Raw genomic sequence first — 144,179 nt, 5'->3', positions numbered from 1 at the left:
GCTCCTGCCCTCAGGACGCTCACATGCTCCCAGGATGGGACAGACGTCAAAGAAGTAAGCATAATAAACCAAATTTAGGTAATACAGATTATATATATATATATATATATATATATTAAAGAAGATGTTGGGGTAGGAGTTTATTAATTAATTTATTTATTTTTGCTGTGTTGGGTCTTCGTTTCTGTGCGAGGGCTTTCTCTAGTTGTGACAAGCAGAGGCCACTCTTCATCGCGGTGTGCGGGCCTCTCACTATCGCGGCCTCTCTTGCTGCAGAGCACAGGCTCCAGACGCGCAGGCTCAGTAGTTGTGGCTCGCGGGCCTAGTTGCTCCGCGGCATGTGGGATCCTCCCAGACCAGGGCTCGAACCCGTGTCCCCTGCATTAGCAGGCAGAGTCTCAACCACTGTGCCACGAGGGAAGCCTTATATATATATTTTTAAGATTTTTTGATGTGGACCATTTTTAAAGTCTTTATTGAATTTGTTACAATATTGCTTCTGTTTTATGTTTTTGGTTTTTTGGCCACAAAGCACATGGGATCTTAACTCCCCAGCCAGGGATCAAACCCGCACCTGCTGCACTGGAAGGTGAAATCTCAACCACTGGCCTGCCAGGGAAGTCCCAAGCTTATATATTTTTAAAATGTATTATTATTTTTTATGAGCTATGAAAGAAGGCACCATGTGCTGTGATAAAGTAACTTCAGGAGTTGTGCAGAGGCCCCTTTAAAAATGATATAATGATATAAAATGATAAGCTGGAAGTTGGAGGAGGAGTAGGTGGCAGGAACGGCTCAGGGAAGGGTGTTGTAGGAAGAGGGCATAGAAGTCCAAAAGACTGAATCAGAAAGAGCTTAACAAGTCCTAGAAACCATCGGAGGGCCAGTTGGCCAGAGCCTGCTAACAAGAGGGTGAGTAAACCGAGTCTGAGATTACTGGAGAGGTGCTGGGAGACTCCGATAGCCACCAAGAGGAGTTTGGATTTTGTTTCAAGGGCAGTGGGGAGCTGTTTTTAAGGGGATATAAGGAGGGGTTTGACATTACCTGAATTTTTTCAAAGATCCCTCTGGCTGCCGCATGGAGATTAGATTGCAGGAAGGCAGGAACCTCATTACAAAGCAGATAACAATCATCCAGGCCAGAGAGACGGCTATGGAGAGCAATGAATGGACTTGGGATACGTCTTAGAGGCAGAACGGAGAGAAATGTTGATGGGTTGGATGTAGGTGATGCAGGAAAAAGAAGAATAAAGGATGACCAATAGATATTTGACCTGAGACACAGACATTTGTGGGTACCATTTACCACAGTGAGGAAGGCTAGAGAAAAAGTGGGTTCAAAGAAGAAAAGATGGTTACATTAGTAAGTAAGTGACTGGGCTTGGGGAACACTGTCCTGGAAGATCCCACAATGTCCCACGTCACAGTGCTGATCATGCCACTGCCTTGCCTGAAACATGCCAACAACTTCTCAATGCCATTGAGACACATTGCGAAGTAGCAAGGAGTCTAAAATGCTTTATGGTTTGGGCTCAACTTTATCTCATCAACTTTATTTGCCAGCTTCCTCTGCTTCCACTTGCTACACACATTCTACCCTCCTTTCTTTTTTTTTTTTTAACATCTTTATTGGAGTATAATTGCTTTACAATGGTGTGTTAGTTTCTGCTGTATAACAAAGTGAAACAGCTATATGTATACATATATCCCCATATCCCCTCCCTCTTGCATCTCCCTCCTACCCTCCCTACCTCACCCCTCTAGGTGGTCACAAAGCACCAAGCTGACCTCCCTGTGCTATGCGGCTGCTTCCCACTAGCTATCGGTTTTACATTTTCTACCCTCTTTTCTTCATTGTTATTATTTTTGCCATTCCACATAATTTGCAGCTGCTTGAATATGCCTTTCTCTCCTCACACCTTTTAGCCTTTGGACTTATTGTTTGGTTTCCCTAGAATAGGCTTCCTTCTTCATTCATTTGCTGAACTCAACTCAGCTCAAAAGTGATACCTCTTCTATGAAGACTTCCTTGATTGCTCCAGGCGGACTTGCCTGTTTTCTAACTGGACAACATAGTATTAATTTAGAACATAAGAACAGGGAGTCAGAGGGCCTGGGTTCAAATCTACCCAGCAGCTGGGAGTTCCTCAAGGTCAGGGACTACACCTGGATCAACTCCGTACCCCATAAGCGCCTGGGACAATCCTTGGCACAGAGTACGGAGTTGCCTGGTGAAGATCTGGTGAAGAGGTGTAAAAGACGTCACTGTTCATGCTAGGCTTCAAATCCTCAAACCAAGTTCTTAAATCTTCCTTTTAAACTGAGAGGATACACTCCAGAGACATCTATGTCTGCACTACTAAAGGGCCCCAAATGAGAAGTGGTTGCACTCATTTTCCTCCAGTGCTTTCTCTCCCCTGTGACTTTTTTTCTCATCCCAGCCCTTCAGGCTCACCTCTGTAGATCCAATCCTTACCCCAACTGCGAACACCCCAGCCCTCATCGGGAGTGGAGGAGGTCAAGTGGTGGTCTGCAAGATTTCCAGATACACTTCAAGGATCATTTAAATTTCCAAGAACCCATTGACTGAAAATTAATTATTAAAAGCCTACTATGTGCTTACTACCAAGCTAAATGTCTTGGTGGATCAAAGTTTTATATTATGGGGTGTGAAACATGTACAAATGCTGGGATCTTTTAAGAAAAATAATATAAAGTGACAAATACAAGTTTAGGAACAGAGTCCAGAAAAGCATGGTAAAGGGAGGGACCTTGAAGCTTAAACTTTATTAGCTTCACATAAATCTGCTTCTATCTAAGAGCTCTTAACCTATTTTGTGCCATTTGATAGCCTGGTAAAAGTACAGGTCTCTTCTACATTTTTAAATGCATAAAATAAAATACAGAGCATTACAAAAGAAACTATTTATATTGAAATACATCTGGGAAATACATTGGAAAAACAAATTTGTGATATAGTCATCTGTTTTTCTTTATTAGGGCATTAAACATCAAGATCTTGCAACAGGTCAAAGAACTAGTGCTTTCCTTTCTTTAGAAGAATTTCCCTACTGTGAGTTCAGTATCTACTTTGTCTCAGTAACCAGCACCCTCTTGGGTGCCTTGCACATGGGTGAGCTGAACACCCCCCAGTGTTCACAGCTGTGCCAGCCAGCTTATGGGTCCTCGTGCTCTGTCTCTAGTAACCAGTAGTGGTGGCACCAGCTTGAAAGTTGGAGCCATAATCACATGCACCCCACATATATGTTCTCCATTTCTTCCTTGTTCAACCATCCAAAAGATCTCATGTTAGTCTGGAGATTTGCACCACTGGCTGGGAGGCACAGGAAGAAAGAAAAACAGCAAGATTCACAGTCTGCAAATCTGGGTTCAACTAGTTAGGTGGTCTTAGCAACCACTCTGAATCAAATCTCCAAAATGGGCAGAAGGAAGGTTTCTGCCCTGCAGGGGTGTTCTGCATACGGGAAAATATGTTAAAAGCACTTTGATAACTAAACATTTCCGGGAAGAAGTTATATAATTTGACATCCTGAAAAAGGAAGAGAGAATATTGAATTTAGTGATGCTTCCAGCCAACCATTCTCTCAGTATTGTGAGAAGTGCTTTAACATTCATTGCCAAGTTTATTAAAATTGATTGTCTGACATAGTATGCGCTCTGTCCCAAGGCACATGATAGAGTAAAGCAGGGCTGGGTTCAAACTCAGGTCCCTGGGTTCTGAGTCCACTAGTTTTTCCATTCTGCTGGGTAGCTGGGTTCCAAGTCAGCTGGGAGCCAGCCTCCGTGCTCAGGGGGCCAGACCATAGTGTACAGTGAGTTTCCTCATATATTCCTCTACTTAGGTCACCCAAATTCTGGCTGTCCCCCTTTTCTTCATGGCTTCAGTACTCCTCGAGACCACAAATCCATCTGTTAAGACAGAGCAGACCTCTTCCTCTTCCTGAAGGCCTTGGCCCCTGGGGTGAGGTCCAGCTGTTAGTACAGCTGTTAGAACAGCACTTACTGCTTCATAATAAGTCTTTACTCCCCTTCATAGGACCCTCACCAAGCAATTCATGCACACATTTAAAACGTCTTGAATACCTACAATGCGTTAGGCACAGTCCCAGGCCCTTTGTGGGGGGACAGATTTGACCCAGGTAGAGTCAGTCCCTGACCTTGAGAACCCCCAGATGATGGAGTTAGGATGTGAACCCAGGCAGGTTATGAGTTTTATTTTTTTAATCTTTATTTTATATTGAGTATAGTTGATTTACAACATTAGTGGTTATGAATTTTATATGGAAAGTGTTCTCAGAGTTCACCGGATCCAATCCTCCCATTTTACTGGAGGAAAATGCTACTTCCATATTTACTAGGTGCCAGGCAGTATTCTAAGGACTTTAAAAATATGAAATAGAGGGGCTTCCCTGGTGGTGCAGTGGTTGAGAGTCCGCCTGTCGATGCAGGGGACACGGGTTCGTGCCCCGGTCCGGGAAGATCCCACATGCCGCGGAGCGGCTGGACCCGTGAGTCATGGTCGCTGAGCCTGCGCATCCGGAGCCTGTGCTCCGCAACAGGAGAGGCCACAATAGTGAGAGGCCCACGTACCGCAAAAAAAAAAAAAAAAAAAAAAAAAATGTGAAATAGGTACAAAAGAAAAAATGAAGGCAAAGAACTTTTGAGTAACTTGCCTAAGATCACATAGCCAGGAATAAATGGCAGAGCCAGGCTTCAAACCCAGAGAATCCAGCTTCGGCATTCACACTCTCAACCTGCTTTACTGAGGGAGGAGTAGGATGCCGGCCCCTCTGCCGGGTTGCCAGCCCTTCCCCACCCCCCACACGTGTCCGGATGCTCCCCCAAGCATCTGGCAGGCCAGACCTGACCCAGTCTTGAGTCAGAGAGCAGAGATGCTATTAGTGACAACCCTGAGAACAAACAAGAGACCAGCTTGTTCTCTGCTATTTTTTTCCAGCCTTTAGTCAGCCTGGAGTGGTTAGTTTCCCAGCATTTCCAGTCACAGAGAAAAGCCCCCAAGACACAATGGAGACGGAGCAAACAGTGGCCCCCACCCGCCCTTCCAGCTAAGCCTTCTCCACTCTTTTCTCCCAAATCCTGCAGCCTCCTTTGCCCTTGACCTGACTTTGAAAGGACAAATCATCAGCCTCCCATTAGGGCTGACATTTGAGTGGAGGAACATCAATAGATGTGTTGAGAGAAATCTGCTGATTGGATCCAAGCAGTTCATGAAATGTGGCATCAAAAGCCCCTCCGGGGGCTCCCAGGCAAAGTGCTCCAGCTGGTTCTGGGCTGAGCAGACCCGCAGAATCTAGACAGAGACCTCAAGCCTGCCAGCCCTGAGTCTTGGCTGCAGAGACACTCTTCCCTGCCCAGTACATTTTTGCAGCTCCTTCCTGCTGCCAGAGAAGAACAGACTGGTCTCCTCTGCGCTGTTGTTTCCAGGTCCCAGCTGTTGTCAGCATCAACCCCTCTCATACCCCTGCAATACAAGGAACCTGGTCTGAAAACACCCCAGACTCTGGCTGGTTTCAGGGTCTCACAATTGCTTTCAAGCCATCATTTGTCCCATACTTATTGAGCATCTACTATGTGCCAGGCATTGTGCTCCATGCCAGAGATCAAGTAGTAAATAAGGCAAATATGATCCCTGCCTTTAAGGAACTTACAGTCCAGTGGGGAGGCAAAGGCAATCACAACAAGGACTAACAAGTACAGGACAAGAGGAATGTAGCCATTGTCTGGGTGGTCAGGGAAGGCTTCCTGGGAGAAGAGATATCTAATCTAAGATCTGAAGAATTAGTGTGGCTTAACTAAGCAGAAGTAAGAGGAAGGAGAACTGGGTGAAAAAGTATTTGAGGTAGAGAAAGGAACATATGCAGAGGTCTTCATGAGAGGAAACACTTGGCTTTCAAGAAATGAATGTTGTGGAGAATGTGAAGGGCAGAAAGGTCATGGAATGTGGAGAAAGGCTGGAGTGATTACAAAGGGCTATAGACCAAGGTAGAAGTTAGATTTATGAAGATAATCAAGGCCATTATTAGGTTTTATGTAAGCAAGAGTGTGTCTGGCTGACCACTCATCATTCCTCTGGCCATGATTTAAGTGACCTGGCCCTTCAGCTCATATGTCAGTTCCACAGAAGGGCTCTCCTTGAGCATCTAGGTTGCACAAGGAGGAGGGTCAGAGCTCTGGCTTGAGTGAAGGTTGGACATTTTGACTGAGCTCGGCTGTGACTGAGAAGCTATGAGACCTGGCTGGGCTGAATCCTAAAGAGAGATTCAAAGATCTCAGTCAGCCACAGCTCTTGGAAAACTAAAGTCTCCCAACTTATAGTCAAAGGGTAGAAGCTCTTCCCTGAAAGCAGTTCCACAAGGTCAGGGAATCCCTTGTGACAGTGAACGCCAGAGGGAACCAAAGCCGGGCCTTTGAGGAAGAGGTTTGAGGAGAATGTGGGCGTTTCTCATAAAAGGGTAAACAGGAGCTTTTATTTTCTCTTGGCCTCAGGCAGGTGTGAATTGCAAAACCAAAATATTGAGCCTTTTCACCAGAAACAGCACTACTCTCACAAGAAACCACCCTGAAAGGAGTCTCATTACTCAGCTCTAAGGGTTTAAAAACCCCACAGGGCTTAGCAGCAACGCTGAGAGAAGTGAGAGAAGGGGAGACCTGTGAGCTCATGGGGTGAGAGTGGGACCCTCTGCAAGGGCAGGACCCGCACCCATCTGAGAAACCAAAATAAAGAAGAGGCACCAACACGGAGTGCGTTGGAAGACAACTGGTCACCTCCAAAAGACGGAAATGAAAAATCCCGCAAATGTGAGTGGAACCAGGGTGAGCGGAATTTCCTCCTGCTGTTCAGGAAGGAGGGTTTCATGAGGCAGGTCTCCAAGACAGAAAGCAATGGTTCATGGGTACAGCGCTCTGTGTCTGCCTGGGCTGCATCCTCAGAAAACCCTCAGGAAGAAATGAGGTCCTAGTGCTCAAAAGTTCCCATCAGTCTTTCCTCTTGAAAGGCCATTGTGAAAAGCCTGACAAAAACTCGACAAATGTAGATATTAACCATGTGTTGAGTGAAGAGAACTTCTCAAGCAAGAAACTAGCAACTATTTTTACAGATGTGTAGAAAATAAATATCACCCCCTGGAAACACGTCTTCCTATCTCTAACACCACATCTCAAGTGGTGCTTGAGGTCCACCCAGGCTCTGGGCTCTGAGAGGAGAGTGTTTCTTGACGCAGGTGAGACTCGCATGGACCAGCTTTGAGTAAGTCTGGCTTCTAAATAAGTTCGGAAACCGAGGGTCTCCTTGGTGATCAATGAAAATGATAAATGGGCTGGAAAAGTGACCATTATGTGGGAAGGCTACAGAAATTGAGGTCTTCTTTTAGTCTAAAGAAGTAGGTTGAAGAAGAAAAGCCTGGGGAACCGGCGGGGCTTGGGCAGCAGAGCACTTGATAACAGTCATTAGATACATTAAAAGCTATGTGTAAGATGTGAGTAAGGGGGCTTCCCTGGTGGCGCAGTGGTTGAGAGTCCGCCTGCCGATGCAGGGGACGCGGGTTCGTGCCCTGGTCCGGGAAGGTCCCACATGCCGCGGAGTGGCTGGGCCCGTGAGCCATGGCCGCTGAGCCTGCGCATCCGGAGCCTGTGCTCCACAACAAGAGAGGCCACAACAGTGAGAGGCCCGCATACCGCAAAGAAAAAAAAAAAAAAGATGTGAGTAAGGTCTTTTCAAATGCAGTGGGGAAAAATGAGAAAATGCACTTAACTAGCCACTCAGTCCTCTAACACAGTTTGCACACTCCCTTCCCCCAACTACTATCCTCTGGCTCCAAAAGCTATTTAGAGAACCTGGGAGTTTGTTTGTGTTTCAAGACCCCATATACTCTTCACTTGTCCTACGGCTTTATCTCTGCAGCTATCATTTTTCAAAATAGCTGCCAAACAACTACGGACCACTGTCTGACAGAATATGAGATCATTAGTAAAATACAAGATTTCATATGAGTAAGCACACTATCTCAGCTATCACTTCTGTCCTTAAAAGTCCCCTCCTTACCCGCGGCCAACGTCATAGGCGCCTTATAAAAATAATGATAAAGAGGCTTTAAAGATTTCAAGAACTCTTGGCTTCTCTCACATTTGGATTCAAGCCCTCTCACTTTAGTCTGGTTTCCTAAGACCATTCTGTTGCCGCAAACCTGGAGTCTCCACGGGGCCTCTGCATGGATGACTCAGTTGTCCTGAAACATCGGTTTTGTTTTTTGTTTCAGTCCAATTTCATTTACCGTCTCATCTTCGGTTTCGTAGTTTACAGTCTATGGGCAAATCCCACCCGACGTTATCGGTCAGCTCCACAGTTCAGCTCCCTGAGGAAGGCTCCTATTCTCTATAGAGGGAGGAGCCTACAAGTCCTGTCGGCTGGAAGGTTAACATGAGTTCAGGAAGACCCAACCAACATCTCACAAATGGCATTCTTTGGAACAAGCCATGTTAGTGGATTACACTAACATCAGGACTGCAGAGTCAGATAAATGGGGAGAATGCTGGGCTTAAGTTTATCACTCTAAATATGCAAGAGTTGTTGATTGAATATGTGAATTAAATACCTATCAATAGGACTTCTCAAAAGCTTTAAAGTGCTGGTGTGCATTATAAACCTCCAGGAGGGTGACAATTTGCTCAAAACTTCCTCAAGGGATCCCTCTCTTATTTTTCACCAAATACCAATTAACATCTCATGGGACACAATTATACTGAGGAACTCAGTTTGGGAAATGCTGACCTAGTTTCTTTCTCCCCTCCAATGTGATTTATCTACTGTTTTAGCCAGTCATATCTTTGAAGCCAAAGCTACCTAAAAATAAATAACTATTTTTTATAATGCATATTTTCCTCCAAACTGCAAAAGAGAGTTTCCTAGCTGTGGAATCAGTTTTTTATGTAGTTCCCCAAAGGAGAAGCACAGGAGAGAATGACTGGCCCTTTAGAAGAGCCATATGCGTTAAAGATCTTGAATGACTGGTTGAATCCCAAGAAATAGAGGCTATTTGGTGATTTGCTATTGTTATTTTCTGGCCAAAATACCTGATTCAAATAAACTTAGGTAAAGTTTTAATATCAGTATGGTTTTCATGCAGTAGCTTTTAAATTTTTCCTAGAAGTTTGAGTGCCAGATAGCATTTAATGTAGCTGTGCTTCAGTTTCTCCTGCTTCATGAGACATCCTCCTCCTCCTGCCTTCTATGGATGCTAACAAAATGCCTGAGTCACCCATAAACTCAACAACAAAAAACACAAACAATCCAATTAAAAAATAGGCAGTGGATCTGAATAGATTTTTTTTTCAAAGAAGACACACCGATGGCCAACGGGCACATGAAAAGATGTTCAGCGTCACTAATTATTAGGGAAACGCAAGCCAATACCACAATGAGATATCACTTCACACCTGTTAGAATGGCTATTACTGAAAAGACAAGAAATAACAAATGTTACAGGGGATGTGGCGAAAAGGGAAGCCTCATCTATGGTTGGTAGGACTGAAAATCAGTGCAGCCACTATAGAAAACAGATCCCTCAAAAAATTAAAACAGAACTATCATATGGCCTGGCTATTCCACTTCTGGGTATTTATCCAGAGAACAAGAAAACATTAATTTAAAATGATATATACACTCCTATGTTCACTGCAGCATTATTTACAGTAGGCAAATATGGAAACAAGTGTCCATCAATGGATGAATGAATAAAGAAGATGTAGTATACATACACAGTGGAATACTACTTAGCCATAAAAAAGAATGAAATCCTGCCATTTGCAGCAACATGGATGGATCTTGAAGGTACACTAAGTGAAATAAGTCAGAGAAAGACAAATACCGTATGATTTCACTCATATGTGGAACCTAAAAACAAAACAAAACAAAAGAACAAACAAGACAAAAACTCAGAGATCAGAGATCAGATTAGTGGTTACCAGAGGGGAAGGGGATTGGGAGTAGGTGAAATGGATGAACGAGGTCAACTGTTTGATGACAGATGGTAACTAGACTTGCGGTCTAGTGTGGGAATCACTTTTTAGTGTATACAGATGTCAAAGTATAATGCTGTACACCTGAAAAAAAAATATATATATATATAAATGCCTGAGCCAATAGATGTAAAGAATCTACAACTTTTCATACATCTGTGCTTTGTATGTATTCACAATTAATTATAACATTTTATCTACCATGCAATTATTTATCAGGAGCAGACAGAAAATATGAAGTTGGTATGGTCTCAGAGTGGCCAAAAGAAACATCTATTTCATGGTTTTGCCCTGAAGTTTATACACCTTCCTCACTGTAGTGATTCTCATATTTTCACTCAGAGCCAACTTTTCTTTTTTTTAATCATTTGGACAACTTCTCAATTTTTAAAAATTAAAAGAAATTTTAAACATTTTAATACAATTTTTAAAGGATACATTTCATTTACAGTTATTATAAAATATTGGCTATATTCCCCATGTTGTACAATAATATATCCTTGAGCCTATCTTACACCCAATAGTTTGTACCTCCCACTTCCCCACCCCTATATGCCCCCACCCCACTGGCTACCACTAGTTTGTTCTCTATATCTGTGAGTCTGCTTCTTTTTTTGTTATATTCACTAATTTGTTGTATTTTTCAGATTCCACATATAAGTGATATCATACAGTATTTGTCTTTCTCTGTCTGACTGATTTCACTTAGCATAATGCCCTCCAAGTCCATGCATGTTGCTGCAAATAGCAAAATTTCATTCTTTTTTATGAGAGCTAACTTATTTTTATCTCACACATAATGCTAACAAGTTTAAGAACTAGTTTAAAAGTTTAAGAACAAACTTAAGTTTCTGAGAAGTAAAAAAAAAAAAAAAACCAAGCCTGGGGCTTTTCAGCGTGATGGACAAATGACCTTACTGCAGTGATCTGTTTAATCCCTTGTCCTGGCAGCCCTTTCATTTTGATGGCTGTGGGCTCTATCTCTGTACATCTGTAAGTCTGGCTGATGTTTCACATCTGGAAGCAATCCTCCTTGGGAGGCCCAGGAAGAATAAGGAACCACCAGTTCCTCGGTGGCTCAGCATCACACTGGTTTTAGAGCCCTGCTCTGACAGTAGTACCCCAGCGGTCCATCACTGAGTTCTGCCATGTTCTGAAGATATATCCCTGCCTTATACCAATCTGGTTCCCGATGAAGTCAGTTTTGGGCCAGTCTACTTTAGGACACTCTAATTTGAAGGCTGATATTTTTTTCCTTTAAGAATGATGACTCCATTTTTCAAAAACAAAAATTAGGACAAAATCTGATGACAAATAATTTTCTGACTTGTGTCTCACATTCAGTGGCACATTTAATACATTATCATTATTGAAGCAAAATCCAAAGACAGAAATAAATTCAGCTATTTACATCTATATGTAATCAGCTACACAATTATTAAACATTAGAAATTGGAATTTTCTTTGAAATCTGGGTTACATGGCCACCTTTGTTCCAGATACCTGTAGGTAGACATATTTGCTTCTTGAATTAACTTTATTTCTCTCTGCTATGGGAATATTTCTACATATAAAAACAGGCTCAAGCATTTTAGTTTTTACGGCACTAGGAAAAAATGAAACCTGTTTTCTTTATGGAAAAAAAAAAGAAAAAGGAGCCCATTTCTATGCGTGTAGACATATGTGTCTCCCTCTGGCTTCCTGGCCAAGTCAAACAGGTTGGTTCAGCGCAGAGGCCTCTTATAGTGTGGCGATCTGGGCTGCATGTGTCTCATCTGTAAAAATAAAGCACAGAACGAGGGTTTCTGTCCGTTTCAAATGCGATGATATGCATGCTAGTGCTTTGAGAGGGGCTATAAAAATACAAGGCATATTATTACTAGTGGGGTGGGGGTTCCAGCCAGGTACCACAGTAAACGTGGTCAGGAGATGGGGGGAAAGACTCTCAGGAAGCCCCTGAGGCCTTGCCCACCTACTCCTTAAGCTGCAGAAAGGCCTCCACCCTGACCCTGGCAGGATGAGAGAGACTCAACCTCTCCTTTTCTGCTTCCTGTGGTCCTAGAACTCTGCTCCCTTCTGACCACCCTCTGTGGAGAGAAAGTAAAGTAAAATAGATGGCAATAGAAGAAAGCAATGTGTACGCATTCTTATGAGCCTGGCCATGTTAATACCAATCTTTTCCTGGGACAACTGCTTCATCCCTGTAAGTCTGGCTGACCTCTCAACTCTGAAACAATCCACCTTGGGAAGGAAGGGGCAGGATAAGGAGCTTTTATATTGCTGCATATATTGCTCCTAAAAAAAGTATTTATACATAAGATATATACATATCATATATATATATATATGATATGTATATAAGATATAGATATAAACATATAAAATCTGGAGTTTGTATCGGTATCCAGCCAGTCCTTTCACTGGAATCATGGCCTTTCATTAGAATCACTGTCCTTCTATCAGAGGTCCCCAACCCCGGGCTACAGCCCGGGATCAGCCCTCCTATGATACAGGGCAGAGCTGTAAATGTTGAAGAATGGATCTAAAAGTAAAAACGCCCAAGACTGGCCCAGGTATTAACAGTTAAAATGTGAAAATTGGTCTTCCAGTAGCTGGAGCTAATGGGCTTCAGGAGGCAAATCACTGGGTAAATAAAGGCTTGTTCTCTAAATCTCTGGTCACTCTAACAAGGGGGAAATCCTCTTTTTTGGTTGAAAGAATTCGTAAGTAAAATACTTCATTCTACAGGTAGCAAAACCATGGTATTGTTACTCAAGAGAGGATGAAAATATAAACAGAGTTATAAACTTAGGTAAATTAATTCCATGAAAATGCATTTAGCACCTATGATGTTCAAGTTGTAAAGGCAGAGATTCTTAAATGATGTGGCCATGGCATTCTGGAGTGCTATAACCAGGGGTCCCCAACCCCCAGGCCGCGAACTGGTACCGGTCCTCGGCCTGTTAGGAACTGGGCCGCACATCAGGAGGTGAGTGGCGGGCAAGCCCGCAAAGCTTCATCTGCTGCTCCCCATCGTTCCCCATCACTCCCCACCGCTCCCCACCATTCTCCACCGCTCCCCACCATTCCCCATCACTCCCCACTGCTCCCCACTGCTCCCCATCTCTCCCCACAGCTCCCCACCGCTCCCCATCGCTCCCCATCACTCCCCACCGCTCCCCATCGCTCCCCATCACTCCCCACCACTCCCCACCATTCTCCACCACTCCCCACCATTCCCCATTACTCCCCACTGCTCCCCACTGCTCCCCATCTCTCCCCACCGCTCCCCACCACTCCCCATCGCTCCCCATCACTCCCCACCGCTCCCCATCGCTCCCCATCACTCCCCACCGCTCCCCACCATTCTCCACCGCTCCCCACCATTCCCCATCATTCCCCACTGCTCCCCACTGCTCCCCATCTCTCCCCACCGCTTCCCAACACTCCCCACCGCTCCCCACCACTCCCCATCACTCCCCACCACTCCCCACCACTCCCCATCACTCCCCACCACTCCCCACCGCTCCCCATCACTCCCCACAGCTCCCCATAGCTCACATTACTGCATGAACCATCACCCCCCACCACCGCCTGCCATAGAAAAATTGTCTTCCATGAAACTGGTCCCTGGTGCCAAAAAGGTTGGGGACCACCACTTCTATATCTCCTTTGATGTCTTTCTATTGATGGGCCAACCAAAGTATCTAACTAGTTATCTACCAGGACAGTGTACATGGAAACAACATAGCCCGCTTGTAGCAACTTCTCCAGTCATAGAGCATCCTAGGTCAAGACTGGTTTTCTTAGTGTTTCCCTGTGGACAAAACTTACTACAAATGATAAACTCTCTCTCTCTGGATTGTATGTCTGTTCCCCTATGTTCGTGCACTGCTCTATACCTGGGTACATGTTCTTTAATCACTCTTTCATTCATTCATCAAGGATGTATTGATCTTCTTCAATGAGTCAGATTTGCCTAAAATGCCTTTTTTAAAAACAAAGACCATTTGCCTTCTCTCCTCCAGAGCCAAGCCACATACCACCTCCTTGGGGCCACCTTATTTGTGAAGAATTGCTCATTGCATTTATCACACTATATTTCACCTGCTCACTGCCTGCCTCCCTCACCAGTCTATGAGTACCTTCAATGCAGGACCCAATCTTGATCATTTTTTAATTCCTAGTTCCAAATACTGGCACATAGGAGACAGTCAATAAACGTTTGTTCACTTGAATTGAATGTGACAGATCCAGGGTCAGGCATGGCAATAAAAAGATGATCAAGACAAGAACCTGGGGACTTCCCTTGGGGCACAGTGGTTAAGAATCCACCTGCTAATGCAGGGGACACGGGTTCAATCCCTGGTCCAGGAAGATCCCACATGCCGTGGAGCAACTAAGCCCCTGCGCCACGACTACTGAGCCTGCACTCTAGAGCCCGTGTGTCACAACTACTGAGCCTGCATGTTGCAACTACTGAAGCCCACGCGCCTAGAGCCTGTGCTCCACAAGAGAAGCCACAGCAATGAGGAGCCCGCGCACTGCAACGAAGACCCAACGCAGCCAAAAACAAAAAAAGAATACAAGGACCTTTCCTCAAGGAGCCCACAGCCATCCCCTCCCACTTCACCTTACACAAGCCTGGGAAGTATCCATGCCCTTTCTTCTTTTCCTTGTTCTTTCTAGTCCTGCATTAAATATTAAGCAAAATAAGCATGTGCTTACTTGTTCAAGGGGAAGGGGCACCTTGTCATTTTCCCCTACCTCAGGCCCTTAACTTTCGCGGCCACTCTAGATAGACCTGAGCAGAATTTTTTTGTAATTGTCATTATCCGCTTATGTTCGATTCTAATCAGCATTGTTAAAAACAATTTTCTTTGACACACTGACTAAATTTTAAGTTTGATTTGAAGGTGTCGTCAGATATCTCATTTGTTTCCACCTCATGGTGTGAGAGTTTCACTTCCATTCAGTGTAAACACAAGGGCTGGGTCTGACTAGCATTTAACTCATCAGCTGATTTGTGTAACAGACCTGTATTTGAAGTGATGGACCAGCCAAGGAGGCAGCATTGTTGGTCCGTGTTTAGGGCATCAATTGACCTTAATCTAGCCCTGCTCTTTCCATTACTTTTCAGCAACTGTGGTGAAAGGCTTGTTGTGGGAACATGAAACATCTGGATAAAAAGAGGCACCTTGGGTATCAAGTCCAATCTGGCCCTGGTCTAACTGCTCAGTGTTTTTTCTTACATGTACCCACCCCTGTGCTCCATTCCACTTCCACTGGGACCCTCAGTTTCTCCCCAGATCACTCCCCTCCACAATATGGACTTCTTCTCCAGCCTATTCGCTCATCTAGAGTTTATCCCTAGGAGGACTCAGCTTCAGTCCGACCTCCTCCAGGGGGCCTGTTTGAAAATGCCTGGACATAACACATTGTGGCAAGTAATAGGCATGGAGCATCCTTATCCAATGTCCCATGAGCTCTTGTGTGTCATTTTTGAGTGTTCACTTATAAATATTTTTTAACTCTCAATTAGCAAGTTCCTGTAGGTCTGAGTTGGTGTTTTCTGGTACAGGGTAATGTGAAGAGTAGGTGCACAAAAAATGTCTTGTATTAAATACTTCCAGATTTCAGTTGTTCACGGGACCCTCAACTCTCCCCATTCTCCCCTTTCCCAAATCACAGATCATGGTTGTCACTCTTTAATCCAAATTCGGGCACATTTAAGAGTCTTGTCTGCATCTCTCCCTTAAGGGAGGACATCCCCACGAAAATTCAAATAAACATAGTTATGGGAAGTTTGAACCTGACACCCTCATTTATGTGTCCTCCTGAAGAGCAGTGGAGAGTTTCACTTCCTTATTGTAGTAAAGTTCTCTCCTGTCTTTCAACAAGTGAAGGAGGTCTCCTGGGAGGGATTAAGCAGGCTCTAAGCAAGGAAATCTCAATATGTCAAGTACCCACCATCAGCAGAACTGTCTCCTGGAGCCATGGGCAGGGACTGCTGACCTGAGCAAGGTGGGCAAGGTGACAAGTTTGGAGCTGAGCAGGACGGCAGCACCAGTAACCTCAGCTGCCGCTCTGCATCTGCCATAAGCCGGGTATTCTGCGAAGAACGTGACAGGCACACTATCCTTTAATCCTCACAACACTCCCATGAAAGCACGACTATTATTGCCCCCATTTAACAGATGAACAAACTGGGGCTCTGTCTATCTAATGGCATGCCTGAATTCCAGCATCAGCCCAGCCACTACACCACACTGAGTGGGGTTTTCTAATAACTACTTAGGCTCAAATCCAAGAAATAAAAATGTTAAACATGAACTGAGTATTCTTTATGAGCATGAACTGATTCTGAAGTTGAGGCTTCTAAAATGGCTCCAAACATAATTTGAAGTATTTTCCAAGTGTTTAGATGTATTGGGTCCAGAAAGCTCTGAGGATTATAGAAAAAAGGTTGTTATATGACGCAGCAAGACCAGCTGCCCGCTCTGGCCAGTCTTGAAAGCTTCACTAAACACAAACAAAAATATAAACTCACCCGACTGCACAAGAGCAGAATGGTGCTGCGGGTGACCCTTCCTGACCCAGCTAGGGATCCCACCTTGACCTCTAATTGCCTTTATTGTAGACGTGATGGGCAGGGCCAAAGATATGACAATAGCCATTGATTACAAGTCACTCACCTGCTGGGAGGGGATGATTCAAGGGTTTTAGTGCAGTGTTCTGGAGCTCAGCTTTTGAAATGCATTGGTTGTGGTACATGTCTCTTTTTGAATTATGGCTTTCTCAGGGTATATGCCCAGTAGTGGGATTGCTGGGTCATATGGTAGTCCTATTTTTAGTTTTTTGAAGATCAGCTCAGTGCTTTGTGACCACCTAGAGGGGTGGGATAGGGAGGGTGGGAAGGAGGCTCAAGAGGGAGGGGATATGGGGATATATGTATACATATAGCTGATTCACTTTGTTGTACAGCAGAAACTAACACAACATTGTAAAACAGTTATATTCCAATAAAGATGTAAAATGCATTGGTTATCTGTTAAATCATTGTAGTGGGGAGTTACCAGCATGAGAGAGAGAGAAATGGGGGTGGGGGGAGGAAGAAGGAAAGAAAGAAAAAGAAAGAAAGAAAGAAAGGAAGGAAGAAAGAATAAAGAAAGGAAGGAAAGGAAGAAAGAAAGGTGGAGGGAGGGAGGGAGAGAGGACAGAGGGAGAGGGGAAGAGGGATGGGGAAGGGGGGAAAAAAGAGAGAAAATGGAGTGCATTTCACACAGTTTAAGTATTGTTTTGTTGGAAATCATTTTTTAAATATATAGGTTTACTGGAACATGATGTAGAAATCATAGTCTAAAGACACATGAGAAACACTGGCTTTGATCCTTGAAGTAAAAAGTTTCTTCAAAATACAGACTATTGAACTTCCACAATGACTGGACTAAATGGAAACCCTTCCAAAGTTTTCCTTCCTTCCCACCTAGCTTAGCTCGCTGGAGACGTTTGAGAACATTTCACGGTTGTTTAACGTGTCCACAAGATTCCCTCCCTATCCTCCATCCTGGGGAGCTAAGAAAACACATGAGTGACTATTTCCCAAACCCTTTTTTCCTAGCCACATAAAAAGGTTTCAAACTGTCTTAAGTTTCTGAGAATTTCTTGGGCTAGGCACTGAGTGTAGGATGCAGACCCCCAATGAGCCCAGGCTGAGTGAGTGACCCCACTCTGCTCCCATCTCCTCTCTTCCTTTGTCTCTCACCAAATTGGGATGCCTTGTGCTTAGAACTATTTACTATCTCTGCATCCCCACAATTCAGTGCACTGTATGCAACAGGCACTTCATAAATGTTTGGTGAATAAAAAAAAATATAGTGAATCTGCTATCAGTAAAGATCACCTAGGTGAAGTACATTTAGCTTTGTTAAGGCCTTTCATTGACCAAGAGGTTAATGAAATTTGCTTGCATAGTGAGTGTTTGGCTTTGAACCCAATTAAAATTCATCTTCTTCTCATTAACGGGGTTAAGCGAAGGTCTCCAAATTACAGTAAAGGATCTAGGAGATGCGTGTTCCCATCTCATAAATGGTGGCCCCAGCGAGCATTGCCATGAGACCAGTTATTTGCCTAAGAAAGCAAATAAATAATACCTGGAAGAGGAAAAATGCTTCTGCGTTTGGGATACAGACAGGTGAACAAAGGAGAGAGGGGAAAAGGCAGACTCGGCCTCACAGGGAGAACCTTGGTGGATCAGGAACTCACCCAGAGGTCAGAGAAGATGCTGGGTGCCACACTGGGAACCAGTGAGGACTGTTGGGGAGAGACATTTCTGGGTGCCACACACATGATGCCTCTCAGTTGTCCCCCAACTTTGCCCCAAGGGAGTTTAGTGTCAGTCCTTGAGAGAGAGGGCTATTAAACATCAGACCATACAGCACCCTTTCTGGGCTAATTCAGGAGCTGTGTCACGGGGGGGGGGGGTGACTGTCCCCCACCTCAGTCCACACAGGGTGAAATCCAAACAGTAATGGCATCACAGAGATTGCCTCAGGGTGAGAGACCATGGCTGCAGAGGCTCCTGGTCAGACTCCCAGCATGACAGTGTGAAGCCTGCGCCCAGAGCAGAAATACTCTGAAAGGCATCACGGAGAACTATGGAGTCGCTCAGAGACTGAGGAAAGGAGAATCCTGTGTGTTCTGGCCCAGGCTGTTGGGTAGCTGCTCAGCGCTAAAGTTAGCTTCCCTTCCTGTCACCATTATTAGCCAACCTTTCATCTGACCCTTCTCAGCTGATGTGGCTTGGCAGAAAATAGGGCTACACAGCACTGTGGAAAATCCTTCAGCCTCAATCAGCCTTTTTCCAAAGAATTCAGATATCCGCCAACCCAGCTCTGGGGAGCTCGTTCATGTCCAGGAAATGCGCTAGTGAGTCAGGCCCTGGGAGCCTAATTTCATTATTAAAGAAGGTTCCTATCCTATGAGGAACTACAGATCTGGACTCTATCTCTCTTAGCGTATTCTAAATTTAGGATACGGGGTTCCACTGTGCAAAGCACACTTCTCTATGAAGCCACAGAAATCCCTTCTGAAATTACAGCCAGGCAATACTCTTTTGTTTCTATTCCATTATCACATCAATTCACTGACAACATGTACCCAAACATCTAGGAAATTTTCAAGCTTTGTACAACTCTTGAAGAGACTTAGACAGAGGAATACTGTCATTGACTCACGGTTTCCAGTAAGAGGGAAAAAAACCAGGCTCCTTATTTCTTAAGAAAAATCTACCCATTGAAATGTCATCCACTTGTTTTGTTAAAGACCTTGGGTGCTCACATGCCCTATAAGCTCTTGAGGTGGAGACAGTGTGTCCTCATATTAAAGGGGAGAGAAAACATTGGTGGGCTGAGGGGTGTCTCATGTTTTTAAGATTTAAATTTCTACATTGCACGTTCGATTGGAAAGCTACCCAAACCAGCTGTAACAATAATAGCTGTTGTTTATTCCGTATTTACCATATGCCAAACACTTTCTATGCAGCGCCTTATTTAACCCTCAAAACAACCCAAGGAACAGAGCTGACACTCAGCCTGTGTGCAACAGTAGGTTTATAAGCTACTGAAATATTTCCTTACTGGTTGGTAAAATATTCACTGCCCTGGGACCCCTGTATGGCAGCTCCCACCCTATCCCCACGTACACAGCATGCTGTCTATCCTTACTCTCCTCTGAGGGCCTCCAGGACTGTTGTTTTCTAGACTAAAGTGTTAATGCTGGTGACTGTTGTGATTGGGCAGTGTCTAGGCTGCACTCCTGATTAAATGTTTTCAGTGTCTCCCCTGCCTTAAGAGGTACATATGGTTATCCTCATTTGCAGATGAAGATCGGGAAGCTTTAGACAGTATGGCAGACTCTCTTTCCCAAAATTAGCTCCAACAACATTTCCAAGCACACATGCTCTTCAAGAACCTTGTCACTTCCCCATCAAGAGTTGGTATCGGGCTTCCCCGGTGGCGCAGTGGTTGAGAGTCCGCCTGCCAATGCAGGGGATGCAGGTTCATGCCCCGGTCCGGGAAGATCTCACATGCCGCGGAGCGGCTGGGCCCGTGAGCCATGGCCTCTGAGCCTGCGCGTCTGGAGCCTATGCTCCGCAACGGGAGAGGCCACAACAGTGAGAGGCCCACGTACCGCAAAAAAAAAAAAAAAAAGAGTTGGTATTTATCTCCCCTTCCCTAGAAACTGGGTGGGCCTGTGTGGCTGTCTCAATGAACAGAATGTGGCAGAAGCAATGCTGTGTGACTTCTAGGGCTAGGTCAGCAAAGGTGATCCAGTTTCCACTTGGCTTTCTCCGGACACTCATTGGAGGAATACAACCACCATGGAGAAGAAGCCCTGGCCACACGAAGAGGCTGTGTGCAGGCGCTCTGGCTGACAGTCTCAGCTGAGGTCCCAGCTGACAGACAGCCTCAATAGCTAGACGTGTGAATGAAGGAGGCTTCAGGTGATTTCAGCCCCCAGCCTGTGAGTTTCCAGCTAAGGCCCCAGACATCAGGGAGCAGAGACCAACTGTCCTGCTGTGCCCTGTCTAAATTTCTGACCTAAAATGTATGAGTATGCCAAATGGGAGGAATTTGTTACATGGCACTACATGATCCTAACAGAAAGATTAAACAACTTGCCCAAGGTCACACAGCTAGTCAGTGGTGAAGCCAGGATTTCTACCACAAATCACCTGACTTTGAAAGCTGACATTCTTAACCACCAGGTGACACTGATCCTGTGGCCACAACACCAAGAGGCAACATGGTAGGGCAAAGATGCCAGCTGGACAATCTTTCAGTGGATGCATGGAGTTGAAGGATGGGCCAAGCTCTTTTTATCCTGTGGCTCTGTGGTTCCCATTTCCAACATCATCTTCCAATCCAAGATGGCAGCTCCAATTCTCGCCATCACAACTGCATTCCAGGCATTAGGAAGAAGGAAAGAAGAGAGGAGCGTGCATGGCTCCTTTCAAGAAAATTTCCTGGGAGGCGCAGACCCTATTTCTGTTAAATGTACCACCATCCAGAACTTAGGTACATGGTGTACCTAGCAGCAAGTTATCTTGGGTGACCTTGTGTCCAGTTAAAAACTAGAGGCAGGGCTTCCCTGGTGGCGCAGTGGTAGAGAGTCCGCCTGCCGATGCAGGGGATGCGGGTTCATGCCCCAGTCCAGGAACATCCCACATGCCGCGGAGCGGCTGGGCCCGTGAGCCATGGCCGCTGAGCCTGCGCATCCGGAGCCTGTGCTCCACAACGGGAGAGGCCACAACAGTGAGGGGCCCACATACTGCAAAAAAAAAAAAAAAAACTAGAGGCATATTTCTGTATATTCTAAAGAGTAAAAGGAAAGATCTGACATTGGGACAACTCTCAATCTCTGTCATAGAAAATAAAGGGGATTGGGTAGGAAAAGTGATTTCGAATTTGGAGCTATACTAATCCCTGTCTTCCTCTACTTTCCCCAATCCTTTGGCTTAAAAAAATTATTTATCATCTATTAGTAAATGTTTTGTAGAGGATTTAAGCTGACTTTACTGTAAGAGTTTTGAATACCTTGAGACAACAGGAATCCCCTGGCTGTGTTGCAAGGGGAGATCTGCCCCGAAGGTAATCTGGGCTCAATCTACTATGGTCCATCGTGCTCCAAAAGAGTGGAAATGCTGGGTGGACCAAGAACCTAAAAAAATGGTGTCCTATTCAGGCATCACACCGGAGAAAGCCACACATGGTTGGCTGGTGGTTCTGGCATGACTGAGAAATAAATGTTACAGTGAACTCTGAAGGAGCCCATTTCCAGTTTTCAAGGTGTATTTCCTTCCCTCTTAAGTGTACATCTAGAGAATATTTCAGATGATAGCTGCTCGGATGACTACACTGCTGAAACTGATTTCACTGATTACTCTCTAAAATCTGAATGTCTACTGTCTTCTACATTTCCAAAATCCTTCCCAACATGGAAAGCTTTTAGGTAAGTGAAGGTGGAAATCACAGGGTCCCTTGGAACAAATACATCATTTGATCTCATTACAAGCCTCTAAGGTTTACATTTTTCAGTGCTTGATGACTCACACACAAAGAATTCTTTAAAGAAGGGACCTGGAATGCCATAAACAACAGAAGTGAGTTTAAAAGAAAGAAAATCATAGCATCCCCAATACACAAATCTGTCTTTACATCATTTTGATGAAAATTTGCCACCATGTAACGAAATAAAACAGAAAATCAAGTATGGCTTAGCAACAGGGAGAAAGGGCTGCAAATAAAATGTTCTGTTGGCACAAAAATGCAACATCTGTTTCTGAAGTGGAGTCTATCTGATCTTAATTAGAGATGTCTTCAACTTGTTTCTACAAGAAATAGGACTACAGCCTGTGTAGAATGTTTCACCCAGGCCTCCAGAGGAACTCGGGAAAGGGTACATAACAAGAAGGCCTAACCCCATGAACTCCCCGAAATCTAAAAGCCTGATCCTGAAATAAAACTGGGTAGGAACTCTGCGACCAGCAGATGAGAAAGGGGCAGAGGTTTGTGTTCTGCCCACAGAGGAACAGGGTAAATTTTACTATGGATGTTTCCCTCAACCACATGTAAAGCCAGCCTGAATATAAAAACAGTGTAAGTCTGCATAGCATTTTGTGGTATACAAATAGGTTTTCACACACATCACCCTTAGCCCTCTATAAGACTTTCTGCAGCTTGTAGGGAAGGCATACTGTCCATTTAATTCTGATAATGGAAACTAAGTTTCAGAGCACTTGTGATTTTCTAGGAGTCACCAGCTGGCGAATGGAAAAGCCAGAACTCAAGCCAGGTCTTCGATCCCAAATAGATTATTCTTTCCACTACACCACATTTCTCTCTCTCTCTCTCTCCACTTTTCCAGTAGTCCAGACTGTGTAAATACATATAGCACAGATATAGTGGTTTTAAAATATGTCCACAGAATTCTTCAAAACTCCTTCTTAAAACAGTAGAGCATACTCATTCCTCTCCCTTTCAGCATGGACTGGACTTACTGACTGTCATCTAACAAATAGAATCTGGTAGAAATGACTGTGTCATGACAAGTTCATAAAAAGCATTGTGGTCTTCTCCCTGCTGTCTCTTGGATAACTCATCTGGGAGAAGCCAGTGGCCACGTTGTAAGGGCACTCAAGCAGCCCTGCAGAGAGAACTAAGGCCCCCTTCCAACAGCCAGCAAAGAACTGAGGCTCCGGCCAACAGCCTTGTTAGTGAGCCGCCTTGGAAAAGGATGGAGTCCCAGTCAGGCATTCACATGACTGCAGCCTCCTCTGACATCTTGACTACAGGCTCGTGAGAGACTGTGAGCCAGAACCACCCAGCTGAGCCACTTTCAAGTTCAAGGCACATAGAAATTGTGAGATAACAAATATTTATGGCTTCATACCGCTAAGTTTTGGGGGTAATTTGCTACACAGAAATAGATAACTAAGATATTACAGAATACTTTATTTTGTTCCTTGACTCCCAAGAGTGTGTTTTTTCCACTATACCATGCATTTTCCTATCTTACTCCACTTTTCCAGGTTTCCAGACTGTGAAGTACATACAACCCAAGAAACTCTTCATTCAGTTCCTTGACTCCCAGAAGCCCTACCTTTTGGGCACATTCACCCAGATTCTTATTATCCTTTAGCTATGCTATTCATCTGAGTCAGTACATTAATATTTAATAATTTAATAATAATCGTCCCTTCCCGATACTATGTCTGTGTTTTAACAGGGAACTTCAACACCTTAAGCTAAAGGGCAGTCTCAGCATAAGGTAGAGTGGGAGGGGAATTTCTGGCCCTTGAAGATCCCTAGAGCTGTACTCATAGTGTTGCCTAGTCTTTCTCTTTACGTGGATACCCTACAGGCTATGCTCACTGTGTGACTACCCATGACATCCAGGGACCCAAACCCTGAATTTGAGAAGTGTCCTACAAAGGAAGTATTGAAACATGAAAAGTAGAAGGTGGAATCTGAAAAGGCTACACACCGAATCATTCTAAATGCTATGACATTCTGGAAAAGGCAGAACTATGGAGATGATAGAAAGATCAGTGGTTGCCAAAGGTCAAGGGCAAGGGAGGGATAAATAGGCAGGGCACGGAGGATATTTAGGGCGGTGGAACTACTCTGTACAATACTGTACTGACGGACACATGTCATTATGTACTTGTCCAGACCCATATGCTGTACAACACCAAGAGTGAACCCTAATGTAAACTATGGCCTCTAGGTGATCATGATGTGTCGATCTAGGTTCACTGATTGTAACACATGTACCACACTGGTGCAGGATGTTGATAGTAGAGGAAACAAGGGCATTTGTGGGGACACAGCATAGATGGGAAACCTCTGTACTTTCTACTCAATCTTGCTGTGAATCTAAGATTGCTCTTTAAACAAGTCTATGAAGACCTAAAAAATAATGTCTAAAAAAACAAGTAGGAGGTTAGTCTAGATTCATAGATTGTATGGAAGAGAGGCAGACAGCAATGGGGAAGGCCACAGTTTTAAGGAAGGCCTCCATCCAACATCAGAATTCTTGATGCCCATGTAATGAGGAGTTAGGATGGCACCTCATCAACAGCAGAGTCTATTTCTGAGCTATTTGTTTCCTGCCCAGCCTTGGGCTAGATTCTGGGAGTACAGTAGATGACTTCCCAGATCTACATTCCACTTAAGGAAACAGTATAACACACAAAAAGGAGAGCAAGCAAGAGCAACAAATACAACCCAGGATGATATTTGTTGCTGAAATGCAAGGCAGTGAGGTCAGATGTGGATTGGCTAGTAAGGTGGGGGATGAGAGGTGGCTAAAGTGGGATTTAAATGATGCAATGCACAGAAGATAAGATAAAAGGTAAAGAATTGGGTGGAAGAGTGACTATTTGGTGGGGATTCAAGTGAAGGTATCTTAGAGGAGCTGGATTCTAGGTGATGTTTTGGGGGCACTGTTTTGGGATTTTCAAAGAAGTAAGTCTATGGACTTTTTTTTAAGCTTTTATTTATTTATTTTTACATCTTTATTGGAGTATAATTGCTTTACAATGGTGTGTTAGTTTCTGATTTATAACAAAGTGAATCAGTTATACATATACATATGTTCCCATATCTCCTCTCTCTTGAGTCTCCCTCCCTCCCACCCTCCCTATCCCAAGCCTCTAGGTGGTCACAAACCAATGAGCTGATCTTCCTGTGCTATGCAGCTGCTTCCCACTAGCTATCTATTTTACGTTTGGTAGTGTATATATGTGTTTCTCTCCAAAGTCTCGGAAGATGGAAAGCACTGCCGATGGTGAAAATGGAACGTGGATGGGCTCCCTCTGCCTCCACAGGGAGCCCTGCCTGCTGCTGAGTGGGGATTACGCATGGGGATGCTAAATCTGCTTTCACAAGAGGACCTGGTGTTCCCGCCCCACCATGTGCTTTACTCCCAGAGCCCAGCAGCCTGTGGAACTACCCACTCTGACCCCAGGCAAGGGTTCCAGAGGCCAGCTGGGTGCTGGGGTAAGGCGGGGCTGGCTTGTGGGCTGTGGGTACGAGCCCAGGGCACTCAGACAGACAGAGTTCAGAACTGACTGCCAGACACACAGTGGAAATGAAGGATTAGGGTGAGGGGCCCCCAAGGGGGCTGCCGATCAGGAGGCAGAACCAGCAAGACAGAGCCTCTCTGAGATGGGAAACCGAAAGCCCAGACCTTGTTACAAAACTTCGCTCTCAAATAGGAAGAGGACCCCTAAGGTGCAGCCCTGAAACTGTGCCTGTCTTTATCTGGTTCCTATCTGTGAAATGGGGGTGCTAAATTGTCCTTGCCTCACAGGGATGCTATGAGGATTAGGTGGATTCGTACATGCACGATCACTTAGAACTATGCCTTGCACAAAATAAGTGGTTAATAAGGATTAGTTGTTGTTGTTGTCATGAAACTTGGACAGAAGCATCAACAGCTCCTAGAAAGAAAGTGCCAGAGGAATACACACACCACTTGGTGACAAATACACATCTTGACAGCAGGCTAGAAACTCTTTCTGAAAGCATTCTGCTGAGCTGACTGCCCTCTGCTTTAGGGAATGGTACATCCGGCCAAGCCCCCAGGATCCTGCCTCACTCTGTGTGAAAAGCCACAGGGGGGCTGCGCAGTATCGGCCCGCCAGTCTATCACCACCCGTCTATCACCGTATGCTCAGTGCGGACCATCCCTCAGCCAAGCAGCCACACCAAGCCTCAGCCCCCAGCCTGTGGTCAGCAGAGCAACGCTGCTTTCTCCTTTCAGGGGGGAGATGTGACCTCAGAAAATCAAGTTGCCATTATCTCGGGCACAGCCCACCCTGAAGCCCGCAGTAACTCCCTCGGTTTCGTGAAGGAGCAGTTCCCAGGGTTATCTTTAGAATTCACACTCCAAATGCTGTAGCAAGGGAAGAATTTTACTGATGAGTGAGGAGATGAAATGGCTTCGCTCAGTCGTCACAGTCACAGAAGGAGGGGCCTTGGCTTGTCGGTAGGACAGAGAAAGTGTTTCAAAAACGTACATGGCATCCCCCGAGAACTTTCACTTTCTCCCCACTGAAGCAGCTTTCCTTGTCACCATGTGTTAGGTGTCACCAAGGGTGAATGATTCAGAAGTCTTGGGATCCTCTTCCCTTTCTTTGTGGAGACTCCCCTCCCCACTACTCTTGTGCCAGCATCTGTGTTTTATTCCAGGGCTCAGCTGTCTTCTAGACTTGAAAGCATCTAGCAATGTCGGTCATTCATTCAGAAATATTTCTTAAGGACCCATCATGACCCTGCAGGTGAAAAGATGGATATGATAAATTGTCTGCTCTCTAGGGTCCCTGTCTACTTGGTGGGGTGACAATCAAGAAAAAAGCAATGTGGTAAACTCTACACTATAGGATTGTTACATTATTATAACAGGGTTACGTGTATTGTAACAGTGTATTATAGCAGTGTACCTGAGGGTCCATACCCATAACCCACCCCCTGATGAATGTCTTAGAGTCCATCCCTGTCAGGGAGAGTTATGTTTTAATAAAAGTACTGAAAAGCAGAAAAGCTTTCAACACAAAAGAATTGGTCTGTGGGGAAGAAGAAACTCCTTGCCAGTGAGAGAGAATTGGGGGCAGGAATTTTCCTTGCACTTTTCAGTCATTTGAATGTACCTTCCTTAGACAGTAGTCCCAGGACCTAAGACTGTAACTCTGATGCCCCACCCTCATGCCAAGTGTCTTAGCAAAAGAATCACCTAGGAGTAACAGTTTTTCTATGGAGAGGGGAAGGTTTGTCTGCTGTGAAGAAAAGCAAGATTTTTTTCACCATGTCTTTACACTAAGGACATGATTTCTTCCAAGATTCAAACCCCTTTCCAGGGGAAGAAGATGTCTGGAGTCGGTTGCTAATGCATCATCATTTATCTGCAAAGGATGCTAATGGGTCCCTGGCCATGGAGGGGGGACTGTCATGGTCCAGGATGCCCAGCTGATGCCCAGCAGCATCAGCTAAAATTAGGCTTTACCTCAGCTGGAAAGATCTCCCTCTTTTGGGAAAAGCTATTATGGGAGATAAAGGGATCTGGTAGTTGCCTTTTTATAACCCATTTCTGGCTAAGAATGACTTCACGGAATCTCAACCACAAGGAAAAGGGGAAGCACTCTACTATTTCAGGCATCTTGGAAAGAGCCCCTGCTTTGAACTCTGACCTGACCACTGCCACTGATCATGGCCAAAATTAGGGGCATGCTGTCCTGGGACCCCACCACTGCTAAGAGTTGACATTCATTTAAAAATAAACAAAACTGGAGAAAAAGCCACTGGAGTTGGGTCTGCAGGTCAACAGAATATCCATAGGACAAACACAGTGTGAAAGGGTCCAAGACAGAAGCCCTGGAGAAATAAAGGGACACAGATCCTCATGCTGCCTTCAAAGAGTTAACAACCCACATGCAAATTCCCCCCAATAGAGCAGAGATTATCTAATAGCCACCTCTCCCCAAGGGCTGCTGAGTGGAATACTCAGTGCTATAAAAGGAGGGGGAAGCTAAGGAGGAGAGCAATTCTGTTGGTCAAAGAAACTTAAAGAAAACATAGGACTTGTGTTGGGTCCTTGAAGCCCAGAAAAAAGGCAAAATAAGGCAGTCTTAGGACGGGTAATTGTAACTCAAATGACGTTTTCAGGTATCTGAGTCACAGATCTGAGTTGTATATATGAGGGGTATAGCACACTAATTTACAGAAACTTGAGCTGGCTCACATAGCAAATTTTTATTAAACTATGAATTGATTTTAACTGGGAAAGATTTGTTTTTACAAAATGACTGAATCAATTCAGATGGAAAGAAACCAACATATTTTTCTAAAATGACTGATCCCAATGAAAGCAAATGCATTTATTCATTCATTTTCTCATTCAACAAACATTGGGTGTCTGTTAGTGCCAGCCAGTGTTCTACGTATAAGGTTCCTGCCTTTGGAGCTTACAGTTTGGTAGGGGAAAGCCAGACAGTAAAACAGATTGAATAAACAAGGAACTATCAGGAAGTAATAAGATGAAAGTAAAACCAAGTTATGTGCTCGAGCTACTAATCCAGATTGGGTGGTCAGGGAAGGATTTTTGCGAGAAGTGATTTTTAATAAGAAATGGAAATGACAAGAAGGAGTTGGAAAGGCAATGATAGGGCGTTGGGGTCATTCCAGGCAAAAAGGAACAAGAGTGAAGGTAGAAGTAAGCTTAATATGTTCAAAAAACTGAAAGGAAACAAGGGCTGGAAAGTGATGGGCAAGTGGAGGGTGGTACAAAATTAGTTAGGAAAGCCAGGCAGGGCCACATCATGGAGGCCTTGTAGGCCAGGGTTAGGGGCTTGGACTTTATTCTACATGTGATGAGAAGCCATCAGTGATTTCAAGTGCTGTGTGGAGTGAGCAGCGGTGGCAGGGAGACCACATCAGGGGCCAGAAGCCTGGTGGGGATGGCCATGGCTTGGACTAGGCATGCATGCCAGCTGACCCAAATCTTGACTTTTCCATTGCCCATTGGAAAGCATCAACAAGCTGTACTTGTGTGTGGTTGAAAAACAAAAACAAATTATCCCAAATAAGATTCAGTCAAACCATATAGGGATGCTTTTTTTCCAGCAGGCCTTACTAGAGTTCAGTTAGAGTCTCAGACAAAAGGACAGACCAGACACCACTGTTGAGGTGTCCATGAATCTTTAGGAGCCTAAGAATTTGGTGAGAAGATGGACTAACTGGACTGGGTCTTGGACAGCTGATGTGGAAAGGAGGTTGGCTGCCGTGGTAAAGAGCAGGGGATACCCCTGCATTGCCATCTTCCGAAAATAACAATGGTCTGTCCCTCTGGTGTAAGATGATTTCACGGAGACTCAGTTTGATCTCGAAAGGCATCATAGAGAGTAAGTTTGGAGAACACGAGATGGGACTTGAATATGAATCTCCTCTGGTACCTTCTGAGCTTCTCAGCATATCATTCACTGGTTCTTCTTGGCTGGGCAGAAGAAAGGATCAGATTTCATCACTCACTGTGCACACAGAGTATTATATAACATTCTACAAGGTACACAGAAACTTTAAAAAGCATATTATTATCATTTGCCAGATGCCAACTGTGTTTATATAACTTGATTTTCTTGGTTACTGGTCTCCATTTTGTAAATTAGTTCAAACCAATAAATCAAACTCCATTTCATTCTACGAGAGAGCTTCAGACTAGGCTAGCAAGCCCTGTGTGGGAACTCTTTATAAAAGAATAAGAGAGTCAAGGTTGTGTTCTTAATGCCCATTTTATATGCATGACTTGAGTTGAGCCCTTATGCATAATTCATGCAGTCATTTACAGGCTTTTACACGACTCCTTCCTTTAAGAGTTAACTAACAGAGGACAATATCAGCCATGGCAACCAGGACGTTATGTAAATCTATCTCTGCACCAACAGAAGAGGGGGTGGGTTGAGAGGAGGAAAGGGGGGTATACATGCCTCTTGATGCTACTCATCATTTATTAATGTATTTAACTGAAAAGAATTTTACAGGGTAAATATGTGTTTGTACATTGCCTCTGGGTGTGAGGGCACTGTTTAACCCTGTGAGCAAACTATTTGAATAAATGGAAAATAACTGATTTCACTCATTTCATTTCCTCTCCTTCCAAGGAACAGCATCATGAGAAGGTGAACAAAGTCTTGGATTTGATATCAGATGACACAAAATTCTTGTCCCTATAGCCCATTATACTAATCAAGTTACTTAATTCCTTTGAGTCTCAGTTTCTTGTATATACAATATAAATAAAAATACTTGTTCCCATTTATTTACCTCATACAGGGTGAGAGGGGACTACACAAGGGTATAAATAGGAAGAGGAAAGAATTATTGGGGGTCATCTAGAAGGCAAGTGACCAGATGTCAGTAGTAGATTTTCCCAGAGTCATTGGGATGATACAAAACCAAGTCAAAGCACAGGTCTAGCGAAGTCTTTCTACGACAAAAGTCCTCACATAACTGCTGTTCACTGAATTGCTGAAGGGAAACAACGTGGGACCCTCTATCTTGCCGAATAGGATTTTGAAATTTTCATTTCCAAAAGCTGATCCAAAAGCAGTGATAGGGTCTGACCCATGAGTATTTAAAATATTTACCCTTTACCTGACAAACAGATGTTTCCTTCAAGTGCAGGTATAACGCAAGACTGAGTCAAGAAGCAAGTTAGGTGCTCTCTCTCTCTCTCTCTCTCTCTGTGTGTGTGTGTGTCTCCTAGGCTTTCAGTACTGAGACCAGGCCAGGGCTCCTGTCCAGGAGAATCTTCCAGATGGACTGAGTGAAGCCATCACAGTTCTTTCTGGATTTCATACACAGTCCTGGAGTAGCTTCAAACTAATGGGTGATGACTCCTAGACTAACAGAATTTCTATAGAAAGACAGAAGCCACATTTCCCTGTGAACAACTGGCTTTTGACCTTATTTCCAACACCTGAGAACTGAAGACACCTTCTTGTATATCCCCAGTACTTACTTTTCAGTATTTCCTATTTTTAAATTATGGTGTAACTGTATTCTTATCCCCCATTACAGAGGATTTTTGGATTGTTCTGATTCAGCTGTGGAGTAGACAGTACTGTGTTTCTGTTCCAAAATAACCTGTTATTTTTTATTATAAAATAATACATGCTTATTATATACATTTCAGAAATCAAAGAAACATCTGAATGAAGAATTAAAAATTCACTGTCAATATTTGGTGTCTTAGGAATTTTTTTTCTGTACCTATGTGAATATACCTGTAATTACAACATTAAGAAACATGGTCTATTTTCCCATAGGAAAGTTTACAATTGGGGTTGTCTTCTGTCTGGATTTCATCATTTCATACATCACAGGGGCCACAAATGATGTGCCATAAAACATAGCAACAACTATAAACTTCTATAACTGCTTAAAATTATAAAATGAATAACGGGTAATGAATAAATGGGTAATGTTCATAATTCCTACCATAGATAGCATCCCAAATTACAACAAATGCACAGAGGATTCCAAGCCACTGAGCACCACTGCTAATTTTTCAAGAGGTGAGCATTCTTGGAACCAAAGAGTTCTCTTCCCAACCTTCCAGGAAGAGGAGTCTCCAGGATCACCAGAACAATGGATTCTTCACAGCTTTGTTGTATTCCCAGCAAAAGTGATACCCATAGCCCCAGTCTCGAAGTATGACCAGTTATTGGACTGATGTCACTGGGGTCTTTGCCTTTACTCTCTGGAAACTAGAGGTCAGTTCATCCCATAATTCTTCATATCCCTAAACCATAGTCCAAAAGGCAAGCCTCTCTCAGTTTCTGGTATCTCACATATTCTTAATTCTGTATTCCTTAGAATATCTTTCTCCATCTCCTGCCGTTATGATGTTTTTTTCTAAGAAAACTTCTGATCATTCCCTCTGGAATCCTCACCCCATGTAAAGAAACTTCCAACGCCTCCTATTTCTGGTAATATCGTAGGTTATTTGGAACAACTTCCTGCTGGAAACAACTAAAAACAGCTGAGTTCATCTGCACTCTCTCAACACCTCCATTTTCATTTCCAAAGGACATTGAAACAGCTCGCTTCACTTCAAATGTCACTGTTCATTAACACCAGGGCAGGGAAGATGCACTTCTGAACTGTCAGAGATTAAATAGTTGAGACAGACATAAAAGCTTTTTTTATTTTTTCATAAAAGCTTTTTATGTTGATGTTCTTACATATCATTTATTGACAATCCAATCCTGTTTAACGCTTTCCCATCTCATTTCAGGGTTTGTCAAGAGCCTGCTGGGACATTTTTCACAAGTCATTTTGGACCAATTCCTTGGCAAGCAAATGAAATGTCTTTGGAGGGTGGCAGGCCAATGGTGGCCATGTCAGGAGAATCAGACTGTGATTCTCTGTTTGGTGCCAAGAGGGCCCATGCTCCCCTTTACACTTGGTTCAGATGGCTCCCCTCTTTGTGTGTGAGTGCGGTGTGATCATTGCCTCCCCCTCTGAGCCCCTCCTGCCCACTCATTTTTCCTACTTGCAGTTTGTGTGAATGGTGGGCAGAACTTAGGACTGGGATGGAACTCTGTAACAAGCAGGCGAGACAGACATGCTCCTTGGTCGATGGGAGCATGCAGTCAAAACCAGACATCACCATATGGTTAAGTGGGAGACCTACAGATAGAATACTAAAACCCCGCACAAATATGAAAGCAGTATTTACATGGCACAGCCAGTCCAGGGTCAAGTACGTCTGAGCATAAAGAGAGATCCGGAGCTGGGAGAAATACCAGGTGTGTGTACCTGCGTTCAGAGAGCACTTGGGCCCCATTAACATACCTACACTGAATGTCTAGTATAGAAATGGTTGAGACATCATTCTCATATCTGATACCAGATTTCTTCACCTTTAATGAGAGTGCATACAGCACAGCAGTTAAAGCCCAGGCTTTGGATCCAAAAGCCCAGGCTCTGGACCCAAACATATCCAGGCTTAGATCCTACTTCCCTGAACTATACTTTTCTCAAGCCAAATGGGAATAATAACAATACCTCCCTTCCTAAGATAACTGTAAAAATTAAATGAAAATAGGCACATAAAGTACTGAATATAATGCCTAGCACATCCAGAGAACTTAAAAACTATAAGCAATTGTCATCATATATTAACTTATAAGTGAATTTCTTTTTTTGGCTACTTGAGATGGTTAGAGATTGAATCAGTTTCCTTGAATCTCCAGCAATACCAGCAAACATATTGATAATATTAATTCCAACACTGTGATTATAATATGTTTATTTTAAAGGTGAGTTTCATGAGTTTTTAAAAATTCCACCTATCATTGTCTTTATTTTTATTTATTTATTTAGTCCTGTTAAGGATACTTTTTTTTTTTTTTTGGTAATTCTATATATTTGAAAGTCCTTGTAGAAATTATCATAATCTTACTCATTTCTTTAGTTTAACATTTCTGAAGTAGCTAGCACATAATAGTGTTTCTTTAGAACAGTAACTTGTCATGTGTTGAAATTATACCTTAAAAGCATAAACTTCTATAAAATATTAGAGACCATTTTAGGTGAAGTCATTTTCTTCTTTCAATAATTCTGTGTGTGCAAAGATTTAAGACCAGAGGTAGTAAAATTCATAGTCTGAAAGGGCTATCAATCTTCAGGTAGCCTGAAGGACATGGCACATTGTTAGTGCTTAATAATAATGTATCTTATCATTAACACTGACTTCTTCTTTGCTCTTAGAGTGTTTTAGAAAATCTTCAATGGATGTGCCACCTTGTGGGGTTAGTTGTACCAAGAACTTGAATATGGAAGCCACAGATGTTCACAGCGTCATCACTGAGGTCTTTGCACACCAAGTCGATCTCAGTACATTCCAGGATTGGTTAATTCAGTGCTAGATCACCAAGGACCCAGATTCTATCTTTCCATTCTGCTATCTATTTCCAGTGTGTCACCTTTATCCTCAGGCTGTCTGCCTTTCTCATAACTTCCCATCCAGGCCTAAGAGTGTCCGAAGGGAGAAGAGGTGTCTGGCTTACACATCCCTTTTTAAACTTTTTTCTATGAAAGAAAAGGATTTAGCTTTCTTCTCCCCACCATATAATGCCCCTTCCTAGTCCACCATCCTCCCGTCAGAGTCACATCACAACTTTGATTAGAGAGATAGTCAGTGTTTACATTCTGATGACTATTTGGACTTTATTCAAACTGAGTCAGAAGTTGTACTATGATTTATATTCCCTTTCCTCTGCAACTTTGTGTATCCCCTAGAATTAATAATTACCTATTTTTATTTGCTTATTTTTCAACATACTTCCTAGCAATTTGACTGCAAATTCTCCATTAATCCTCTAAATTCCTCTCAAGATGTTTGGAGACACTGGGTATCTATCAAATCATATTCCTGAGGAATTTTCTTTTGGAGACTTCTGACTTGTGATCTGGGCGGGCTGCCATTTGAGGGTCTTTCTTTAACATCAATCTAGATGTTCTCTTTCCCTGTCTCTTCTTTCAGCTGTTTTCTTTCTTGGTTTACTCCTTAGTTTTTGTGGTGCACACCCTCCAGTCACCTCCCTAGAAAGGAGTGGATCAGAGGTAAATTTATGAGACCTTGACAATGTCTCTGTCTTATCTTCATTTGATTGATAGTTTGGTGGGTATAAAATTACAGGCTGGAAATCATTTTGCTTCTGATATTTTTGAGGACATTTCTCTACTTTCTTTTAGGTTCCAGTTTTGCTGTTGAAAAATCCAGAACTATTCTGATTCATGACTCTCTTTTGCATAGGCTGTTTTCTTTCCCCTCTAGAAACTTGTAAGATCTTATCCATGTCCTCTGTGCTGTGAAATGTCTTGAGACTATGCATTGACTTGAGTCTATTTTCATCTATGTTGATGGCCACTCAGTCAGCTATATTTCCTTTAGTTCTAGGAAATTTTGTTGAACCATTTCCTTGATGATTTCTTTGCCTCCACTTTTTCCAGTTCCACCTGATGAAGCTTTTTTTAATTGTCAGTGTAATGAGCAAAAAAAGATAAATTTTAAAAGGCTCAATTTTCATTTCTGTGGTTCCTAGTGATGTAGCCTGTCTTTTCATACTACCTTTACTATCTTTATTTCCTAGGTTAATTATCTCTTGTATCCTTTGTCCATTACATTCCCTTCCTTTCTAGCAGGTCTATATTTAAAACTGAGGGAAAAAAACCTAGCCTATGTTTAAGTAAAAGATTCTTCAACCATTATAAAAGTAAAACAAGAAGAAACAAAGGAAGAAAAGAGCTTAGGTAGTCCCACCCCAAAGACAGCCAGCCACAGTGGATATTTTGGTGTTTTCTTCCATCCTCCTTTTCTTTTCTTTCTATGCATATGATTTTGGACTGTGTTGTTATCTGACAAAGTTGTGATCACCTTGTGTGTACAATTGTGTGCTCTACAATCCTATCTTTACTTTGAAACCTCTAAAGAAGGCACTTTGGAAGGTGTGAGTCACTCAGTCCTTTAAAAAATTTTTTATCAAGGCGTTTTCTCTTATAAAATCCTAATTTTCACTCTGCCCACATAGCACTTGCTCTGAAATCAAGGCAGGGAAAAGGCTGCACCTCTGGGGACATGTGTAACTGGAAAATCTTAAAATAGTTCTGTGAGGAAAGGGAGTGAGTTTAAGATAAAAGTTGTGAATCTCTATGTTTCCAAGCTCAGGAATTCCCCACTCTTGGGACAGCTTCCTGATTGTTCTTTCTTTCCTGCACGAACTGTGCCCAGACCCTCTCACTCTCCCCATCTAAGACCCAGGTCCTTGCCTCACCTCTCCTCCCTCACTGCCCGTTCTAGATCCCGGTGGTCCAGGTATCTTCCTGACTCACTCCCTCACTTCCTTGAAGTCTCACTGCCCAGCCACACATCCTCACCCACTCTTGGTCCACACTCCCAATTCCCTCCACCCTGCACAATTATTTCTTTTGTTCCTCATTACACACATTATTGTGATTATTCCTTATGCTGTGTCCCCTCCCCACCCCACTCTCACATTTAGGGATCTTAGTCATTGTTCACTGATGTATCCAAAAATAACTAGGACAGTGCCTGGTACACAGTATGTGTCAAAAAGTTTTGCTGAGAGAATAAATGATTGCTCAAACCAGCACCCTAGATGCTTTTACCACCCTGGTTTTCTCCCACCTTCATTGTGTCGATTTCCAAACTTGAATTTACCCAACACCCATTTTCTCAGCCTCTGATGCTGTGGCTTCTGCTATTTTCAGGCTGCTGAGAGTTGCTGGAGAAAATCACAGATGTCTGCCAAGCGGATCCACCACAAAAATCATATTGCTGAAGCTCATATGTGCCTTTAATCGTGCCTAACAATCTTTGTATGTATCTCACGTTGCCTCCCTAGCAAATTCCACACTGTGATGTTCTAAAACATCTTTGCTTTTTGAATTCGCAGAGTCAGACTTGTGGCCCAACCATAGCCAGTGTTCAGACTTGAGCAATTGTTTTCATTTTTGTAATAGGTTCTTTCCAGCTCTTATGTTTTCTCTATTCTTGTTGGCCTCTTCCCCTCACCTACTTCTAACCTAGGCAATCTTGCTGAACTTTAAATCTACTCACAAGCTGCCTTAGATCATTTTGTTTTAACAGAGAGGTTTATAAGTTTGTTGTTGTTGATTTTTTTAATGTTCTTAGATGATTTTTAAGCTCTTTGTAGCTTAATTTTGATGGCCATGTCATATTCTAATATATGATAATGTACTTGCCTTTACTAGTGTTGGACATACACATATTATTCCATTTATTTTATCATAAAAACCTAGGCACATAAATCTTTATTTTGCATTTCTGCAAATTCCTTATGGTAGATTCCTAGATTTATTGGAGTCAAAAGGTATAAGCATTTTAAGACTCATGATAAATGTTGCCAAATTTCTTTTCAGAAAAATGGTACTGATTTATGTTCCTACCAGTCACGGTGATCATTTCATTATACCCTCACCAGTACTAGCATTCTTGTTTTATCATTTTTTCCCAAATGGATAGACAAAGAATGTTTCATTTTAACTGCATCTCTTTGGACATTTGTGAATATGACATTTTTCACATATTCAGTAACTATATGTACTTTTCTTTTTGTGAATTGTCTATTAAATATTTTTCCCCATTCATCTGTTGAGGTATTCATGTTCTTGGTCATTTTATCTGTTTACTTGAGAAATTTATGGCAGTAAGTTTGTGTAATGTTTACTAGAAATAATTTTCCAGCTTGATAATTGTCATTTTATTCTTTTTGGTTTTTTCTTTTGCTTCTTTATATGTACACACTGTTTTTAAATCTTGTTAGAGCTATGTATCTTTGCCTTTGGGATCTTTGCATTTGTTTTTAACCTTGGAGAGTCTTCTCTGATCCAGAAATTTGATATTGTCTTCCAGTTTTTATTTATAATAGTTTGACATTTATAAAAGTTATTCTTCATATACTGGCATGCATTATGATATAAATTTTTTCCCCAGCTAGCCAACCACTTGGTCCAGTTTTGGAGTTTTTAACTGGACCAACAAATAATATCCTTTCCCCTTCATGAGTTAGAAACCAATTAAGAGATAAAGGCAATGCAGGCCGATGTTGTCTCCTTTATTTCTGGGTAAAGCTGATTAGAATATGTAATTTAAGATTAAACAGCCAAAATAGTCTGTTAATACACCTCACCCCTGGATTAAGCTGCCTGGGCCACCCGAACCCAGGCCCTGCTAGACCACAGTGAATCCCCAAAGGGCAGGAGCAGGAACTTCCTCAATAAGGGGCCACAGAGCAGAGGACAGAACAGCACTCAGCTTCTCTGCAGCCCAGCAGATCCAAGAGAGGAGGGGTCTGAGCCACTCACACTCTATTTCTTCTTCTAAACTCATCAGTGAGGTGTTTCCCTCCTCCTACCCTAGGGAATAGAAAGTGAGGGCTTGGGAGAGGAGTGGGATGTGGGACTCTAGTTGAAGACCCGTGCACAGAAACACACACTTAGCAACACTTTCCCTCCAATCCTTCCTCCCACCCCCACCAATAAATATCTAGGACCATTCATCGGAGAATCCCCCACTTCCGTCCTGTGCTGTGTACCATCTTTATCACCATCATATATATTCTATGGGCTATTTCTGGCCTATCTATTCTGTTTCCCTAAACTATACTAGCAGTAGAAACAAACTGAAAACATTATTGTTCCTTTCTGTTGTCTTTTACTTTCTGGGAAAACTAATCCCTCTCCGCCATCCACATTTTTTTTTTCTCAAAATGTATTAGTTGCCCACGCGCCATAATTACTGAGCCTGCGCACCTAGAGCCCGTGCTCCCCAACAAAAGAAGCCACCACAACGAGAAGCACGTGCATTGCAACGAAGAGTAGTCCCTGCTCGCCGCAACTAGAGAAAAGCCCACACACAGCAACGAAGACCCAACGCAGCCAAACATAAATAAATAAAATAAAGAAATTTATTTTAAAAGAATGTATTAGTTACTTTTGCTGGCTGTCCTCTAGCTGCACTTTAGAATGATTTTGTCATATTTCAAAAATAACTCTATTGGGATTTTGATTGGAGTTATAGTGTAACTATAAATTAATTTGGTAGGAAATTGACATCTTTATAATATCCAGTTCTCCCATCCAAGAGCACAGTATGGTTCTATTTACTAAAGTCTTCTTTTATACTTTGTAGTGAAATCTTGTCATCTATTCATATAACTCTCTCGTATTTCTTGTTAAGTTATTCCTAGGTATTTCATCTCTTTTGTTGCTATTGGGAGTGCAATCATTCTTTCTGTTATGTTTCCTTACTCATTATAGTTAGTAAATAGAAAATCCGGTAATTTTCAGATATTTAACTTAACGTATATGCATGTATCTTTCATATATTAAGTCATTCTTCTCACTCTTTTATTCATGTCAATACTTTCTTCCTTGGCTTTCCAGACCGGAGCTTTCCAGTTGGTGCGCTGTGTGCGGTCCCCTGCTGTGCCGAGAGGGGGACTCGGGTGCTCTGTAAGACACTGACTGCCCAGCAGTCAGGGAGGGTCTGGTGCAGCCACTTGTAACTAGTCACCTACATTCAAGAAGCTCCTTGGAGGCTCGAGAGAGCCCTAAGCAGAGGAGCTCTGATTGTGTGAGATCACTATTAGCAATGAGAAGAACCGGCCACATCCCACACACCTCGCTTTGCGGCAACCTGTTAAACAAGCTCAAGGGTGCCCTCCAGCCAGGAGGCCCCCTCTGTGCCAGCTGCAGAGCACATCTCTGCCTTGTGGCCCTAGGACCATGGAGCTGCTGGAGGGGTTTGGGTACCAGGTGCCCATGGTGCCCAGATCACAGCCCAAGGGGGCTCAGGGCAGGCACTTCACAGGTGGCAGCTTGGAATCTTGGTCGTGACACAGGAGGTGCTGCCACGTATTTGTGTTGATGGATTCTTTTAGTGACATTCAAGCTACTTGCAAGGTGACTGCTCTAATAACACCTGTCTTTTCCTCACACTAGAGCTTCATCATTACTTTGAAGTACATGATATGAAAAAGCTATATTGTTTTGAAAAATCTATTTGCATCATCACAACAAATTTCAATATCACATTTGTCTATAAAGCAGAAACTAACACACCATTGTAAAGCAACTATACTCCAATAAAGATGTTAAAAAAAAAAGAAAAAAGAATGAAAAACTGTTAGATTTTCCTGGCAACTATTATAAATTTTTAAAATTAAATTAAATATTTTAAATTAGCAATTTATATGAACAAAGTTTCTCATTCGTGTTGACTAGCAAGAGATGATCATTAAAAAGTCAAAACCAAGAAATGCTGATGACCCCTTATATAATCTTATATTAATCTCATATTAAAGATTTAGGCATATAATCCTATATTAAAGTTACATCCAGAGAAGTAAGCCTAAGTATTTAGGTAAATAATCTGAGAATATTTTACATGGAAGTTTTATATAAATTCAATATTGAATATCTTTTGTAATACATTACATTTTATTTTTATTATCATAATTATATAATATAAAAACACACTAAAATTTTTTCACCAAGCCACAGAAAATTGCCTCCAAATCCCCTATGGCTTACTCCAATATATCTTATAGATACTATCATTTTCTTCAAGGGCCATGTGTGGAAAAGGGCTGAGAATCTCTGTTTTAGAACAGTAAACGTATCATCTGCAAACCATGATAATCATGCACTTTCGTTTGTAGTAGACTTGTTATCTCTGCTTTAAGCCATTGCAACGGCAAACACGTCCACACAAAAAAAGAAAAAACACACAAAAAGACCAACTGTGGGTTTGATCCAATCACTTCCTGTGCCATCAGGCATCCCATTTTTCTCCTGAACCATTAATCTCTTCCTCTCCTGGGCACCTTCCCTTCAGCTTAAAAAACAGGATCAAATTCTCCATCTGAAAAAGGAAGGAATATTCCGTCAGCTTTGCATTCTCAAGCAAGTATTTTAGCTCTCAGCTTCTGTTCATCACCAAACTTTGTCAAAAAATGTTTATGCTGACTTCTCCTCCTCCCTCTGCCCTCATTTACTCCTCAGTTCACAATAGTCTGGCTTCTGCTCTGCCCACCAAAATCATCTCAGATGATCATCTTCTTTGTGCAAAACGCTATGGTCTCTTTTCAGTCCTCATCATCCTTGGCTTCTTTGCTGACCCCCCTCTTTCCCTGTTTTTAAAAGCTATCATTTATTCAGCACTTCTTGTGATTCAGGAATTGTGCTAAGTGCTTTATTTAGATTACTGAATTCAATCTTCACGATAGCCTTATTTTAGATAGGCCTCACTCTACCCATTTTACAGATGAGGAAACTGAGACTCAGAAACATAAGCAAAATTCCCCTAGGTCTCACAGTAAGTAAGGGGCAGTATTGGGCATTCATATGTCCAAAATCTTTTCAATCCCTTGTTGTCTTCTATGACATTTTGTTTGCCTTGTTCTTTACTCTTATCCTGTATCTCTGTGGCTCGTTTCCAAAGTTAGGGAAATTTTTGGGAATTCCCTGGTGGTCCAGTGGTTCGGACTCCAAGCTCCCACTGCCGAGGGCCCGGCTTCAATCCCTGGTCGGGGAGCTAAAATCTCACAAGCCACATGGTGCGGCCAAAAAAAAAAAAAAAAATGAGGGAAATTTTCACTCATTATTCATTCAAATATTTTTTCTGAAGTTTCCTCCGTCTACTCTATCTCTGGGACTCTAATGACATGAATGTTAGATCTTTTGGTATGCTCCCACAGGAGAGAGAGGGGCTATTATCTTCCTACCCTCACCATATCTTTTTTTTTTTTCCTCTGTTGTCCAGATTGGATAATTTTCATTGATTTGTCTTCGCATGTACTGACTTTTTCTTCTGTTATATCCATTCCGCTATTCAGTCCATCTGGGGAACTTTTTATTTTGGTTATTGTATCTTTTTATTTCAATATTGTATCTGGTTCTTTTTATATCTTCTATTTCTTTGCTGAGACTTTCTATCTTTCCATTCATTTCAAGACTGTTTACCTTTACCTCTTGGAGCATTTCTATAATAGCTACTTAAAAGTGATAATTCCAAAATCTGTTGGCTGCTGTCACTTATCTTGTCTCCTGTGAGTTGACATTTCCCTGGTTCTTTGTATGATGAGTAATTTTGGATTGTACCTTTGATACTCTGATTGTTGTGTAATAAGACTCAGGTTCTTGTTTATATCCTATGGAGAATTTTGATATTTCTGGCTTAGCAGGCAATTGATCTGGTTGGGTTCATGTCACAAGTTCTGACCCGCCTTCTATGGGTTGCAGTTCTAATGACAGTTCAGTTTTCTGAGTCTTTGCAGGCTATAGGGATCTGTGCCCTGTATGTGCCGTCCGGTGACCAGTGTGGGACCAGCATGGTGGCCTCTCCCATAGTTTAGTTCTCATAGTCTTTGGCAATCTATTTAGGGCCATGTCTATACATGTACAGGCCAAGGGTGAGCCCAGGGATTCATAAACGACTTGATGAGGTTGATTTCCTGAACTCTTCTCTCTCCATGATCATCTTATCTTTTCAGTTCCCTGGGGCTTCCCTTTTCAGTCTGGGTGTTTAGCTACCTGATTCTGCTGTCCACTTCCTACAACATGGAGTGTACCTTCCCAGACATGGACTATGCACTCGATATGGTAGGGTCAATTAAGTGCCATGTCCACCCCTGGACCAGTAACAGTCAGCAGGGGAGGGTCTCCTTAAGCTGATGGCTTACACCAATTAGGACACTCCTAAGGGACTGAGGATGATTGACATTTGACAAAACTGGGCTCTGTGAAGAACAGAGACATGGCCGTTGGGTAGACAGCCAGTAGTGTTTAGCCAGTGCTTCTTTCCTCCTTTTCTTCCCTAAACCACTAAATGTCAGCACCACCCTCCCAATCACTCAAGCTTAAAACCTCAGAGTTTTCTTCCCCTCTGTGCTTCTCCTCCCCATCCTGTAAACATCCAGGCAGATGCTCAGCCTAAACATGCCTCCTCATCAAGGCCTCTCTCTTTAATCCCCTCTGTCTAGCCACATTTTAATTTTAATTTTAAAAAAATTTTTGGCCGTACCCCGTGGCATATGGGATTTTAGTTCCCTGACCAGGGATCAAACCCACACCCCCTGCATTGGAAGCACGGAGTCTTAACCACTGGACCACCAGAGAAGTCCCCTAACCATGTTTTAAAGCTCTCCTTTCCTGTTTCAGATTTCCCTTCTCTGTGGTTAGCTTCTAAAAGCAGAGAGGAACTGATCATCAAACTCCCCTGGCCTACAGAAGAAAGTCCTCAGCGCTGTGATCAAGGCCGCCCTGAATCTGCCCTAACTTCTATGCCTAGGGTCGCACGACACCCCTCTACCCCCCAACACTCCACCAGCTACATTTGACTAAAAGTCAGTCCTTAAACGTACCTTGCATTTTGTGCCTTTTGTTCCAGCTGTGTCCTCCTAAAAGACCCTTCTACACAATCACAGGATTCAAGGCTCTGCTAAGACACCATGAAGACTGAGATCACACAGAGTTAGCATTCGTCTCCCTTTCCCCCGAGGCTTTATGGACATCTCTACTGTAGCTCTTGATCACGATGCCTTGAGTTGCACTGTTGTCTCCTTCACTAGAGCATGAGCCACTTAAGACGTGAGACCCATTCTCATTCTGTTTTGTAGCCTCTGCAGTTCCTGGCCCAGTACCTCAGACACAGTAGATACTGAAGACATGGTTGTTTCATTAGATTCGGTTAAATGGACTTGACTCTATAGCCTCTGGTATAACATTCTTGGGATCAAAGCAATCTAGAAAAATAATTTTCTCCTTCTAATAGGCTTCTGTGGGTGTTTTATTCAGAAAGGCATTTAATAGAAATTATTCTCTCCCCAGCATAGGCTGGGTGCTCACCTCTATGCCACTATAGCTCTCTGTACCCATCATTTTATATCATTCATCATTTTTCAATTACTTGATTTGTATCTGTTCCCCCACCTCACGCTTTCATATCATTCTTTGAAGGCAGGGACTGATCTTTCTTTTTCTCCACTGTATGTCTGACACCTACCACAGTTCCCGGTTTGCAGAAAGCACCCACAAATATTTATTCTTTGAATGGAGTTGAGTAAATAAGAGCTACTGGGAAGAGGTAAACAGAGGTTTATTGCACTGCAAACTGCAGTGATAAGAAATAAATTCAGATATCTAGAGTCAACTGACCAACAGAAAAAAGAAAACACCATATATAGTCTACGTTTATCAAGACAACCTTTGCCTTTTCCTTCTCCCATTCTCTTTCTCCCTCTTTCTTAACTTCTCCAATTCTTTCATTCTCCTTTATTCTCCCTCCTTGTTTGTACATGGGGATGGGGCTGCCAGTTGTCCCCTCATTTCCATTCTCATCTTCTTACATGTGAATAGAGTTTTTAGCTTGTCATAAGGCCACCTAAGTAAAGTTGACATTTCTTAGCCCCCTTTGTGGCTTGGTGTAGCCATTTGACTAAGTTCTGGCCAGTGCGATGTAAGTAGAATGAGGTATGCAACTTTGGGACCATACCCTTGAGAGAAAGCAGTGTGTTCTCCCCTTCCATCTCTCCCCTTCCCTACAGCTGAAATGCAGATGTGCTGGCTGGAGCCAGAAGAGTCATGTTGGTCCACAAAGTAGAAGTTGCATGTTAAGTGTAGTAAGAAGATCAAAGAAGCCGGATCCCTAACTCCACATAACCACCAGACCCACCCTGGCTGCTTCTACCCACATTGTTAGGAAAATGATCTAGAGAAATGTCTCTTTTATTAAACTTTGTCTCTAAAATAACACCAATACTTACCTCCTTAATAATATAATGCATGGCCATATTTATGGCCATTTTTCCCAATAGAAAGAAAAAAAAAAGATAAAGGTACCTTTGAAAAATCCTACTCCCATAGACCAAAACTCTTGGCTATACACCATGTGACAATACTTCTATCATCTGGAACCTACCTCCAGATGAGAATGATATGGGCTGTCGGTGCACAATATCTCATTTCCAAAGGATAATATGTTACCACAAAGGAATTAATGCAAGCAAAAGACATTTTGCAAAAATTTTATGTCTTGCTCTGTGTCTTGAAAAATTATGGATACTTGCTACTTTGGGATATTTCTATTAAAAAATCAAGTTGACCTTTCAGTGTCTAAATGAGAAAGGAAATGTTATAATTGGATGTTTACTGAGAATCATCTTGGCTATAAGAAAGGGGTTAGACTATACCCATTTGGAGTTTGGGGACAAAAGAAAAACATTACTGATTATTATTTAATGTTACCTTGAGTAGACAGCAAAAGAGATTCTATTGAAAAAGCCCTTTGAAGTATGTCTCTCAGAGTTCTGAATCTTTCATTCACTTCTCAATAAAAATAATTAACTGGGCTTCCCTGGTGGCGCAGTGGTTGAGAGTCCGCCTGGCGATGCAGGGAACACGGGTTCGTGCCCCGGTCCGGGAAGATCCCACATGCCACGGAGCGGCTGGGCCCATGAGCCATGGCCGCTGAGCCTGCACATCCGGAGCCTGTGCTTTGCAACGGGAGAGGCCACAACAGTGAGAGGCCCGCGTACCACAAAACAACAACAACAACAAAAATTAACTACTTAATTTATGGTCTGGCAAAGCGAGGGGAATTATTGGCCCAAAATCCCCCTAAACCACCTAGAGTAAGTACTGAAATGTGTCCATTTCATTAATTTAGCCACTGAGAGCTTTGATTACTTACTCATATTTATGCAACTTTTCAAACTTATTGATGACAATAACTTCATATTTTGTATTTTTTTAAGTAGTCTCTTAGGATTCTTAGATTTAACCTCATGGTTTCTAATATGCATGAAAAACTTGGGAAGTATATGGTATGATATTACATAATTGCTGCAGTTCACAATGGAAATTGTATCCTAGAATGATCTATTTGACAGTTCACAACGGTCTGGGAACATTCAGGATCTCACCTCTCAGCATTATGACTGTCCTCTCTCTTCAGCAGGAAGCTTGCCTGGTTCAATAGACTTTGTTCATCAAGAAATCTGATGAAGGTTTCATTCTATAGCATCTAGGGTTTGTGGTTCCTGAAGGACAAAGAGAAGAGACTATTTCCTTTCAAAGCCCTTTTGTTAGTCCTTATTGATAATAGAGCGAATTGAGTGTTAGTTACTGGTCCCTCTTCCTTACAAATCATTCCCTTGTTGAAGGGACAGAGCAAATATTACTGGTAGGTGTGCAGTTTGGAAGGAAGACTATCACTCAAGAGATCTCAAATGAGCAAAGGCCCTTCACAGTGGCTTCCGAGCGTTCATTGCTCTGTTCAAGAACCTAGCACAGGGTCATGTACACAGCAGGTGCTCAACAAATATCTGCTGAATGAATAAACAAATAGATTCAGTGCATAATGCAAGAAAACGTAAGAAATACTTCCTGCCTTCAAAAAGTTTACCAGTCATACATATACATTACTTAAATTAAAAGAAACCAATTTCCTAAGAAGCAAAGGATTAGTACAGATTTTAAGCACTGTAGCTTTCCTGGAAGGTCATTCTCTAGGGCCTAGAATGCAAGAGTTGACAGGGCAAGAACTGGGGCTGTGTGTGGAAGGCTCGAGATGGCTGGCTGAGAGCTTGGAGTCTGCTGTGGGTCACAGGGAGTTACTGTAGTTTGCTCCATTGGAGGAGACAGACAGGAGAGGGCAGGAAGACCACTTAGGGGGCAACCGCTATCTGGTCCACGTGACCAGGAAAGAGTCTAAATTAGGGCAGTGGCAGGGCAATGGAAAAGAGGAATGACAACATCGAGAAGGACAGCAAATGTCCCCTATAGGAGCCAGAAGGTAAACCTGCAATACCTCTTCCTGGAATTTCAGCTGGTAAGTCAGTCAACTGTGGGCTGCTTTGACACAGGGTGGACTAGAATCAGCTCTAGAGTAGACAAAAACTTTTTATAAAACAGCTCTATTAACTTTGTTTACATTTTTTTCAGAAATACACAAGGTCATTTATTTTAAAAAATATACAAAGTATACAGAAACAATAAAAAGTACCCCAAATCCCACTCTCACCCACCAAGATTACTGCTATTATTTTAGTGAATACCTTTCCTCACATTCTTCTATGCACAGATACATACAAAGTATGAAAGAATCTTATTAAGATACAATCATTCCATATATGCTGTTCCTGAATCAATTTTCCTTACCCCCTAACATGTTGTAAACATTTTTCCATGTTGATCAATATTGATTTACATATAACAATGTCAATTTGTTTGTCTATATCACAATGTTCCACTAATGGATATTTAGATTCTCACTCTGTGTGTTACTGTAAACAATCCTGCGATTAACCTTATTATGTATATTATTTTTCAACTGTATGATTATCTCCTTAATGCAAATCTAAGAAGTTGGATTGGCTAGGTCAAAGGTATGTATCATTTTATGTTTTGACACATATTCCCAAACCATATGGGATACAAAACCCTCCAGAAAAGTACATTCATTTATTTATTTACTCAATAACTATTTTTTGAGCACCTACTATGTACCAAATATTGTTCTATATACTGGGAATACAATAGTGAATAAAATGGACAAAGTCCCTGCCCTCATGGAGTATACATTCTAATGCAGGACAATAAGCAATAAACAAACAATTAAACATATAATATATTGTCAAATAGTGGTAAGTGCTAGGAAAGCAAAATAAAACTGAGTAGGGGGCTGGAGAGTGCCAGGGGGCAGGGGGAGGGAAGAGAGTGTTTTACATAAGATGGCAGGGAAGGGACTATGAGGAAGAGACATGTGATCCGACGTGTGAATGACCATGGGGACAGTGGTGCAGAGAAGGAACAGGAAGGGTAAAACATCTGACGTGGGAACATGCCTGGCGTGTTTCATGGCCAAAAAGCCAGTGTCTCTGGAGCAACTCGAACAAGAGGGAGAGTTGTGGGAGATGCCAGTGGAGAAGTGGCCAGGTCAGAGCAGAGAATTAGGGATGAGCACTTGTAGAGGTGTTCTAACTCATTATGATATTGGCTGAAGGAATCTGGGATTCTAGTCTGAGACTTTTAAAAGGAGAAGGAGAAAGAAGGAACTGGGTCTGCTTTAGTTGTGTCTTACCACTTCTCAGTCTTCTATTCATTAGACACTGCTTAGTGGACGTCTGCACTCTTTCTCCCTCACCACTGCCCACCCAACCCCGCTTTCCCACTTATAAACAGTTCCGGCAAGGAGGGAACACAGGTAGGACTTCATACCTGGGAGGTGATTTAAGCTTCTCTTATGTTCATTATGTAGGTCTTACCTCACAATACCTCCCAACTTCAATCAGATTTGAAAACTCCTTTTGCCAGCCTCTTAACTACACTGAGAGATTCTCTGCTCCCCTGATTGGAGACCCTCTGTCACCCTAACAAAAACTCAGGCAGCCTCGTGGGCTTATCATGGCTGACTTATACTAACTTTCCCAAGCCCTCCTAACACGGAATTTTTAACATGGAAGGTGGTCTATAAATATTTGCTGGAAAAACAAAAGAATGTATTCACAATTTTTCTCTGAAGGCGTCTTTACTTTGTAGGAGCTCTATTCTACTACTTTGATTAGCATCAATTTCAGAGGATACATTCTGACCATATTCTCCATGTTCTGATGCACTTTGATTACAGCTCCCTGAGCCCTGCCTTTGGGTGTCTCCTTACCATCTGCTGGGAAGGTCCAGGGGATTTAAACGTGCCCAAGGAGAGCACTTACAGACAACGCTTAGGGCAAGCCTCGAGTAAACGCAGGGCTTCACTCTGCTCCAAGATATCTGCCTGCGATGATGATTTCTTCTACAGTGATATTCTAGAAATTGCACAGCGAAAAAAGGACTAAGTTAGAGCAAAACAAATTTTTTTAATTAAAAGCAAAAGGTGATTTGCTGACAATGGAAATTGCAATGTTGGTTAATTTATTGTTCTTCAGTTTAAACAAAATTAATAATAGCGTTTTCTTCTGGTTATAAAAGTACTTTGTACTCATTCTAGACAAAAATTTTAAATATCAAAAAGCATAAAGGAGAAAATAAAAATTACTCATAATCCATTATCCGCAGATAGGCACTGTTGACATTTTGCTGGATTTCCTTCCATTTTAAACATCATTATGATCATACTATACATCTATGGTTTTATATCTCTTTTTCACCTGACAACAAATTCTGAACATTTCCCCCAAAATACGTTTTTTAATATTATTACTAAAAGATGCACAATGTTCCAACTATGCCTTTGTCATAATTTATATTGTGCCTATTATAATTAGTAGAGACCATTAGTTTTCAACCTATATTATAAACTCTTATAAATAATGTTGCAGTGAACATTCTTGTACATAATCATTGTCTAAATCTCTGAACAATGCCCTAAACTAGACCCTCAGAAGTGTAATTATTTGGTCAAAATATATGGTATTTTTTAAAGGCTTTTGATAAGTATTTCAAAACTACTTTCCAAAAAGTTTATATTAACTTACACTCCCCTCCCACTACTCTCAACCATCCCCCTCATGCCACTGTATTTTAAGAGAGTAGCAAAGATATGCTGGGTTCAAATCCCAGCTCTACTGTCTTAGGAAAGTTATTTAACCTCACTAAAGCTTAGTTTCCCTGTAAATCGGGGATAGTAACAGTATCTAGCTCATAGGGTTGTTGTGAGGATTAAATTAAATAATATAAAATTGCCTAGTACGGTCCCTAGAACATATCATGTAGTCAATGTTAGCAACTATTACCAGTAACCAGTAAAATCACCCTTCCCCAGATCATTCCAGAGTAATATTTGGGTACAAAATCCCCTAAACACAGTCAGAAAAAGTACCAAGCTTCCCTGTTTAACAAGACTGTTTAAGTAGCTGAAGTCACTCAATTATTGTATCCATACACAAAACCTCAGCATTCTAAAAATACTAGCCTATTTGGTTTCCAAAGTACCAAGCTTCCCTGTTTAACAAGACTGTTTAAGTAGCTGAAGTCACTCAATTATTGTATCCATACACAAAACCTCAGCATTCTAAAAATACTAGCCTATTTGGTTTCCACCTGGAAGCAAAGAGGGTCTTCTGAAAGGTGTTTTCTGCCCTTTATACATTATTTTAACAATGGTATGTTTTTCTTTATTATTTCAAGGGAAACATTTATTTAAGAGCCAATGGCTCAAATTTGGATTTGTTTTTTCCAGCAAGAGAAGGAATCAACATAAACAGCCTTGTAATTCATCATCATAAACATATCTCATAAGCATCAATCCACTACATTTTGGCCAGAGCCTCTCAAAAGAGATCAATGTTTTTTTTTTTAACAAAGTCCCTGAGCAACTTAACAAAGAAAAAGTTATTCCAATTAATGTGAAAGGTCTGCTGGAATTTTGCTTAGAATTCAGTGAGTTTTTTGTTTGCCTATTCCCAGAATTTTTGGTTGAGATGATCCCAAGATAAATAAAATCACCAGTAGAAAGTTGTTTATTAGATAGATGCCCTAAAATTGTTGCATAAAATTGGTTTAGCTCTATTTAAATCCAAAATAGATCAATTTCACATGCTTTATGAGAATATATTTGCTTAACCTTTTTATAGAGTTAAATATTTACTGGGTGTGGGAACAATAGTTCTCAGCTTCTGGAGAAACCACTCAACACTGTTCTGTGTCCATTGTCTAAAAGGATATTACTACCAGTGGAATAAATATACAGAATGTGCTCTAAGGTCTTTGGAGTTCCTTGACATTGGGTAAACTTATGCCACTGGTTAGGAGAGAAACACTGGGGCATTTCATGCTGTGAAAACAACAGAGGAAATGAAATTGTAGGATATCAGAAAAGGCCCTGGCTGCTACTTTCACCTGGAGTTTCTTCTCTGGAAATCTACTAAACAAAAAGTTTTGGTCTGACACCAAAGATAGCTTTCGAGAACAGAAAACTGATTCAACTCTTCCCTTTCTGAAGTACAAATATGCCCAATGCTTTCCTGTCCTATTTTCCTTCTCCCTACTCTGAGATCAGTGTTATCAGACCCTGTTAATTTCCCATGCAGTGGGTCCCAAATAAACAGAGGTATACGATAACAAATAGTTGGGTTTAGACATCTTCCTGTTCAACTGCTTTGGCTAGAAAAGATGGGTAATTCCTCCTGTGAGATAGATTAGAGAAAAATTCTAACTTAGAGTTGTCCAGAACCTGAATGGGAAAAAGGTACCCTTTCCTCCCTGCTGCAGTGGGTATCCCTTAGCTTGACAAGCAAAGCACAGGATAGATTTGCCCTAAACTATCTCTTTGGGCTGCACAATCGTACTGTGTATCCCTAAATTTCATTTTCATAAATGCAATATGTGTTGCTGAATTCTTAACGGTAACACAAGAAAAGCAACAGGACAAATGATAAAATATAACTTCAGACCTCAGCTTTACACTGGAAATCAAAATGTTTTATTGTGGATCTGCATGTGCCCAGCTCTGTGAAAGGCCTGCAGGGGATACAAATGGAAAAGAAAAATCCAGTGAGTTCCTGAAGGATGTTATGGTATAAAGGTCTCTCTGTATATTTGTTATTGCTTGTTATAGATCTGGGGGAAGGGAGAGAGAAGAGTATCATACTACATTCTCAATAATAAGAACTTGTTTAATGTCCTATGCTTCTGTTAAGAGTGACCTCAAGAATCAGACCACATGGATTCAAATCCCAGCACTGTTACTTGCTAGCTATATGACTTTCAGTGACTGACTGAGATGCCCTGTTCCTCAGTTTCCTCATCTATAAAAATGGGGATGATAATAGTAATGACTTATGTTATAGGTCATTACTATTATTCTGTGTCCATCACAGTTCTTCTAGTACCAAGGACAGTATATTATTTTTAAAAAGGAGAACACCATCAGTTGTCATAATCACTCTGAATTTAAACTTCAACTTTGGAACTCTGAGCAGACCCTGTATTTAAAATGGTTATTTGGTTTCTACTTCTAGCCATGGCAGGCAGCTTGTAGCAAGAAAATCCTCCCATGAGAACACCTAGAAGAGTTAAATTAAAAAAATTTTTTAATGTCTGAAAACATTGAAGAGCCACCAAGGCAGCCAGGGCTTGAAGACTCAAGATTCTTGAAAGAAGGCAAACTCACTGAGATAAGCCTGACATTCTACAATCCCCACTGAGTCATCTGCTGACTCATATTTACAATGGGTAGAGGGCAGAGAAGCTGAGCAGAAAGTGGCTATTAAAAAGCAGAAAAGGTCAGCAGAAGTTTTGGCAGATTCACTGGAGAGACAAATATGGGCGCTCAGGGCCACCAAAGGAACCAGGACTTGAGATGCCAAGATTTTGGAGGGAAAGGAAGTGCAGAGAACTGATTTAAATAGAATTATCTGCTTTGGGACTTCCCTGGTGGCACAGTGGTTAAGAATCTGCCTGCCAACACAGGGGACACAGGTTTGAGCCCTGGTCCAGGAAGATCCCACATGCATGGAGCAACTAAGCCTGTGAGTCACAACTACTGAGCCCACGCACTATAGAGCCCATGCTCCGCAACAAGAGAAGCCACCACAATGAGAAGCCCATGCACCGCAGTGAAGAGTAGCCCCTGCTCGCCACAACTAGAGAAAGCCTGTGCACAGAAAAGAAGACACAATGCAGCCAAAAATAAATAAATAAATGTTAAAAAAGTTAAAAAATAAGTAAATAGAATTATCTGTTTTTTGCCTCTACATATTTGCCAGTTAGTAAGCAGAACAGGCTAAGAGTTAGAGAGGCAGAACAAAAAGTGGCAGTTAAGAGACTGAGAAACTAAACAGAGCTAATGACAGTACCACAGTGCTGGATAAATAAACATTAGCATTCAGAGCCTACCAAAGCAGAGTGGCCATGGTAAACACCTTTTGCTTTCAGTTGGAACTGATAGGACTACATCCTAGAAATAAGGGTAAATAGATATAGACCAACCTTTGTAAAGGCTTAAAACCCAGCCTCAAGTAAGCTTATTCCCTGATTGGTTTAAGGTATTCTGCTTTTAATCTGTCTGCCAGAGTTAATATCATTGAGAGTCTTTACAATTTCTCATATGCAATGTCTGGCATTCAAGCAAAATTACCAGGCATACAAAGAGACAGGGACAAGAGAAAAAATACACAATAGAAACAGACACAGAGATGATCCAGATACTGGAATTATCAGACACAGAATGTAAAATAACCATGATTGACATGTTCAAGAAAATAGATGACAAGATGGAGAATTTCATCAGAGAACTGAAATCTATGTATTACAAAAAAGCCAAATATAAATTCTAAAACTGAAAAATTCAATAAATGAGTTCAAAAACGTTTAGACAGATGAAGAATGCATTAGCAACCTGGAAGATTGGTTGGCAGAAAATATCCAGATGGAAGCATCCAAACCAAAAAAGAAGAAAAAAAGGTGGAAAATCGCATAAAAAAGCATGTAAGACATTGTGAAAAGGTTGAACATATATGTAATTGGAGTTCCAGAGCGAAATTGAGTTGAGAGCAATAGGAGCAATACTTGAAAAGGCAATGACTAAGAATTTTTCAAAACTGATTTAAAGGGATCAAGGTATAGGTTCAAGACGTACTACAAACCTCAAGCAGGATAAATACAAACACACACACACACACACCTAGGAATGTTCATAACCAAGTTTCTGGGAAAACAAAACAAAACAAAAAAGAAAATCCTAAAAGAAGCCAGACTATCTTCCCAAATTACCTTCAAAGAAGCAAGAATTAAACAGCAACTTAGAAACAGAAACAGTGGAGGCTGGAAGACACTGCAATAACATCTTCAAAATGCTGAAAGAAAATAACTGCCAAACAACAATGTATTTCAAATATTAAGCCAAAATAAAGACATTTAAGACAAACGAAAGTTGAGAGAATTTGTTGCCAGCAGACCTGTGCTTTTTTAAAAAAAAAAAAGGTATAAAAGGAGCTCTTCAGGCAGAAGGAACATTATCTCTGATAGAAGACCATACAAATGTGGAGGAATGAAAAATGCTAGAAACTAAACAAATAAATAATGACTATATAAAACTATAAAAATGGCTGTTTGGGGGCTTTAAAAAGCTAGTAGTAACCAGCCTACTTTTCAGGGCTTGTATGTTGAGAAAGGTTAATTGTTTTTTAAGAAGCAAAAAAGGATCATCTTAACTAGGAATATTCCACTTCCTTCCACATTAAGAGCCTTATAGCATCACGATGCTAACCCCGGCCCTTCTACTCACTGAAGAATAAGACATGTAATGGGCCCCTGAGGGATTATTTAAAGCTTCATTAGTCACTGTTTAGAAACCAATGTCACAAGAGGAAATAGCAACATGCTAAGGGCAATGCTGCTGTGTTACAGGGCTCCACCCATTGTCTCACTGTGTGTACATTACCCCAATAAGTTGCCCCAACAACCCCACCAGGTAGGTGTTTTTCTCTCTATTTTATAGAAGTTCAGAAAAGTTAATGAAATTGCCCCAAATTGCACATTAGAAAGTGACGGGGGCTGGATTTTAACCCAGTACTGCAAACAAAGCCCATGGTCTTTCCACTCTACCAGGCCAGAGGCTAGGAAGGCTCCAGCCAGTAAACTAATGTGAGTGCACATAATAGTTAAAAGAGAAGATCTAAATGTGCGCAGCACACATGTAGAATATTCTTCAAAATAAGAGTGAGAAGATGGAAGGATGGATGGATGGATGGATGGATGGATGGATGGATGGATGAATGGAGTCAGACACAAAAGCTCCTGCCTCAGCAGTAGATGGTTAATCCACTGACAGATTCAATGTTTATATTATAAATCAAGCAAAAATGCTGAAACTTAGAGGAAATTCTCTTTTCAAAAGCTGCAGCAACATGGATGGACCTAGGGATTATCATGCTAAGTGAAGTAAGTCAGACGGTGAAAGACAAATTATCATTTGATATCACTGATATGTGGAATCTAAAAAAAAATGAAACAAATGAACTTATGTACAAAACAGAAATAGACTCACAGACATAGAAAACAAACTTACAGTTACCAAAGGGGAAAGGGGGGGAGGAATCAATTAGGAGTTTGGGATTAAAATATACATACTACTATATATAAAATAGATAACCAGGGACTTCCCTGGTGGCGCAGTGGTTAAGAATCCTCCTGCCAATGCAGGGGACATGGGTTCGATCCCTGGTCTGGGAAGATCCCACATGTTGCAGAGCAACTAAGCCTGTGCACCACAACTACTGAGCCTGCGCTCTAGAGCCCACGAGCCACAACTACTGAGTCCACGAGCCACAACTCCTGAGCCCGCAAGCCACAACTACTGAAGCCCACGCGCTTAGAGTCCGTGCTCCGCAACAAGAGAAGCCACTTCAATGAGAAGCATGTGCACCGCAAAGAAGAGTAGCCCCCGCTCGCCACAACTAGAGAAAGCCCGCACGCAGCAACGAAGACCAAACACAGCCAAAAGTAAATTAATCAATTAATTTAAAAAAATAGATAACCAACAGGACCTCCCGTATAGTACAGGGAACTATACCCAGTATCTTATAATAACATATACTAGAAAAGAAACTAAAAAAGAATATATATATGTCTCTGAATCACCTTGCTGTACACCTGAAACTAACACAACATTGTAAATCAACTATTTTTCAATAAACATTGAAAAAAAACAAGCTGTCAGAATGCATCCAGCAGCTCTCTTAGCAGTTCACTTCACCTGCCATTAGGTGATCTTTCAGAATACAAATAAAACAAAGCAAAAAAATAAATAAATAAAGCTGCAATATATTTGCATGTTAAATAATTCAAACAGTACAGAGGATATTAAATAAAAAGCAGGTTTTCCCCCTACTTCAAAGATTCAATCTCCTTCTCCAGAGGAAATGGTCATTGATTTTCTATGCTCTTAGGAGTGTAGATCTATGTTGATATTGTACCTATATCTATGTGTATGTATATATATATATATACTTTTTTCCTTGCACAAATGGAAGCATATTACACACTGGTGTGAACCTTGATTTTTCACATGACTTTTCACATAATGAAGATTGTTCCTAACAAATGTATAAATCTAATTCAATCTTTTTAATAGCTACATTGAAAAATTCATTGAAAAGATAAATTAGGCTTTATTGAAACAATTCTCTATGAATGGACATTTAGAATGTTTTGAGTCTTTTGATATTAAAAATAATACTTTTAATGGAAATCAGCCTTTATGTATATGTGCAAATAGTTTACAGGATAAATACTTGGAAGTGGAATTGCTGAGCAAAAGTATACATATATTTTTTATTTTAATTGCTATTGCCAACTAACCCTTCAAGTGTATTGCACTGGATTATACTCCCTCCAACAGAATATTGAAACCTATTTCCACATACCCATAAGTCATCAAACTTTCTAGTTTTGCAAATTATAGGTTAAAATTCATATCTAGTAATTTTAATTTGCATTTCTTTAATTTTGAGTGCAGCCGAGTATTTGTCATATGTTTCTAAGTAATTTGTATTTTTCTTTCTTTAAACTGTCTATTCATAACCTTTGCCCATTTTTTATTGGATTGTTGGCTTTTTTCTTTTTAATATTCATATTCATATACTAAGGAGATCAGCCCTTGATCTGTCATACGCCGTTGCAAATTTTTTTTTGAGGTTATCATTTGTCTTCAAATGTTATCTATGGTATCTTTTTCTTGTAGAAATGTTTGTTCTTTATATAGTCAAATTCATCATTTCTTTTCTTTTTAATGTCTAAGCATCAGCATCATCATGCATGATGTTGCAATGCCCAGGAGCTGTATGATTTTTGTTTGTTTGTTTAACTGTCTCAAGATGCAGAAAAGTTTGCAACAATATTCATAAAAATCTTTATTCTGGAGCATCAGTAAGCAATAACAACACCTTTCCTGGAATATTTTCTTGAAGACCACTGTTGATACTTTTGAGGTTCTTCAAGACAGCATGATAACACATGGATGTTGCCTGTAGAAACAATGCTATGAATATTTAGGACTCCCCTTCCCCCCTCACTGGGAAGTTGCCACTTAACATTTAAAAGAGTGCAAAGAGGCAGATGTGGAAGAAACTGGTGAGTGTGTGCCTTAATCCAAAAATAATAACTGCACCTCTCCTTGTATAGTGATATCTCATAGCGATGACACTCTACCACTGTACAAAAGTCTTACCTGGTCATTATATAATCTGATTCATATGACAAAGCTAGACAATCAGGGATTACCATCTCCATTTTGCAGATATGAAAATTAGGAAAGGCAGTGGCTTGTCTAAGCTTACATGGTCACCAAGTCGCAGAAGGGGGTAGAACCTAAGTCTTTTGATCATAGATGCAAAGTTACTTTAGACTCTACCGTAGCCTCTCTGGCTCAGCTCACTACTTTTCTCCCTGCTGCTGAAACACCTCACCACCAAAGAAGAAATTGCTCCATGGAACCAGCCTCATCAGCATGTCATGTTTGAGGTTGGTATATGCAGCAAGGAACATTAGGCTCTGCCTCTTAGCTAACAGGTCACCTTTTAAGAGCAGAGCTGTACTGGACCCCACACTGTCAGATGGCATGCGAACACCAGCTGATTTATGTTCAAATTCAATAGCCCCTATAGAATAGAACTGCAGGAAATCTGACAGCAGAGTCCTTGCTATATGATGAAGGATGCTAGTGTTTACAATACCTACCTACAGATTCACATTTACAGTTTCAACTGATCACAAGTCTCTTTGGAATCTCACTTCTTCCAAGAATGGGCTGCCACTCTAAATTATGGCACCAAAGATACAGTCCCAAGTCTACTGTTCAGAGCCTATGACTATGAACATGTCTACTCACGGAGAAGAATAATGATGAAGGCAGGTAGCCTGAGCTACTACTGATATTTGGTATGATTGCAGGTATCCAGCACTACTGCTAATTTGGATGGTGTAACTTCTTTTAGTTTGGGGAAGCGAGGGGCCATCCTGTGTACTGTAGGATGTTTAGCAACATGTTGCATCAATTCTCCACCCACTAGATGCCAGTAGCAACCCCCTTCCCCCATTACGATAACCAAAAATTTCTCCAGACATTGCCAAATGTGCCCTGGGGAACAAGATCGCCTCCAGTTGAGAAACTCTGATACAGAGCCTTAATACATTCTGCCAACTTCCTGAAAAGACCTTTGATTCCCAGTGATGGATCTATTAGGTGAGATCTCAGATTGGCCCACTGCTCAAACTGAAAGGGAAAGGAATGACCAATAGAAAAACTATCTGAATATACTAAAGTACAATTAAAGTTTGCAAACAACTATCGAGTTATCTGCTTAGAAAGGGTGTCTTTACTTATCAACATTTGGGGCAGAATAAGGACTTCAGATGAAGAGGATTAAGTTGATCATTAAGTTGATCATGACTTCAATTCATGATATCACAGGTCCCTTCTTTTATATGTGTGTATACTTATATTTATATATTTTATTTATCTCCATTCCTTATTCTCATGCCCATCACTCCTCAATGGGATCTATCCTAATATGTTTAACACATATCTTTTTGTTTGCAGGTGTCCTTGTATAATGTGTACAATTTTGAATACATTCTTCTCATTAAAGTATACGGAAGTCCACAATCACTTACAATTCTGAAACCTCCCAGCTTTGAACACCAAAGGTGTTTTTCTTAAGCTCACTGAGCAGCAAAATATGACTCATGGGATGTGAGGTTATTTGTAGCCTTTATCCACTTAATGTAACCATTCCTACATTTTGCTGCAGAAATATTGTGTTCAATCATGAGATGTTACCTTTTCACTTTCTAAAATCCAAATTTTTTGTATTCCCAAACAAGTCTGACTCCAAGGGGTTTAACTGTCTATCTCTAGTGTTATATACAGATCTTACTCTTTTTTTTTTTTTTTTTTTTTTTTTTTTTTGGCGGTACGCGGGCCTCTCACTGCTGTGGCCTCTCCCTTTGCGGAGCACAGGCTCCGGACACGCAGGCTCAGCGGCCATGGCTCACGGGCCCAGCCGCTCTGCGGCATGTGGGATCTTCCTGGACTGGGGCAGGAACCCGTGTCCCCTGCATCGGCAGGCGGACCCTCAACCACTGTGCCACCAGGGAAGCCCTCTGTTTTTATCTTTATGTTTTTACCCAGTATTATGTTTTAAAGATCTACCCATGTTGATGCAGGTACATATAGTCCATTATTTCTAACTGCTGCAGAGTATCCATGAAGGGGATCCCTCACATTTCACCTACTCATTTACCTACTGGTGGGCAACTAGACTGCCTTCAACTCCCACTACTACGAACAGTGACTTAAAGAACATCTTCATATACAGGCTTTATGGATCTGTATAAGAATCTCTGTAGGATGTACATGCCAAGATAGAATGCTGGGTCATCAGGTATGCATATACTTAATCTGACCAAAGCTAGACGCCAGAATGCCCTCTATTATAGCTGCATCAGTCTACTTACATTATAGAAAAGATCCTAGAATCCTACATTTCACCAACGTTTGTCAATATCCAATGTACTCATTTTTGCCAGTCTAAAAAGTACAAAGTGATACCTTATTCTTATTTTCTTTGGCATTTTTCAGATTATAATATATCTGAGCATCCCATGATGCTGGTTAGCCTTTGGGGTTTCCTCTTTGTATACTGCCTGTTCATAAGTTCTGCCCAGTTTCACTGGGGTTTCTTTTTCTTGCTGACTTGTAGGAGTTCCTTGTATACTCTCCTATTGGTTTTAGACATTGCAAAATATCTTCTCCCAGTCTGTCAGCTATCTGTTAACTTTGTTGATGGTTAACAGGAAATCATAGTACAGAAATTCTTAATTTTTATATAATCAAATTTACGAGTATTTCACTTATGGCTTGGGGCTTTGACGTTTTTAAGAAGTCCTTCCCACTCTTGAGAGACAAAGATAGTCTCCTACATTTTCTTCTACTATTGTAATAACTTTATTTTTCACATTTGTCTTTAACCTACTTCCAAGTGGCTTCACTTCTGTATGTTGTTTTAGGTTGGAGTCCAGTTTTATTTTTCACCTTACAGTGAGAATTTTCTAGTAAACAATCCATGCTTCCCTGATTGTCCTGGGTGCTATTGTATCTTTATACTAAATATGCATATATATGAGTCTGTCTGTAATTTTCTATTTTGTTTCAAAGGTCCATTTGGCTATCCTTTTGCCAAACACTATTTTTATTATTATTGCTCTGAACTATGTCTTTATATCTGGTAGGGCTACTTCCCCATCTTTATTATTCCTTTGCAAGCTTAACTTAGATATTCATGGGCTTTTATTCTCATATATTTTAGAGTAGGCTTATTATTAAGTTCTTCAGAAAAGTTATTTGTAATTTGTGTTGTGATTGCATTGAATATGTGAATTAACTAGAAGAGACTTGAGCTATTTACATCTCAAGGTCTTCCGCCCAAGGGTATGTGTTTCCCATTTAAATTAAATCACTCTATGTTCTCGATTAAATTTTCTCCAAAGACTATTTTATGCTTCTACTAACCCATGTAATAATCACAACAAACCTATGGTGCTTTTATTATCATCATTTTCCAGATGAGGAAATTGAGCCCAGAGAGATAAGTAACTTGCCCAAGAACACACAGCAAGTAACTAACAGAACCTGGATTCAAATAGTTTACAGTCCATATTCTTAACCACTGTACTGCCTCTCCATCTACAGGCAGTTGCTTTATAGTTTGGCTGCTACTGTGTATGGCATTTTGTTTTTATTACTGTCTATTTATTATCTGGTATATTATTTTAATTATATTTCTAATTGGTTGTTGCAGATGTAGAGAAATTTGGTTGATTTTTGAAAGTTGGTATTTGTATCCAGTGAAGGTGCTGAATTCTCTTATTAGTTCTAGTATTTGATCTGTTGTTTCTGTTGCTAATAGTGACAGTTTTTGTCTTTTGTTTTCCAATTTTTAAATCTCTCATTTCTTTTTCTTTCCTTATAGCATTGGCCACGACTGCCAGTACAATGTTAGATATCATGTAGTAGTAATCATGAGCAAAGAATGTCTCTTATAGAAAAGTGATGTTATCCCAGAAGAAGGCTGTTGTTCTATCTTGGCTAAAGGATGTGCAGCACATCAGAGAACTTTCACAAAAGTATAGGCTAGAAACTGTGTCTGGTGGCCAAGAATCCATTCTGAGCAGAGGCCCTACGCTCATTTATGCTGCAGAAATTACTTTTCCATAGGAGGTGGCCCTTCCAAGGGAGAAATAGCTCAGTTGTGATAAACTTGACTTCATCTGACTTAAGTACATTTAACTCCATCCTAAACCCCTATGGCAACAACACAGCTCAGCACCTGTCATTTGCTTCACACAATCTGCTATGCAAGTGTTTCTGACAATGCATTGTTCTCTGTTCCCAAGGGGTAATTCACAGACTGCAGCATTGGAAGGAGCTTTGGAGATCAACTATTGCTCCCATTTTACACAGACCTACAAGTCCCTATGGTGGGTACCTCATCACCCTTGAGCAGATGAACTGCTAGGGGGACTGATGCCAAAAACAGAGAGAGTTTGAATCAGACAAGGGGTTAACACAGCTCTCTCCTTTCTCCTAGTTGGCTTCATCACTCCATCTTCAGTAAAGTTTGGCCCTGCCGAGTGTTCATGGTAACATCTCAAGGCTTACCTCATCCTTCCCGACTTCAACAGGGATCCAGAGGAAGCACCCTCTCTTCTCTCCTGTATTCCAAAAGGCTTATCCCTATCCAAGTTTAGTTAGTGTATCTGCACAAAGGTGGGCACTGGAAGCTCCACTGTGAAGTCCTGGGGCTTTAGTGCAGTCAGATCCATCAGAGGTGCTGAGTGGGTGACCAAACACACCCCTCCCTTTCACACATACCCAGGGTGACTAATGCTCGTGGTAGAAATGAGTGAACTGAAAAGTCCCACAGGAACCTCAAACCCAACACATCCAAAGTGGAACTTCTCAGTGTCTCCTCCAAACTCACTCCTCTCTTACAGTAACCCCTGTGCAGGAACTGGAACAACCTCCATTCAGCCATTCTCAGCACCTTCCTATCCCTCTCACCTGAGGAGTTACCAAGTCTTGGTCCCTCCCCACCCTAAGGATCCCTCTTGCCCAACCTCCATTCTGAATAGGGCCTTGGCCACGCCCTCCCACTCCTGACCCCTCGGATCCATCCTCCATACTACTGCTGAAAGATCTTCCCATCATGCAAATCCAACCATGTCTCCTGCCTAAAACCCTAGAAGGCTCCCCACCACCCTCAGCAGAATGTACACTCCTTAGCACAGCATCTACTACCCTCACGGCACAGCCCCATCACCCTCACCAACCTCACACCCTGTATAGGACCCCTAGATTGCCACCTCCCTCTACCTTCCTTGACTGTACTTCTGATTCCTGTTCCCTCAACCTAGAACCTGCATCCCATCCCACTGGAAGCGGTCTAATGCCTACTCACCCTTCAACATTCAGGTCGCAGCCCCCTGCTTCTGGGAGCTTTTGCTGTCCCCTCACTCCCGTTGCTCCTGCTGACTTGCCCTCTCTCTGGCCTCTCCTGCCAAGACCCTGCACATCCATCCCACTAAATTGTAACGATTCTCTCCTGGACACTGTAAAAAACTGGATTCTCTAGGAGAGTAGTTACTGCATAGCCAGTCTGGTTTCATCCCTTTCCGTGTTTAAGAGGGTACCCAGGAACAAAACACATTGAGTCAGATTTGGTGTGAGAGCGCCCCCAAAGTGACCTGTTCACTGCTGGGTGCCCCACACCTGGCACAATGTCGGCCTGGCACACCGTGGACTATCTGAATAAAGGAATGATAAATGAATGATTTGCCCACCCCTGTCCAGAACCAGCCCAGAGGTCAGGGCTCATCCTGGATATAGATGGAGAGCGGGTGGCCCTACTCGGCGCTCCGTCGGGCGGGGGCGCTGCAGGGAGGCGGGGCCAAGGGTGGGTACCTGGGGGCGGGGGCCGTCCGAGGGTGGCGGGCCAGGGGTCGGGCTTGCCCGGGGACCCCGCGCCGCGACTCTGCGCGAATTTCTCTTTCGTTTTGTGCCAGGCCGGAGGCGGCGGGGCCGTCCCGGAACGACTGCGGCCGGGTGCACTGGGAGTTAATCCGAAAGCGCCGCAAGCCCCGCGGGCCAGACTCCACGTGTCACCAAGAAGCTGATGTAGAGAGGAGATAGAGAGAGAAAGAAAGCAAGAGACCAGAGTCCCGGGAAAGTCCTGCCGCGCCTCGGGCAATTATAAAAATGTGGCCCCCGCGGGTCAGCCTCCCAACCACCGCCCTCACCTGCCGCGTGCACCCGTCTGCGTCCAGCTGCCCGCTCGGTTCGGTGCCCCCGCAGCGCCGCTCAGCATGTGCCCGCCGCGCAGTGAGTAACCAGCCCGAGACTAGCGCTCGGCGCTTGGGTGGGGAGGGGCGGCGGCCGGGAAGAGGAGGCAGAAACTTGGGACAGGCTCCGCGGAGCCTGGAAGGCAGTCAGCAATCTTAGGGCAGAGAGAACGAAAGGGGGAAAGACATTGCGGGCTTACCCTGCGCTCGATAGGATATCGTCTCTTTTAACCTTGAAAGAGCCCTGTGAGCTAAGTATTATGCCCACTTCACAGATGAGAAACTGAGGCCCCACGGGATGGTTTCTTGCCCAGGGTCCTAGGCTACAGCTCTAAGAGGGCAGATCCCAGCCGGCTTCAAAGCGAGGCTTTGTCACCCCACTGCTTACAAAACACTGGGTCGCTTCACCACCTGGCCTCACTTTCCCTCCTCCTGAAATGGAGACTTTTTCTGGGTGAACTCTGTCCACACCCCTGTCTGAACTCACAAGGTGGCCGTGACAGCGAGTAGGCTTCTAATGCTAGCACAGAGCGCTGTCCTCCAAGAACCTGATTCATCTCTCAGTTGTTGAAGGAAGACTGGAAACGGGTGGAGGGAGGCAGGTGCTCAGAAGAAGTGGATGGGTGGAGATGGCCAGAAGAGATGGAAGATGGAGGTAGGCCAGCTTATCCTGCCCCTCCATTTCCTTTCAGGCCTCCTCCTTGTGGCCACCCTGGTCCTCCTCCACCACCTGGACCACTTTAGTTTGGCCAGGAACCTCCCCGCCACCACAGCAGGCCCCGGAATGTTCCAGTGCCTCAACCACTCCCAAAACCTGCTGAGAGCCGTCAGCGACACCCTTCAGAAGGTGAGCTTTTCAATGTCCTGGTTCCCACTTTGCAGCCTCTGTAGTGAAGGGGCATCTCCGAACCCTTGGTCACCTGAAGGAACTGCAGGGAAATTGTGGAAGTTAATCAGGAGCTGTCAAGAGAAGAAGAGGGAACTTTACAAATGGCCCAACTATTAGCTAGAGTTGCAGTGAAACTGTGTCTCCAGAGAAAGCAGGAGAGGTGATAAATTATAATGGCATTCGTTTGGGCTGTGTCTACACAGAGGAAAGTGGATACTTACAGTGTTCCTTGTAGCCTGCCAACAGAGATGGAATTGTGTCAGGCCCACACTGTTCCTCTGACACACTTATCAATCCAGGAAACCTCTATTAGGGGCGGCCTCTGTGCTCCAGGGCCTGCGAAGATGAATTAGCCTTGCGTCTAATGCTCCTCTCCAGCTTCCAGTCTGGTGACTCGGCTTGTTGCTGGAGCATCACATTTCAGGGAGCTCGTGACAGTGCACATCCAGGCTTCATTTTCTAGGGAGAGAGTTATCTAATTTTATTTACAGCTTCAGTCATCTTTTTAGCTTTCATATTTTAATGCAAAAAAATTTTTTTTCTTCCTTTAAAAGCACTCCAACATCTATTGCTTTTGCTGCAACGACCTAAGACTGATGTTTTAAAAGATGGCCTTTCGCCTTCCTGCTCTCTAGTCAATCTTTCTTGAAGATTTCTAGCTTGTTGCTTTATGAATATCTTAAAGTAAGCTCAATGCTACGAGTCCTTCTTAAAGAACCCTTTTTTCCCCCTTCTAATCTTTCATAACGTGCTGCCAGTTTTTCCTTACAGTTCAATCCATCTTAATTAAAAAGGCAGCTCACCAAGTGAAAACTGCAGATAGGTGCTTTGATTCCTAAAGAAAGGTTCGATCTAGGTAAAATGTAGGCGCTCCTGTTTAAATAGATGCTTTATGTGAAAAAGCTGTCTCTTCTACTCTCAGATGCAGCACCAAAGGTGAAAGATTGCAGAACTCAATTTGATTTTTTAATATGATTCCTGCGTCAATTTTGCCAGAACAAATCAGCTGGCTACTTGCAGAGGAAATAGAGGTGGCAAATGCATGTGACTCACAGGCCATATCTAGTCCACAGATCTGTAGAGTTTGGCCATGTCTTTTTTATTTCATTTTGATTTTTGAGTTTGATGCCATTGAAAAAGTAGACCTCCCATATAAGTATCCAAATTTCCAGCTTCTCCTGAAAAGATCTGAAAAACTATAGCAGTGGGCCCACATTTTCAAGTCTAATTTTTTTTTGCTCTACTTATTAATTTTTTTCATTCAACAAGTACTTATTGAGTGCCTACTGTATGCCAGGAACTATTTTATAGATTCTTGAAGGTCATCTTTTTTAACGATGCAATAGTAATAGAGAGAGAGTCGCCGTTTTCATTTTGGAACAAAGGAAAGCAATTATCACAGAAATAAAACTATTGTGTTATTTGGAGATTTTTTTTTTTCTTATTGAAGTATAATTGCAAATCTAACTGTTTAGAACCTGCTCAGGATAGCAGCTGCCTCGATCTGCTTGACCACGTCCAGGAACTGTGTATTCATTTTCTATTGCTGCTGTAACAGATTACCACAAATTTAGTGGCTTTAAACAACACAAATTTATTATCTTACAGCCCTGGAGTTCAGAAATCCAAAATGGGTCTCACTGGAGTAAAATTAAGGTGTCAACAGAGCTGTATCCCTTTCTGGAGACTCTAGGGGAGAATCCAATTTTCTTGCCTTTTCCAGCTTCTAAAAGCAGCCCACATTCCTTGGTGGGACCCTTCCATCCTCAGAGCCAACAAATGAGACTTAATCATGCTGCATCACTCTGAGCTTGACTCTCTTGCCTCTCTCTTCTGCTTAAAAGGACCCAGTGATTACACTGGACCCACCCAGACACTCCAGGATAACGTCTCTATTTTAGAGTCAGCTGATTAGCAACCTTAATTTCATCTGCGACCTTAATTCCCCTTTGCCACGTAACATAACCTAGTCTGTGGTTCCAGGGATTGGGAGGTGGATATCTTTGGCAGGGGCATTATTCTGCTTACCACAGATGGGAATTTTACTACTTGTACCCCAGCATGTTCTGTACTCTCAAGCTTTGATTCATGGCTCACACTGTTCCCTCTGCCTGAAATTCCCCCTCCTCTGTAGATGCCCCATCTCTGGGGAAGACTTTGCTTCCCTTTCCACCCCCTTCCCAGAGCTTTCTGACCCTTCTCAGCCCTTATCACTTGCCAGCATGTCTCCTGGTCATTTGGGCACTTGCCTGACTCCACAGCTGAACTTGGAATTCTGGGGGACATAACATAGTCCCCTTCTTTGTCACCTTCCTTTGTACCTAGCATAGTGCCTGGCACACATCAGGCTTGTTAAATGGAACAATGATCTCGCTCTTCAATCAAAAAGTCATCGACTTCTTAATGTCATAATTATAGTCAACATGCCTGTAAGATGACATCTGTGTGTGTGTGTGCGCACGCGTGTGTGTGTACACCACATATTAAATCTCCGCTTGTCTTTAAGGTTGCATGTTTGTTATGTTCATCATGTAGTGACCTAACAGTCCCCCTTTAGAAGCTATTCTTGAAAAAGATATTCATAAAACACAGCCATGCTGGCAAAAGGAAAAAACGGTTTTCACCAGAAGCAAGTGTCACAGCGTGGTGTAGAGGCTGATTAGCACAGCCTGTTGAAATGATTTATAGTGTTTACGTAATGGAAAAACATATCATCCAGAGAAACATGTCCTAAGCAAAAGGGGAGGAGGGATGGAGAGAGAGTGTAAATGATCTGTTTCCTTTTGTCTTATGAAGACTCTAAAATTCCTACAGCTCAGAGGTGGAGGTCAAGGGCAGCCGGCTCTAGCTTTGGTGCCAGTGCCATGGGGAGCTGGGTGCCTTATTAATCTTGTAAACTGGGTTTCTCTTTATGTTTTACAGGCCAGACAAACCCTAGAATTTTACTCCTGCACTTCTGAAGAGATTGATCATGAAGATATCACCAAAGATAGAACTAGCACAGTGGAGGCCTGCTTACCACTGGAATTAGCCACGGTATAGAGGGTTTTCCTCCCAAAGCTTGTAATACAGTTAAGAGCTGTGCATCAGACCTCGTCTTCTTCCAAAAATGTGCATGCTTCTGGGGTCCATCACCATGGGACTTTAACAGGTCCCATTGTAGAAGTTCAATTTAGAAAAAAATTTATAAAAACATGGTTTTTCACAACAGTGTGAGATATACTTAACAGTACTGAACCGTACACTTAAAAATAGTTAAGATGGTAAATTTTACATGTATTTTTTACCACAGTAAAAAAAAAAAAGATAAGTTTGAGAAGAAAAGTCAGAAAAATTTACATTAATAATTAATGTCTTTGATGTGGTTTTTTTTTTTTTGGCTCTAGAATGAGAGTTGCCTGGCTTCCAGAAAGACCTCTTTAATAACTGTAAGTCAGAAAATTGAAGGTTTTAGCTCATATTATGAATTCATGTCATTGATATCTGATTATTTTTTCTTCTAGAGTGGGAGTTGCCTGGCTTCCAGAAAGAGCTCTTTTATGATGGTAAGACACAAAATTCTTTCCTCAAATGCAGCGGCAGGGGAAGGGGGGGTACGTTTTCAGCCCATCTCAATAGTTCCTTCCCCACTTTGTCGTATTATGCAGACCCTGTGCCTTAGCAGTATCTATGAGGACTTGAAGATGTACCACATGGAGTTCCAGGCCATGAATGCAAAGCTTCTGATGGATCCTAAGAGGCAGATCTTTCTGGATCAGAACATGCTAGCAGCTATTGCTGAGCTGATGCAGGTAAGGTCTTCCTCATGCTGAGACCACCAGCCAGGGTCCGTGATGAAGGGGTATACCATCAGCCCTTCCTGGGTTGGGGGAGGCCTGAAATGCCCGCTTCTGAAGCCAGTTACATATTGGGGGAGACAACCTTGAGGGCACCCTCTAGAGAGAGGGCAACATGAGCAGGTCACATTAAGGAAAGCAGCCTCCTGCTTGTTGACCGTGCGGTATGCACCAGGCTCTGGGCAAAGGTGCATACATTTCCTTATGCTGTCCCCTTGGCAGCCACTTGGGGTCTGTGCAAATGAGGAGACCAATCTTAGAGGGTTAGCCACTTATCTGAGGTCACACAGCTTGGAAGCGGCAGAGGCAGGATTTAATCCCCCATCAAAGGGATTCCACTGCACTCATCTTCTCATGCATCTCTAAAGCCTCTGGGATGTACATGCAAGGGGCTGGCATGCATATCTGCAAATACTGCTAGAGAAGACAAGCGGGGCTGGTGCCTGGATATGATGCATGCTGAACCAAACTGTGAATGAAAGAAAAGAATGACCTATCACCTGGGGACAGCCACAGTATTACTCATAGACAAGAATGTGCTTTGTAACTTTCTGAATCACCATAGCACATGATGCTAACATAAAACACAGAATTATCCACTTAAGAAAGAGCAGGGTGAGTGCCATGTTGGCCAGGGCATGGGATAAAAATACGGCATGAGAAATGATTATCTGAAAAGAAATTAATTTCATTCATCCTTTTTTAATTTTTTTTGGGGGGGGCACCAGATTACTTGTTTGAAAGGCAGTGAACATCATGCAAGTATCAAAGAATGTTACCATCTAGAGAGTTGTAGATGATATTTCATTTTCAGGACCAAGAGTCGAATCAGTTCTACCAGTAATCAGACAACTATGCTCAGACCTTTTGTCCCTCTGTGCCTCAGTTTCTTCCTCTGTAAAATGGGATGACTTTACCCACCCTACCTTTCTTTTAGGCTTTTTGTGAGGAAGTACAAGCAAAACTGCTGATCATTGTGCAAATATATAGTCTTGCATTGTGTTATCAAATTAAAGGGCTCAAACTGCCAGGTTTATTTATCTCACATGAATAAGTGTCTTTAGTCAACAGGTCTGAGTTTCCAATCAATAGCAATCCATCACCTCCCCATTCTCAAAAGGAAGCCGCTTCTTAATGTAACATATAAAAATTAATTACATGTCACAGCAGATGTCATCTTAACAGAATTGTTCCTTTCTGAAATACAACTCCCACTGATGATTTTCTAAATAGCTTTCAGGGTCTTTTCAGAGCTCACTGAAGATCCATGTGCTTGGATAATGAGCATTTCTTCTCTCAGGTTCTGCCTGCCCATCTGGCTGGGAGTAGATTTGATTTGGTTTAGGAGATGCAGTGAGGGAGTGGGTTGCAGGCTCTGAGACATGCATTGGCTTCACCCATCTTTACGGATGACCGTTTTAATTTTGGAATACTGTCTATGTCATGCTCAATATTTATTCTCCTAGGCCCTGAATTCCCACAGCAAGCCTGTGTCACAGAAACCCTCCATGGAAGAACTGGATTTTTATAAGACTAAAATCAAGCTCTGCATACTTCTTCATGCCTTCAGAATTCGTGTGGTGACCATCGATAGAATGATGAGCTATTTGAGTTCTTCCTAAAAAGCTGAGGTCTCTCCTAAACTTAAAGTCATTCTGATAAATATTGGAACCAAAGAAATTATAACAGGGCATGGGTTAAGAACTGGGGCGGGGGTGGCTTGACCTGTTCCTACTTAAGCTGGTACAGGAATTCTTATGCTTGTTTACATTAGTCATTACTCCAAATTTGCAGGATGTGACTGTTCTATCCACGATTCCTTTGATCAAGTCTATTTCATATTTACTATGGATAAGTTATTTTTAAGTTTTCATGAGCAAATTGATGAGGGGAAATGTCCTCCCAGAACGTGGTTTTTTTTTTTTCCCTTTAATAGAAGAGCAAGAATTTATAAGCTATTTCAGTACCAACGATTTTGTAGGAACAAACACTCAAGCATAATTTATTTTAAAATATTTATTTATATAATTTTGTGTTCATGAAAGCATGTGAACTTATATTTATTTATGTTATATTTATTAAGATATTTATTGTCAAGTGGATTTGAGATATACCTTATGTTGTTTTAAAATAAAATGACTGAATTAAAGTAATTCTCATATTTTTCTAATGTGATTGGAATACTTTGAGTGTTAAAATACACATCACGGGAAAACTGAAAACTCTGATGAAATTTGAACAAAATCACCTTAGAAAGAATGCCATGATATTCTTACTCATTTCCTAGTTCCTTTAATCTCATATTTTAAAGGGAGCCTCATAAGGCTAGATCTGACTTAATACTGAGGCCGTTGAGTGAGTTAGTTTTTGAGAATATACTTTATTACTTTTGTTCAACATCTGAATCTAAAAATAAAATACATAAAAATGTTTTTCCCTATTAACCACAGCCCCATAACATACTGTACATTAAACAAATACAAAATAATAACCACCAACTGGGAAAAGCATCATTAAGAGGTCTTCTAGTCAAAGTATTCTAATTTTTGTGACCCTTTGGGCTCTCAGGGGGAAGTTGTTTCTAAATTACAACTAGAAAAACTCTCCCTTTGCTTTAAATTATATAGAACTTCTGTCTGAACCACATGGATAATTGCCTTCCCTTGGCTTAAGAGATGTGCTTTTTAATTCTTTAAACCATGAGAATTTTAGAAGATTTACCTGATGGAATACCATGTAATTTTCAAACTCTGATAATCACATTCCTCCTTAATATGAAAAGGTCGTAAAAAATGAACGATTCAGAGTCCGTCCTGTCCCCGCTACCTTTCCTCATGTGAATCCTCCCCTCCAGAGCTCAATTCTTATCCCTATAAACAGGGAGGGGAGTGTGTATGGCCACCCCAGGTCCTCACGTGTGGGGAAACTTACACGTTTTTCAGAGTCTCACCCCACTTGATGTACAATTAGATAGAAATCATCAAGCTGGATCCCATCACATACCTTCTTTTCTTCAGGAATTCCTCCCCAAGCTTGGATGACTGGCAGGTGATTCACAGGTAGGAGTTTCTTGCCTTTAAGTATCGGTTTTGGGGTCGGCAGCTTCGACTGTGGCGAGAACTCATGGCTTTGATGAAGCTGGCGCTGTCGAGTTGCTGCCATCCCCGCCCCGACCCTGCCTTCCTCCCCCTCCTCCCCCTCCTCCCCCCGCCCACCCATCGAATGGCGACTTGTCTGTTGTCTGGCCAGTTGTCTGTGCCCAGAAACAAGGAGAGGAAAGCCTGTTGACTGTGCTACAGACTGGGTTTATACAAAGGGCCAAAGTGGCACACAAAGGGTCGCTTTCGTTCTAGAAATTGCCATGACATATGCTTCAAACACATGACTGGGGCTTCCCTGGTGGCGCAGTGGTTGGGAGCCCGCCTGCCGATGCAGGGGACACGGGTTCGTGCCCCGGTCCGGGAGGGTCCCGCGTGCCGCGGAGCAGCTGGACCCGTGAGCCGTGGCCGCTGAGCCTGTGCTCCGTGGCGAGAGAGGCCACAGCAGTGAGAGGCCCGCGTACCGCAAAAAAAAAAAAACCACAACACAACAAAACAAAACAAAACAAAAACATGACTGGCCCAAGAAACAACTTCACAACTAATTCCATTCTTCACTACATGGCCAGTTTTCTGGCTTTTTTGTTTTAAGCCTGGGTCTGCCATTCATAACTTGTATGATGTGGCCATGTTGCTTTGCCCTCACCCTACCCATTTCCCCTTCTAAGAAGTGAAGATAGGGACTTCCCTGGCAGTCCAGTGGTTAGGACTCCACACTGTCACTGCAGGGGGGCACGGGGTCGATCCCTGGTCGGGGAACTAAGATCCCGCAAGCCACGCGGCCCGGCCAAAAGAAACAACAAAGAAAGTGAAGATACTACTAGAACCTTATCTGATCGATCAGGGGTGAAATGGAGCAACTCCTACAAAGCATTACCATTGCACCTGGCACATAACCTGTACACAGTACACGTGAGCAATCTTTGACAATGATTATTAGCCTCTGGGTTTGGTGACCGGGCCAAATCGGTTAAAGCCTCTTTGCTACTATTTTCTTCTCTGTGAAATTCAGAAAACCGTAGCCCCTATTTCACAGCACTATTGTGAGGACTGAATCACTCAGTACACTGCTGGCATCTAGTCAGAGCCTAACACCAGTTTTTTAAAATTGTTAGACTGTTTGCTTGAAGACCTCAGTGACGCCCTGTCCCTCCGGGGCACTCAGCTATCCGGGGCGTTCAGCAGAGGAGGCCATCTGGTGCAAGACACGAACAGAGGGTGGGAGCAAAGTAACTTGGTGAGACCGAGGTCCCCCCTAAAAACAGGCCCCAGACCTAGCCTACTAGAGACATTTGATAACAAATTACTTTTTAAAAAAGGAAATAAATGTTTAAGTGTTTCTCACACCTAAAAATGACTGAATCAGAGAATTAGCATAAAAAACAGCTGACAGCTGCCCTACTGAGAGCCGAGAGCTTTGGGGAAAGGGGTAAGTTCTGGGGAGTGGTCTGGCCAGACATCCAAAGGTGGGTTTGGGAAAACTCAGGAGATGCACAAGGGCCTTAGACACCCTAAGGAGGAAAGAAAACATGGGAGGAGAGAAAACCAGCTTTGTCTGAAGCCAGCACAGACAGAGACCGTGAGTCCCCCTGGCCATGTCACCTTGGGCCATGCAGTTGCTGTCCTTGTTTAAGGACAAAACATTTGGTTTTACCTAGTGTAACTGTGGCTTCCTAGTTTAAGGCAAAGTGCACCTACAATATCGCTGTGGACTGAACGTTTGTGTTCCCTTAAAATTCATGTTGAAGCCCTGATCCCCAGTGTGACGGTATTAGGAGATGGGGCCTTTAGGAGGTTAGGTCATAAGCATGGAGCCCTCATAGTGGGATTAGTGCCCTTATAAGAGACTTGGAGAGATCTCCCCCCAACCTCCACGTGAGGACACAGTGACAAGGTGGTCTGCTGCAAACCAGGGATAGCTCTCACCAGACACCAAATCCACCAGCACCCTCATCTTGGACCTCCCAACTTCAAGAACTGTGAGAAACACATGTCTGTTGTTTAAGCCGCCCAGTCTGCAGTATTTTGTTGCAGTAGTCTGAGTTGAGAAAACTTTTAAGTAAGTCAGAAAGAGAAAAACAAATACCGTATGCTAACACATATATATGGAATCTAAGAAAAAAGAAAAAAAAAAAGGTCATGAAGAACCTAGAGGCAAGATGGGAATAAAGACACAGACCTACTAGAGAATGGACTTGAGGATATGGGGAGGGGGAAGGGCAAGCTGTGACAAAGTGAGAGAGTGGCATGTACATATATACACTACCAAACGTAAAATAGATAGCCAGTGGGAAGCAGCCGCATAGCACAGGGAGATCAGCTCGGTGCTTTGTGACCGCCTAGAGGGGTGGGATAGGGAGGGTGGGAGGGAGGGAGACGCAAGAGGGAAGAGATATGGGAACATATGTATATGTATAACTGATTCACTGTTATAAAGCAGAAAATAACACACCATTGTAAAGCAATTATACTCCAATAAAGACGTTAAAAAAGAAAAGAAAAATCCCAATGACAATTTTCCAAAAACTGAATTGTATCAACTTTTCGGTTGAAATGTATTTGGTCAGAACAAGTCAAAAACTTTAGTTGCATGTATGTATCTTTGAGTATGATATTAAAATTATGAGTATAAATTATGACATCAATGTAACATCAGAGACAATACACTCACGTAACCTTTTTCAGAAGCAATAGGAACTAATGCTTACTAAGTGCCAGGCATGTTTCTACAAGTGTTTACCACAAATGCACAGAATCCTCCCAAAAACCCTAGGAGGAGGTGCTATTACCTTCCCCTTTTTATAGATGAGGAAACTAAACCAAGGGGCCATAGACACTTACAGGGTAAGTGGCAGATGCTGGGATCTGAACCCAGGCGGCCTGACTCTGGCCTATGCACACAACCCCAGTATCCTTTGCCTCTCGTATTAAGGTCACACAATAACTCATCACAACCATGCAAACAGCATCATAGTTACTTATGCTTCTCCTCTCTCCCTCACTACACTGTGAGAGCTTCAAGTACAGGAAATGTCATGTTATTCAAGTATTTGTGTGCTCAGGCCCCAGCACTCAAAAATGGTAGAGAAAGGCAAATCTTCATGGGTTTCCACACGTTTCTCATTTCTTTTCCTAATCTAGGAATACATAAGAAAGTCTTTAGTCTTTAAAAACCAAATTATTCCCAATTACAAAAAAAAAGTTAAAAATTGTAAAATGCATATGCTTGCTTGGCTCAAAACCATTATACATGCTTAGAATGGGGGAAAATCCAAAATTCATTAACAATTCATTCATTGTTTTTGGTTTTTTGTCCTAAAACAAAGGTTTATTTCTTGCTTGAGGTACATGCTCATTGCTTATCAGTTGGGGCCTCTGCTCTCACGGTTCTCTTCTGGAACACAGGCTGATGGAGCATCAGCTGTCATCTGCTGTCATCATTGCAGAGGGAAAGGAAGGCTGGAAGGTCTCCACAAGCCTGTTGATTTAAATAATTTACATGTCTATGGTTTGGCATTATGTGATCCCTTCAGGAGCAAGGTGCCGCCCAAACATCCATCACTGGTGAACTGGAAAGGGGTTTACCTCCCGTTGCAGACATCGTAGATACAAACTCCTGGACGACAGCTCCCAGAGACCCAAGCAGTCATCTTATCAGCTGGTTCCCACGCTGCCCCCGACAGGAGTGGGTCAGGGGTCCAGGAGGGTGCCTCGATGACCCCTCATCAGCCCTCAGTAACCCCCCAGCAGAGCAGCTCCACTTCTGAACGCTTTACCAATGCAGGTTCCAGGTGAGATTTCCTTTCACAAAAGGCTCCTACAGCTAAAGAAAGAACAGAACTCAGCCAAGCCCCTCCCCGCAGTTAAGTTTTTATAAGTCACAAAACGATCTTTTAGATTTCTCAACTTGCTTGAAAAGAAAACGCTGCTATAAATGCATAGATCAGACCCCCTTCTAAAAATGAAACTCGTGCCAAAGGTTACAGCAAACAGCAAGAATGTACTTCTGCAGAATAAAGATAGCAGTCTAACTACAGGCTGTTTAACCAGAAATTTCCATCACGATTGGAATAAATTGGATCTAAATCCTCTAGAGGCTCAAGGCTGGAAGTCCCAGTTTAAAAAGCAGGAAGAACTTCAGAACTCTGCACTCAGAATTCAACCCCAGGGCCTCTGTTTTAGTATCAGCAGCCACAGAGCCATTGACAGAAATGCTCAAGCCCTGGAATGTGGGCTGGAAAAGATGCATTCCCAGGCAGTCTGGAATCCCCACCTTCAGCAAGCAGTGTGCTGCTTCAACCCAAGAAGGACTTCCAGCAACGCAACAGGCTGGGCCAACCAACAGGCTGGGCCAACCGCTGAAAACCACTGTCCTCGTGAGAGCACTCTTAAAATATCGGCAAATACAGTGGCCTCTTTAGAAAATGGAGTGGAAACACACTTCCACATGATGAAGCAGGGAAAAAAGGTTGTCCCCTAAAGCAATCCAAAAAAAGAACAATATGTGCCCCCAATATGCAGAAAAATCCTGTTAACAGATATGCACAAGTAAGGAACTAATTATGAATACACCTGGTTTTACATAAAAACGTACCTCCCCATCCACGGGGAGGGGAGAAGACACACTCTAAATCATTCCTGGAGGGAGAAGGGTTAGGGGATGTGCAGGTTCTCCTGAATCTGTGCAAACTCCTGGGTTAGTTTACCCTGGTTTACACTCACTCGGCCTCAGTCCAAGAACTGGGGCTGGGAGCAAAACCAACTAACGCCCAAACAGCCAAGATAATAGTAACCGAGGAATATGATGCTTTAAAAAGTACTGTTTCAGTAAATAATAATACAAAGAAGACACATTAGCACTGTACAAATGCAGATTTATTGTTCTTCCCTTTATCCATAGGAGGAAACAGGGTGGAAATTGTTAGGAAAGCAGCTTATATACAAAGCACTTCTGAAATTATGCTTTTCTTTGGAAAACAACTTATAAAAAAATAATAAACGTTTAAAAAAAAATCAAGTCCTTTAAGTATTTTACACTTCTGAATGTTAAAACTCCATGTGTTTCCTAAAATATAGAACAATTAAAAAAAAACTCATAAAGTGACATTGATTTGAATTCCACAGAATCCCTGACCATTAGAAATACGTTCTTCCCTATAAAGTCAATTTGTTCTTCACAGGCAAAGCTACAGTTAAAGTGTGTTTCTCTAATTCATTGAGATTGAATTTTACTCTCCAACTAATGTCTACAGGAGACTAATGGTAATTTATAGTTTCTTCAAATAAGTTAACATATCCAAAATGTTAATCACCACATGCATAATTCTGGGAGAGTGACAGTATCTATACATACCAAAAAAAAAAAACAAGATTTCACCCATTAACAAGAGCCAATATGGCCCATGATTCCCTGGGGCAAGTCCTCTTTGAGAAGAGATGACAGTTTCCCCTTGGTCCTGGCTAAGGCTATTTCTGAGTGGCATTCCTGTGCTCCCCACCTGCCAACCCTCCCCAAAGTAAATGACCCAGGGGCCAAAGTCAAGAAATGTAGTGTTTGGCCTGGTGATTTCAGAAGGTTGATGAAACCCGCAGGGACTCTGAAGACGGACCCAGCTGAACTTGCCCAGTGAGATGAGGCAATCACCTCTGAGGGTTTGCCCCAACACTGATGGGGAGAGGATTACATTCCTTTCTAATCACCCTAGGACCAGGTAACATGATTGGTTTAATGGTGTAACAGACCACTAGCCAGACTGGTTAGTAATGTGAGACATGGAAATCACACCTCACATAAAAAGACATATTGTACCTGGAGGCACATAAGTGTCTGACTGCGTGGGAGCTAAAAGAACAGGAACTTCTCTTTATTATTAATGTCATTAGGAAAAAAGCTAAACGAAATTGGTGCCATTTAAGTTCTCCAACACTTAACTGCTAAAAATGTTTCAAACACTTGATATATATTTCATAGTTCACAGACTCCAAAAGGAAAACGATCGCATTTCTCACCTGACTGCGGTTGGGTCATTTTAAGCACCCTTTGTAAGTGTATTTGTTTGGGTGGGGAAGCGGGTGGGAGGGTGTGAGTGGGAGGTACAAAAAAAAAAAAAATCTTGATATTGCAGAGGTTTTTTGTCTTCCTCAAGGTTTCTAAATATTTCATTCCCTTTGCCCCTGAATAATGTGAGCTGTGGGCAGCCTGTGAAAGGAGCTGCTTCCACAGGCTGTGCAGCTCTAGGTTCCGGAGTCCACATCCAATTACCACGGCGAGGGTCTTTGCAGGTAAAAGTTCCTGAAGCTTCCTTTTTCAGCTCATCTTCCAAACTTCATGTTTCCTGTAAGAAACCTAACAAAATAGAGAAATGAATTCAAAGATTCATTGTTGGGGGGGAAAGGGCACATGCTTTTAAAGAAAGTCACTTGTCCATTTCAAAAAAGAATTCCTGGGAGTGGCTGGGTTTTCCTGAGCTGAAGATAAACCAGTACAATTTTTTAAGGTTGTGGTTACAAGATACTAAAACGTCCTGATAAAAAAAAACAAACTTCAGCCAATTAACCAGTCATTTTGGCTACATGAGGGCATAAAACACCGGTAAATTTTTGGTTTTTTGTTTGTTTTTAACTCACAGAAGATTTTTCTCCTATTTAACGAGGGGAATGGACTAAGAAGCTTTTATGATCCCCTCCACTGCTAAAAAATGTCACAAACCCTTGTCATCAAGTCAAGCGTCTAGTGAGGTCAACAGCAGAGAAAAAGAAAACAAAAAATAACAACCCATTTTACAGGATTTGTGAGATAGTCAGATTTCCAAGCCTTCCTTTGATGGAAGAGGCTGTGATTATTTCCTTATCACAGCACAGAGGCCAGACTGTCAAGAGGCAGAAGTGCCTAAATGCAAATAAGCAGATTTCCACATGTGGGCCTCAGTGACTTACGTAATTTCAACATACCCAAGAAAAAGTGAAAAATTTGATATTGAAAAACTGGCTCTTCTATCTGCTTGCAGCTTTTGCATCCAAACAATGGTGGGAGAGTTCAGAAAGCTTGCCCATCACACCTGACAGCATCCTGAGAGTTCGCCGCCCCAGACTTTTACTTTTCATATAAGCTTTTGGGGAGCTGACACACTTTTACATTCTTCAAGGAATAAAAAGTCCAAATAGAATTCCAAATAAAAACCACTCTCTGATTTGCTGAGGCTTCTGAGAAGTAACACCACATTTGTTAATCATGGTAACAATATATAATAACCAAAGTTGTGAATTGGTTTGACCTTGATTCTAACAATGTGCTAATAAGTAAGTCAAGCCACAAAAAAAGAAGTGCTTAAAACAAAGGAAGGAACCCTGTGGTTTTCTGGATTGAGACCAGAAACAACTCCCTTTAGCTCTCTCTTGGGTTCTGCTCTTTCCCTTCCCTTCTTTGCTGCTGGAGGTTTACTAGTGCCACGCAGTGGCCTCCTGGAGCACTGCTTCAGCACCACAGAAAGCCTAGAAGGATCAATGAATGCTACCAGTCAGGTCCCTGCCTAAGCCTCACTACCTGCCTGGAGATTTACACGCATTACCTCTTTTCGTTATCACACCAGACCCAGGACATTGGGGTTTTGCATCCATTTGACAGATGGGAACATAGAGGTTTAAAGTCAGGTAAGGAATTTGCTTAGTCATGGATAGATATATCGTACAACACAGGGAATACAGCCAGTAGTTTATAACTATAAATGGAGTATAACCTGTAAAAACTGTGAATCACTATATTGCACACCTGTGACATATAATATTATATATCAACTATACTTCAATAAAAAAAAAATGTTTGCCTAGTCACAAACCTAGCCAGCACTTGAGATGGGATCTGAACACTTCCTCTGACTGCATACACAAGTCACCTTTACTTAGATTATGGCAGCCCACATGCTTATTGCTACAGCATTTGCACAGTTCTCTAAACCCGAGCTTATAAATACACAAGCAACACATTCTATAATAGAAATTTGCTATTTGCAAAGACACAGCTTGATTTCAAGTAAATGACTAAGAGAACTTCCTGCTTACCTTTCAGCACATCTTGGACTTCCACTGAACTGACGCTTTTCAAGCAGTTCCATAAATTCTGAGCTGTGGCATTACCCTGCTCCTTTTCTTGCCACTTCTTCAGCATCCTGAACTTATTGATCGTGACATCTTCTTTCTTCTCCAGGATCGCATCGATATCGCTAATCTTCAACTTCAGGTTGGCAATGGCAATCTTTACCCACTCCTTCCCCAACTTCTCAGCAAGGTTAATCAACTGAGCGTCTGTTAACAAGGTTTTAGTCTTCACTCCATCTAAAAGCACATGAAGAATTCAGTTGTTCCGCTAAACACTTCATTTATAGCCATTTACAATGAAAATGTATTCTTTGGATAAAAAAAGAAACCATGATTCGAAACTTTAATAACTGCTTTTAAAATATATTTAAGTGTCAAAAAAAATCCCTGCTTTCCCAACTATCTTAAGGACCAAAGGGAACAATTTCATACAACATTAAACTGGGGTATAATGCTCACATGATAATTCAATAATTCAGGGAATGAAATTGTTTTATAAAGCAGCACAAATTAGGTTGGAGTAAAAAAAAAATCAGGTACCAAAAATAATTTATGTGGCTCAAAAAGAAAAATATACAGCTTTTGCCCTTGCCCAGCTCTGCAACTTCATCTAAGTGTTAACACCACATACAGAATGCTACCTTTAGTGGTCAATAAAGAGAACAGCAAGAGATATGAATTGCAGTCTCCATTCCACCATCTCCTGGCATTAGGGGAAAGAGCACATTCCACAGAAAAGCCAGAGGATGGTATCTGTAATATCTGTTGCTCACTAAGAAACAGTATCATAATCTTGGAAGGGTATATGTTTGCCAATGGAAACCACTGGCCCCATAAAAAATATCAGCCCTAGCAGTAAGGTGGATTTTCTACATTCCCACTTTTCAGCTGGTTGTGCTACGGTGCAGCAAAGCTCATGGGGTACAGAGTCTCGGTTAAGGATCCTCAAGGCCTTACAAACACTGGAGGTGACACTAGAAGGGAGTAAGAGGGAGGAAGAATCCTTCCTGCCCCTCCTCCAGGACTGTGACGCTTTCACTCATCTACAGCCAACAATCTGTTAAAGTGAACCTAACGTTTGTATTGGACCCTAATGCACTTCAGTTTCGTCTCTAACGTTCTAGACTGAAGAATGGGTTCTGAAGGATGGCCCCTGCCCCCTAGTGGTCTCCTGATACATGGGATCTGTCAAAAATGTAAGTTCAGGGCTTCCCTGGTGGCGCAGTGGTTGAGAGTCCACCTGCCGATGCAGGGGACACGGGTTCGTGCCCCGGTCCGGGAAGATCCCACATGCCGCGGAGTGGCTGGGCTCGTGAGCCATGGCCGCTGAGCCTGCGCGTCCGGAGCCTGTGCTCCGCAATGGGAGAGGCCACAACAGTGAGAGGCCCGCGTACCACAAAAAAAAAAAAAAAAAAAAAAAGTAAGTTCTCAGGACCATCTCCAAAGCCCCCAAACTGTTATGCGGCAGGCTGGATGGGAGGGGAGTTTGGGGGAGAACGGATACATGTATATATATGGCTGAGCCCCTTTGCTGCGCACCTGAAACTATCACAACATTGTTCATTGGCTGTACTCCAATATAAAATAAAAAAATTTTTTTAAAGTAAATCTTATTAATTTATTCGCTACTACATTGTCAACTCTAAAAAGGTTGGAAATCTTAATCTTTCTAGGTAGTATTTGATCATTTTAATTCTATTTCTAGTTACTTGCTGTTGGAGCTAATTTTAAATAGCCAAATAATTGCAAGAAAAAACTTTTCCTATATATCAATTTAATATAAAATTGTTTCCCATTCAGTTATAAATGAATAAGTTCCGAGGATCTAATACACAGCATGGTGACTATAGTTAATAATACTGTGTTGTACACTTGAAATTTCCTAAGAGAGTAGGTCTTATGCATTCTCACTACCACCAAAAAAAAAAGGCTATGTGAGATAATAGATGTGCTAATTAACTTGATTGGTAAATATTTCACAATATATGCATACATCAAAACATCACATTGTGTACTTTAAGTATACACAATTTTGTCAATTATATCTCGATAAAACTGGAAAAATACTGTATTCCAATTTGGTTAGATTTTAAAATAACTCCAGAGCCTCATTTTGATGTTCATTAAATAGAAACAATAAACTTTTCTCTAGTGACATACAGTAAACTCAGACATATGTCATCCTCACAACCTCCTGCTCTAGCATGTGAAGAATAGCTTATTTTAGTCTATAGAGAGTTTATCTGCTTTTAGAGATTCATACCTTCTTACAATGGTAGAATAAAAGGTATTTTGATGAAAGGGTTAATCTGGGGAGTTACATGAGGCCCCCAAAGCCTTGAGATCTTGTCTCATATAATTTGAGTCTGGGTTTTTTAACTTAAATTTGTGAATTCTGGCTGGACTTGAATTTTGAGGTACATACTCCATCTTCTGGCTCCTTGGAGTATTGTTTTTAAATGTTTAAATCTCTACTGTATTTTCACAACTATCAAGCCTTGGTCTCTGCCATTTAATTGGAAGAAATTAAGTTGACCTTTGTCTCCAATAACAGCTGGCGGCTCCTTCCCCCAAAAGTAGCTAATAACGTTGAGGCCAGTGAATGCACACATGGACATTCACTATTTACTCCTTCAATGAATATTCATTGTCTTCTACATAAAAGGCTGCAGGCTCAGTGTTATGGGAAAATGCACACACAGATGGACAGGCCACGGCCCCTGTCCCTACGGGCTGCAGGAGCTTCCCCTGGCCCTCCATTCTACTTTCACCGAGTGAAGGGGAGGACTGGGCAGTCAAGCTGGAAAAGTAAGCTGAGGCAGACCAAGAAGGACCCTTGTCCAGCCCTAAGGAGCTGGGACACAGGGGGAAAGTATCTGGGAGGGCACGCACACCTAGGATGTGGCTCCAGGAGGACTGACCCAAAAAGCACATGTGTTGCATGGAAGTCAATGGGGGAGATGAGGGAAAACGACTGATAGCGATGGATTACGTTTTTACAAACCTGAAGCGTCAATCTGCTTCATTCTTTTATCATAGACCACCTCATCGGGTAAGCTGCTACTCATTTTTCGCCGCCTATTACCTTTAAAAAACAACAGCAACAACAAAAAATTGGCTTTCCCTTAGGGTTCTTATTATCTACCCATCTTCAAACAAGAGTTCTTTTTTAAAAAATCATCACTGAGATAGAAACAAATTGAAAATGGATTCCAAGGTCGTTCTGATGATTAAGAGTTATGGAACACTGAACAGGTCCTTAACGTTACCGTATTTGCACAGCAGAATTAAAATTCTAGGGCTTCCCTGGTGGCGCAGTGGTTGAGAATCTGTCTGCTAATGCAGGGGACACGGTTCGAGCCCTGGTCTGGGAGGATCCCACATGCCGCGGAGCAACTAGGCCCGTGAGCCACAACTACTGAGCCTGCGCGTCTGGAGCCTGTGCTCCGCAACAAGAGAGGCTGCGATAGTGAGAGGCCCGCGCACCGCGATGAAGAGTGGCCCCCGCTTGCCACAACTAGAGAAAACCCTCGCACAGAAACGAAGACCCAACACAGCAAAAATAAATTAATTAATTAATAAACTTCTACCCCCAACATCTTCTTTAAAAAAAAATAAATAAAATAAATAAAATTCTAGTGAATGGAAGGAATAGACGAGTTTAATGTCCAGTACGAGCACTTACCACTTGTGCTGCTTTTCGAAATGTTCGGGTTCTGATCACGCTGAACCCAGTCACCTGTTAAATTACAATAAGCAGCAATTGGAAAAAGTGGTTTTGAAACTGGAAGTAAAGCAACGATTTATGAAAGCACCTGAAACCCTAGGGTCTTGGCAACCTCTCTAAAGTTCAAATATGAGTTTGGGGTTTTAACTTGGTATGTATGCAAATGCACTGGGCTTGAACTCTTGAGATAAATAACAAGTACTCCTTCTAACACGTCTTGTGGGACAAGTGTTTCCCAAACTTCAGTCATCTGCACCCCACTGTCATGATATCTGCCATACCCATCTGCCAGGTGAAATGTCATTCACTCCGTATTTCTTTAAATCTAGAACTACCGTAAATAGAACAGTGGCATCATGTGCCATATGGAGAAGGAAGCCATAAAAATAAACATCTTTAAATTTTAAGTGTATTTGTATGTACTCCACGTAAAAGAATCTCATATATGTATTATCATTCTGTACTTGAGGGGTTCTTTCTGGACACTTCACCTGTGATTCGACACCACCTGTCCCATGTAAAATTCAGTCCCTGCTCTAACCGATGCCTGTGTGTCAGGCAGGCCTTCTGCAGGTTCCTTTAGTGAAGATGCCTAATAGTGATGCGCAATTTCAGTTCATTGTTAGCTTAGGCCGCCAAAATAATGGAGACCAGAACCATCTTACAATGCAGACTATTATTAAGTAAGTTTAAAAAAAGAAGGCTTAAAAAGTGGTCTTTAAAATTGCCAAGAGGCTTAGTCTAGAAGAACATCTGTCATTCAGGTTGCTACATGTTAAATACCTTTATTCCTGTGGCATTTGCTGTGATTAAAAAGTAACATCTTTCAGGTTCATTTATTTGAGCATATTAATGAATACCGAGCAAAAATACTACAATCCCCAATACACAGTCCCAACTAGGACTCTTCCCAGCTAAGTAATTGTAGTTTGGATAAAAGGGCCTGTTTCAAACTGGCTAACTTAAGGGTATAATATTGAGAACAGGAGTCACACCTACAGAAAAGCTTCCTGCTTAAACTAGCACAGAATTCCAAACTGATTAGACTGGGTTTCGTTTCTGGAGTATAAAGACATGAGAGCAAATATGGACTCCGTGCACCCACTGACTCTGGGGATTTGGACGGTGGGTGCCTGAGAAGCAGAGCCGGCACTTCGGCCCAGGAGCTGGGGCCTCTGTTTCTCTTAATCGAATGTTTTAATATTACAGTGATGGGACAGACAACTACTCTATTTGCTTTTCCACCCAGGCCACCTGCCCCCCGCCTCAACCCCCAAACAGAGTTTTAATTCAAGATACAAAACACTCACACTCTCTCAGTTTTGCTTTCCATACAATTTCCTCGGAATCCATTTCAACCAAAAGTAATTTAAACTCCACTGGTTGCTCCAAATACACTTCACTATAACTTTTCAATTTTAAAAGTGAACCATCCACAAATTCAATTTCCTTTTAAGAAAAAAACAAACGTGATTTTCTGAAATTTAAAAGTTGCGTTAATTAACAACATAAAATGTCAGATAAGGAATAACGGCGATGAGAAGGGTTAGTGCTTGAACGCTCACTGAAATTTTGACCTTGGAAATTCCACTCCTTCATCATACATCCTCTCACTTTCCTGCTTCTAATCCATCCTTACTCTTACTCCAAACTGCTTCTCTACCTCATTGAAGCTTCTAGTCCCGTGGCCCTAGTTTTCTAAGGTGATACTTTTCAGCCTTTCCTGATGTCAACGTTTCATCTTTCCCAAATGGCACCTGTGCTCACCCATCAGCCACCCTATCCCAGGTGCTTTTAAACTCCTCACCACCTTTTTCCTAGATCACTCTCCAATCTGCAGTTGATTCCGCATTTACAGAACTATGTGCGGTGTTTTATCCACGTGTCCTCAGTGAACACCGCCGTCCCCCAACAAATCCTCGTATCGCTCTTTTATGGATAAAGAATCCCAGAGAAGCGTATGAACTTGCCCAGGTCCACACCTAGGAAGTGGCGGAACTGGAATTTGAATCCACACCTCGTGACTCCAGAGTGTGAGCTCTTAACCACTACACAGACCGCCTCCTGCCTTCCACCTCCCCTGCTCCTCTCCAGGCTGGCTAGCAAGGCTGGCGGGAGAAATACATCTTTGAAAAAATATCAGCGACCTGCACTGGGCATCACCATCACAAACCGGTGGTCGTAACCTGTCCCCCTCCCTTTCCGTTCCAAGTCACTAGTATTATCTTCACAACCTTCTAAGGGTCAGTCACCAGGGCCTACAAAGCTGAGACAGCGCCCTCCCCTGGCCCTACTCCTCCTAAATCCCTCCACATTCAGCTTCTCCAGAACTATCCTGGGGCCTCCAGCCCAACTGCACATCCCCGCCCCCTCACTTAGACACCTGCGGCCCCGGAAGAGGGCCCCTCTTCCGGGAGAGCTTCAGAAAGCTCATCTCTTCCAGGGAATCCCTCACCCTTCAAACCCAGAACAAACATCACCCATGTGAAAAGCATTCCTGGAGACCCACTGCACTTCGTACCCATCTCTATAGTAACACATTATGTTAAAATTATTTCTTTTCATGAATGGAGTATTTCTCTCACTTTGAGGGAAAAGACTGTGACTTATTTGTTTTTTAATTCTTAGCTCTTTTCTCAAGCTGACTGGTAATAGGCACTTCTGATCAATGTCAGTTAAGCAAATCATTAATGGTATAAAACTAATAAGAACACCTTATATTTACAGTTTGATAACTTTCAGAGTGCTCCCAAACCATTACTTGGTATGATCCTTACAGCAATCCTGGAAGATTATCCCCATTTTATTGGCCAGAAATGTGGTTAACAGAACGTAGACTATTTAAAGCCCTCCAGCTATCAACATCCTTTGTAAGAATGAACTCCTGGGACCCCCTCGGTGTCTTGCTGGGCACATCCATCCATTCAATACGTATTATTCCCTCTCCTAGTGGTTCTTAAACGTGGCAGCACATTATAGTCACCTTGGGAGCTTTAATAAGCCCAATGCCCAGGCCATTCCCAGACCAATTAAGTCAGCATCTCTGGAGGTGGGACCCAGGCCACGGAATGTTTTTAAAGCTCCTCAGGGAATTTCACTATGCAGCAAAGGCCAAGAATCACTGCTCTAAGCACACCCTTCTAATTTAATTCCACTTCCCAGACAAGGCTGCAGTTTGCTTCTTGTGATTGTTTTGATGTACCATCTGCCAGGGCCTGATTAGCTTAGAAGGGCTGAGAATCAGCCTCTCAGATCCCAGTGTGGGGACAGTGGCTTTAGAGGCCAAGGGCAGTCGGGGCCCTGGGCGAGCCCTCCAATGCCCAGGTGTGTGCAGATCGCCCACCTGCTTTGCACATTAGTTTCCTCAGTCATGTTGTTGTAAGGCTCAAATGGTTCAAAGGGTGTGGAGAGACGCTTTGAAACTGGAAAGGAAGGAAGGTTATAGAAGACTGTCTGACCAACCTGACTGCTTCTACAGGGCACGAGGCCCCTAATAATATAATAAAACAGTACAACATGGACCACTGCCATTAGCTCTCTTGCCTCACATTTTAATTTAATGGAATCAAAACATGTTTTCAACTTTTCATAAACTATAAAACAAACAAACAAACAAAAGGAGGTGTACAAAAGGAATTTCCATGCAGCCGTCCAGACTAGAGAAGCTGTGGCATATGCTCAGAGCACATAATGAAAATAAGTTTTAAAAATAAACTAAGCCATTTCTGAGAAACCAAGATCACTTACAAATGTCATGGTGTGTACAGTGAATAGTTCAAATCTAACAACAATTCGTCCTAATAAGTACTTTTCAAATGCCTTCCATTAAGAAAAGTCCAATATCCCTTGCTAACACTGTTTGAAGAATTTAATTTAAAATGCAAGAACATTTAAAACCTTTTTAAAGGGAAAGAGATTGGATAGTCTATTTTTCCAATGACTGCAGATAAATCCTGAAATTCAACTGCATTTTTGGAATAAACAACAAGTTTAGCAAAACAACTGCCTTCTTAGAAACTGGGAAATAAAAAAGGAAAACAAAATGCATTATTTTGAATATCTTCAAAACACCACACCTAAGAAATATACATCCTTGCTACTACTCCAAGGTGGTTTTTAAAATACCTACCTCGGGGGTGATTTCAGCTTCTGGCTCACTGATCAGCCTGTACTTCTTCCCATTCTGCAACAGCTTCTGGCAAACAGGAGGCTTGTCGATTTTCATGAATTTCTTAGAGGAGTGCTTTACAGCCTTGGAAATATCCTAAAGAAGGAAATAGGTTTTGGTTTCGAAATCCATCAGCAACAACTGTCAGAGACCTAAGAGCCAGGCTGTGCATGTGCCAGCTGCATTATCTTCACTTCCTCCTACAGAATGACAGCGGGGGAGTAGCTTTCACAGTGCTCACAAGGGAAAAAAGCCACAGAGGCTGAGTCGCCTTTGATCTGCACTTCCGGCACCCAGATCGCCAAACATCTTCCTGCGAAAGCACTACAGCCAAAAGCAACACTTATACCCTGTGTGGCACCAAAAATCTGCTTCTGAAGAATCTGAGAAAATTAAATTAGCACGAGCGTTATACATTTGTATTACTAACTACATGCCCATCGTGTGAACAGAAAGCAACTCTTTTACTGCACGTGGTTCCAGCCTATTCAGAGTTTGTTTCCATCCTTATTTTCACAACTATCCCTTTGACATGGGCCTAGAGGGGACACTGACTTTATATGTAATGTTCGAATGCCCCCAAGAGGTTAATGTAACCTTTGGCCCAAGCTCCCTTGGTAAAGCAGCTGTACAGCCGAACATGAAATTTAGGTTTCCGGAGGCAGAGTTCAGGAAATCTTTTCCTACGTAGGAAAAAAATCAACCCAAGAAGAAAGGTGTAAAAATAAAACATCAGCCAGGAAGGACATCCTGCCTTATGCATGCCACACTCTCCATTGTTCTGGTGGCATCCTTTTCTACATTTGCTGATACAATCAGCTCCCTACCCCAGCTTCCCAGGAAGTGTGGAATAACGCTCTTTTAATTAACTGATTTTTACTTTAAAAAAATATAAAGTTCATCAAATAATAGTACTTATTCCAAATCTATGCTAATTATACATTTTTTTTAACTTTTTATTTTATATTGGAGTATAGCCGATTAACAATGTTGTGAAAGTTTCAGGGGCACAGCAAAGCGACTCAGCCATACATATACATGCATCCATCCTCCCCCAGGCTCCCTCCCATCCAGGCTGCCACATAACACTGAGCAGAGTGCCCTGTGCTATACTAATTATACTTTAGATGTGATTATTTTTATACCATTTTAAAGACTACTTTCCCAACGGAAAGTATTATCTTTAATGAGACTACAGGAAGCGTATTCTACTTGCTTAGGAGGAAACTAAGAACCTACTACTTAATAAAGTTTTTATACTTTAATACATATTGCTAATTAAAATCAGTATAATATTTTTAAAGCATGGAAATATTACAACCTAAAACCACTGGGAGTAGGTAGTTTGATATAAATTCTATAACTCAAATTATAACTCATAAATTAGTACACTTTATTATAGCTCTAATGCTTACTTTTTTCCAATTCTGTTAAACCTTAATTTTGAATCTGAAAGTATAATTTTGAGTCACTGCTTTATCTACTATATTTCAGTGCTCCATCCACCTCTAAGTCGTTTTAACTGTATTGACAGTGAGTCAGCCTACGAAAAGAGATTCAATTCTCTGTTATAGATACAGTGCAGAAAATGGGCTAAACATCATGGCCTTATTCTGTGTTCTGGAAAACTGGTTCCATTATGAATATCCACACCCCTCCCCTCAGGCCATTCTACCTTAAACATATTGGGTGCTTCATGAACATTTGCTGCTACAAAGCCCAGAATGTTGAACCCAAGGCCAATTTTTATCCAAAAAATTGCTCTGGAATGAGTTACCCTAAGAGATCCATCTTACTGACGGAGTTTTAGGCCAAGGAGAAAACTTCAGTCGCCCTACACTTGACCCAAAGACCTGAAACGTCTCCCCAGTCTATCTAGAGCAGGTGCTTCTCCAACTCTAATGTCCCAGTCACCTGGGAATGTTGACCAGTGCAGGCTCTGAGTCTGCAGGTCTGGGTGGGGCTGAGACTTTGCTTTTTTTTTTTTTTTTTTTTTTTAGACTTTGCATTTTAACGAACTCCCTGCTAATGTCAGCCAGCCACTGCTGGTCTCCATGTCCCCTGGTCCCCTGGTCCCCAGACCACATGTTGAGCAGCAAGGCGTAGAGAACAGATGGCCTAGGCTGCCCACCAGGCAACCCTCTCCAAGGTCAGGCCTGCCTGTCTGCGCCATCCCCACCTCTGGAGCGCTATTTTCCTATCTGTTATCTTCACGACACTGTTTACATGTATAAACACCTGTACTCCATGGATCTGAGGACTTGGCATGCACCTAGTCACTGACCTGATGACCTCTTTGGGCGATCACCAAATCAGACCCGCTGTGGGTGACGCTTAAATCAACAGGGACGGGACCCACCCAGATGTCATGTAAAGTCTGAACACAAAGTATTCAACATTTAGTATTCACTTTCATTGATTTACCTTGATGAAGGACTCATTATTGGTTGCTATGTACACTCGAAAAGACAAGGATGGGTTATGGTCGATGGCTTTGTACAGGATCACGGCCCCGTGGTGGAATACTGTTTCTTCGCTTTGAATAACAGGTCCCACAGGAGAAAGAGAGCTCACGTGCCATTTGACATGGGTTGCAGAATGGTCCACAGTATATTCTAACAAGGCCCCAGTACTTTTAACATGTAAGACTTTGAACATCATGTTGGCATCGCAGTCTGTTAACACATGAAGGTGAATCAGTATTCCAGGTATTGTATGGGTTGCACATATACTCTCACACATATGCACATGCACACACTAACTAAACTTTTAGCAAACGAGTACTTACGACCCAAGCAGAGGGAATGTGGAAAATGAATGGAGGTAAGACAGGTTGGGTCACATTTAACATCAAACAAGGGTCCACCGACCACCCAGGGCTTCACAACCAGGTCTGCGTATTTGCTCCAGGACAGGACGCAATACTTGATGTCAACTTTTCTGTTAACCTCAAATATCAGACCAGTCTCCATGCACTGGTAAGTTCCCTCTGTGTCCACCTTCAGTCTGCATTGGATAGATAAGAACACCTGTTTAGTCCTGATGTTTGGTTAGGAGAAGACTTCTGAAAAATTTTTTTCAATTCATTTTTTTGTTTTTAATTTCACTCAAAAGCACTAAGGGAACTCTATAACATTTTGAAGCAGCACCATTATCAAAGAAAACAATCCAAGTAATTACATAAAATGTGTAAAGTTAGTTATGCTTTTTGTGTTTCCCCTGCTTGGGGTTATAATTATGTAGAAAGTTAAATTACTGACAATATGTCTTCTGCATTCACAATTACTTACAAAAACTGTCCCCGGGAAAGGAGCCTGGGGGTCACTAGTTCATTGTGTTTCTGGAGAAAAAGCACATATATAACCTATAAGTAAATGCTGTTTTCTTAAATAAAGCAAATTAAAGAATCATCCTTCATAATTAAAAGATACTTACATTTTCAGCATTACAGTGTTCACAGTGAGATTGGATTTCATTAAATTCTAAATGATAGAGAAAAAGTTTTACTTATAGGAATGTGACTGGCATTTTCAGACAAAAATTGTTTTAATAAATATATAAGATATGACCAGATTACAAAATTCAAAGGTACAGGTCCCTCAGCAATAATGAGAATATTTTGGAAAACATCAGTTCATACCTGAATTAAAATGATCTGTAGGCAATTCTTTACCCTGCCATTCTTCAACTGTAAAAGATATGGTCACACATGTACTGGCGTAAGTCAGTCACAGGGTAAATCACTCAAACCCCCATCTCCAGCTTCACAACCAAAAGGAACTTCAAACATACATTAAACATCTCCATGAGTGGATTCAGTGCCACATGATGCATCATGCTTGTGAGTCCCGCTGTAGGTCTAAAGGCATGAAAACGAGCTTGAAAGCGACTCTTAAGTTTCCATGCACCCCATTTTGGCACATTAAGTCTTTAGCTGATCTCCTGGCACAGAAGCAACAGCTCTCAGAATCCTCCTCTCACACCACAGGCACAGGGAGAACGGGATGAATTAGAGAAAACGAGAGGGCAAGGGCACTGCCTCGCTCTTACCCTGATTAGACGCTTCCTCAGTGGAAGACTCTCTTAGCTCCCCATCTGTGGAGACAAGAAGGGACTGAGGCACAGGTGGTCATGAACGAGCTCTTCACTAGTTACTCCTCACGTAGGCCAGCGTCTCAGCTGGACGGCCGCAGCCCCCAGTGAAGAGCCCTTCACGGTGGCCAGGAGTAGGGAACTAAGCTGGAGTCATTATCCCCAAGGTAGAGCTTGACCGGCATCAGCCCTTCAGGCTAGTACAGAGTTAGAGATAAGCTTGGAAGTAAGAGAGGAGTTGACATCTGATTTTAGGCATGTTTAAACTGGAACTATCTCGTAAGCGTCTCCAATTTAGCATGTAGACTCCTTCCATTGGCTCCCCACTACTTTCAGCTTCTATCAGCCTCCCCACACTTACTGCCCTCCCGTCACTCCGAGCCACTCTCCACACCAAAGCACGCTCCTGCCTCAGGGCCTTTGCACTTACTGTCTCCTAGAACAAATATTCACACTGCTCACTCCCTTACATCCTTGCAGTCTCTGTTCAAATGTCGCCTTATCAGAGAGGCTTTCTTGATGCCCCCAACCTGACCAAAGCAGGGCCTGCCTGACACCTCTCTTCCCCCTTCATTTTCTTCAGGACACTGCCTGCCACCTTGCACACTATACAGTTCAGTGTTTCTGCTTCCTGTCTCTCTCCCCACTAGAATGTAAGCTTCATGAGGACTGTAACCCCAGGGCCTGGTAAATGCTCACTTTCTGAATGACTAGAATTCCAGAATACAAAAATGTATTATGAAAGGGAACAGGGGTGAATTTTCCTATTATCTACACCGGCCACTAGTTGCATGAGCTTGGGCACTCTAGTTATGTACTAAATCTCTCTGTCCATTACTTTCCTCATCTGTTAAATGAGGATTAACATAATACCACCCCCAGAAAGATAGAAAATAAAATTACAGGTAGGTATTCTACCTGGCACTCAGCAAGCACTCAGTGAGTGCTAGCTAACTGTTACTAACTATTATTTTGCTAGGGCAATGGGTGGAACTCATTAAAAAATTAAAGAATTCTAAAGTAGACAATAACCCTTCACTTGGGGTAAGACCTAATATGTTGAATGCTTGGTTTTATATTTTAGAGATCTGAACAAGCATTGGAAGGGTGAGCCCATGGGTAAGACAGGCATCTTCACCACATGTGGAAGGTCCTAGGCCACCACCAATGCCCAGAAGGTGCGGACTCTCCCCAGGATGCTGCTCCAGCCCTGGCCACACAAGCTGCCTGCTATCAGGGCATTCATTATACAGGAACCAGGAGTTGCAAGAGAGAACCAGCTTTAAAAAACAGCATTGGGCTTCCCTGGTGGCGCAGTGGTTGAGAATCTGCCTGCTAATGCAGGGGACACGGGTTCGAGCCCTGGTCTGGGAGGATCCCACATGCCACGGAGCAACTAGGCCCGTGAGCCACAGCTACTGAGCCTGCGCGTCTGGAGCCTGTGCTCCGCAACAAGAGGCCGCGATAGTGAAAGGCCCGCGCACCGCGATGAAGAGTGGCCCCTGCTTGCCACAACTAGAGAAAGCCCTCGCACAGAAACGAAGACCCAACGCAGCAAAAATAAATAAATAAATTACTAAAAAAACTCCTACCCCCAACAAAAAACAAACAAACAAACAAAAAAAAAACAGCATTAAGATGAAATAGAAACCAGAGACTAAAAGTATTCAGAATTCTGGACTCAGAATACTACAGATCCAAAGGTTCTTAAATACTGACCCAAGTCCTGCACCACAAAATTCTTCAATCATATTTCCACAGCCACTATGCTAAAAAGCATCATAAAATTCTAAATTATTTAGTGGTTATCATCTATACCCAGGGTCCCCAACCCCTGGTTCCTGTTAGGAACCAGGCCGCACAGCAGGAGGTGAGTGGTGGGCGAGCGAGTGAAGCTTCATCTGGGGCTCCCCATCACCGTCCGCATCACTTGCATTACCACCTGAGCCATATCCACACCCCCCTGACCCGGGTCCATGGAAAAACCGTCTTCCATGAAACTGGTCCCTGGTGCCAAAAAGGTTGGGGACTGCTGATCTACACTGCATTTCATCCACATCCCATGTTTTTGTTTCTACCTATCTGCCTTGGGAGCAGAGAAAAGAAAAGAGGTTAGAGAATCCTAACCACCCAGCAAACTGAGTCTTCCACCAGGTCCTCCCAGCCAAAGCAGAGAAATTGATGAAATTCTCTCCAACACATAAACCACAGCTTCTCTTTAATCCACACGACGCAGGTGACCTCAGAGCTCATGCCTATGAGTGGAAGGCATATCTGATCATGAGGATGAGGGGTGGGCCTGCATCACCAGCCAGCCCACAGAAAAGTAAGCATCCCAGGGCAGCCTGCCGGGTCCTTCCACCTGACCTGAGAATGGAGGTGAACGGTGTGTGTGGCGGGGGAGGGGGGGGGCTGTCTCTTCGATTTCTCCCCTCAATGTGGAGGATAAAAGGTCTTTTAACAAAGAGAATAACCTTGGGGGAAGGCAGGGCCCCGTGGATAGCCTCGGGGCTCCAGAAACAAGCATCCTCAGCCCACCCACTTTCACTGCCAAAGACATCCAGGTGTCTAATTTGGCCAAGGGCCAGGTCCAGCAGCTCCCTGACCCACACATGCCCTGTCTGACCGCACTGACCGTGCCCTCCCACCCAAACATGAGCCTATCTCGAGCCTCTCTGACTCAAATGTCTTCCACGTGGTTGCCACCCTGGTGAGGCCCTGGTCCAGGCCTGGCTTCCAGGACCCTGAGGGTCCTGCCTCTGGCTCTGTGTCCCTATGGCCATTTACTCAATTATTAACCAGGGACAACAAAGACCGGATCCCAATACACAGCTTTCTGACTTCATTTCTATCCTAATCCAATCTATTGGAGGCTAGACTTCTGACCGCATTTTGCAGGATGAAATAGTCCTTATAATGTATAAAGGGGATTGGCAGTAGGAGGGCTGGTACACATTCTCTCCTTATGGGTATCAGAATGTGACATCTACTCCACGAGTGTGATACAGAAATAATTACAGGTTCTTATCAATACATAACGTGATTGCAAGGAGTTTACAATTACCTTCACGGGTTCTCCATTGGGAAACTGCAGAGAGAATTAGATTAAAGACAGAAGGACTTCTGAGTGAAGAGACTTCATTAATTTAAAAATTTTACAAAGGAGCCCTCTGACTGCCTTGCTATAGTATTTGTGTTCATAAGCAGATTATATTCTAAGAACTGGGGGGAAAAAGTCCTGCAGTAAAATAAAATCAGTTAGAATATAAGCTTAGTCATGCAAACATTTTTTTCCTAAGTCTTTCACAAAACTTTAGATCAAAACCAAATTTTATATTTAGAATCTACGTCTTTACAGTGGTTTCATACTCAAGTTGTTCACAAACAGCCAGAAGAGCAAGCCAGAAACTTTAAACCACAAATGTACAACATTTTCAGCAGCAAACAGTTTACTCTGCGATGATAAACTGTGGGCGGCGACCACCTCGGAAGGAAGCCAAGGCCGCTGCGGCGACACTGCAGATTTCAGCCAGTCCCTCAATCTCTTCTCCTTTGGGAACCGTGAGGGCAGAACCACACATGCAGAGTCTTGGCATCAATGCAGACCAGGAACACATCCCTTGTATTCCAAGTCTACTGAGCTCAAATTTTCAAAATACTTATTCCTTTCCCGATGTTGAACCCAATTTTACACAGGAAAAGATCATGAACAAGCAACTTGCAACTTAAAAATCTCAAAGCCTATCCATCTTTCTTCCTTTCAACAACAAAAAAGAAAGTCAGAGGAAGGAAGGATATACTCACTTGTTTTTTCTGGTTTTGGCGTCTCGTTATCTACAAACAAAAAAAAAAAGGTCTAAATCATATTCATACGACAACTAAGAAAAAACACAGGCTAATGGGAGAATAGGTAAAATGTTTGCCTCTCACCAATAGCAACCATTTCCTGTCTTTCTTTTTCAGCTCATCCTGTTTTGCTACTTTGCTTGCCAACTAGCAATTATTTACCATGTAAGTACTTTTTCAGTACTTCACAAAAAAGACACTAGTAATTATTATGTCCTCAAGCAATGTAAGTGATCTGGGCATTACTTTAAAATAAGAATAAAGGTGTCTATGTTTAACTAGAATTCTGTAATTAAAGAAACACATACACAGATAACTCACCAGATTCACTTTCAGAACTGCTCTCAGAACTGCTGTCCTCACCTAAAAAAAAAGCATATGCCAGGAGAAGCACACAATGAATAAAAGTAGGAACTATTTTTTTTAATTATACATACAATAAAACAGATCCGAACTCAACTAATTTCTTCCTTTCAACCATTCTCACTAAGTCCCAAACTAGCCTGGTTTACATAAAAGAAGGCTTATCTTTCTTTGGAGCTGGATAAAACATACTTTAATGGCTTAAATATGAGCTCAAATCACACTCTGGCTGCAATAATCACTTTATTTGGGTGTCACCCAAGTCCCACCCACAGCCTGACCTGCTCTCGCTGCTCCCGTCTTGGACCCGCACTCGTACGTCTAGAAGGCTCCATGCAAAAGTTCAATGACACAACAGTGCAGAATACTGTAGTGTAAATGCCATTTCCCTGAAGCATAGGACAAACAGTCTACAGTGTTCAACTACTTCTGGAAAGAGCGGTCCCCAAGAATGCCCCCTCCCCTTTCTCACGCCCACTCAGCGCCTCCATCCACGGCAATCAGGCTTCTGTTCCCACAACTAGTTTGGAATCCGTTCCCTGATGTCCCCAAAGGCCCACTAAGCCCCAGACCCATGACTCCCGCGGGCAGACGAGACCCCTACCACCCCATCCTGCCTGCACAGCCCTCCCGTCTGTCCTGGTTCTCCGCCTGCCTCTCCGTGTGCCCTCCATTTGCCTTCTGCTCCTCTCCACACTCCACCCACACTCCCTACTTCCAGCCTTCTTTCCACCTCAAGAGCCCCGAGAGGGCTGGCCACCTACTCCCAAATCTGGATCTGACCTCCACCTCCAGGCGCACCCTGGGCCTCCCCTGGCTAACCAGATGAGTGCCCGGGCAGAATCTGCTCAGCCAAGTGCACCCCCTCCACTCCCTCCCCTCCACTGCCGCCCTGCTTCGCCCCCCATGCAGGCTCAGGATCCCCTGAGCAAATACATGGAAAGCTATTAATATCATTCTCCAATCTTCCCTCCCTACACACAACTACTGACAACCAAAACCAAGGACGGACAATAGTTCCATGGAGAAATGGAAAGATTTGAGAATAAAGATGAGAACGATAATACAGCAGCTACGAGCAGCTTTTTAGAGTGTTCACTATGTGCCAGGCACTGTGCATATACTTACTCATTTACGTGTATTCACTCATTTACAGTTATTTACTCACTTTGCATATATATATATATATTTACATATATTTATGTAAGGGCTTTACGTATATTTACACATTAACTCTCACTTCCAAACAAGGTAAGCTGAGGTCAGTGAACTGACTTATGCAACACCACGAGCACCAGGGCATTACCCCTCATGCCCCACCCCCACCCCCCCGCCAACCAAGTCTGGCGCTAAGATTTCAACTTGGGCAGTCTGGCCTGAATTTGCCCTCTTAACCATGTTGTTACACTTGCAAACATGCTTCTTGTTACTTCAGCAGTTCAACACCCAGAAGCTGGAGACTGATTGGATGGGGCGGGGGTGGGGGGGTGGAGTAGGAGGCAGACTCCTGCATGAGAGGATGCCTGAGGGGAGGGTGAGGCGTTGAAACAGGTGCTGGGAAATCAAAGTGATATGACTTGGCCTGGTCTTCCAGGGCTGGAAGAACAGAGCAGTGGTTCTCAACCTTGGCTACACGCTGATATCACCTAGGGAGCTTTCTAAACACACCCATGCCTGGGACTCTGGGATGGGGCCCGAACAGCAGTATTTTTTCTTTTTTTTTTTTTTTTTTGCGGTACACGGGCCTCTCACTGTTGTGGCCTCTCCCGTTGCGGAGCACAGGCTCCGGACGCGCAGGCTCAGTGGCCATGGCTCACGGGCCCAGCCGCTCCGCGGCATGTGGGATCTTCCCAGACCAGGGCATGAACCCGTGTCCCCTGCATCGGCAGGTGGACTCTCAACCACTGCGCCACCAGGGAAGCCCAGCAGTATTTTTTTAAAGGTCCCCAGATAACTTCAGTGTGCAGCCAGTGTTGAGAACCACTGGCCTAGAATCAACCCATTTTAATCACTTTCCTCGTTCCCCAGGCTGTACCCCAGGATGATTACCACTCCTTCCTCCAAGCCCTTACAGATGCCACCCCATTGCCTGGAAACCCCTTCCCCAGACCCCACCTGCAGAGCTCCTAGGCATCCATTAAGAGCCAGCGCAATGTCACTTCTGCTGACAGTCTCCCTCTGCCCCACCAAGGTAGGTGAGCCCTGCCTCTTTCCTGATCCATCCTGTCACATTTACCCCGTTGCCAAGCAGTGCCTGCTTGCTTAGCTGTTGGTCTGTGAGCCCCGGAGGACTGAGGCTGTGTCTCACCACCCTGATTCCCCAGCACCCATCCCTATACAGATGCTCAATGAATGAATGAATGTGTGAACGAACGAATGCTTTGCCCAGCTTTAAAGAAGCAAGCAGCCCCTACCATGGCCCCTCTTTATTCTGTCGGTTCCCTCGGGCAGTCTTGGACCTCTGCAGGGCTGTCATTCTGCCTGGACCAGTCCCAGGTGAGGCCCACCTGCTGCCCCTGGTCCCTGGGAGAGGGAGTCTGGGGCCAGCCCTTCAGCTCACCTTCCCGCCGGTTCTAGACCTAGGACTCCTGATTCTATTTCTGCCTCCCTGCCCTGGGATCCTGCTCAAGCCCCCAGGACCATTTTTCTGCCTCACGGCACAAATTTGAGAACTAAATAAGATGTCTGCGAAGAGGGACCAGCCCAGGGCCTCGCACACAGTAGGCACTTAATAAGTGTTACTAATAGGTCACATTCACTCCTAAACTCCAGTGACAGGCCAGTCCAAGCCTGCTACTACAAGCACTAAACCCTTCCCATATTTGTACAGGTGAAAGCTCTAACAGCTGGCTCCCTGTTCAGGGAAGCTGGTGCACAAACAACCCCCAGCTCTGAGCTTCTCTTCTCCCAGTTTCTCATTCTGATGGGCGCCACCTTCACCACACCCGGCTGTCCTTCAGAACGCCAGCCTAGATGCAGACAAAATCCATACTCCTTCCTTTGACCCACTGCATTCAACTAGAAAAAGCTAACCTTTTAAAAATAAACTTTACTTTAAAAAAAAATAAAAGGAGAGAAAGGTGAGAAAGGGAACAGAGGGAATGTGAAAGCAGGCAAACTGAAAGAGCAGGTCCCATGCCTTATCTGGTAAAGAGGCCGGTGCATTTTCTCTCCTCTGAGGGTTGGACACTTCGGGGCAGACAGCAGGGGAATGCAGGCCACAGCCCCTTCCACATACTCTCAGCCTAGAGAGAAACAGCGGCTGCACAGCCCGCTTCCTCTCCACTCCCGAGGCCAAGTTAGGGGTCACTCCTGTCTCCCCTCTGGGGCTCGTTGCCCTGCCCTGTACCCCGTTATCAGCTCTGCTCTCAGTTTACAAAAATCACCCTCTGCTTCTTGACAAGGCCAGCCCCACTTCATCCAGCTGAGAAGGCTCCACCCCACTCTGGCCTGAGGTGTCTGTCGCTTCACTCACCTGACAATCTGTGTTACCCACTGGCTGGACCATACTCTGCGGGTACACACTTTTAACTCTCATCTTTTGATTCGGACACCATCACCAGCAGCGGACTTTCTCCTCCTTTCTCAGACAGCTAGGGGAGAGCTGTCCTTGCACAATCCCATTTTAATCTCCATTTTGGTTATATCTTACAAATCCATAGTTCTCCTCTTTTATTTAACGTTAAAACCAAAGGGCACTTCGCATAACTTTAGGTACTGTTCCCCTTTTGTCACTAGGAACATGGAAACCTCATAAAAATAGCCGGTGTAATCATCAAACCCGTACAATATTACCTTGAGGAAAAAGAGAAAATATACTTAATTTTCCAGATATAACAATAAAAACTCTACCATCTGGCAACAAGATTGCCAGTTGGCTCTGTTCTCAGAAATGACAAGGGTAAGAAAACAAATCAGAGGGACAACTTTTGCTACTTGTCTGTCCTGAAGTATATTCTATTCCACATAAACCTAATCACAGGAATAAATCAAGTGTGCAAAAACCACAGTCCCAGCAAACTGTTCGGGAAGCAGGGCCCTGGGCACAGACATGACTGAGCTTAAGTTTTTCAAGAAAACACGTGGATTTTTTTCTGGACAACAAGCTTTGGATATTTTTCTTCTGATATAACCTGTTTTTTTTCTATAACTACCTTATTGAGATCGAATTTGCATACTATACAATTCACTCAAAGTGCACAATTCAATGGCTTTTCGCATATTCACAGAGTTGTACATCTATCGTGACAATCAATTTTACATTTTCATCACCCCAAAAAACCCCTGTACCTTTTAACTATCCAACCTCCCCATTCCTCCCAGACCTAGACAACCAATACTCTATTTTCTGCCTGAATAGATTTGCCTCTTCTGGACATTTCATATAAATGGAATTACATAATACACAGGCTTTTGTACCTGTCTTTTCTCACTGAGCACGTTTCCAAGGTTCAACCATGTTGTAGTATGTATCAGCACTTTATTCTTTTTTATGGCTGAATAATATTCCATTATATGGTGTTGTGTATTGAATTGTGTTCCCCCCGCCAAAAGAAAATTCATGTTTGAAGTCCTTAGACTATGACCTTATTTGGAGACAGAGTCTTTATAGAGGTATTTACCTCAGGTAAAATGAGATCATTAGGGTAGGCCCTAATCCAGGATGACTGGTGTCCTTACAAAAAAGGGAAATTCAGACACAGAGACACATCATAGGAAGAACATCATATGATCATGATGATGGCTATCTACAAACCAACAAAAGAGATCTGGAACAGATCCTCTCTCCAAGTCCTCAGAAGGAATCAACCCTGCCGACACCTTGATCTCAAGACTTCTAGCCCCCAGAACTGTGAGACAATACATTTCTGTTGGTTAAGCCCCCCAGTCTGTGGCACTTCGTTACAGCAGTCCTAGCGAAGTAATACAAATGGGTATACCACATTTTGTTTATGCATTTAAAACTTGATGGACTTTTGGGTTGTTTCCAACTTTTGACTATCATGAATAATGTCGCTGTGAACATTCATGCACAAGTTTCTCTTGGGTATACACAGAGGAGAGAAATTGCTGGATCAAATGGTAATTTGTTTAGCTATTTGAGAATGACCTGTTTTCCGAGATGGCTGTGACAATTTACATTCCCATCAGTGGTATATGAGGGTTTTAATTTCTCTACATCCTTGACAACACTTGCTACTATCTTTTTCATTATAGCCATCCTAGTGGGTGTGAAGTGGTATCTTGCTGTGGTTTTGATTTGTATCTTCCTGAAATGATATTGAGCATCTTTTATGTGCTTATTGGCCATTTGTACATCTTCTCCGGAGAACAGATTTTTTAATCCAAAGGGCCTATGTAATCTAGCCCCCGCCTGCCTCTGCAGACACACTATGGCCCTGCCACCTTTCCCCTCTCTCTCTGATTCCAGTCATCTGACCTTCTTCAGCCTCTGAAAACAAGCACTGTGCACTTTCCCACATCACGGCCTTTACACCTGCAAGTCTTTTGAACTAAGACAACTCTTTTCCCCACCTTTGCCCTGTTACCTCAATTCATCCTTCAGAGTTCAAGTCGACCATCACCTCCTCAGGGAAGCCTCCCAGGACTACCCTCGCCAAGTATCCACCAACTGGCTGGGCTCACAGAGGACCCTCTATTAGGTTAGTGGAGCCAATCTAGAAAATGGCCTGACTGCCCCACCAGAGAAATTCTCAGTTTCACTAAGTACATCTTTATCACCAAACTTTAAAGTCACTGATTTCACTAGGCTAGGTGATCATGAAAGTTTAAAATTCATTCAACTCTTTCAAGTAGAAAGATGAAAGTCCCTACCTTTCATTCAGATTGTTTGAAGTAAAACAGAAAAATAAATTGTAATTTATCTTGCTATGAATTGGTTATTTTGTAAAAATTTCATTTGGGCATTTACCAATATTAATCATATCCCTTACCTGATTTAGAGTCCTTTGAAGTATCTAGGTTGGGACTGAGGCAATCTAAATTTTGAGAAAGAAACAAAGTTTAATAGTATAAATACAAGGATAAAATAGAGAAGATTATGTCCATTTTTGTAAAAGCTGCTAAACCAAAAATAACAGAAGCACCCTATTCCATAGACTGAATCACCTCTTTAGAGCCAAAGCAGCCTTGCATATGAAATGAATGCCCAGTTACCAATGGTAAACAATGCCATATTCTCAAAGGAAAAAAGATTTAGCCCAAGAAACCATAAGCCTTTTCCAATAGAGGGCAAACAGAAAGCCAAAAAACTTTATAATTACATTTGGTTGGATTCCTGGCAATCTCTCAATTTTGTGCCACAGGGCATTGTTTCTTTGTCTGATTAACCCAGCAGCTCCCTAAAAACATCCCTGGCGATTAAGTAACTTGACACTAGGAAGGGAAAAAAAGCACCTGGTTTTAGATTTTGTAACTGAAGGGCAGGCAGTGGTGTTACTATACCAAAGAATCAGTGTCCTTCCCCAGTTAACAGTCAATTCAGGCAAACAACTGTCAACAATTTAGTAAAATGACACAAATAGGTTAGAGGTAAGGATGTAAAGTTGGCCAGATAAGTTGTGACCAGACTAGGGAGGACCTGGAATGCAGTTAGGAAGAACTGGCCTTGGGGGATGGTTCTCCTACAGGGAATGACGTGGAGACGCAGAATTACGTGACAGCTTCAAGCTGGAATGGGCCTTGGTGTTCCCCAAGATGTTGGTGGACACTGGGGGGTACTGACGTTCAGGATGCATTAGACTCCAGAGAGCCTGACACGGAGGCCACTGCAGAGATCCAGATATGAAGTGATGAGAGCCTAGGCCAGTGTGGGTGCATGGGAATGGAGATATTATAGTATAGGAGAAGGGATAACTGCTGCAGAAGTTACCAACAATGTTAAACAGAGCAAGAGCATTTCTGTGTAGGGAAGGATTGCCCCTTAGCTACCATGTCCCTAGTCTGTATTTATGCCATGCTCAATTAGACTGCTCATGAAACAGACAACTCTTCCATTTCGTTTGTCTGGAACATTCACCCACACCAGGCTGGTGAACAACAGGGGCTTAATTACCAGTTGACTAATTCCCCTGGGCGTGGGCAGAGACTACTGTCCCTTCAATTTAATGAACATTGACTTAGTGTCCACCGTGTGATGGGCACTCCGCAGTATTAGAAGAAAATCCATGTCCCAGCAAACAGCCTGTGTGAGGACAAGCAGTGGCCATGCATAGACACATGAAGAAATCAGGACAATACAAAACGAAAGAAGGCCAGTATTCTGCTGGTCCAAGAGAGAAATTGAGACCACTCACTGCAGGTGAGGGATTCAGCACGAGTCCTTGAATTTGGTAGCGCTGAAACAAGCCTGGGAGGTTAAGTGTGCAGGAAGGGAGAGGCATCTCAAGCAGACAGAAACAGGCAAAAGCAAAGAGAGGGACGGGTGAGGTTGAGGTCAGCACCAGGAAGCAGGAAAGCCAGCCAGATCCAACCCTACACTTGACAGATTCATGACAGCCCCATACACTATACGTTGCAGCCAAATGTTACAGAAACTTTTTTTAGATTTTAATCAGAATACTTTTATTAGGCAGGTTATTATTCTGTACTGGAAAAATGAAACCCAGGAGGGATATGGAACTTGCAAAAGTAAGACAGTGGCCCAGCGATGAGCTGAGGAGCTCCTAAGCCACTCTGCAGTCAAGTGACACAGGTCAACAACTAAAGTGGCCTCGGAGCCACCCTCCAGAAGGACTCGGAGCCATGCAGCACACGATAAAGAGAAGGAGCCAAAGCAAGAAATACATCCCCACACACTGTTTACAGCCTTTAAGAACAAGCAGCACAGGCCAGAAAGAGGACTCGACTCTCAGCAACCCCCAAACCTAGACCAAGACCTTCCTTTAATAAAGGAGTATTGGGCTTCCCTGGTGGCGCACTGGTTAAGAATCCGCCTGCCAATGCAGGGGACACAGTTTCGAGCCCTGGTCTGGGAAGATCCCACATACCATGGAGCAACTAAGCCTATGCACCACAACTACTGAGCCTGTGCTCTAGAGCCCGCGAGCTACAACTACTGAAGCGCACACGCCTAGAGCCCGAGCTCCGCAACAAGAGAAGCCACTGCAATGAAGAGTAGCCCCGCTCGCTGCAAGTAGACAAAACCGCACGCAGCAACAAAGACCCAACACAGCCAAAAATAAATAATAAATAAATAAATTTATGTTTTAAAATTAAATAAATAAATAAATAAATAAATAAATAAATAAATAAATAAAAGTGTTTATTTGACCCACTTTCAGGGATAGAATTGTGTGTTGTCATTTTCATTAAGTATATAAATTTGACAACACTCAATTATTAAAGAAAATATCTAGTCATTGTGTATAGAACATTTATAGAATTCAGTTGATAATACTTCTCTAATCTTACTTTATTGAATTTAAAATAAGGTTAAAAAGAACATTAGAGCCAGAGTTTAAAAGGAGAGAGATGTAAAAGCAATTATTTTCTATTCTTAAGTTATAAAAACTACAAAGGCCCAAGTTCTTTACATTTCTTTTTTTTTTGGAATATCTGTTGAAAAACAACCTTAAAGAAAATTCTGAAAAATTGTCATTATCGCATCATCCTAACCTATTGATTATTTTAACACATTTCTATAAGTTGGTGAATGCATGAATGTAAACTGCAGCCAATAGATAAAATTAATTAAAAAATCATTTTCTAAAAATGCAAATTTCCACAGTATAGGTTAAGTTTTCGATAACTCAACATTGATTTAAGAGTTCCATACCTTTTTCTTCTGAAGAGGCACTGTGATCATCACTAGAACAAGAAAAGAAAACCAGTTTTATAAACGGATACTAATTTTATACAAAATAATTATCAAAGTCTTCAAAATGATCATACTATGTTTCTGCAGTAATGTTGCAGGTGAAAGAACTCTCTCCCTCCTCAAGGTTCTTCCTGCCCCTCTCACTCCCACCTACTGCGGACTGACTCCAAACCGCGGGACAGACGGGGCTATGGAGCGTGCACTTGAAGCCCAGCTTGTCCGGCTCACACCCCGGCACCCCTGCACAGGGTCCCTGCACGGCATCCCCGTGCCCGCCACGCCCCTTGCTCTGCCGCGTTTCCAGCGATCCATCCTCCTCGCCCCGCCCAGACGCGCTAACCCCAGCCCCTCCTCCTGGTTCCCAGAGCTGCTCCCTGAGTCGCCCTCCCTTGCTCAGGTCTTCTCACCTGCTTCTCGGGCCTCCTCCCTCAGTCCCAGCACGCCTGAGAATTAAGGGCTCGGACAGCTCCCATTCAATTAACCGGTCCTTCCCCCGCCTGGCCTGACGTTCCGTCCTCACCACCGCCTGGACTCCCTCTGCCCTGCTACTGCCGGTCTCACGGGAGAACTCACGGTCTCCACTGCCCACTCCCCACCCTCTCCCGGAATCAAAGCCACCTGCCTTCTGCTCTCCCACGTTACCGAAACCACCCAAGCTAGAGCCACCGAGGACTCCTGTCCGACAGACCCAGGGGGCCCTCTCCGTCCTGAGTGACCGCTCTCGCTTTAGATGAAGCACGTGACAGGCTCCCCCCTCCCCCCTCCCGTGCCTCAGTGGCCTCTCCCCTCTCCATGTGCTCCATCTCCTGGCTCCAGGCCCCAGCCTCCTGGGTATTAGATCGCTGTGTCCCAGGATCACATCAGTGTACCCTCCTCACACTGCCTCCTGCTCGCCTTCATGCCAAGGTTTCAGATCCTAAATCTTTGCCCCCTTCCAGGCCCCTTCCCAGAGCTCCAGGTGCCTAGGGCCCAAGGGTCAATTCAGCACTTTGAATTGACTACGGTCAGCACTTAACTAATCACTGTCTTCCCTTCTCCAGGAAAACCCGCTCTTCCTGACCTCACCAGGTCACCTAACTAGAACCTCCAAGTCATCACTAGCTCCTTTTTCCCAGAAAGCAGCACAATCCGTGTCCTCCTAACCTCCTCCACCTCCTCCACCTCCTCCAACACGTCTCTCAAATCTGTCCCCTCCTCAATGCAAACTGTTTCCACCTCCATTCAAGCTCTCTCCCCACCCAGCTGGTTGATTATATTCTCTCATAATTACTGGCTCATTCTCTTGGTTCGTCCCTCGTGTGACCGTCAGCATGACCTAATCATGTCTTTGCCTAGACTCTTCTGTGGCTTCTCACCACTTCCTGGCCAAAGCCTGAGTTCCCTGGCATGGCACACAAGGACCCCCACCCTGCTTCCTCGTCTCCCACCCTGCGTGCTCTCTCAGAGGGAAAGCTCCTCAGTGTCCCAAGCATACCCTGCATAACACACACACACACACACACACACACACACACACACACACACACCACTCTCTCTGCACCCTCCCCCAAAAAGGGTCACCGCCTGTGGCCTTGCAGGTCAGGTACCCCAACTATGTGTACTCCATGGACATGTACTACAATGTTGGGTTATCCCCTCGAGTTGTGTGTGCATGTACGTGACAGCCCTGCCCTCCCCCTTGATGCCCAAACTGCTCCTCATCCCTTAAGGACAGCATTTCTCAAGGTGTGGACTGAGGACATTAGAACTCTACAGGGTGCCTTCTAAAAATCATTTTTTCTGGGCCCACTGAATCAGAATCTTTGATGAATAAATGAAAAAGCAGTCAGAAAACAACAATGATGTTATTTGCACTTATGGGGGTGTAAAATCTTTCTGCATTTTCTCACTGAATCATCCTAATAAGCCTATGAAGGCCATTTTACAAATGCAGGGACTGAGGCTCAGAGAGGTTCATTAACTTCCTTGAGGTCACACAGCTAACAAACAGAAAAGAAGCACTTGACCCTAGGCCATTATGACTTCAAAGCCCCATAGTTGCCTGGTACCATGTCTCCCTTCACTCCCCACCACTTGACCCCAAACCACAATCCTGGTAGTGAAAGTAAACTGAGGAAGAAAACAGCAAAAGCCGCAGACCAACTGCTTGCCCTTTCCTTTCTCTTTTTCAGTCAAGTTAGTCAGGTGCCTCCAGATTTTGAAATCCTCCTTGAATCAAGACTTTTTCTGGTAAACATTCCCAAGTATTTGGTATTTGGTATTTTCTAGGAAAAACATGTATTTTCATTTTCAGACCTAAGTCCTCTTATTTTTTAATCCTAAACTCCAGCTCAAAAGGTCAGAGAGTGGTGGTAAACCTGAAATTAGGAAATGCTTCAAGACACTAAGAAAGGCTAAAATATGGTTCCCATGAAATACATAGAAGAAAAAGCCAACCACCGCATCTTTTTTCTCCAGACTCATACCTCTTATAATGCAGTCGTTGTGCCTTTTAATTTAAAAATAATTATGAGAACATGTATTGAGAGTTAGCCGTTCTTATTGTACAAAATATGTCTGCTTAAAACACACTCTATGTCCCCAATGACAAATCGCGTTTTTCTCTTAATTGTCCCTTTCATATTCCCCTTTCTACAGCTGTTTATCTTTACTTCCAGATGTGTGTACATGTGTCTAGATACCAGAACTTCTGCTAAAAACCAGAAAACCTTTATGGAAAACCTTTATTTTCTCCATGTAGTGAGGCTACGGGTAGAGGGCCAGCTCTTTGTTTTAAAACACCCGACAGTTATGCGGGAGGAGACTTAGCCCCGAGGTGGAGGAGCCCGCCCACAGGGCAGCTCCAGGAGTCACAGCTGGGTGGAGGGAGCAACCCCAGGGGACCCACAGGGGCCCAGCCACTTTACAGAGTAGTGGAATTTGCTACCCTAAAATATGTCTCTTTGGTATATTAATTATTTTAAGTTGGTTATTCTCTAGGAAACAGCAGGCAAAGGGAAAAAACATTGAAAACCAAGCAGGAGTTACCCTCTGTAAGAAACATTTACATTTGTAAGGAAAATCGTTGTCTGCAAGGGTGTCCAAATCTGCATCTTCTCAGTGGAGAAGGCAGTGAGTTAAATGTGCATCACAACCTTACCTGTGTTGACCGTGCTCTTCCTGGAGACCTCCCAGAACTCACTCTCCTCACCCTCAACATCCTCTTTCATCTTTAGCTGAGGACAGTATTTAAGGTGAGGGCTTTGGCCTTTTTCAAGTTTTCCTCGGTATCTCCCATGTGTCTCTGTTATTATATTTTTGTGTGACTTTCTCCTGTTAATCTGTGTCATGTCACAGTTTAATCCTTACACCACAAGAACCCAGAAGGGTAGAGGAAGATTTTCTTCCTCCCTAACACACTACATGGATGCTAGCTAGTTCCCCACATCCTCTTCCTTTCTGCTTTTTCCAGGTGGTTTGTTAAAAGGAAAACCACGGCAACCACGGAGAGAGAGTACCCATTCCAAATGTTCCCAGTATAATTTAGGGGCTGAAGATCAGCAGGGAAGGGACTTGGACATTTATTTAATATCACTTAAAATTCCTTACATTTTGATCCGGACTCAAGCATGATGACTAGGTATAATTTCAGTGCCGCCCCATGCCTATCAGCTCTCAGGCCCCATCTAATACTGGCCCCTTTCCCTCAGCGGGAGGAGAAAAACCCTGCATCTCAGCATAGTACAATCCAACCTGAGGGAGCCTTTCTCCCACCTCCACTCCCAGCCTGACAGGTGGATAGTAGGTGCCAGAAGGATTTCACTCAAATCTGGCTCAATAAGTAATAATTCTCCACTTAAAGATCTTTAGCAATTCTTCGAGTGAAAATAAAAATGTAATATAATACCTAATTTTTTTTCTTTAACTAATATTTTAAAAATATTTACTGTGTGCCTGAACCCAAGCCAAGGACCCCAAGCCCATCGATGGGCTCACTGCAACAACCTTTTTAGTGCTTGATACTGAACTAGTGTCATCTCCGTTTCACAGATGAGGAAATAAGGCTCAGAGACCTTAGTTATTAGGTATAATTAAACCACAATGAGCCCCAAATCCTCCTTTTAACTTTTCACCAGAATTAAACCAACTAGTGTTTTACTTCTTTTAGCCCCTATCAACCTTCTGGGAAATAGGCCAGAAGTTGTTAAATGGGTTAAGGAAAGTGGAAAAGAGTTTATGTTAGTCACAAACTAGAGTTAATCTGCATAATCATGAAATAGCTATACTTTCCAGAGAATAATCTCAATGAAAGTAATATTCTCTACAATACAGATCTCTTTTCATCAACTGAAATTAACTCACAGGTGCTGTGCTAAGCGAAGGGGATATAAAAGTAACACGTGACACATGAACCTTGTCCCCAAGGGGCACACTAATGGAAGAGAAGACAGATCAGGAAATAAATAAATGTATATGATGTGGGAAGAGCAAAATAAAAGCAAATATAAGCTATAGTCTTAGCCCAGAGCAGGCTATGATGAACTGGGAAGGACAGAGCTCTTATGCTAAGAACACGGGCGTGTAACTAAGGCCACTTAAACCATGATGTTAAGGCCAGTCTGCATTTTCAAAGAATGCTACGCCTCAGGTAGGATCTTCTCACTGTTAGACTCAGAAAAAAACTGAAGCGGAAAGGTGCCTACAAGATCTTCCAGCCTGATGCATTATTTTACAGAGGGGGAGAGAGACTCTAGGAGAGGTGAAGTTAATGAACACCCAAGATCACACAGCAAATTATAAGCAGAGACAATCTCACAACTTGTCTCAGGCCTCTTGGTTTACCCATCAATTCATCCATTTAACAAACATGGATGGATTATGTGCCAGGCATAAGTGAACAAAGCAACTCTTGGTTTACCCATCAATTCATCCATTTAACAAACATGGATGGATGATGTGCCAGGCATAAGTGAACAAAGCAACTGGGTCTGTGCCTTCAAGAACACATCAGCCTGATGGGGAAGACGACTGTCTTCTTGTATCTGAGACAGGAAGTGCTTCAAGAGCACTTGTCTAAGACTGAAAAATTGGAGAGGGTTTCCTGGGGAAGTGACATTTAAACTGAGCCACAAAGGACAAGCAAGAATGGACAAGAGAATGTTGCACAGCTTCTGAGGCAGGAAGGAATTTATCAAGGTCTGGGAACAGGAGGAAAGCAACTGTGTTCAGGGGGAGAGAGGTAGGAGATGAGGAAAGACAGGGAGGTGGAGAAACTCTAACTGTAACCAAACTGATGGCAACCCCAGGATGCTGAGTGGCGATCATTCAGTCCACTGAGTAGTCTTCGTATTTCCCCCTTGGGAAGATTTGAAGCTTGAGAGCAAAGGAGGAAGTCAACAATGCAGGGTCTGCTGTCATCAGCATCTTTCATGGAGAATGTCTGATCCTGTGAGACGCCCCTGACATTCTACAGGCTCAGACACTGCCTGTGTTGAGTCCAAAAGGCCCAAGCATTTCCCCAAAGAAAATCTCAGTCCCCCAGGCCACAAAAGCCAGACCACCCTGAAAAGAAGTTGTAGTACCAGATGACAAAAACCCCTCAAGAGGCTAGGTAACTTTAAAACATACTCCAAGGAAACTGCCTTCACTCAGAATCAAGCTCTGGAAGCCAACTACACAGCCTCTTCCACACTGGCCAGGACAGACATACTTCCTGAGTACCAAGCCCTCTGCGACCAGGCCCTGTGGGAGGGTCAGGGTCGAGCCGCCAGCTGTCAGTACCCCCAGGGGACACTTCCCAAGCCAGACTGGTTTCCCATTATCACCCAATTTCTTTTATTCTAAGCATCCCAAAGACCACCAACTGCAATCAACTCGCCCGCCCATGATGGAAGCCATCCCATAGCTTTTTTCTTCTGTGTTCAGGTTTCTGAATGAGAGCACGGGCTTCAATGCTTCAGAAAACACTTAGTACCAGCAAAGATAAAAAATCCACAGGCCTGGCTCTCCAGGCTGGCTCCTTCAGGTCTTTGGGCATCGAAGGGCTAAAGGACAAAACCTGGAAACTACCGTGTTCGTCAAGAGCAGAATGGATGAATAAAATGTGATATCGCCATATAATGGAAAACTGTAAGCCATGAGAATGAAAAACTGCTTACACACAACAGAGAGAATTAATCTCACAAACATAATGTCACAAAAGAAGCCGGACACAAAAGGGTATATACTGTATGATTCTATTTTTATAAAGTTTACGAACTAGCAAAACTTATCTCTGGTCCCTCTAGGGAGGAGGGACAGGAAAGTAAGAGGAAAACAAGGGGGACTTTTAGGGTGTTGTATTCTATTTCTTGACCTGGGTGGTGGTTACACAGATGTGTTCACTTTGTGGTAATTCATCAAGCTGTGCACTTAAGATGCTGTGTTTTCTGTATGACTGTATATACATACACACAAAGGAAGGGTTTTCAGTATCTTGGGAAAGGAAAAGTATTATATAGGACTTTAGCTTTACTGGCCACGTTCGTGAATGGAGAATGACCCCAGGTGGAAGGAAGAGGTGACTGCATTGGGGATACAGCCCAAACGGCTGCTGTGGGGTGGCAGGAATTAGGAGGAACAGTTTCAGGGTTTACTCCTTTCTTTCTCCTTGCAACTAACTGCCAGTGAAATCTCTGCGTAATGTACTCCAAAGGGAAGTGGAGCCAAGAGGGAAAAGGGCTGGAACTAAGCTGGCTTAAGGGAGACAGGAGGCAGCTGGAACACTTCTAGCAGTGAGGGGACAAGGAGGGAAGGAGGAAGAGAAAGAAATCATAAGTGCCCAGGGTGGGCAAGAAGGAGAGCTCACCTGACTGGGGATGGATGGGGTGGGGTGACTCCCATGACTCAGCCCAGTAGAAGGGATCCCTTCTCTACTCCCCTCCCTGAGCCCAGGTCTGATGTACACCTAGATTAATGGTTTTATTGCACTGCTTTGCTGTGCTTTGTTTACAAGCCATTTATAACCTCTGGGAACTAAAGGAACAAGGAGTGTGTATGAGTGTCTATGTGTGCGTGTGTGCAGCCAAGGATTCCACATCCCCAGCATCTAACACATCGTTCGGCATATAGTTCGCACTATTAAAAAAAAAATGTTCATTGGACAAATAAATGACAGAAAGAATGTGGTAATTAGATATAAAACAGAGACTTCCTTAATATTGAAAAATCAGTAATAACAGCTTAAATGGCCAAAAATGTGGGAATGGCTAAGTATCAGAGGGGCATACTGTGCAGCTACTAAAAATTACAACAAACTGTAGCAAACATCTGTAGGGTGCTTTACAATTTACTGAGAATTGCACCTCCCCCTTGTTTGACACACAATTATATGGACTTTGTTACCATTAAATGACACATTAACAACGATCTCCCTGAAGAGGCCAGAAAGATCAGAGGTGGTGGACTAACAAGTTTTCATGGAAAGTGGTGGGGAGGGCCCACATTTCAGAGTAATACTAGGAAGACTGGTAGAGGTTTTGTTAGCTCTGTGTAAGTAACTACTAATTTCACACACTGTATTTCAATTCACTTCCTCTTTTTTTTTTTTTTTTGAGGAACAAAACTTTATTTTTAGCCATAATTTGATTCAAAGTTCTCTTTAACAATCATTTACAAGTCTTGCTGTTAACTGACCACCTCTAAAGAAGTGTTTTTGATATTCCAAGCGGACACAGTTTATGTCCTAGTGTAGTTTTATTCATGCTAACTTCAAGAAATTCAACAGCAAAACCCATCCACAACAGACTTTTCTAAGACTGTCTTCCTGATTGCAACAGTGTTTTAAAGAATAGGCGAGGAAAACACACACACACACACACACACAAAAACAAAACCAAGAAATCTCTCCCTCCTTCCTGAGAGAAGCTGGGCCTAATGTTCCATGAATGATCCACGAAAAACTGAAATGAACACTTTAAACCTCCGCATTCTCTTCTTCCTCTAGCTGATCCTGTAGAAACTCTTTTTGTGTCACGGACCGTCCCATTAAGTAAATTCTCTGCAGAGTCTCAATCTTGGCCGAGCGTTTCTGCACTGTTTTGGGTTGGACTTCCTGCAAGTATTTACTGCAATGAGAGGATTACCTAAAGGGTATATTTCACAAACAAGCCATCACGTGTCTTCTGCTGAAACACTACATCCAAACACTACAACTAAAAGCCTGCTTTTGCAGATGACAGTGAGACCTGGAGAACTCGACCACAACATCCCAAACCAGCTCTTAGTAGACATTCCCACGTAAAAAGCGGCTGCTTTTAAAGGGCTGTGGGACGCTGATAACACACAGAGGCATTGGCTGCCTTTACAGTAATAGCAGAAATCCTTCAAGCAATGTTGATCTCGCGCCTACTGTGCTCAAGACATTGTTAGGGCCCCATGGGGGCGTTGAGGGGATGATGGGCACGGGGGTGTCCCACCCATGGGCAAAAAGGGATTAAGGAAATAATCCTGCTCTCAACTCAACTTGAAAGCCGGGTGGCCAAAGCGCCGATGGTGTTCAGTAAAACCTCCCCAGTCCTCCTCCAGGTGCAGAGGGCGCAGGAACTCCAGAGAGCTGAAGCTCGAGAGCTGGGGACACACGAGGACAGCAGAACCGGGCCTCGGGGGCGGGGAGTCGCCACGGAGGCGGGAAGGGCGCCGGTCCACACACGCGGAGAGCAAAGGGGATGCCGCAGGGAGACTTGCCCTCCTCCTCACCCGCCCGCCGCCAGGTGTACGTGAACAAATCGGGCCCACCTGCCGCCGCCGCCCTGGAGACGGGTAGCGGGCGTGGGGAAGCCGCGGCGACAGGGGGCAGCAGCGCTGCCCGTAGCCCCGCCTCCAGGCCGGGAGCCTTGGGCCTCCGAGCTGCGCGCCACCGCTTTCCGCGCGAGCACCTGCGCGCGACCCCGCCGCCGCCCGCCGGATCCAGGTGCGACCGCCTGGGCCCCCCGCCGGGGGTAGGGGGTCGGAGTCCGGGAAGCACGGCGCGTCGCCTCCCCCATGCTCCGTGCCTGCGCGGGGCAGGCGCCGCCGCCGAAGGACGCTTTGTTTGTGCGGCCCGAGCGGGGATGCCGGGGCGGGAGTGGAGCCCTCCCCCCGCCCGGGAAAGGGCAAAAGCAGAGCCTGCGGGGGAGGGTGCTAAAGACCGCAAAGGCCCTTCTCCACGCGGCGATGTTGGGTCCATCCGCACCCCACCCCCGCTCTCCCTTTCTCCTTCCGAACCCCACCCCCCCGCCAGCCCCGCGGCTGCGCTCACCTGCTCTCCGCGACCCCCGCGCCTCGGCTCATCGTCGCTCGGCGGCTGGGGGGCGGGGGGTACGACACGCGCACCCGGGGCTCGACGCTCGAGTGACGCCGGGGCGCCTGCAGGAGGGGTTCGCGTGCTGAGCGCTGCCCTGCGCACCCGGAGACGGCCGACGCTGCCGGGGGAGTGAAGAGGGCGAGCGAGAGCCACAGGGGGAGGGGACTGGGCGGGAGGGGGCGCCGGGCGCGCTGCTGCAGCCGCAGCCGGAGGCCGCCCGGGCTCCCTAACGGAAACGCACGCTCGCCGGCGGCCCTGCGCGTGCACGCCGGCGTGCACACTCTCACACGTGTGCACACTCTCACACGTGCGCACACCGGCCGCTCGGTAGCTGCTTACCGCCATGCCCGAACTAGGTTTGGTGATACTAACTCCGAGGCTTCTGTGAAAGAGAAGGGCCAGCGCCATTCTGGAGGGGACGGAGAGCTCGTGTGACTCTAATTGGGATTGGATACTCCTGTGTCTGGGGGTTTTCACGAGACAGCCCGCCCCCTACAAGGAATTCCCAGATTCTCTTCTTAGGATCTGTAAGCCCCCTGCAATTCTCTTTCAGATTTTGTACCTAAATACAAGTGTCTGGGATGAGGGACCACAGCTTCCTAAGATAAGACAGCTGTGTGACCCCAACCCCACCCCAGACTGTAAGGATGGATGGATTAAACCAATGGCTCCCAAACTTTGCTGCACATTGAATCACCCAGGGAGTTTTTCAAATCGCGACGCTGAGTAGTATCCCAGCTCTATTACGTTAGTGCAGTGGGATCCAGTCATCCGTATTTTTCAAAGATCCAGGTGATTACAATATTGAGGAAAGTGTGGGAACCACTGCTTAGACTGTCGGTGATCCTCACTGTACACTGTTTTCTTTTACCCCGTTTTTCAGCGTGATTGTTTGCTTGTCTGTCTTTTCCATGAGGTGGTGGGTGTCACACAGCATCTAGCCCAGGTCTGACTCCCTGTAAGTGCTCAGAATGCCTTTACTGCAGGAAGGAGGCAAGGCAGAGTCAGGGATAGGCCCTCTACCTTGTAGACCCCTCTTTGCTCTTTCTGAAATTCTCCACAGGCTGACATACCCTTGACCTCATGGAAATGGCTTCATGTAATGCCTGAAGCTGGGGAAGAAAATGGGTCATTGCAGCTTGAAGGGATATCTGTCTTTTAGATTCTACCAAATGTCTCCGCCCCAGACCACCCCTTACCTGCCTCACTGTGACTCAAAGGTCCAGCGCTGGCAGTGTGGGTGTGTGCAATAAAGTCATAACCCCGATGGATGGAACATCTGTGAGTCCAGCACTATGACAAGGTATTTTATACTCTGGGAAAAAGCTGGCCTGGCGCTATCACTGGGCCTTGGTGTTCTTCTCTTAAACATAAACATGGACAATTTCTCAGAACATCAACCTGAGACAAGGTCCCTCTGTGACCACGACGGATGAAGACAAGAACAAGACTCCTTAATCATGTCTAAACAGACAAAATATGAACATTGTCCAAGCCACAGTGGACACACAGCTATCCTGGCCAGTTAGAGTGACCGCTGCTTCTTTGCCAGTTAACAGCCTTAGCCTCTCTCTGGTCTTCCCTTCTATGGATAAGATTTATGAAGATACACACTCATAGAATGAACCCTACTTTCCTAAGCCCTCCCCCAATCAGCTAACAAAAACCCAAATCCTTTAATAATATTTCCTAATACCCTCTCACTGACACACCTCCAGGATGGTGTGCATTTCCCTCACTGCAATGAGTAATAAATTCAACTTTTTAAACTATAGGTTTATTCCTAGTGGTCTTCGGCAAGGGAGCATTAAAAATAACTTAGTCGACACAATAACAGCACAAGGTAAACATTACACCCTCTTCAAGTATAAGCTAACCAGGATTTGTACAGATCCTATGACTCAAACTCACACAAGGCTGCCTGGCGGTCAGTGGAGAGCCAGGGTTCATGTTCACCTGGGTTTGTGGGGAGCCAGGCTTGTATGTTGCTTCCTCACAGGAACTGTGGCTTCCACATGAGCCTGAATTCCAGTCTTTTTCAGTTCAGTCTTTTTCTAGCTATGGGAATTTGAGGAAGTCATTTAACTTTCTTGACTTCAGCTTCCTTGCAAAAGACAAAAAAAAGAAAAGAAAAGAAAAGAAAAGGCAGGGCTTCCCTGGTGGCGCAGTGGCTGAGAGTCCGCCTGCTGATGCAGGGGACACGGGTTCGTGCCCCGGTCTGAGAAGATCCCACATGACGCGGAGCTGCTGGGCCCGTGAGCCATGGCTGCTGAGCCTGCTCGTCCGGAGCCTGTGCTCCGCAACGGGAGAGGCCTGCGTACCGCAAAAACAAACAAACAAAAAAAAGTGGGTCTAGGAACTGGTATTCTTTTATCGAGATAGACAACATTTTACTAGTCACACATAATTACAAAAGTTTTTTTTCTTGTGCCAAGAACTTTTAAGATATAATGTCTTAGCAACTTTCAAATATACAGTACAGTATTATTAACTCTAAGGATATATATACTATTGGTATATTTTTCATAAGTTCCCCAGGTAGCCTGACACAGCACCTGTTGGCAGACCCTGGTTTGGGAAGTTACCTTGCAGCTGCCAGATCTGAGGTACCCTTTTCCAAATGCCATTGTCTCCACTTGACTCTTGCCTCACTCTTCTCTCCTTCCGGATTCTCCTTGGGCTTCCAGGAGGCCCCTGTGATATGACAAGCAAATGAACTAAAGCCTGAAAAACCATGTGAGTGGACTTGGAATAGCATCCTGCAGCCTCACCTGAGTCCTGAGACGACTGCAGCCCTGGTGGACAGCTTGCCTGCAATCTCATCACAGACCTTGAGCCACAACCGCCCAGCTAAGCTACTTACATATCCCTGACCCACACAAACTGTGAAATAATAAATATTTGTTGTTTTAAGCTGTTATATTTGGCGGTAATTTGTTATGCAGCCAATAATAACTCATACAAAAGGAAATAAGATCCTAGAGTTAGTGCGCTGGAATCACATCATTTGCACTTTTAGGTAAATTCAACCATACTCACTCTGCAAAAGAGGGAGAGAGAACAAGTTACAGTGTCAACGATTCTGCCTGCTACTCCAGTGAAATAAGGGGATGCGATGAAAGAGGGAGATCTGGTTTCATCAGTCAGTCTCTGACCCAGTCCTGGGCATCTCTCATGGAGGAGCAAGTCTTAATGCACATTTAAAAATATCCATGTTTTGTACAAAGTGGGAAGAATAAGTTAATTCACTGACTTGGGATCTATATATAACATAGTCAAAATGACCCTTGAAATCCCTTAACTCATCAGGGCCTGAGCCCAGGACATCCCCAAACCAAGAAGAGTACTGACTTTAGACCAGTGTAAGAGGAAGCCCAACCCTGGGACCCTGGCTTCAGAAGACCCTTCCATGGCCCTCCTCCAATCACACCTCCCACAGGCTAAGGAGTCCATGAGGCCCAAGGGATGTGCCCTTCCAGAGCCTGTGCTCTACCTCCCACTTGTAGACCAGTCTCAGCGGATGAGAGACCCCCACATCCCTGTCCAAATGGCCCTGAGCTCACTTCCAGGGCCAGCATAGGCCTTTCCCCAGGTCCAGCTTTCTAAGGGTGGGGGATAGCACTAAAGAGCCCACTCCAGGGCACAGGGAGACCAGGTGCAGCTGTTTAAAGGGATGTGGATAGATTGTGCGTGCAAGCCGAGTGGCCTACACACGCGCACAGAGCCCCTCGCCACACAGGCCAGCAGCGGAAAACCAAAAGGGAAGCCCACGGACCCCAAGCTGGCTCTCCAAATGCTGCCTCGTGCTGGTGTACGACTCTTGAGAAGTCTCACTTGACCTGTCCTTCCTGTCAAATGAATCAAATGAATATTTGACAGGAATATTTGTCAAGGCAGGAAGACAAAATATATTTCATTAAACAGTGCGTTCACTCGATTTATAACTTTTACATGTTTAGACATATTACATATGGATGTCCATTTGTACTCTAGCTCAGGGTCCCGCAAATGATTGGGATGCCCTGGCCCAGAGCTAACTTCTTCATCTTTATTTTGTTTCACTTTTTAGGTTTCGACTCTTTTTTGCCTGAGAGAGTGGAGTCCAAGGCATTATTTGAGTGGGAGAGGAGAGCAATGGGATAAGGTGATTATTTTTCCATTTCCTTCTCCTTTTATTTAAATATATTGGTGTATGATTTTGCCCAGCACATTTGGTTAAATGCACAAAGATGGTGTGTCTTCTTTCTCGGAGGCCCAAATGGGGCTTGTTCTTGGGGATCTCTCTAGGTAAGGTCAATGATTAGATTTTTGTGTGTGGTGGTTATTGCTTAATCCTTTGCTGGGATAATTACTCATCTCAGTTGGGAGTGTCTCTTCCAGACCATTTTCCCTGCATCTTCATATATATTATAAAAAAACATTGTGTGTGTATGTTTGCTTCAAAAATTGTATGATATATGCACTATTTTTCAATTTGTTTGTTCTTATGCTACAATATATCTCAAAGGTCCATGCATCTTAGTAACAAATTTTACTATTTATTTATTTATTATTAACACTATTATTTATTTATTAACACTATTCTGTTAAAAAAACTTTAAATTATCTGATTTTGATATTAAATGTACTGTATGAAATTTGTATGTGTCATGCATGTTTTTAGATTTAAAATGTAAGTTTATTTATTTTAATTTTTGGAGAAGAGGTGTTAGTGGAGAGAGATTTGAAGAGAGGATTTCCTGAAGACATCTAGGAGAATTCCTTAGATACTGCAATACCAGGGTGAGAATTGCTTATGTAAGCTGTGATTAAGAGAAGACCAGCCATTTTCTGACTTAATTATGGCAAAAACTACTCAGTTTTCTCTCCATGCCTGTTTTCTCTGTATCATAGACTCTTGTTTTCTGTTTCCATCTTGGAAAGGCAGGTGCAGACAAGAAACCAACAGTAAGATGTTCTTTGGATGCTGACATTAGCCAGGGGAAATCTTTATTCACGTGTTCAAGCAACTCTTGGTTTTCTTCCTAAAGGCCATTTGATATATTCTCTTGAGTTCTGAGCTACCTTGGAGCTTGCATTGTTTGTTTTCTAGAACAAGGGCATCCAATTTTTTTGTTTAAGGTACTTTACATGGCATCCTAGGGCTTGCTATGTATCTGTTTCTCCAACTGACAAAACGTGCCATCCTCCAGGCTCCACAGGGAAAGAGGGTGTTGCCCACTGTTCTGCTGTCAGTCAGAGCTCACCACGGTGCATGTTCATTGCAGCAAAACACACCACCACTGACAACAGGGAACTTGGCCCAGAACTGACAGACTCCCAGCACTGAAGCTAAATAATTTATCTAGAAGAATCTAGAAGAATCTTTTATCTAATTGTAATGGCCTGAATGTTCCCCCCCTTCCCAGCCCCCAAATTTATATGTTGAAGCCCTAACCCCCCAATGTGATGGCATTAGGAAGTGAGGCCTTTAGGAGGTAATTAGGTTTAGACGAGCTCATGATAGTGAGCCCTCCAAAATGAGATTCATATCCTATAAGAAGAGAAAAAGACACCAGAGCTCTCTTTCTCCACCATGTGAGGAAATAGCAAGAAGCCAGCCTAGTTGTGACCCAGGAGGCAGGCCCTCTCACCAAAGACCAAATCTGCCGGCCTCCAGAACTGTGGGAAAGAAATGTCTGTTTAAGCCACCCAGGCTATGGTATTTTGTTATGGCAGCTCGAGATGACTTAGACACTAGTCTTTAGGCGTCTATGGCTGACACCTGTTACCATAATTTTAGGGAGGGCCACTCTGCTTCTGCCTTTATCCAGCTGAACTTCCTCTTTGTCTCAGTTACTTAAAGAGACAGGGAGTGTATGAGGAAGAGATTCCAAGAAAGTGAATTTAGTCCGGAAGTTGGCATTGCTGCCCTCCTACACCCGTTATGCTCCCACTGTAATCGCGCCTTTGAAGACGTAACTACCTCAAAGAATCATTTCCACATCTAGTTTCACAGTACATCACTGTATCTTCAATTAACTCTAGGACTGTTACAGAACAATAAAATGTCACAACACAACTTCTTTTTTTTAACTTTTTTTTTTTTTTGGCTGCGTTGGGTCGTCGTTGCTGTGCGTGGGCTTTCTCTAGTTGCAGCAAGCGGAGTCTACTCTTCGTTGCGGTGAGCAGGGTCTACTCTTCGTTGCAGTGCGCGGGCTTCTCCTTGCGGTGGCTTCTCTTGCTGCCGAGCACAAGCTCTAGGCACAGAGGCTTCAGTAGTTGCAGCACATGGACTCAGTGGCTGTGGCGCACGGGCTTAATTGCTCCACAGCCTGTGGGATCTTCCCGGACCAGGGCTCGAACCCGTGTCCCCTGAATTGGCAGGCGGATTCTTAACCACTGCGCCACCAGGGAAGTCCCTCAACACAATTTTGATTCACCTTAATTTTTTTTCTTTTTTTTTGCGGTACGCGGGCCTCTCAGTGTTGTGGCCTCTCCCGTTGCAGAGCACAGGCTCCGGACGCGCAGGCTCAGTGGCCATGGCTCACGGGCCCAGCTGCTCCACAGCATGCGGGATCCTCCCGGACCGGGGCATGAACCCGCGTCCCCTGCATCGGCAGGCAGACTCCCAACCACTGCGCCACCAGGGAAGCCCGATTCACCTTAATTTTGAAAGTTAAACATCATCCAGGCTTTTTTCTAGAAGACAATAGAATAATTGTCGTCCTAGAAAAATTGCAAGTTTTCCTTTTCATGTGTTTCAGTACTGTTTTACGTATAAACCCTGTTCCCCCATGACAGAATCTGTAATATTAGTCAGGGTATTAGTTAAACTGAGAACAAATTTAGAAAAGGCTTGCTGCACAAAGTGGGGTCCACAGGCCAGCAGCGGGGGCATCACCTGGAAACTTGTAAGAAACACAGAATCTCAGGCCCACCCAGACCTGCTGAGTCCCACTCTACCTTTTAACACAATCTCCTGGTGATTTGTAGGCACCTTACAGTTTAGAGAGCAGTGATTTTAAAGTTACTGGGTAGTTCACAGATGCTCCTTCAGGAGGACCAGATTTGGGATGTTAACATCTGGAACAAAATCCAAGTCACTCCTCAGAGGAGCTCAGTGAGGACATCAGCCTGGGGACCCAGGTCACAGCCCACCCCCCAGCTTAGGTGAGGCCAGGAAAAGGAACAGAAAGGAGGCATGTGCCTCTGAGGTGGAGGGATTCTTCAAAACAAAGGCAAGGGGGTTCAGCTGCTGGGTGGCCAAAAAGAATGACAGACCTCCCCTCCCTATGTATTTCTTTTTGGAGGAATGGTGGAGACCAGCTCTGCCATTACCTGCCCAGACAACTTTAGCAAGTGCAAGGACATTTCATAGCCTGATTTCCTCATCTCTAATATTACTTTAAAGTGATAGTTTCTATTGACACAGAACTTTACAGTTTGCAAAGCATTCCCATGCATATATTTTCATTTGAGCCAACAGGACAACTCCGTATGACAGATAAAGTAACGTTACCTCCATTTCACATATTGGAAAAGAGAGGCACAGAGCGACCTGAGAGTGCTAAGACCCCAGATCTTCAAGCTCTCGTACTATGACCCTGGAACCACAGCCACATGAGTTCATGTGTGTGAAAGTAAATTGAAAACTGTAATGTGTTATTCCAATAAAAGGTGTTCCTTAGCACTCTAGTAACATTCCACAAAACTCATCTAACTGAATTGACTCATCCACCAAGATGCTGGTCCCAGGATCAGCCTGTGTTGTGTTTCTCTCCTTGTGTTGTGGTAAAACTATTACCAGGAAAAGCTACTAATTAATATTAGTGATGATGTGCAAATGAATGAGCAATAAAGGAAACCCTAGCAACCCAGATGGAAGAAAATGATCACACTAAAGTTGTTACATTGTTTAGAGTCTTCTGCAGAAAGTAACTGAGAAAATCTTAAATGTTTCTTTTGAACTACTTTGAAGAACTAAAATGACCATTTCAGTTATTTGTTATTTATCCTCATACTTTCCACATTCTTCTACAAGCTCCTATGACCAATTCTAGGAGGTTCAAAGGCAGCTAGAGGACCAGGATAATGCTAAGACCAGAATTCAAGTCTTCTGTTCTTAAAATCAATGTTTATTTTGGGTTTTTCAAATAATGAATCTGGTTTTTTTCTCTAGAAAGACACAATAGTTTCCTTTCATCTGTCTCTTAACAATAGGTCACACCCTACAGTTCTTTTATCATCTGTTATGAATTTCACTAACTCTAGTTCTTTCTTTGTCATTGATCTTACTTTTAAGTGAAAGGATTTTCAGCAGGGTTTTAAATTGGGTGAGGTCTCAAGGTCAAATGTCTTTGGCAAAGCCTGCGCTAGGAAATAGCTTTTCAGTTAAAGCAGTAGAGAAAGGAATATGAGGTTTTTTTCCTATTATTGTTATAATCCCTGCTCTGCAAATAGACGATGAAAAATACATATGAACACCATCCTATCTAAACTGAAATGTCTTTATTCACATTCATTTCCTTGCCTTTTTTGTGGGGAGAGGGCTCCTTTTCTATTTTGAATATGTATGTAGTCATAAAAACTGCCATTTGTGGTGTGCCTACTATATGCTAAAGATTATACCAAGCATTTAAAATATATTATCTTGGAAATTCCCTGGTGGCTCAGTGATTAGGACTCCATGCTTTCACTGCCAAGGGCACGGGTTCAATCCCTGGTTGGGGACCTAATAACCCACAAGCCGCGTGGCACGACCAAAAAATAAATAAATAAATAAAAGATACCATCTTAAATCCCCTTTGGTACTATCAAAAATATTATCAGGCTTCCCTGGTGGTGCAGTGGTTGAGAGTCCGCCTGCCGATGCAGGGGACACGGGTTCGTGCCCCGGTCCGGGAAGATCCCACATGCCGCGGAGCGGCTGGGCCCGTGAGCCATGGCCGCGGAGCCTGTGCTCCTCAACGGGAGAAGCCACAACAATGAGAGGCCCGCGAACCAAAAAAAAAAAAAAAAAAAACCAATATTATCAACACTCTGCAGTTGATTATACAGTTCAATAATTACAATAATAGTAATCACTAATTTTCACTGCTCTTTGCAATATAATTGGCAATAGCACAGAGCTCTTTCATGTGTATTGTCTTGCTTAGTCCTCACATCTGCCTTATGAGGTAGCTACTATTATCATTCCCATTTTACAGATAAGGAGACTGAGGGACAGATAGGTTAAGAAACTTGCCCATGGTCACTCAGTTAATAAGTTTTGGAGTGGACATCCATCCCGATGCGAGTTTATTGCCAACGCCTTTTTGTTTCCAGGAGCAGGTTACTGCTGAGTTCTGCTAATTTCTTCATAAACACAGTTGCCTTTGAAAGGCCTCTGAAGGCCTTGCTCAGTATAGACTCTAGCATTAGACAGATCTGGCTTCAAATCCCAGTGAATTTAGTCTGGCCATAACCGTCAGGACAGTTTCTTCCAATTCTGTCACCAAGTCTACTTTCCAGCCAGTGGAGAAGGAAGAAAGAACAAAAGTCCACATCCCTTCCTTTTACAAGCAAACATGAATTCTGCCCCCTTCCCATGGGTCTGAACTTCATCTCATGGCTAGATCCAAGGAAGGCTGGGGAATACAGACATTATACTGGCAGCCATGTGCTCATCTAGAATTTATAGATTTTACTAATAAAGAAAGAAGGGTAGAATGAATATTAGGACAACCAGGAGTCTTTTCCTCCTCAAGCTTCACCACTCTGTGACCTTGGACAAGTTACTTATCTTCTCTGAGCCTCAGTTTTGTCCTTTGTAAAATGAGGGTAGTAGTATCATAAGCACATGGTTAGGATTTAGCTAGTGCGTGTAAGGTAACTAGCTCAGTGTCTGGCACAAAGCAAGTATTCAATAAATGTTAACTACTATTAATATTTAAAAGGATTGTATAATTGAAGCACCAGATTGAAGCTACAATGATGTATGATGACTCTAAAACTTGAACGCTATTGTCAGCATCCCACAAGGATTGTTTGCTGGGTATTGTATAATTGCTGAGCTTTCTCCTATCTATATTTCAAGGAATTCTGGAGGTAAATGGAGTATTAAAAATGAGATATTTTCAGATTCTCAGACAACTGGGGTTTAATTTCCCCAGGTAGAAATGGTGATCCCACTAGAGTGTATGTGTGTCACCCTATATTATCTAGATATATTTAGATACAATATCTAGATATTAACCTAGAGCAGTGACACTCAGCCCTAATTCTGCAGAATTTCTGGTGGTCTCCAATTATTTCTAAAGGTACAACAAATTCTTCAAAGTAAACTTAACTGTAATAATTTTTATGCACACAATATACACAATATTCTGACATTATTTTTTGCAACATTTATTGAGCTCTGACCATGTACCAAGCACCCTGATAGGCTCTGGAGATACAAGTGAAGGTAGACATGGGCTCTGCCTTCCTGAAGTGAACAGTCTCTCAGGGGAGATAGACTTTAATCACATAATTGTGCAAGTCAATGTTAAAATTGCAGCTCTGGTTATGAATGGGAGGTACATGGTGCTCTGAAGATGTACAATAGGGGAAAATGGCTATGCAGAGAGATGGGGAAGGTTTTGCAAAGGAAAGTCATGCCCTTTCACCATCTGAAGCATGAGGAGCAGTTGAAGAGCTTAGAGGACATGTTCTGATGCTCTGGAGTCAATCAGGTTTTGTGGGGTCTGAAGAATATAACATTTCTTTCAGAAAAAGAATATAAATGTAGCCTACTTTTGGGGCTTCCCTGGTGGCCCAGTGGTTGAGAGTCCGCCTACCGATGCAGGGGACACGGGTTCGTGCCCCGGTCCGGGAAGATCCCACATGCCTCAGAGTGGCTGGGCGCGTGAGCCATGGCAGCTGAGCCTGCGCTTCCGGAGCCTGTGCTCCGCAACAGGAGAGGTCACAACAGTGAGGGGCCTGCGTACCGCAAAAAAAAAAAAAAAAAAATGTAGCCTACTTTTGCAAATTTTACAAAAACACATGACCATGGAAACACCTTAAGGGCCCTGTGCAATTAAGGAGCTCTAAGGCTTAAGCTTCATCAGCTGCAGGTAACCCCCTTGGGATGGGATAGACTCACTTCATAGACTGAAAAGGGCATAGTAAGGCCTTTGAGTTGGGGATTTAAGAGGCAGTCTTAGGACCCTTTCCCTGCTACTTTCCACTCTGTGAACTTGTGCAAGTAACTCTCCAGTCTGGTTATCCTTGGTTGTCATACTGGGATTTAAAAAGCTTTTAATAACATAGTATGTGTAAGCACTCGGACAGAAGTGTGATCACTGGTAGTATAGTTATTAAAGCATCTGAGAGACCTCTTTGTCCTTCTGTGAAATGCAGGTTTATTCCAAGGCGGGAGGCTGTCTCTCTGAATGGTGGTTCAAGGACAAGCCCCCTACCCCATTCACAGCATGAGGTGGCTGTCCTGAAGCCAGAGACGGGCTCTCACCAACCAAAGCCTCAGGCATGTGGTGAAGGCTAACACTGATGGCTTTTGAATGAGCAAGGGAAGTTTCTAGGCCCTGACAGGGGAGACAGTACTCTAGTTCCCTCTTAGAGTTAGAAGTCAGTGAGAACTCTGTAGTAACCTCAATTTTTAGATTTTTTAAAAATAAATTTATTTATTTATTTTTGGCTGTGTTGGGTCTTTGTTGCTGAACACGGGCTTTCTCTAGTTGCGGCAAGCGGGGGCTACTCTTTGTTGCAGTGCTTGGGCTTCTCACTACGGTGGCTTATCTTGTTGCGGAGCACGGGCTCTAGGCACGCGGGCTTCAGTAGTTGTGCCTCGAGGGCTCTAGAGTGCAGGCTCAGTAGTTATGGTGCACAGGCTTACTTGCTCCGTGGCATGTGGGATCTTCCCAGACCAGGGCTCGAACCCATATCCCCTGCATTGGCAGGTGGATTCTTAACCGCTGCATCACCAGGGAAGTCCCTGGAGCTGACTTTCTGAAAGGTGTATTCATGGGCAGAGAGATGCCTCCATCCACCATCCTCAGGATGTGCAACCCAAGGCAGAACATAGCATGGGTGACCCACCATCTCAATTGGCCTGAAACTCTCTCAGTTTTAACACAGAAAGTGCCATGTCCTGAGGAAACTCCTCAGGCAAAACGGGACAGTTGGTCACCCTCCCCCAGCAGAGGGCACCTTGTAAGCCCTCACCATTCTGCTGCCTTCTGGTGAGAGTGGGTGTGACAGGCATTATTATTGTCCACCCACTTTGGGTTCCTCTCTATTTCCTCACAGGAGGGAGGATTACACTTCTCTGTTCCTTTGATGTCATATGACTTGCTCAGTCCAATAAAACATGAATGGAAGAGACGCTTGTGACCTCTGGGTAGAAGCATTTAAGAACTAGTATGGGGAGGGCAGGAGAGAGATAAATTAGGAATTTGTGGTTAACTGATACACACTACTGTATATAAAGTAGGTAACCAACAAGGACCTACTGTATAGCACAGGGAACTATACTCAATATTTTGTAATAACCTATAAGGAAAAAGAATCTGAAAAAGAATATATATACATATATATGTATGTATGTATAACTGAATCATTTTGCTGTACACTTGAAACTAACATGACGTTGTAAATTAACTATACTTCAACTAAAAAAAATAATAATGAAATTAAAAATTTTAAAAGAACAGTATATAATGCTTCATATTTCCTTCCTCCTGCCGTGGCACTGGCAACATCTAGATGGTGGAGGCTCTGTCAGCCTGAATCCCTGAGTAAGGACCACACAGAGAAAAGCCCCCCACCAACCCTCAACATTATGTAACAAAAGTGTATAATAAACTATTGTTCTTTTAAGTCACTGAGATTTGGATATCTTTTGCTACTGCAGCATAACCCAGTCCACCCTGACTGATACAGGAAGTAAAACCAAGACCCTATGTAGAGTTTATAGTAGTAATATGGTTTTAATGATTTTCCTGTGGAAGATGATAAAAAAACCTTTGTACATATCTCAGTACGATGCTGACTGGAGGAAAAAACAGCGTCATTTTTCCAAACTATCCAGCAGGAGAAAGGCCCTGGAATAACCTGAAGGCCTGGTGAGTAAAACTCCTTGGGCCTCAGATTACACTCACAGGTGTTGGCCTCTTGACTTCCCAGAACTGGACAGGTGCACGGTGCCCAGGCCCTTCAAAGCGAAGGAGGCTCTGCCACTAAAGATGAAAAAATGTAATGTGCGACTCTGATAGTAACAGGGTTAAATTATATATTACATATATATATATATATATATATACACACACACACATACATACATATACATATATTTAAACAAGTTTATGGAGGTATCATTTACATACCATAAAATAATTTTAAGTTTATGATTTTTAGTAAATTTACCAGGTTGTGCAACCATCACATTTTCATCCATTAGAACATTTCCATCACCCCAGAAAGATCCTTCCTACCCATTCGTAGTTCATCCCTATTCCCACCTCCAGCCTCAGGCAACCACTAATCTACTCTCTGACTCTATAAGTTTGCCCTTTCTTGACACTTTATATAAATGGCATCATACAATATGTAGCCTTTGTGCCTGGATTCTTTCACTTTGCATAATGTTTTTGAGGGTAATCCACATTGTAGAATATATTGGTGTATATATCAGTATCAATATATATGTTTTTACATATATATCAATATATATCAGTATGAGTGTGTATATAGATATAGATATAGATATAGCGTGTGTGTGTGTGTGTGTGTGTGTGTGAAGAGACAGGGTATGATGGAGAAATCTTAGGCCTCAGAGACTATCAAATTTGTGTTGAAAGTACAAATAAAAACAAACAAAAATATATGTTGAATCCCAGTCCCTGGAAACTCTCAGAATATCAGTTCAGTTGCTCCTCACTCCCTTAAGAGAGTAACAAAGTCTCTTTATCTGAGTACAGATACTGCCAAGCATTTTCCAGCATTTTCATCCTCAAGGTTTATACTGAAAAGTGACTACACATCAGAAACAGTATCTCCCTGTCTAGTGATACAGAGACAGGGAAGAGCACCAGAAACCTCACAAAGGCCATCTCCTCCTTGCCACTCAACTTCTCCTCAGCCCTGCAGACGGAGCAACCGCAGGTGTGCAGCTGGCATCGTCCCTTTTCCTTCCTCAGGCTAGTCTTTCCAGCGGTGCTAATGAGCCCTGGAATAAACTGCTCAAGAACAGGCAGCAGGAAGGCAGGAGAAAAAAGGGACAGGATAGTTCATAAATCAGACAAAGAAGTAGCAGATACAGCCCAAGCAGGCTTAAAGGGAAAAATCCTGGGTATAGGGATTTGTACTCAAGATACAGATACCTATATACCTGTACATAAAGCTTTTTATACCTTATATACGTATGCAGTGTATATATTTTTAAGCACCATAAACTTTGTATACCCTGACTGCTTCCATAGTGCACCAAATATTTGCTCTGTTAAAAGATAATAAAAACGTAAGTAAGAAGACATCACAATTATTTTTTTTTGGTGGCGCCGCATGGCATGCGGGATATTAGTTCCCCAACCAGGGATTGAACCCACACCCCCCCCTGCAGTGGAAGCACGGAGTCCTAACCACTGGTCCTCCAAGGAAGTCCCAAGAAATCACAATATTGCAAAAAGCATTTACGCCCAGACCTGAGGAAAACTACTAGGGGAGATGTTTCCGAGACGCCCTATTCCATGGCCTCTACAGGAAAAGAAACTTTAAAAAGAATGGGTAGGGCTTCCCTGGTGGCACAGTGGTTGAGAGTCCACCTGCCGATGCAGGGGACACGGGTTCGTACCCCAGTCTGGGAAGATCCCACATGCCACGGAGCAGCTAGGCCTGTGAGCCATAGCCGCTGAGTCTGCGTGTCCGGAGCCTGTGCTCTGCAACGGGAGAGGCCACAACTGTGAGAGGCCCGTGTACCGCAAAAAAAAAAAAAAAAAAGTGGGTATATGTATATGTATAACTGATTCACTTTGCTGTACACCTGAAATTAACATAACATTGTAAATCAACTATACTCCAATAAAAAAAAATTTTAAATGCCCTATTCCAGGGGTTCCCACCCTAGCTGTGCATTAGAATCACCCAGGGATTAAAATATACGATGCCCAGGCCATGCCCCAACTGTATTAGTTTTCTGTGACTGTGCAACAAATCACCACAAACATGGTGGCTTAAAACAACAGAAATTTATTCTCTCACTGTTCTAGAGTCTGGAAGTTTGAAATCAAGGCGTCAGCAGGGCCGCTCTTCCTTTGAAGGCTCGGGGGTGGGGGGGATGGTGGATTTTCCTGTCTCTTCCAGCTTCTGGTAGCTCCAGATGTTCCTGGGCTTGTGGTTGCATAGTTGCCTCCATCTTCACCTGTCCTCTTCCTCTTCTGCATGTGTCTCTCCTCTGGGTGTCTCTTATAAGGATACTTGTTGGAAATATGGCCCACTGGGATAATCCAGGATGATATCATCTCAATATGCTTAATTACATCTGCAAAGAACCATTTTCCAAATAAAGTTACATTCACAGTTTCTAGGAAGTGAACATACCTTTTTGGGAGTAACCATTCAACCCACTAATAATTGCTACAGACTGGATGTTTATGTCCCCCCAGAATGCACTTGCTGAAACCTAATTCCCAGTGGGATGGTATGTGGAGGTGGGGCCTTTGGGGGGTAGTTAGGTCATAAGGGTGGAGCCCTCATGAATAGGATTGGTGCCCTTATAAAAGCGGCTCCAGAGAGCTCCCTCACGTTTTCCACCATGTAAGGACTCAGCAAGAAGACAGGCTGTCTATAAACCAAAAAGTGGGTTTTTACCAGATGCCAAATTTTCTGCACCTTGATCTTGGACTTTCTGGCCTCCAGAACTGTGAGAAATAAGTTTCCATTCTTTATAAGTCACCCAGTCTATGGTATTCTGTTATAGCAGCCCAAAAAGACTAAGACAGAAATCAACCAAATAAATCAGGCTCTTTAGGAAGTGACCCTGGGCATTAGTATTTTTTAAAGCTCTCTGGGTAATTCCAACATACAACCAAGTTTAAGAATCACTAATCTATTTGAACTGCCATCTCCTCCTGCCCAGCAAAGGTCCTGGGGTAGAAACAGATAAAAAGCCCAAAGAGGAGCCCAGAGGATGTTCCTGGCCCCCAACACACATCTGAAGGTAAGCAAGATTGAGTGGACTGTCCAATCTCAAAGGGAGAAGAGGGGGATAGTTGAAGAGACGAAATTTCCATGGAATAATATAAAAAATGCCCAGTGGGATGGGAGAAGCTTCTAGGTGTTTTTTTTTTTTTTTTTTTTTTTTTGCGGTACGTGGGCCTCTCACTGTTGTGGCCTCTCCCGTTGCGGAGCACAGGCTCCAGACGCGCAGGCTCAGTGGCCATGGCTCACGGGCCGAGCCGCTCCACGGCATGTGGGATCCTCCCGGACCGGGACACGAACCCGTGTCCCCTGCATCGACAGGGGGACTCTCAACCACTGTGCCACCAGGGAAGCCCAGCTTCTAGTTTTTAAGGTTTAGAATCTGTTTATAGAAAGAAGTGTTGCTAATGGTTAAGGGCAAGGCCGTGAAGTCAGATAGGCCTGGTTTCAAATATTGGTTCTGTCATTCTCTTGCTGTGTGACCTTGGGCGTGCTACATAACCTCTCTGCACTTTAGTTCTCTCATCTCTCAAAATAGGGATGAGACGTCAGCTACACTCCTATCAGTTACAGAAATAAAGGTTACCAATGGGAATTAGAAATGATGGCCCCAACTCCCAGAGAGCTGGCCAACTGGATTCAGAAAAAAATGGAAAACTATGAGAAACAAGTTAAATATATAATCCCTTGGTTATTTTTATCTGTAATTACTAAAATGAAAGTAAAAGGAGCATTGAGGCAGATCCTGGCACTGTGCCATGCTTGGGTTTGGTGGGTCAGAGCTATGGTTGCTACCCTCAGGTCTACTACCAAAGGGACAAATGATGCTGGCACAACAGATAATACCTCTACAACCTCTGGTCACCAAGGAAGTAGTCCAGGTGGTGAAGGAAAGCAGGTATTAAGGGTGTGAAAAACCAAGAAACTATTAAACCAAAGGATACAGTGTGAAGGAGCTATCTCATTTTGTAGATCAATATCATCAGCTTCCTGAACTTTTACTAAAATGGGTAATGAGTGTGACTTAACTTAGAACTGGTCTACTTGGCTTTGAATGCTGCAGAGTACAAGAGCATGTTTGATTGATACAGGACCTACAGCTTACTACTGAACAATCAGAAATCAGAGATGGCTATGTATGATCCAAACACACAGTAGGTTGTTCCTGAAGGGACAGCTAGCCTGAGGGACTGGATAAAAGACACTGTAAGGTTTCTTTTCCCTGAGAATGTTAGCTGATGGCTCCCCTCCCTAAATGCTGAGTGGAACTCCCCACATGAGGCAGCCCATATGCTGCATATGCAGTCCATGCTGGATTGGCTTTATGATGACCAGGATGTGCACCTATGTAATATGCTCCATAACTTAGATCATAGCAAATGCTGTGATTAAGGGAGCCCCTTTTGCACAGACACCCCATGTAAACCTACTGCTGCAAAATCAAGCAACAGTTCAAGAGACCATATCAGAATTGTTATCTCAGTTTACCCTTAGTCTAAGAAAATTGGATCCATTCACAAAAGCATAGGGGGGAAAGAGGGATAGTCAAGGTGATAGGGACAGAGTAAAGGGACAAAGTAGATAATTAAATAGTTAATCCCACTAGGGGATTGTAAGTAAAAAAAAAAAAAAAAAAGACGTATGGGAGACCCCTGTAAGTTAATCACTATGGATAATCACTCAGGAAAGCAGGTTTGCTTAACCACAAAACCAAGCAGGCTTGCTTAACAACAAAACCATGCAACAGAAGCATGAGACATGCCCCAAAACAATAAAAAATAAAACATCCTGCCCAGTGAGCTCGGTAAGTTAATGATTCCTAGGACATGCTCTTCTAGGCACATTAAAAACAAAAATATAAGGAAAAGGTGACATTATACTAAAACCTGAGATAACTTACTACTTTTAGCATACGTTACTGCCTTTTTGCTCATTTCCATCATGCCGTGACAGTCCTGGCTTGACCTTGTAGGGACAAGAAAACTCCCCTGCCCAACCTGGAGTGGGAGTTGATGATGGAAGCATGACGTCTATTCAAGAATGAGAAAGAAGGTGGTCTTTTCTCCCTCCTTTTTTTCCCTTTAATTATAAAACTGTAGCCCACTAAGTTCTCAGGGTGAGGCACCCTCTTGCCTACCTGCTTATAAGCCTCACAGGCATCCTATGTTAATCAATCACTTCTTATCTACCACTTTGCCTCTTGCTAAATTCTTTCTGCTCTAAAACATAAAAGAGCAAAGCTCCTCAAAGTCTCGCAGAACACCACCTAGTGGTTTCAAAGGAGCTAGTCCCACCAGGATGAAAATATTCATATAGTTATTAAGAAATGGGCAGAGGGGCTTCCCTGGTGGTGCAGTGGTTGAGAGTCCGCCTGCCAATGCAGGGGACATGAGTTCGTGCCCCGGTCCGGGAAGATCCCACATGCCGCAGAGCGGCTGGGCCCGTGAGCCATGGCCGCTGAGCCTGCGCGTCCAGAGCCTGTGCTCCACAACGGGAGAGGCCACAACAGTGAGAGGCCCGTGTACCGCAAAAAAAAAAAAAAAAGAAATGGGCAGAATATGGAGGACATTGATGGGGTCAAAACATCTTAATGAGGCACTACTGGAGGCTGAGTGGACTGATGGAGCTCCTGCTGGTACCCCAACATTAAAGGGCCTTAAACAAATCCACTCTATTTACTCTAGTCTGGAGGAATTTTTAAAGCCAGAAGGCAAAGATGGCAATGAAAAACCTGACCTTGTATCACAGGGGGCGAAGGTCAGCAAATTAATCGGGATGAAGATTGACAAAAGGGCCAAGGTCCCTTGGCCTGATCCCTAGCTGGGGACCAAAGACCATGTGCATATGTGTGGGTAAAGTGACCAGAGGGTGGACAAAAACTATTCTGGGTGATTTCAAAACCTAAAGAAGGCCACAGTTAGCTTGGGAGCATGTGAAGCTGCAACCGTGATGGGATTAAGGTGAAAGTTTGGATGAAAATTGGAACATTTGAACAGACTTCATGTGAAGTGGTTGTGTTTCCTCCACCTGAATGTTATTACTGAGATGGATATTATGTCTGATTGGGGAACACTTCCTATATCTTGTATTGTGAAACTGAAGGCATGTAAGTTTGCCTTTTGGCTCTCGTGGATTGGACATACTCAGTGAGAACCTATAGATTTGCTTGCCCCTACGCAGGTTGTTAATTTGACGCAGTGTTGGATGCCTAGTGGACAAAAAGAGATTTGCACTTTAATTAATGACACATTAGAAGTTGGAGTGCTGGTGCCAACATATTCTCTGTGCATTAGCCCTGTGTGGCCCATGAAAAAGGTGATGGCTCGTGGAGACTACCAGTAGATTATCAAGGCTTGAATAAAGTAGTATCGCCTACAACATTAGTAGTCCCTGCTATGGTTGCAACAGTATAAAAATACAAGGGAGAGGAGATTGGTGCTCAGTGATTGATCTTGCAAATGCTTTTTTTCTTCAACACAGAGATTGATACTCAGTGATTGATCTTGCAAATGCTTTTTTTCTTCAACACAGAGATTGATACTCAGTGATTGATCTTGCAAATGCTTTTTTCTTCAACACAATCTAAGAAAAGAGCCAACCACAGTTTGCTTTCACTTGGGAAGGGTCCCAATTTACATTTATTGTACAGCCCCAGGGTTATTTGAATTCACCAGCTGACTGCCATAAGTTGGTTTGATAATATGCTACATTGACGATATCATGATAATATCAGGAACTGAGGAACAAGCAAGCACATTTTAAATGCAGTGGCAACACACGTGACCAACAGAGGATAGCTGACAAATCCAGCAAAGATCCCAGAGCCCACCCAAACAGTAAACTTCTTAGGAATAACCTGGGCAGAAGCCACCCCTGACATTCCACGGCAACTAAAATAAACAGGTGTCATACCTACCCCTGGCACTAAGTAAGGAGCACAGCATCTTTAGGGTCTGGATTTGGAGAATGCATATTCCACATCTGGGAGTATTGCTAACTCCTATCATAAAACTACATGAAAGAAAGCAGTATTTGAAAAATAGCTGTAACAACAGCAAAAAACAATGGCTCAATCAAAATTGGGCCATTATGATTCATACTCCGATAAGATTTTGGAAGTATCTTCGACTCATATGTAACACAGACTGGAGTTTATGGTAACAGCCCATGAACCCTGCCCAGTGGTGACCTCTGGGATTTAGGGCCAGAAAATTTTCAGATGCAGCAGTATGGTACAAGTCATTTGAGAGGCAATTATTGGCTTGCTATTATTGGGTATTAATTGAAGCTGCCGCTGTGACTGAAGGACGTAAAATAATCCTGAAACCTGAAACACTATAGCATTATGTCTTGGGTGATGTTGGAGAAACTCTCCAATAAGGAAGCCAGTGCCCAGAAGAGCTCCATAATAAAATGGAAGTGGTTTATTCAGGGACATGCTTCTGGAGAAAGGCAAGGAGGTTTTCATCATATTCACAAGCAGGTAGCCTCATTTCCTCTGAGGCCGACTTTGGAACCATCTGAGGAGCTACTGTATCCTATTGACACATGGGTAGTATTTTATGAATAACTCTCAAGTAACCTACAAAAAGCTGATTGGCTTATGGATGGCAGTTCTAAAGCGGATGGGCAGCTTCCTCTTTCGAAGGCTGCACACTGTGACCAACTAATGGAAAAACTATAATTGAAAAAGTTGAGAACAAATCAGCTCAGTGAGCTGGATTACATGTGTTTTCCCTGCAGTGAACAACAATTAGAGACCCAAAATCTGGGTGTATTCCTCCTCTTGGGCAGTGGCCAGTGGCTTGGCCACAGGGTCAGGCAGATGGGCAATGGAAAACTGGATTATTAAGTGGATGTCCATATGGGGTATGGTCCTATGGAAATCACTATGGGAATTTAAGGGGAGCATTAAATAGGACATGTCAATGCCCAGGAGGACAACCTCTTTCCCGGATCGGACCGTGATTGGAACCAGCAAGTGGTTGCCGGTGCAACCACTCAAGCTGGTGCCCTCACTCAAGGTGTTCAACTGGGTCCATGAAATAAGGGGCTCTGGGAGAAGCGAAAGCAATGTTGAGAGGGCTGATTATTGACATAATCTTCCTTCACCCACAGAGGCACAAAATGCCAACCAGAACTGTCCTGTCTGCCAACAAGACAGGGACTACAGTTGGCTGTGCGGCAGGTTCCCAAGCATAGCTGGCAAGTAGACTATAGTGGGCCACTGCCGGTAGCCCCAGGAGGCTATAAATGGGTCCTGACAGAAATAGACACTTACTTCACATTGGGCTTTGCATACCCAGTGGTAGATGTAAATGCTCAAAACACTACAAAAGGAGAAGAGCAGAAGATACTGTACCAGTCTGGACCAAGAAATGAGTTACATTTCTTCAGACCAAGGAACACACTTTACAGCCCATAGTGTCCAAGAGTGGGCAAAGAGATACCACATCAAATGGACAAATCATGTTTTTTATCATCCTCAGAGGAGAGATTTGATAGAGAATTGGCGTGGGCAATTGAAACATTTACTGCAAAAACTGGGGGAGATAAAGGCATGTAGGGCTGGTTTACATACCTTCCTGAGTGTGTGCTCACACTCAACATGAAGGGGGCCAAGGAGGGCTCCTCACTCAATAGATTCCCTCTGCTTTTCTAGGGGAGTTGAGGGAGGGTGTGCAGAGGATGCTAATACTACTATACAAGTATTCCCCACATCACCTTAACTTTCTTTTTTCCTAACTGATGCAGTGGTTCTGGGACCAAGGCTGCAACTATGGGTCCTAGAAGCAGGATGAAGCGGGGATGATCTCTAAGCAAGAAATTGTAACTACACCCTTTAAATCTTTATGCCTAAGGGCCTCATGGGTTGCATTGTGTCTTTATTCTATCTGGCAAAATTCAAGTTGACAGTGAGTTCAGCTGTGTTGCCCAGTGGTAGAGATAGCCTACTAGTTCTGTATCTATGTGACCATACTCTATATGAACAGGGGTGGACTAAGGGGGAGGCACTTGCTAGACTGGTACTACTGCCAGAAATCTGGACCAGCACTGTGGCTGAACCTAACATCCCTTAAAAAGGTGGAAAAGTTTGCGTCAAAAATCAATGACAGGGGCTTCCCTGGTGGCGCAGTGGTTGAGAGTCCGCCTGCCGATGCAGGGGACGCGGGTTCATGCCCCGGTCCAGGAAGATCCCACATGCCGCGGAGCGGCTGGGCCCGTGAGCCATGGCCGCTGAGCCTGCACGTCCGGAGCCTGTGCTCCGCAACGGGAGAGGCCGCAACAGTGAGAGGCCCGCGTACCGCAAAAAAAAAAAAAAAAAGAAAAAAATCAATGACAAATGGAGAGAAGGAGAAATAGTAGCTGGGTATAAAGGAAAGAATAAATGGATTATGCAATAAGGGAAATTCAATATTGCATTGTTGCCTTCAGGGAGGCTTGGAGCAACAGAAGGATATTGTTTATTAACACGATTATATCAGATGCCTGAAAGGGTAAAGCCATATGTTTGCCAAGACCCCCTCAGCTTTTGGAATCTGACAAGGTCAAGTGGAAATCTGCAAACCTGAGTGGTATTGCTCTGGGAGGATTTTTAGTCATATGATATAATGATGAATTGAACCAACTCTCCATGACTGAGTGGAACTCTAGTATATTCCAGTATCTTTTGGCTCTTTTATTTCAGGTTAAATCTACTACAGAGGATGTCATCAAGTTAGGAATTTCCAGGAAATATTTCCTACTGGGCCATTAGACCATGTATTATATAGCTTCTGGCATGCTGTGTAACAATAAAACTTGATGATCAAATGCTTATAAAGGTCTCCAGTTATAACAGTCAAATATAGCAGTGGCGTGACAAACATGCCACACTGTACCATGCACAGATACATATTCCCCTGGTTTTTGTGGATGGGAAGCTACAAAACAGACTAGAGAAAGACAATGAGTTATCAATGGGAATAAAGCAGTGGGCATCAGACAACGGATCCGAGTTCCCCTGGGAAATGCCCCACTCCCCAGATGAAGAAGGCTATGAGATGCCTAATGGCATAATCAGACTAAGCTGTGTCTAGGCGTGACTACCATTCATCCAACCCTAGTATGGGGGACCCATCATTCTTGAGTATAAACATGTATCCTATCTGCACTTTGGCCATTAGTACACAATGACAGCAACATACATGGTGGATTCAACAACACTGACCCACAAGACAGAAAAGGGTCTTAGGGGAGACAGGTACCAGTCTAGGCAGCATGCGGCAAGCCAGTTTGCTTTTTTTTTTTTCTCCTTATCTCTCTCTTTTTCTTTTTTCTTTTTCTTTTTTTTTTTTAACATTTAAAAATTTTTTCATTTTATGTTGGAGTATAGTTGATTTACAATGTTGTGTTAGTTTCAGGTATACAGCAATATACATACACACACTACTATATATAAAATAGATAATCAGCAAGGACCTACTGTATAGCACAGGGAACTCTACTTAATACTCTATAATAACCTATACGGGGAAAAGAGTCTGAAAAAGAATAGATGTATGTATATGTATAACTGAATCACTTTGCTGTAAGCCAATTTGCTTCTAATGAGGAGCGGCATTCAGAGGATGACAATAGAGTTTTCTTATTACTAGCAGGAAAGGTAACCTATGCCCATGGTGTAGTACACAGGGACAAAGGCCATCCAAGTCACTGAAAATTAAAATACACTTTTATTGAATGCCAACGGCAACTTCAAAATAAAAATTCCACTTTTTATTGGGCAAGTAGCTGAAAAAAGGTACCCTATAAAATTAGAAAACCAATTAAACTCACTTATTGTTTTTAGAGTCTGTGCCAAAAACATGCTTATAAATTCTTAAATGTATTTGTGTGCAGTTTGATTTTCTAAGGGTCGCAGTTTTATGTCAGCAACACTGAAGTTCCACGTGAATCAGAGAAGATTCCTTTCAGAAAATATAAAATGCCCAGTCTCCTATATTTCAACTCCAACTCTGAAAACTCTCTTTTGTGGGCCTAAGAATATAAAAGGTTCATCTTAAAGTAGGTTTAGATGCCTGTTCCTGTCCCCCTGCTTCAGAAGACCCCAGCCAATCTCACCCCCCTCATTCCCTGAAGCTGCTGCTTAAACTACAGAATTTTATTGGGTTGGAAGGAGGACAGAAGTGTTCCAAACCATGCAGCAAATGGTAAACGATGAAATATTGATAGCGCCAAAAAGAATCTGAGGGAATCACAGAGGCTTACATTACTCAAAAGCCTTGTGGGTTTTATAAAGTTGCTTAGCCCTATGTCCAAGGATAATAAAACATAAATACACTGCACAGACTCCAATTATGAAAGATACTGTCTTTCAAACAATAAAGAAAAAATTAAATTCTGGGTCTTAAAAATATTTATTGTCATTTTCATCTGTTGGGAACTATAGGCAGATAAAACATGTAGATATGAAAATAAATGCCCCCAAATACCCCGAACCGCACTCTCTAAGACAAAGCCTCCAACACCTTATCGTTATTTAGACACTTATCAGCTTCTCATAAAAGAAAAAGGTAGATTTGAAACTTTTGGAAAACATGTTATTTTGAAAGAGCTTTAAAATACATTCTTGGGGGATTTTAAGTAGCTAGTTGAGAATAAAATACTGTCACGTTTAGCTTCTGGTAAAGGATGTTTGAGAAGTATTTTTATTTATTTTTTTTTTTTTTTTGGCTGTGTTGGGTCTTCGTTGCTGTGCGTGGGCTTTCTCTAGGGTAATCGAACCCACATCCCCTGCACTGGCAGGCGGATTCTTAACCACTGCGACGCCAGGGAAGTCCCTCACTGTTGTGGCCTCTCCCGTTGCGGAGCACAGGCTCCGGACGCGCAGGCTCAGCGGCCATGGCTCACGGGCCCAGCCGCTCCGCAGCATGTGGGATCCTCCCGGACCGGGGCACGAACCCGCGTCCCCTGCATCGGCAGGCAGACTCTCAACCACTGCGCCACCAGGGAAGCCCCCTTTATTTCTTTAGAAGGTTCAAAGCCAGATAATTTGGGGTAATTGCTTAAGCATCTGGAAATACCAACTCACTATTTTGGTTGGATCTCAGGGAGATGCAAATGTAGATTGGAGAGGCACATCAACTTTTCCATTATTTATGTATCCATTGCTTACAAGGATAGAAAAAGTCACAGGCAAAAATGAAAGTAGTTTGATTTACAGGGATAGATGGAGGGTTTATGGATAATATTTTTCTTTTCCTGTGATTTATGTTACTGTTGCTACTATAATCATGATTTCACAACCACATTTTCACAAATGTTTCCTGCACAAATGCTTCTTCTAGAGACAAAAAGATTCAGTGTTGTACAAAAACAATTGTGGGGCAAGCAGGTTTGCTCAGATTTGTGTGGATTCCCCTTAGAGACCAAGCTGAGAGGTCAGAATTTTGAGGGATCATAGGTTAAAAATAAAGACTCCCAGCAAAAGTACCTGACAACCTTATACATAAGTAATAATTTGAAGGAGCATATGAACCGTAGGCTCACAAATCTAGCTATAGGTCAGTATCACCTACAGAGTTTTTAAAATACAGCTGCTCCTATTCCTAGGCCTTTTGACTCAGTAATTCTAGGAAAGGGGCCAGACATCTGTATTTCTTCAGTCTCCATAGATTGCAGTCAGAAAGGAGAACCTCTGTCCTGTACAGAATAGACAAGCTCCTAAAAGTAGGGTGGTGACTTACTTTTCACTTTATATCCAAACCCATGTTTTGACTTTTTTTTAACATATGGATGTATTATTGTTGTTATTATAAATCAGTTTAATTTGCAATCATATATCATAGAAATTTGTCCCTGCTAAATGTCCCATGAACATCTCCCTTCTCTGCTCCTGCCAGAACAGCTGGTGGATGCCTTGTCAGCTTTATCGCTTTTTAAAAAATTAATTAATTAATTAATTAATTTTTTTTTTTGGCTGTGTTGGGTCTTCGTTGCTGCCTGCGGGCTTTCTCTAGTTGCGGCGAGCGGGGGCTACTCTTCCTTGCGGTGCACTGGCTTCTCATCACAGTGGCTTCTCTTGTTGCAGAGACCGGGCTCTAGGTGCGTGGGCTTCAGTAGTTGTGGTTTACGGGCTCTAGAGGGCAGGCTCAGTAGTTGTGGCGCACGGGCTTAGTTGCTCCGCGGCATGTGGGATCTTCCCGGACCACGGATCGAACCCATGTCCCCTGCATTGGCAGGCGGCTTCTTAACCGCTGTGCCACCAGGGAAGTCCCAGCTTGATCCCTTTGATACCTAAATGCAATATCCCTTGAACACTGGTCCTCAAATCAGGCTAATCATCTGAGAAGCTTTTCAATATATAGATTTCCAGGCCTCTATCCCAGGGAGATCTAATTCAGGACATCTAGGGTAGCATCAGGAATATATATATATATATATATTTGTGTGTGTGTGTGTGCGGTACGCGGGCCTCTCACTGTTGTGGCCCCTCCCGTTGCGGAGCACAGGCTCCGGACGTGCAGGCTCAGCGGCCATGGCTCACGGGCCCAGCCGCTCCGCGGCACGTGGGATCCTCCTGGACCGGGGCCCGAACCCGCGTCCCCTGCATCGGCAGGCGGACTCTCAACCACTGCACCACCAGGGAAGCCCCAGGAATCTATATTTTTAAAAGGCTACCCAGGCAGTTCTATCAGGTGTAGGATCTGCTGCCTCAGGAGGGCTGGCAAATGAAGCAGTTCCCAGTCCAGGGCTGACACCTTCGAGCCTGGGAACTCAGGACAGGCTTGGCCATAGTTGGTCAGGGGAAGAAGAGGGCATGCTGGAGGACGCTACATGTCTTGTGGGAGGCAAAAAGGGGGAAGGATAGCCACAGACCAGCTCCCCTCCCACCTCTTTTGCCAGGCTCCAGCCAAAACCTTGAGCTGAAAGGATTTTGACTACATCTTTTATCCGTTCACAGACACTCAAGCTATAAAATACAGTAAACTCAGTTGCCCTTCAACCTTTTTGATCTTTGGGACTTTTTTTTGGTTTTTTTGTTTTTGAAGTATCCATGATTTACAATGGTGTGTTAGTTTCTGGTGTACAGAAAAGTGACACAGATATATACAGAGATGTATCTATCTAGATAGATAGATATGCTTTTTCAGGTCATTGGGACATTTTTTGAATAAAGAGTGTATGACGGGGGGGTGGTGAGATGAATTGGGAGATTGGGATTGACATGTATACACTGATGTGTATAAAATGGATGACTAATAAGAACCTGCTGTATAAAAAAATAAATAAAATAAAATTCAAAAATTGAAAAAAAAAAAAGATTGTATGACAAAAGCCATGACCTTAAAATGAGAAGCAGAGCATACTAAGTGGTAAGTTCTCAAGGGCAAGGGGCAGGGTTCATCCTCCAGTTTCCCAGTCCCAGTGGCGTCTCCTGAGGGCCTAGCAGATGCCCAGTGGGGGTCATCTGTTCACTAAAAGTCCAGCAAGTCTCCTGGTTTTTATCTCTAGCTTTTCTTCTGTGTGTGCTGGGACAAATCATCCCTTCAGGGCCTCAGGTTTTTTTCTGGTTTATCAACAAGAATGTTTTTTGAAAAACTTTGAGGGTAGGGCTTGTTGCTAGAAACTGGAAAACTTTCTTAAATATGACAGAATCAGTTCTAAACATTATCAAGGTAGAGTCTAGAATAAAAATAAAGCAGGATAGTTTTTAAAACTCTTAGAGAACTTGTGGAAATGGGGCATGGATGATATTTATTTAAAGAGGTAGTGAATCTGTTCACAATTGTAATGTGATATAAACATAAGTCACAAGACAGTATCAAAACTTAGGAGCATTTCTTTAAGCCAATATTTTAAAGACATGTTTACTAATTCAGTAATATTTACATCTGCATGGATACACTGAAGATTCACAGAATAATATGTAATTTGAAGGTAACACTTAAACAACATTTACTTTTTCTTTTGAAATAGAGCTCTCTCCCACCTTTTTAAGCCATATTTTGGTTCCCAGTAACATTTTTTCTTTCAAATCCACTCACTTGGTCTAATTTTTTTAAGTGTCTTTCTCCACTAGCTTTCAAATAAATTATTCACCCTTTCTAAAAATGTTTTAAACATCAACCCAGCCAAAGCTGATGTAAGTGAACCCAAGGGGACTGACAACACATAAAATGAAAGGTTTTTTCTTAAATGGGGCTACAGAAAAACATGGGAAAATTGATAGAAGAATAGCCTTAGCTCTCCATTTTCAAGGAGGGGAAATGAGTGCAAGACAAGTTGAAGCATGATGATATCGTCCTACATTTTTCCTTTCCCACCTGGAGACAATAATTAATATATTACAGATGCCTATTGTGAATGGGCAAGTGGCTAACTTGCAAAAGTTAACTGTTAAATAGAAGAAAGTTAGGGTACTTTGTCAAAAAAAAAAAGAGGAAATATTGCAACAAGCTACAGTAAATATTTAGTGTGATTGAGTTAACATATAGGATTTAATTTTAAAACCTTTAAAAAAACAAAAGTATTAGCAGGCATAAATTTCAAAAAAAAAGTTTTGTTTTGTGGCAAATGACCAAAGATACAAATAATGAACTGTGACTTTTCTCAAGTTCACAAAGCAAGAATAAAATTTTCCAAACTCTGACATTCACCCTAAGATAAAGGCAGAAATGGGTACTGCTTTGGCCAAAAAGGAGACTGTGTACTGAGTGAGTTCTCACCTGTATTTACTAAAATGCTCCAGGAGAATCAAGAAAAAACCTTTTACTATTGTTTATCTCACCACAACTGGGTGCAAAGGAGCCAGAAAAACAGTAGAAAACACAGTGGAGAAGAGAAGAAACAGGACAGAGCTTCTTCATAGAAGCAAGTGTGGACAAAGCAATGAGCTGGGATCTGTTCCCACATGACATGTTTATATCTTCATTAAATCAGTGACTCTAGCCAAAGAAATGCCTCCAGGGAGTAGGAATCAGGATTCTGTTTAATGCTTTAGCTTGAAATGAGCAATTAAAGAAATAAAGTTGATACAGGAGGAAAGCCTGTCTTAGTTTTCTACCTGCAGACGCCAGATCCTTGGTTTCAACGTGAGAAAGGACCTTAGAATTCACGGAATCCAACTCCTCTTCCTCTTCTTTTTTTGTTTTTGTTTTTGCGGTACGCGGGCCTCTCACTGTTGTGGCCTCTTCCGTTGCGGAGCACAGGCTCCAGACGCTCAGGCTCAGCGGCCATGGCTCACGGGCCCAGCCGCTCTGCGGCATGTGGGATGCTCCCAGACCGGGGCACGAACCCGCGTCCCCCTGCATCGGCAGGCGGACTCCCAACCACTGCGCCACCAGGGAAGCCCCCACTTCCTCTTCTTAATTTTCAGTTTCTAAACTTCCTCTCTCCTCTCAGTGCCTCAGTCTAGTCACTTGCTAACCCTCTTTGTAACAAAGGTCCCACGCTGATGTAAGACATTCATAATAGGGATACAGAATATTTAAGAACTCTCTGTACCATCTTTGCGGTTTCTCTGTGAATCCAAAACTGTTCTAAAATTAAAGGTTTATTTTAAAAAATTCTATTTATATGGTACATATACTAGTGGTTTTGAAGTCAGAAAGATCAGCTTATTATCTAGTTTCTGCTTCTTAACCTTGTAACCCTGGACAATTCCTGCCTTCATTTCCCTCAACTCTAAGTGTTGTAGAATCTGAAGGGGATCCAAATACGTCATCCCCAAATACGCCACTTTGGCACAGTATTATTTTGATTATTTTAAGTTAAAGGCAATTGAGAAACAGGAGATGCAGGAAGAGCTAGCTCTCTGCCCTTTCCCTTTCTGCCCAAACCAGGGCGTATATTTTCTTTCATAAAGGTGACATAAATTTCCATTTGTAAAAGTGTTCCTCTCTCCCAAAGCGGAAGAAAACTAACTTAATCACTGTAGAGGGCACCGGGAGTCACAGAGTCAGCATAACAAATCTTACTAAACAACCCTATCCACCACCCAGTTCCTAGTCAACTTCCCACAGTTTACCCCCTGCCCCAGGAGCTCCAACCCTCATTTCCTTTACCTAATCACTTCTTCACAATTCATCACCCTTTGTTAAAATGATATATAAGGCCCCAAATCTAACCATGTCTTTGGGTTTTCACTTCTTTTCTGTGAAGTCCCCATGCACGTAAATATATTAATAAAATCTGTCTGCCTTTTCTCCTGCTATTCTGTCTTTTTTCAGGTTTGTTTGTTTGTTTGTTTTTAGGCAGCACTGTGTGGCATGCAGGATCTTAGTTCCCCGACCAGGGATCTAACCTATGCCCTCTGCATTGGGAGTGTGGAATCTTAACCACTGGACCGCCAAGGAATTCCTCTTTTTTCAGTTTAAATCACAGGCCCTAGCTACAGTACCTAAGAGGGTAGAAAAACAGTTTCTGCTCCTTTACAAGATCAAGTGAGAGCATACAAACTGCATGTGGGATGATAGATAAGAGCATAGGATTATTCCCTACTTGTTTGATTATTCCCTTCAGATTATTCCCTATTTGTTTGTAATAAATACCTTCTTTAGAATTCCATTTCCTCATCTACAATCTAGATGGAATAATAGTGCCTTTATCTCAAAGAGATGTTATAAGCAATAGATGAGATGATACTGACGTGAAATGCCCAACGCTGTTCAGAACACGTAAGCCGTTATTATACAGAGTCCCTCGGCATAGGTGACCTCCTAT

General features: G+C 43.1%; 2 protein-coding genes and 1 long non-coding RNA gene across 6 annotated transcripts; 1 reads left to right on the top strand and 2 right to left on the bottom strand.

Moving 5' to 3' along the window:
- Positions 1–39,812: 39,812 nt before the first annotated feature.
- On the bottom strand, positions 39,813–63,100 carry LOC309806619. Of its 4 annotated transcripts, none has more exons than XR_014294408.1 (6): positions 63,024–63,100; positions 48,388–48,532; positions 46,537–46,609; positions 45,650–45,766; positions 43,091–43,386; positions 39,813–40,590 (listed from the first exon to the last, which is right to left on the bottom strand). It is a non-coding gene; the product is annotated as an uncharacterized lncRNA (long non-coding RNA). The 4 variants fall into 4 exon arrangements; XR_014294409.1 differs by having other exon boundaries at positions 43,091–43,167; XR_014294410.1 differs by having other exon boundaries at positions 43,091–43,164.
- IL12A (interleukin 12A) lies at positions 62,903–69,600 on the top strand. Its single transcript, XM_082625501.1, is given in 9 exon segments — positions 62,903–62,994; positions 62,996–63,076; positions 63,078–63,105; positions 63,758–63,912; positions 66,877–66,990; positions 67,341–67,382; positions 67,458–67,499; positions 67,602–67,745; positions 69,257–69,600. Coding segments are annotated over 9 exon segments (774 nt in total). The 5' UTR covers positions 62,903–62,982; the 3' UTR covers positions 69,413–69,600.
- A 6,145-nt stretch (positions 69,601–75,745) lies between these two features.
- LOC309805962 (uncharacterized protein) lies at positions 75,746–131,416 on the bottom strand (the record flags this gene model as incomplete). Its single annotated transcript, XM_082624326.1, has 20 exons — positions 75,746–77,234; positions 78,947–79,219; positions 81,987–82,067; positions 82,668–82,721; positions 84,020–84,158; positions 86,839–86,973; positions 89,302–89,552; positions 89,666–89,883; positions 90,168–90,217; positions 90,313–90,359; positions 90,518–90,565; positions 90,928–90,972; positions 94,774–94,803; positions 95,137–95,178; positions 101,133–101,177; positions 103,976–104,007; positions 113,274–113,573; positions 126,437–126,514; positions 128,535–128,814; positions 131,374–131,416. 20 exons carry the CDS (start codon positions 131,414–131,416, stop codon positions 77,215–77,217), a joined length of 2,211 nt encoding a protein of 736 aa, XP_082480452.1. The 3' UTR covers positions 75,746–77,214.
- Positions 131,417–144,179: the final 12,763 nt, after the last annotated feature.

This window comes from Mesoplodon mirus, assembly GCF_964341445.2.
Source record: "Mesoplodon mirus genome assembly, chromosome: 6".
In the NCBI taxonomy this organism is placed as follows: Eukaryota; Metazoa; Chordata; class Mammalia; order Artiodactyla; family Ziphiidae; genus Mesoplodon; species Mesoplodon mirus.
The sequence above is the reverse complement of the archived record's forward strand: the minus strand, read 5'-3'. Positions and strand labels throughout refer to the sequence as shown.